The sequence below is a fragment of the Grampus griseus genome (assembly GCF_964374135.1).
Source record: "Grampus griseus genome assembly, chromosome: 8".
NCBI lineage: Eukaryota > Metazoa > Chordata > Mammalia > Artiodactyla > Delphinidae > Grampus > Grampus griseus.
This window is the reverse complement of record NC_139002.1, coordinates 19912373-20056551: the sequence shown is the minus strand read 5'-3', so window position 1 is coordinate 20056551 and position 144179 is coordinate 19912373.

The window sequence follows — 144179 nt, the reverse complement described above, 5'->3', positions numbered from 1 at the left end:
CAAAGGCAGATAAAGGAAAACAAGAAAAGGAGTATAAGACTGTAACCTGGTTAATTCTCACTGGATAAATGGTACCTACTCATCAGAGAAAAGGCACAAAAAGAATTCAGTGAGACAAGAAGCAGGTAGTACAAGGCTGAGAATCCTGCCTCCTTGGAGCCCCAAGAAAAGCCTCTTCTACAGATTCAGGAGGAGGGGGTGGGGAAGGGTGGGTTGCCTGCCAAAGTAGGGCCCCATGCCATGAATTTCCAGGGCAGGCCACCCGAGGAAGCTCAGACGTCCCCATTCCCCTCACTGCCTGTCCAGCGGGAGTGGGACCACCCGTGTGGATTGGAGCCCTCGACCTTGGGGTGTCTGCTGTAGGCCACTCTGGGATCATTCATTGACCGTTTTTCTCTCCGCTGACACTTGGGCGGCTCTGACTGCCTAGGCATCGCTTTGGTTTGGCCATTTTCCTGCCGATGAGTCACTCCCCCTGCAGCCCGGCTGGGGGCGGCCAGGCTCTCGCTGTGTCCGTAAGAGAAGCCCAGCATCTGGCCTGTATCAGTTTCAGCCTTTCTGCTGAGATAGTGTGACTCTGGGGTTGAAATGGCAAGTTTCTGTGAGGGAGGAAAGGGACGGCCTCTGGTTCCTCCGGGTCTGAACACACTGCTTTGAAGTGAACCTCGGGAAGAGGCTCCCTGCCCTCACCCTGATCTCCTCCCCTTGGGAAGGATAGAGCCGAGGAGATCAGATCCCCTAGGTACCCCCTCTACTGCCACCAAATCATCCCTGAGCCTTTACCAGCATCCCACAGCTGGGCCGAGACCCAAAACTCCCTGAGCCAAACGTTGTTGTGGATGAGAAGGAACCTCAGTTCACAGAATCATTTCTAAAAGAAACGTAACTACTTGTGCTATAACCGAAATGATTTCTGATTCTGAGTTTCCATTGTGTGGCAGGAAATTAACCTCGGTTCATTTCAGGGCTCTAATTTTCTGCTTTACTGGAGACTGCCTCTAATTTGGGGAGGGGCTCCCCAGTGCCCTCGCCTGGGTTGGGGGAAGGGTGGCGGTTCCATTCTCAGTGGCCTCTCGCCACACTGGCATCCACCTACACTCCTTGTCCTGTCTGGGCTGCAGCCCTCGGGCCCCATGGGTCACTGCTGGCCCTCGTCTCCCCAGCCACACAGCCATTCCAGGTTCCTGGGCTTTTCTGAGCCACGTGCCGACAGCTGTCGGCTGCACATCACACACTCTGCTTTGCGAGGACCCTCCCCATACACCTGGACATTCCACAGAAGGGTCTTCTGCTCCCATGCTAGAACCCTGGAAATTGCCACTTTCCTCTCGCTGGGAAAGGATCCCCACGTTGGTCATTGGTCTGGAAGTTCTGTCACTCCCCAAGCCTGCCTCTGGACTCAGCCTGGAGGGTGGGCAGGGGGGCCGGGGTGCGGGGAGGAGTGTTCTCTTGGGGCTCTCACCGGGAGCCACTCAGCTGCTTCCCAGGCGCTGCATCTTCCTGCCCACCCTGAGGCATCTTGGGTCCAAGGGTGGGGATCGACAGATTGCATATGGCTCCGTGTCTTCTGATTTTGTCCTGGGTTCTCTCTGTCTTGCTTTGAGGGCTGGGCTTTTGAAATGCATAATACAAGAATTGCCTTCTAGATTATCACTACTCCCTCGACGCCTTGCTTGCCGCCTCCCACAAGGGGGAAGAGGGAGATACAAGAAATGCCTGGAAAAAGCATATCGCCCGATACCCCCAAATATTATCCTGCTGCACTCTGTCTGCAGGGGTCTCCTTGGACCTGAAGGCATAGTTTTAGAGTCAGTTTGGGCCCCTCACCGACTCAGTCTGTAGAAGTCAAAAGACTTGAAGATTTCTTCAAGTTCGCAGGTGCTTACATTCTCTTGGTCACCCCTGATTCACAGCTGTGTCTTCTCTGAATCCGTTCAGTCCATGGCCATCCTGCTGACCACAACTCCTGTCCCCTTCTTATGACACATCAACCGGGATGTGGGATTCAGACCCGCACAGGATTTACAAACACCCTCCGCTCGCACTATCTTCTGGGTGTGTGTCAGACTTTACTGAAAGTTTCCTGGAGATAAAGAAGGGCGTTACTGAGCTGCCCCCCACCCCCAATATTCACCAAAACACTAGCAGCTCCTGTCAAGCCCCCTGCCAGCCGCTGGCCTCCCTTCTTCCCAAGCACTCTGGCCGGGCCTCTTGCTGGACTCAAGTCTCGGCCTCTTCCCCATCACCGCTTCTTCTTTCCTCTGAATTGTCCCCAGGTCTCCAAACTCTTCTCACTCTCACCGAGGGCTGCCCCTCTCTGCCCTGCTGCCACCTTTCCACCCTACACTCAGCAGCAGGTCTGTGGGTACAGGGCTTACTTTCCTTGGAAGGACATTATGGTTCTAAAGCTCAATCATTTCTTTTCTTTGCAAAGTAAACAAACACAAAATATCTCTTCGGTGTGACTGTTAGAGCCAGGAAGAGAGAAGACTTTTGCTGCCTTCCCCATCGGGGATTGCTAGGAAAATCACCTAAGACTGCAAGCGCTCTCTTATCTACTATATATGTGGGCTACGTTCTTTGAGAATTACCCGGAGCAGGGCTTTAATCTCAGTCTGACTCTCCCTGCCCTGTAATTTGTGTCTCCTCTTCCTCTCTTGTCCATCGATGTGTCTCCAGGAATTATAGATTAATATTAACATTAGCTTAACAAGCAAAGGGTTAGGAAAGAAAATAATGTTTGACAAAATGAAACGTAATGATTTCCGAATCATCCACAGGGCTCTTTCTTTTCCATTTATAATCTAGAAGGGGCTATCTTTATCTAAGGATGCCCCTTCCTGAAAACGAGGTGACACGGGTAGCACCAGGGCTTGGGGAAGCAGCCCCGCTAGCGGCACCGTGACTGGCCACACTTGCTCTTCCCTTGCTCTTGCCATCTCCCTGACTGTTCCCCATCCACCCAGGCGCCCATCTTTCCCATGCCCTTCCTCAGTCAAACCTTACCTGACCTGCATTCTCCTCTCTCCCCAGGCCCCGTTCTCAGCTGGGAAGCTGATAAACTGCACTAAAGGGATAATGGTTGGTAATAAGTTACCGTGTTACCCTCTCCGGTAAGAGTAACATTTGCATTTTGACAGGGTCTTTCTGAAGAAAAATCGTTCTTAAGAGCAACATGACTGGAATTGGGGGCATTTCAGCACCTGCTTCTGGTGGGCCTAAGGGAATATATTTGTGACAAGAGGGGTTTTGATCCCTCAAAACACCACTGTTCCACGCAGAGAGCGAGAACAAGGGGCTTCTTAGAGGCTTCTGGGCAAAAGGCCCTGAGATGTGGGCCTGAGACTCAGAGTGACTCCCACCTCAGAGAGAAGGAAGAGGCGTTCCCCACACCCAGACATAAATTGCCCAAAATAGAAAGGGGGTGGGGCAGAGTGAACCCCAGTAGAGGAGAACTGACATTTCTAGGTCGTGAGGGTGCCCGCCCCTGCATAGAGAGGCTGGTTAAGTCCCCGTAGCGGAGACTGCTTCCAGGGGTAACGTCACATTAAACAGACTGTTTCCATGGGGCTGCCTTCCAGCCACTGGGGGTGGGGCTCAGTGAAGCAGTAAATGAGGTACAGAGGCCGGGGAACAGAGGCCTGGGTACAGAGGCCGGGGATCAGAGATACAGAGGCTGGGAACAGAGGCCTGAGTACAGAGGCCGGGGATCAGAGATACAGAGGCTGGGAACAGAGGCCTGGGTACAGAGGCCGGGGATCAGAGATACAGAGGCTGGGAACAGAGGCCTGGGTACAGAGGCCGGGGATCAGAGATACAGAGGCTGGGAACAGAGGCCTGGGTACAGAGGCCGGGGATCAGAGATACAGAGGCTGGGAACAGAGGCCTGGGTACAGAGGCCGGGGATCAGAGATACAGAGGCTGGGAACAGAGGCCTGGGTACAGAGGCCGGGGATCAGAGATACAGAGGCTGGGAACAGAGGCCTGGGTACAGAGGCCGGGGATCAGAGATACAGAGGCTGGGAACAGAGGCCTGGGTACAGAGGCCGGGGATCAGAGATACAGAGGCTGGGAACAGAGGCCTGGGTACAGAGGCCGGGGATCAGAGATACAGAGGCTGGGAACAGAGGCCTGAACCAACCTCTGAGCTGCAACAGCCTCCTGATAGTCATGGGGGTTCCTCCTCAGAGCTGGCCACACTGCAGGGTTACCAGCCCAGCTGTCCTAACCTCCCTCAAGCCGGCCACACTGCCTTCTGCTCTGGGGAGGCGCTGGCTGGAAACAGGGCATTAGTGCGTGGATGTCGCATCTTAGCCCAGACCCCGCCAATCTCCTCTTGCCTTCTTGCAGGACCTACCATCTCACCCCTAGATGACATTCCCAGTTACAGTGAGCTCTCTTCCCACTGTCCCTGCATGCCTACCCCTCTCTCCCAGAGAAAACCCAGGCTCCTGGGGCTCAGACAGCACCCTGCCAGGCCCCAGGCTTCCTGCCTGAGCACGCTCCTTTCTAGGGGATTCAAACGAGCAGCTGCCCACAGTGGAGTGGTCCTGGATACCAAGCACTTGGCTGGCAGGCACAGAGCACGGGCCTGCTTGAATCGCAAAATAACTTCCACTTCCAGAAAATAATTCTGAGAGCTGCTGGCTGACCACGTTGGCAGGGACGGCATGGAGCCCAACCACCAGAGAGGAAGCAGGATCTGCCAGGCTGCTACTGCAGGACCATCCTGTGCCCATGGCTCCTGAGGCCCTCCGCCTCCCAGGCAGGAAGTTCAGCACCACGAGAGGTCATTTGGGTTCACTGTATCTCCCACACCACCCTCAAGAGCTCAGTACAAGTGGACCAGCCCATCTTTCCTCCAGATTCTGAGGGAGCCTTGTGACGGGGAAACCATTCTGGGAGCTCAGCCCCACTGAGAGGGCTGTGACTGCATACCCTGCAGACACAAAAAATGCACACAGCAAGGTCTGTGCTCTCTATAGTGACACCCAGCATGCCAAGTAGGGGAGGGATCAGAATCTAAACGGTCCAGGTGGTTCCAGAGGGGGGACTGATACCAACAGGTGAAAATTACAGGTAAGAGGACAGCAGCTCCATAGAAAGAACTTTCAAACAGGCAGCTCTCTCTAAAAATAATGGGCTATCTTGGGAGCTAATGAGATCACTGTCCCTGGAGGTGTTCAAGCAGAGGCTCAAAAGCCACCTACAAGAAATAGAACACTCAGTAGTCAAGCACAAGCAGACCGTCGGTGAGGTGACGCCTGACGGTTATTTAAAGACACAGTGCAGGTAAAAGGCTTCTGATCGGAGGGAAGACTATTGATTCAGTATCGTTACCCCACTTAGAGTCACCACACTGGGCTGGGAGGGACGGAAAGGTAAATTAACATTTATTGAAAATCCATTATGTACTGGACACATTATCTTTAATCTTCACGAGTATATGAGATAGGGTTTATTTTTCCTGTTTTACAGTGAGGAGAAACAGATTTCAGAGGTGCTAAGAACCTTGTTCAAAGTCACATTACTTAAGCAGACAGCCCAGCGGGACGGGGGTCAGGTCCACGGCAGTGTTAGGGCTTCGGCTGCCGCCCTCCTACTTCTGAAGCAGCTAACAAGGATGTCTCCTGAGCACACCACCCTCTTGGAGCCCGTCCTCCTCCTTGCTTCCGTGCAGAGTGGGCTTGTGCCCCAGCCCGTCTGGCCAGCCAGAATGGTCACTAAAGCACACTCCTCAGGCAGGGTTTGCGTGTGGCTGGGCCAGGCTCCCACCGGCAAGGGAAACTCCTGCCACACCACCCATTAAGGAAGTGTCCTGGTCCAGGTGTGGCGAGTGGGGCCGGTGCAGGGTCGTCTAGGAGGCCGCGTTCTTGTCACTGTTGCTGCTGCAGTGAGAGGCGTGATGGTGGGTGTCAGGGAAGCTGCTGCTTTGGCAGTTTACAGGCAAACCGCGGTACTGTTTACCGCAGCGCAAGCATCCCAGCCATGCATCTGAGGGGCATCTGAGACCCAGCCATGCAGCAGCCTCCTCAGTAGGAAATCACCAGCGTGAGCAGTGACGTGGGGCTGTGTTTGGTGCTGGGACGGGAGGACCAGCACAGACTCGGGGAGCCACGGTGGGGAGCGAGGGGTCAGCAGATCACACTCCAGATGGGTTACCTTACTGGCTGAGGTCACGGCGGGTGGAACATGGCTCTGTGCAGGCACCAATGCTCCTGCCTCGAGTAAGCTAAATGCTGCCTTTCATTGACTCTGCTCTCTCTCCACTCACTTGAACCTCATGGGGAAACTGAGGCCAGCCAGAGATGAAAAAGATTCAAGCGTCTCACGGAAGCTAGTATCTGTGGATCTCACTGCTTCACTGAAAGGAAACCCGAGGTGGCAAAGAGAGAGGCTCAGCATTCCCTGAAGGCCCAGAGAAGCAGCCAGACTTGGCGGGCAAGGAGAGAGGCGGGGCGGAGCTCAGGAAAGCCTGCAGGCCATCAGCCAGGACGCCTGGTTTCTTTGGCCCTGCCTCTGTCTGCTTTTATACCTGGGCCTGTGAGCCCTTCCCTTTGACTGGGGAAACTCCGCAGAGACTGGTGTTCCTCCCTCATCTCCCAGCTCCTCCTTAGGCCCTGCCCTGCAGGTCTCTTCCTGCCCCCTGGGCCATCTCTCAGGGGGCCTGTGTGCTTCTCCTGTCCACACCCCAACCCCCAGGCCCTGCCTCTCTGTGATCACTCTTCATGGAAGGTGAAGCAAGAAATCCTTGCTTCACCTTCCATGAAGGTGTAAGCAGTAAGCGATGGGCCTGAATGAGGAATTCATTCATTCTAGCAGATGCTCAGAGATCAAATGCCTTTGGTATTTGCTACTGATGAAATGGTTAAAATCCAGAGACTGGAAGTCAGCAGGGCAATGACCTGGCAGGGAAAGGGTTAGGTTGCTGAGGAAAGGTGCTGACAGCAAGTAGCATTTCATCTGCTCAACAGCTGTTCCTTGGGTTCCCTTGAAGTGTCCTGAAATGGGACACAGCCCTGATGCCCTGGCTGAGGCCAGGGACTATTTCCGAGTGAAATTCTACCCTGTGGACAGGAAATGTGTTCATTCATTTGCTAAACTTGTCAGCCTGTAACTGAGCTTCCTACATGCATTTCCAGCCAGCAGGGACAAGGCAGGGGGGTGAGCGAGCCAGTTAGAAGTAGGGACATGAATTCATAATCAGGATTTACCAGATCCTCTTAGAGGGGGTCAGCGTTTACGTGGCAATGAGATTATTTACAGAGCCGTGAGCAACTGTAGTAGCTGGTGAAAATAGAGACCCGAGAAGAAAGAGAAGGGAGCAGGGGTGGGGGATGACCCCCAGAGACCTTGTCATTCCTGGAGCCTGTGGACAAACGGTTTTCAGAGCGCAGCAGACGTCAGAAATGAATTCATATCTCCTCCAGGAACCACTAGCATCGTATGTTAGCTCTGAATCCTAAAGCTGGGATTGAAGAGATAATGGTTCCTACATTAAAAGGAACAAGGTTTGGTTTTTGTTTGTAGCTGAGGGTTTTTTCTTCTTCCTTCCCCCATGTACAGATCAGGTGATGCTCCAGACGTTTCAAGCCCCTCAAAAAACAAGAAAGAAAGTGGCCTCTGCAGGGGCCACTGGCCTATCAGCGCAGCTACGGTGGATATCAGGGGGTCTCTCTGGGGCTGAAGAGACGTGGGCCCCAAATCTCAGAGCGGTTCCCTCAGGCCAGAGTTGGGGCCTCCCAGAGCTGGCTGACTCGACACCCTCTAACTCCTCCATCTCCTTGTCTAGATGCCTCCCTGGCCAGGCCCTGGGATCATACCTGTTGACAGGGCAAACCTTCCCTGGGTTCCAAACAGGGCCAGGGAAGCAGGGCGGGAAGAGAGAGCACTTCGCTGTGTGTCCGCTCAGCACCAGCTGACACAGTCTGAAAGCCCCAAAATGAAAGCGTCAATAATTCAGACGCTCGGATGCTGTGGAGTATTTCCTCTTTTGTCCCATTTCTGGCCAATTGATTTCCCCTGACCACAAACTTGCTGCTGTTAGAACATTATTAATAACAAATCGACTCTGGTAAAATTTGTCCTGGGAGGGGCCACTGGCTGGGAGAGGCTCCTGGCCTTGTTTCCCCTGAGAAACGGTGCTCGGACCCATCCCAGGAGCAGAGCGAGTGCATGGGGGCTGGGAGCCTCCCCTCCCCTCGCCTTGGGGGCAGAGAGACTGCGGAGCAGAGGGACAAGTGCCCCCCCACCCCCCGCCGCATGTCTCCTCAATGTAGTGCCAGAACCTCTGATGGGGGTACTGGGAGAGGGAGAGGGGCCTCAGAACAAGAACACAGGGTTAGGGAATACCCTGGCAGTCCAGTGGTTAAGACTCCATGCTTCCACTGCAGGGGGCAGGGGTTTGATCCCTGGGTCGGGGAACTAAGATCCCACATGCCGCAAGTCACAGCCAAAAAATAATAAAAATAAGGTTCCTATAGTACATATCAGGCCTCAAATAATCTCATAAAAATTAATTTAAAAAAAAGAGTACAGGGCTTCCCTGGTGGCGCAGTGGTTGAGAGTCCCCTGGTTCGTGCCCCGGTCAGGGAAGGTCCCACGTGCTGCGGAGCGGCTGGGCCCGTGAGCCATGGCCACTGAGCCTGCGTGTCCGGAGCCTGTGCTCCGCAACGGGAGAGGCCACAACAGTGAGAGGCCAGCGTACCGCAAAAAAAAAAAAAAAACAGGGTCGGAACCCCTCTCTAGGATCCCCTCCATCCCCCACAAGGTCCTATCTCTGTAGGTTTCCATGCCTGAGCCCCAGGTCCCATGGGATGAGCACCAATCAGGGGTCTGGAATGAGCCAAAGAGCTGAAAGCTCACGGGGTGCCACTGGGAGCTGCTGCCTCCGACCCCCCAGGGGGCCTCCCTGTCAGGCCCACTCAAGGTGATGGAAGGGTGCTGGCCTCCCTCCCCTGAGCCCTTAGCAAGCAGCACCTCCCGGCCCTGCAGGCACCCAGGGCCCAGGGCGTCTCTGTCCTCCCTCTTCTCCAGAGATTCCCGGCCAAGCACTGGCTCTTAGGGCCTGGCCCCTGGTGGGCGCTCACAAAAGTCTGTTGAATGAATACATGAAAGAGAAAATGATCTGACAACTCACTCACAGTGAGTGGAGCGTTGCCACTGCCTCAGACTCTGCATTTATTGCTACAGGCGGGGCTTCAGGCAACTTGGGAGAATGGTTAAACGGGAGGTTTTGCCTGGTGGTGGTCCCGGGGATCAGACAAGATGGCTGGAGCCCATTCACCACCGTAAGGCTGGTCCTGTTTAAGAACCCCCCATCACTGTGCTAGGTGTAAGTCCCTCTGGAAGGGTGTCCGTAGAGGCCGATAAAGAACCCTCCCTGTCTGAGAAGATGGAGCAGGCCTGTTCCAGCATTCCTGTGCAGGGTCATCCCCAAGGTACGCGCCAGGAAGCCCAGCCCCCTCCCCCACCACTCACGCCCACCGCACCTCTCCCACCCTGGTGATCCAGAACTCTCGCGAGAAGCCCTGTTACACGAGCCGGTGATCAAAATAGGGGTCGTGTAACGTTTCTGCTTTTATCTCCGGCGTGGTGACCACTAACTTCAGCGCAGATCAGGACCTCCCAGAGAGCTCTGCTCTACTGATCACAAGGCAGAAGCCTCCCTGCTCCCGCCCAGCCCCACAGTTTATATCCCTAGAAATCTCCTGGTTGGCGTGATATTGATTTCGCTTTTTGAAAAGGAGTCAGTAAGAAATACACACACCACAGGTCTGAAATAGAATCTGCCCTTTGCAGTTGTAGCACATACTCCTCCGCAGCTGAGCCCATTCTGAACCGGGCTACGCCGGGCGGGGCCCCGGGGCGCGAGCTGCCTGCTGTAGCCGGTCTTCATCTTACAAGACCACGGGGCCCAGCTACACTGGGCAGCTTGTCACTGTATTTTATGGGCAAGATAATTATTTGTGTTATATTCTCATGCACAGCTTGGAGCCCAAGCCCACTTTACTACCAGGCCTGGGGAGATTGGAGGACTGCGCTGTGCCAGCTATAGGGAAATGAACTTACGATGGCTTTCCAAGAAAACAGTTCAGGCTTGAGGATTAACAGAGTTAGTGGGCTTGGATGGGCAGCGCCCGAAACCATAGATTTCTCCAGTCCAGCTTCCCCTCGCAAGTGTGTTGACTTCATGCACCTAAGGGTACACAGCGTGTGATGGACCACCCTACCTCCCCTCTCTCCCCATGAGTGGTTTCATTCTAGAATGAATATTAGAACTCAGAGGGCCTGCTAGGTCATCTAGGCCAAGTGAAACAACTGAGTCTGGAGCGGTTGACTATTTTGTCTAAGATCTCCTAGCCAGTAGTGATTCTGTTTTCATGGGTCTCTAAGAAAGTCTTCTTTTTCTAAACTTCAGAGGTTTTTCTAAACTTCCGTTTTTTAAATTAAAACAAATTAATATTAATTTTATTTTTTAGCATTTCTAGAAGAGATTAGACCCTTAGACCTGGAGGGCTGTCCTGCCTTGGGCAGAAGAGTAAAGCTGGTGACGTTTTTCATCCACATCCCATATCCCCTGTTCCACATTTCCATTTTCATGTTCTCCCACTCTTTCCCCTAGGAAGAAACTGACTTTTATTAAGCACCGGACATATGCCAAGTTGTTTGCAATTTACATGAGGCAAATTACATATGAGGCAAGGGTTATTATTCCCATTGCAAGAGTAACCACTGCATTGCATAAACAGGGCCCATGAGATATGTTCAAAAGGCAATGTGTTTGTGTTTTTTTCCCACTGTCCCTTTAAACTTGTCCAATGGCTAGTTCTTTCCCTTGACACGGGGCAAAATCTCTGACTTTTCTGTTCATTCTTAGAGACTGTAGGTCAATTCAAGTCATCCACGTAGTATCTAGATTCAATAATTTAAAGTGTCCATTTCAATATTATAATCAACACATCAATCTTTATACAAAGATATAGTGATCAGGATATTATAAATTTCTGCCATGGTAAGAAATAACCCTAAAAGCTCAGTGATCAATGCATACATTTTACTTCTGACTCATTCAGAGTAGAGTGGAAGTCAGGAAACCCTACTAGACAGCTGTCCTCCAAGTGGTGACTCTGTGATCCAGACCACTTTGATCTTGTGGTTTCTTGTCCCTTAGGGGCCTAGAGAATCACACAGGGCCCTCTCTGTGCCTCTATCTGGATATGACACACATCACTTCTGTTCATATGTCCTTCCCCTCAACTAATCATACAGTCCCACCTAATTTCAGGGGGCTGAGAAGTGGGCCTCGGAAGGAAAGAGTGAAGAGAAAGTGGTAACATGTGACATTGTCTCTGTCAATAAAGATAACCCTTCTCCCTCCTGCCTCAACTTCAGTTGGCTCCTGCCAAAGAGTTAGGGAGGGGGGTGCTGTCAGCATCCTTTTTCTTTCTCATTCACCCCCCTCTGCTCAACTCAACCCCTCTGACCCCTCTGCATGTGGGGTGATGGGGAGGGAGGACAGGTGAGAAGAGCAGGAAAGTCTTCTCTTGACAGGAACTGTAGTGAAATGGCTTCAAGGGCTCTGGATCTGGAGGGTGTCTAAAGCTGTCTTCCCTCTCGTGGGTGCCCTCATGGCTCGTCAGAGGCCCCACTGGCAACAGCTCTGGCATCCCCATGTCTCAGGATCTGCATCAACTTCCCGCTGGCCACCCCTCCCCAGGCCCACTCCACACAGATTCTCCCTGTGGGATTTCCATTACAACCCCCTCGGGGAAACTTACAGTGGATTCAGGCCAGTTCTCTCTCCCATCAGTGCCTACAGGGTCCATAGAAAACACCCTTGTCTCTTTTGCCATCACAAACCCCAGGAGTCCAGTCCAGTCCCAATGCAGCAGCAACTTCCTTAGCTTCACAAAGAAAGGGGATTTCGGGCCTTCTTGCCTTTGAAGTTTTATGGGCAGGAGTCAGACACCAGTATCCTGGATGCCTTAACAGTGGGGAAAATAACAAGCACTCCAAGTGGTGCTTCTCCTGTGACTTGAGGTGCAGGAAAAATACTTCCCACTCTGTGGTGAAGGGAAGCTCCGAGCATGACGTCCTCAGGCAACCTCTTCTAAAATCCTCTCTTGATTTCCAACAATTGGACAATATATGATTTCCTTGCTGTAGGTGAGAGATTTTGAGAGTTGTGATAATGGATTTCCAGATAGTTCTTTTGTAAATTCTTCATGCAGCCTAGTGTACTTCGATCGATTTAACACTGTAAAAAAAGTGACAGATGCTCAACCCAACTCAAGTTGGTTGAAGCAAAATGGAAGATTTAATGTAAGAACACTGGGATGCCTTCTGAAACCCAAGAGCAAGAATTCAGCTGGGGTTTAGGAATTACTATAACCAGGAGCTCAGATTCCCTCAGGACTTTCTCTACATCTCGAATCATTCTTCTTTCCTGGCCTCTACTTCATTCTTTCCTCTCTCTCTGCAAGCTTAACTTCCCTTACTTCTCTGGTCTGGTCATAGGAAACATGGCTTCTGGCAGCTCCCAAAATACACATCTTACAGTCCAGCCACAAAAAGAGAGAATTTCCACTCTTTCAAGCCCAAGACCAAAAATCTTGGGGAAAGAGTCACACAAAATCAGCCAAAGCTCTCACCTCAACCAATCAGCTCCACTTTGGGGTGGGGACTCACTGTAACATGGCAGGTCCCCCTGCAGCCCTAGACACTGTGTGAGGCACAAAATCTCAGAAACAGGTGGCAGGTGCTAGGAGCCCCCCAGGGCACTTTTCCAGCTGTTCAGTCATTTGGACTGGTGCTATTGTGCCTGGTGGCTCAGACTCCACTCTAGTAGGATTGGAAGGTGGTGATGGGGTTCTGGTTTATGCAAAAGTCCACAGGAAAAAGCCAGCTAGCGAACTTTTCCTTCTTACCTTTTCCACCAATAAAGCCTTCTTTGGCACCAGTCATAAAGCATTTACCGCATACTGCCTTGAATTGTGAGATACCTGCCTGGGAGTCTTACTTTTCATACAGGATTGCAAATACGTATGGTCTGGGGCTATGTTTTTGTCATCACTGTATACCCCAAATCATCCCAAGCGCTGCCTTCCATATAACATTAATTAATTATATTTTGTGCATGTGTGAACAAATAAATGAATCATTCCAGAGGATGTTTCCTCTCCCTGTGAACCTACTGAAAACTAACCAGAGAATGATTAGGGAAAAGCACTTATGGATAGAATTTCTTGCTCCTCTTACAGAAAATCTGGGTTTATATACAAATAAGGTAAAAGTTTAAAATAGCATTTAGCACAATGTGTTGCACGTAGAAGATCCTCAGCAGATGTTTGCTGATTGTCTCAGAGACACTAAGACTTACTATTGTGTCCCGACTCCATATTGTCCGTGCATCACCCCCATGTCCTCGGCCACCTAACCTTCCACTACCATCATCTGCTCAGCTGACCTACAGCTTACCTATGCGCATTGTAGCCACTTAAGTACTGGGGTTTCCCCCGAGAGGTAGCCCCTGGGTTATTTGCTCAGAGGACTTCACTCCTCCATTTTGCTTTCAAAGGGGTTAGATCTCAGAGGGGAATCCCCCAAAGCGAGGGAATGGGGGAACCAGAGAAGGATGGTGACTGTGACATCACGGTGAGTTTAGGCTTGCTCATCCTGACCATCTGCAGAGAAGAGGCAAACTGGGGTTGAGTACTAGATCCTTCCCTAGAAACAGGGAGCTGAGAAGAGTCTAGGCAGAAGGTCAGAGGCAGAAACTTATTCTGAATCAGGCATTAGAAGGAAGCCAAAACTGGGAAAGCATATCATTATTTAAAAATCCCATTAAGACTCTATGAGCGTGGGGCTGGGGGGGAGGCTTGCTAATTTCAGCAAGTGACTGAGTAGTTGTAAGTACCCAAAATTAATTGATGGCTTTAAGGAAGAAATAGATGTAGGTAACACTGTGTCATAAACCCATCGCTGGAGAAGAGGAAGACTATTAATTCTCATGATTCCTCACACCACAGGACAGAAAAGGAATAGTTCAAGTTGTCTATGATGGAATCTAATGATATGGCATCATTTTTTCTCATCGATCTGTTCCCAGCCTCTCTCCGGTGATTTATAGGAATAACGGGGAGGGAGTGCTCACGGCAGGATGGCCAGGGCTGGGGAGGTTTATGTGCAATATTGGTTTCCAGAGTTAATAAATTGTCAGTTATGGCCCATGGAATCCTGTTACATCCTAGTGGCAGCAAGCCTGAAACACAGCCAGATGCCACCCACCACTCCATCCTAGGCACCTGAGAAGATGGGAGAAGCTCTTGCTCAGGACAGTATCCAGGGACACATCTGCCTGAAGGGGGTCTGAGTCCCATCTTTCATCAGTAGAAAACTAATGTCCCCAAACTACTCATTCCCACGTCCCTGATGCTGAAAAACTGGAAGAGATATGGCTCATAATACCAGAATTATAGCTCTTCTACCCAATGTAACGTGTAGCCTAGAAGAGATTTCATTTAAACAGCTGAGTCTAGAATAGGAGGCAGGAGATCTTAACAGAAGTCACAGCCAAGAGCCTAACCAGGAAGGAGATAGTCAAAGAGAGCTCAGGGTTGGGCACCAAGAGAACAAGAAGGCATCAGCGTTGACAAACGTTCCCTAGGCAGGAAGCTCAAGCACTTCTTCATCTTTGGATCCTCAACGTCTAGCACACTGTTTGACACAAATGGGCACTCCAATATTTATTGAATAAATGAATGAAACAAGTCTGTGGAGTCTGCTACAGAGAGAGCAGAGAGAACTTTAGTGCTCGCTGAATATTTACGTGCTCCTCTACTTCCCCAGCCCCTCGCAGGTGACTGGGGCCATTGACTAGGATAGGCCACTGGACCATGAGTAGAAGCGACATAGGACATTTAAGCATCAGTGCACAACTCTCCGGCCATCTCTTCTCTCTCAGTGGTGACTGTGGAGGTTGCATGTTTCAGGTGATACATTTCAAGATGCAGGGAATTCTATCAACCTGGGTTCTTCAATGCCCACATGGAGCAGAGCTCCCTCCTCCCCTTGTTGTTGAATGATCAGTGTTGGATAAACAATGTGAGGCAGAAGTAAACCTGTGTTCTGTTAAGCCATGTTTCTTCCTTAGCTAATCCCAAATAAGAGATGAGATTTGCCACTTGTCTTAGTCAGCTCAGGCTGCTATAACAAAAGAGCAGAGACTTGGTGGCGTAAGCTGCAGACAGTTATTCTTCATAGTCCTGGAGGCTCAGAAGTCCAAGATCAAGGTACTGGCAGATTTCCTGAGTTGCGGACAGCCACTTTCTCGTTGTGTGCTCACATGGCCTTTCCTTGGTGTGTGCACTCGGAGAGACAGAGCTCTGGTCCCTCTTCCTCTTCTTATGAGGGCAGTAATCCCATTTTAGGTGCTCCACCCTTAATACCTTATGTAAACCTAATTACCCCCCAAAGGACCACCTCCTAATACCATTGCATTGGTGGATAAGGCTTCGTCATATGAATTTGGGGGGTGGGAACTTAAAAATATTCAGCCCAGAACACCAATTCAATCCAGCGGCTTCCTTCTAACACTTTTTGCACCCTCTTGCAAAAAGGCCTCTTTCTTTGAAAGTTATGTCATCTGGTTCACTATCCTTTAACTCTTTTATGTGTCTTTGTCACAGTTATCCTCCATCTTCCTTTCACTCCCCTCATTCATTACAGATTTTATTAGCTGGCTCAAAAGTATCTTTTGCTCTCAGTTCCTGCCTCCATCTGTTTCACATATATACCAACTACCCATCCAAAGTGTTATCTGTGAAATTCCTTGACATCATCACCTCCAACAGCATTCATCCACATTAGCTTCAACCAACCCTCCTATGGCCACACTCTAGATCCTCTCTTCATATAACTCTTCCACCTTTGGAAATGCAAATTCCAATAGACTAATTTTCTTTCCCCTTCTTCTCCCCTACCACCCTGTTGGTAGACCTCACTGAGATCTCCAATCCTTCAAGTTCAACTTATGTATCTGCCTCCCCTACTAGACGCTAAGTTCCCTGAAGTCAAGGCTGTGTCATATTCTCCATATTCTCAGCACTTATACCAGTGCATGGCCCAGGTAATCATGCAGAAGATATTCATGAAAAATGGCTGAGTGGCTGTCCTGCACACCTGGTGGGTCACCCCCCCACACACACACACAGCCTCTTAAAGGTATGTTTGGTAAATAACATCATATATTCCCCTCAAGAGCATTCGGACAGAAACCACACAGTTAGAATTCTAATTCTGGCTCCATCATCACCTACCTTCATGGTCTTAGACAAGTCCCTTGGCTTCTTCTTGAATCTCAGCTTCCTTTTGTCTTTTTCTGCTGAGCTGTTGTTAGGAATCAAATGAAGTCACGAACGTGAGAGTGATTTGAAAATGTAAAGAACTCTACAGAAATATAAGAATCATTATGATAGTGCCAATGAGTTTTCTATTGCTCAGCATGTACTGACTTGTCAGATTCACATTCCTCCTTACGGAGGAAAAGCTGTGAAAATGTTGGGGGAGCCAAGTGTCCAAAAAGCCAAAGATGAGCCATCAGGTTCTTAGGTCAGCACAACCTGTTTCTTTCAGCCTCGCTCATTCCTTCATTTACCAAACATTCATCAATTTCCTATTATTTTCAGTTACTCAGTACAACACAGGCTTTGCCCTTGTGGAGCTCAGCCTTTTGCTGGGAACAGATGAGTAAGCAAGTAATTGTAATCAGTATGATAAAAGTGAAATAGAAGGAAATCCTGGATGCTGGAGGTGGAGGAACCCCTAATTCTCTCTGGGGAGAGAGGTACAGAGAGTTTCACAGAGGAGGGGTCCACGTTCTCCTCAGCTACACAGGATCAGATCTCCAGGGGACACAGTGATTAGGTCAGGATCTGGAGGAAACAGGTGCATGGGAAAGAATGGAAAACACCTGGACCTTGAGCGCGTTTCCTTAACCCTTCCTGCAGGCGATGTTCCTTGACCTGGCACTACCTGGACACAGCCACAAACGTCCCAGATGTGTGCAATTATTCCTCCCCACAATCCTGTGAGGTACAGCCCACCACTTGCCTCTCTGTGAATTATACCTGGGCCCTGTGAAACCAAATTCTGCATTCTTCTCAGCCAGCCACACTGCCTATCGTACTTGAAAAAGATGTACTGTCAGAGCCTGAAGAGGAGAATGAGGGCCTCCCACAGCACTGTGATTGTTTTCAGAGCTTTAGGGCAGGGTTACTCTCCAAGCGACCAGGCTACCTCCAACCAGAATCCCTGCTGCACCCGTGGTTCCCTGCAGTGCAGGCCAAACAGATCTATACCTCATTATGCCAGACTCCCCAGCCCTGTGCGACAGAAATTAAATGCTGTCTGCACAAGAACAGTGCACAGGCGTTGCATTCCCAGCCAGCCAGGCAGGACCAGAGATGACAGGGAAAGTGGAAATTACTCCCAGTGACGACAACCTGACCAAGCAAGTATACCCTAAGAATCTGCTGCATGATGGCTGGACGGGCCGTCCTCTCAAGTTCAAGGGGCTTGGGTCTTCCTCCCTGGATCTTTCAGCAGGCATGGCTCAGCCTCATACAACATATATATAGGGGACACCTTCACCCCACTTCCTCCTGGACAGCAGGTCCTCAGGAGGATGCAGACCCAGCCATTTTACTGGCATGGGGCTGCAGAGCATAGTTTGAACAAACAACTGGGGCATTTTTAGTAACCTGCGGACAGAAGGGATTGTGGCCTCAAAGTTAACCTCTTTTTTTTTTTTTTCGGTACGCGGGCGTCTCACTGTTGCGGCCTCTCCCGTTGTGGAGCACAGGCTCTGGATGTGCAGGCTCAGCGGCCATGGCTCACGGGCCCAGCCGCTCCACGGCATGTGGGATCCTCCTGGACCGGGGCACGAACCTGTGTCCCCTGCAACGGCAGGCGGACCCTCAACCACTGCGCCACCAGGGAAGCCCTTAACCTCTTTTTTTCTTTACTCTTATCCTAGCCCTTTAGGCTTTCTCCCCAAATGTGTGTGGGAATTGGGCGAGGGTAGCAGTGGGCAGGGGGTGGGGTGGAGAACATCCAGATGTAACTTTTGATATTAAAGTCAGCATTTTAATTACACTCCACTCCTTTCTCTCCCTACCTTTTCTACTTGTAACTATGGAAACCCATAATAAATGTCCATTTAGATAACACAAAGGGGGATGATTTTAGAAACAAAAGATAATATATTTTCATGAATCCCATGCTCTGCTTCCTCTTCCACCTGCCCCTCACTACTGTTACTGATGCACATGCAGCCTTCATGGCTTATCAGAGAAGTGGACACATCACTAAAATCCACTGTGAAGTTGCCTTGGAGTCCATCTCGGAGCCCCCTCAGTGCGTGGGACCCTGTCTGTGTGGGTTGTGTAATGGAAAAAACTCAGCCTTTTCCTTCCTATGCAGGGAAAAACACGATGTTTCCCTACTATGTGTTTCTTCCCTGGGAGTCCCCTTTACTACTCACACAGAACACTTCACTTCTGACACTTCTGGTCAGCAGCTCTGTGGAGGGTTTTCCCCATAAGAAGCAATTTACGATCTTCTCTCCTCTGTGACACCAGCTGGGTGTTCTACCATTCAGCTCAATTCTGACACTACCTACCAGGAGACAACATCAGATTCCACAGGTTAAGGACTCAGTCCTATAAGACTCCCGTCCTCCCCCCCGCCCCCCCACTTCAGATGCTAATCATAGTTCCAGGTTTTCACCCGTGCTTCTGATTGACCGGCTATAGATCAAGGCTCTGCCCCCCTCCTCAGGCTTGATGAATCTGTTAGAGCCGCACACAGAACTCAGGAAAACTCTTTACTTACGTTTACCAGTTTCCTATAAAAGATACGATAGAGGTCGTGATGAACATCCAGATGGAAGAGGTACACAGGGCAAGGTGTGCAGGGAGGAGGGCAGGGCTTCTCAAGGTGTACCATTCTCCCAATACCTCCAAGTGCTCACCAGCCCAGAAGCTCCCCCTCCCCCACGAATCGCTGTACTTTAGGGATTTTATGGAGGCTTCATCACTGAGGCATGATTGATCATTAACTCCAGTTTTAGCCCTTCTCCCTTCTCGAGAGAACAGGGGCCAGGCCTGAAAATGCCAAGTTTCTAATCATGGCTTGGTCTTCCTGGCGAGGAGCCCTCATCCAGGAGCCTTCCCCCCGCCCCACAGTCACTTCATTAGAACAGAAGACACGCCCATCATCTCGGAAACTGTGAGGGTTTCAGGAGCGCTGTGCCAGGGACGGGGTCAAAGACAAATATCAGAACAGGAGATGTTCCTGGTGTTCTTATCACTTAGGAAATTACAAGGGCTTTCAAAAGGAGCTCTGTGCCAGGAACCTGGAGCAGATATCAATATATATCCTATTACTTCACAGGTTGAAAGAGGGATATCCCTACCTGGAGGTGGGGTACCAAATGCCTCTGGTGTCCCCAAGGGGACAACTTTCCAGAATTCAGAGAGGTCTGAGATGTGGGAATACACACACTCCTTTCTCATCCCCAGTGAGAGGGTGACCCAGGCATGAAGCAATTACACTACAGTAGTGACCTCCACAGAGCTTAGAATCATGGAGCCCATGTACCTGAATATATTGTGCAAGGGCTGTGGTTCTCAAAATAACATACCCCAGGGAATTGGGCACCAAGCCTTCAAGCCATAGCATAACTATGCTGTATTTTCCTCTCCTATCAGCTTTACTGGATGATCACTGATTCAGAACATTATTTTTATATTAAAACAGATATATGATATCAGGAAGAATGCAAAATTCTCAAGAATATTTACAATGCTCCACAAGGTTAAAAATAATTTTGTGCCCGAAGCAGGCAGCTTCAGACTACATCCCAGGACTCTAAGCATACTTTTTCATTCTCCACTAGGAATAGTTCACTAAAAAGTTGAGAGATCCTGCCCAGGAGTCCCCACTTCCTTGACAAAATGGTTCACCTTTTCCAAGGATCCATGGGAACCATTCTTTAGCATCTTGGCAAACCTAATTTTGAGCCAGTTCTCAGAAGACTCGGGTTCTAAGCCTGCCCTTCCAGAATGCAAGAGACTAGTCCAACACCATCTGAGGCCTGAAATTCCTCTCTGCTCACCTGCAAAGACCCCAGGAGACTCTCACTCTCACCTCACCAGGCTTGCAATTCAAAGACTGAGCTCTGCGAAGATGCAATTGCCCTTAAACACCTGAACGTTACCCACTAAACTGGGGAAACACAATCATACTCATTTGAGGGGCACAGCATAGAGGCAAGAACAGAATCAATATTCATTTTCTTTCCACTGAAAAGAAATGACAAAGGGAGTTGTCCAACAGGGCAGCCTTTCCATTTGAGCACCGCTGATTTATCGGTCATTTGACAGGTGGACCTGAATTCCAGGCCTGCCTGTCTCCCCCATGTCTTCCCTGTCCTACTCATTCCCTGCAAAGGAGGATATGAGCTGTTCCCACAGATCCTTCCAGTAGCACCTGAGTCTTAGTTCAGGCTGAGCTGAGGTTTCTGACTCTCAGTATCTCTGCATCTAGTCACTTCTCCAAAATTTATCATTCATTGTTTTTATTTGTTTGATTGATTTTTTGCGGTACGCGGGCCTGTCACTGTTGTGGCCTCTCCCGTTGCGGAGCACAGGCTCCGGACGCGCAGGCTCAGCGGCCATGGCTCACGGGCCCAGCCACTCCGCGGCATGTGGGATCTTCCTGGACCAGGGGCACGAACCCGTGTCCCCTGCATCGGCAAGCGAACTCTCAACCACTGCGCCACCAGGGAAGCCGTATCATCCATTGTTAAAAAGGTATGTAAGCTCTCAGTCCTAACCACTTCTTCAGGTCTTCATTTTTCCTCTGAAGGCTCCCATATGCTATAAAAATATGAAGTAAGAGTTGTATGCTTTTCTCCTGTTAGCCTGTCTTATGTCAGCTTTATTACCAGGTGAGCAACAGAACCTAAGAGAGTATTGGAAGTTTTTTTTCCTATGAACACACCTGGATCTTTCTAGAACCAGGCTTGACACCTCTGGTTCTCCCTGTTTCTTTCTGCATCTGGGAGTCAGAGGCAGGCCTCCACCCCACGCCCTGTGGCTGGTCATACGAGTACACATGGAGGTCTGTCTAGTGTCTTTCTCTCTCTCCCTGTAGGTCAGGGCACGTGTGATCTGTGTCCCAGGACACAGTTTCAAGATTTGGCCTGAGCCACGGTCTCCAGTCAGTCTTGGTCAACGTTTGGCACAAACATGCTGTTTCATCGAGTGGTTCTTCTTTTCCCATTTGATGGTTGTTCTTTGTACACATAGCCCAGCTGTCGGCTCCCTAACGGGGAGGAGGCCAGTGACACCCTGGACCCTAAGAGTGATGGCCACTAACGAGAATCTGGACAGACTGCAAGGATTACATGAAACTTCCCCATGCACACACTGGTATGTGCTTCACAGCGACAGTGGCAGGTCCATTGGCTCTTGTTCCCATTTATCAAATGAGGAATCTCAATGCTCAGAGATTCGAATCAACTGATGATGATCAAAACAGCTAGTCAGTGGCAGAGCAAGGCTGGTGGGGGCAGTGGTCCAGGCTTTGGAAGCAAGAAATGTAGTGGAAAGGATGAAGGCTTTGGAATCAGGCAGAACTTTATCTGAGTACCAGCTCCCCAGCTACCTTGCCTTCTGATTCATTCTGCGTGTGTATATGGGAGAGGGAAGCGTCACCCTGACCTTGTGCCTCAGCTTCCACATGGCTTTTCATCCCCCTCTGCTGCTGCACCCCACAGTCCCTCCCCTCCCCGCAATGTCAGCCTCATTTCCCCCAAGGACCTTGCTCTCTGGATCAGAGAATGAATTCAGGATCAACCCAAGGGAAAGGAGCTTTAAAACAAGAATACCCATCTGGTCCCCATACAGAGATAGGGGCAGGGTGGGGGAGGGGATCTGGGGTCCTCCCATCAGCCTCTGCAGCAGGGACCCTTCTCCATCCCCAGTCTCCACTGTTAGGCAAACAAAGTCCTTGGTAGTGGGGCGGATTGGATGCACGTTGAACTGAGTCACCATCTGTTAGTTTATTCATTGCAGACTTTTGTTTTGTTTTGCTTCTTCCTTTTTGGACTCCCCACGTTTCATACTTGCTAATGAGCGGATCAAATAGCCATTAAAGGTTGTGGGCAGGAGCCAGCCCTGCTCAGCCAGGAGACCCAGCATGCTCTGTGACACCTCTAAGAGACACCCCTCCCCCTCCCATTCTCCCTTTGGATTCCTGCTGCCTCAGCCCTCCTCCAAAGAAATGGACTTAGCATGTTGCTTATTTAAAGTTCAATTCCACCCCCACCCCAGTCCCACAATCCCAGAATCCCAGCTACCCAGTCCAGCATGTGGTAAGGGGAATGGCTGGAGGGATATGAGGCAGACTTCTGGTGGTCTCTTAGGCTTGTGGTCTCTAGAGAGAAACTTCAAGGCAGCAGCTTCTGAACTCTGCTCCCTGCCATATGGAGGTCAGCCCTGTGATAGCAGAAGGGCACAGGAGCCTCCAGCCTCCTCCGCCCCAGCGCTGTCCCAGCACTAGAAATGCCTGTCCGTAGAATCTCTCCAGACAGTTTGGTTGAGGGGACAAGGAGGAGCTGAGGACCCTGGAGCACCTGTGAAAATACCAGCAACAATAAGAACAATGAAAATAATCAACGTCACTATGTCATGATATCCAGACATTGTTCATTTTTAAATTCTAATCCTTATCAAAATGTTTCAGAATAAATGGTATCATAACTCTTTCAGGTGCAAGTATCTGAAAATATAACTCTAACAGCCTAACAACAACAAAAAAAAGGGTGGGGGAGGTATATTGATTTAAGTAACTAAAAAATCCAAATCCAGGGCTTTTAGGTGTCAGGCCCTTCTGGACTGAACAGCTAAAATTATGTCCTCAGGACTTAGTTTCTCTTCCTCTCTCAGCTCTGATTTCTCCTGTTGGGAATCACTCTGAAACAGCGTTCGTCTATTTGGTAGCTCCCAGCAGCTCCAGACTTAAGCCTAGAGGAAATTAAAATCTCTCTTTCTCAATAGTTTAAATTCATGTCCTGGGCCTGATATTTATTGGCGTACATTCGGTCACGTGATCACCCATGAACCAATCACAGTATTGGGAGACACAATGCCCATACTTTTATTTATTTATTTATTTTTCATTGAAGTATAGTTGATTTACAATGTTGTGCCAGTTTGAGGTGTACAACAAAGTGATTCAGCCATATATATATATATATATGTGTGTGTATACATATGTATGTATATCTATGTGTATATATGTATGTATACATATGTATATATGTATATACATACATGTATATATGTATATATATGTGTATATATATATCTTCTCTTTCAGATTATTTTTCATTATAGGTTATTACAAGATTTTGAATATAGTTGCCTGTGCTATACAGTAGGTCTTTGTTGTTTATATATTTTATATATAGTAGTGTGTATATGTTAATCCCAAACTCCTAATTTATTCCACCCCCATTTCCCCTTTGGTAACCATAAGTTTACTTTCTATTTCAGTGAGTCTATTTCTGTTTTGTAAATAATTTCATCTGTATCAACTTTTTTTAGATTCCACAACAATGCCCATTACTAACAGGACGAGCCTGGATCACTTGTGCATCTCTGAAGAGAAAGAGTATGACATCTGTGCCCCCTACCCTTGCAAAATACCGGGACTGTATGTCAGTGGAGGGGATTCTCAAGAGAATACTGGGTTCCTGTTGCAGAAGAAAGAGGAATAGACATTAGGTGGCAAAGACAATAAATATCCATTGCACATATCATGTGCCTTTACAAATGAAAAAATAATACTCAGAAGGATACATCATTTTCCTAGGGTCATACAGCTAGTAAACTGCAAATTGGCATTCAGATCTAGATTTGATCATTTCCAAAGCCACATACTGCATGCAGTCCTTCCTGCTACATTGAGTATCAAGGGGAAAGGGAGATAGAAAAGAAAGAAGGGGTGTTAAAAGCAGAGAAATGTGTACAAAAGAAAAAACTTTCCTGAATTAATGCAGATTGAGCTTACAAAATGCCCTGATATAGTACAAATATGTCATGGGAGAACAAGAAACTCATTGATCCATTGGAACTGACTATCTCATGATGGAAATAAATAATCTTATAGTCTAGAGCAAGAAGGTATCTTAGGAGATTTCAGATCATCTGGGCTGACGTGAACCACCTGGCACAGTTCCTTTACATCCCCTCCCTTACCTGTCCTCTCAATTGGTACGGAGGCCATGTGTCACCTGGAAGTTGTCAGCATCCCTCCTCTTCTGCCTTGAAGAGGTATGTGTTAATCTATGAGAAAAAATTAGAGAATTGACTTTTATAATCTTCTGTGCCTCTATTATTGTCTTGGCCACTGGTGTTTCATAAATATCTTTAATACTGCTAATACCCAGTGCTGCCTCAGCTAAGTAATTTACAGTGGGAGCTGGGGTGCCCCCAACCCTGTCTCTGCCGTTTTCCGCCCATGCATCTTTTCGTGTTCTTTGACTGCAAGCAACAGAAACCTCCTCTGGCTAACTTAAGTTGAAGGGTGTAGGGTAGTTACAGAATACACAGAAAATCCGAGCAACTTGGCTTCAGGAAGGACAGGAAACAGGACCACTCCAGGGATACATGTGGATGAAAGTAATCAGGGCACCCAACTGAGTGGGCAAATTAGAGTGGATTTAACCTGCTCTCTGATCATCAAGACTTGTCTCTGTACAGGGTTTTGTCCGCCTGGAAAAAGGGTGACTTTTTCTTTGCTCAAAGATGCCTCAACTCCCTTTGCTGTGTACCTTTTGTAAGTATCACAAAGTGTTGGCAGTGGCCACAGAAGTAATAAACAATCTTCTCAGGTTGTTGCCATAAAAAATACATCAGCTCCAACAATTTCTGATCTAGTGTATTTCTACTAATGGTTCAGATTCTAAGGAGAGATTTGGCTAGCTTGAGCCCCTGATAGACAGTCTCATGAAACTTCATGGAATCAGGAGTCAGAAGGGTGGAGTGGAAGGAGGGAGAGACCTCCCCGCCCCAAATCAGCACTCTTTATCAAAAGAAGGAAAAACATTGCTGCAGACAATACCAACAGGTGCCCACCACACCCACAAGCTGAACAGGAAGTAAGTGCTCTCCCTTACTCAAGGCTGCCATAGGTCACCAAATTCTAGAAGGAATCATTCACAGTGAATTCCGTGTGTATGGTACCCCCTGGAGTTGTGCAATGCAGAAAGAAGCCTTGTCATTTCCCTACATACTTCCTGCCTTACCAGTCTTTCCAGATATAACAGATACTGGGGTACAGTTGCTATATTCTCAATTTTTTTGCTGAAAACTCAGGTAGATCTCTCAGCCTAGCATGATGTAGGAAGGATACTAGTTTATGACTCTTCCTATCTTGCTTATTCTTCTTTGTCACCTAAGGAAAGGGGGCCTAGTCCTTCAGAAGTCTGTCCCACTTAGATGATCCCTTGCATCCCCTCATTCAAACTCTCTAATCTGTATCCCATACACTTCTCTCTGAAAACCACCCCTGCCCCACTGTAGGAGGATCTCTGCTCCTCCTTTTCCCCTGGTGTCTTGCTAACTCAGAGCCTTTAGTTTAATAGAATGCTAATAAAGGATTTTCTCTAGTTTCAAGAGGAATGGAAGGAGTGAATGCTCTAATTTCAGTCTGCTGTTCCTTACTAGTCATCTTCGAAGCAAAAACACTAACATGAGTGCCATTTTTCCCCTCAGTCTGACCTCACCTAAGAAAAGCAGAGCCTTCCCTTTAATGTGTCTTTGACCTTGCTCTTTGCAGAAAAATTACCCCTGAATTACTGAGCTAAGCAGCTTTTGACTCCTTTCTGAGCCTGGCTTACATTGTAAAAGCCATCACATTAGCTGTGAGTGGCTGGGCCTGAGCCATCTGGGATGGCAGATACCAGCTCCTATTAGACTCCTTCCGACCCTCAAATCTCTTTCCTGATAGAAGTAGGTAGGGGTTGGTCTCAGTTCATCACCACACGTTTTCTATTTAATTCTGGTCCGCCCTGCTCTTGATTCTCCCAACTATTAACCTGCTATTCATCTCTCTGTTTGTAGCCTTAGCTGACCTTTAGACTTAATTCATGGTACTGCTTCCTTGTACCTCTCAGCAACCCTTCTGCTGTTCTCTTCCTACTTGGCCTGCTGCTGCTGGGCCCAGATATAATCATGAGGATTTTGTCATATTGGAGAGCTGTCTAGAAAGCAGAGAGAAGTGATATAAGAAAAGGAAAAAAAGGAACAGGTAAGTTTTGATGAAATGTAATTTCATGAAAATCTGTCTTGCTCAGGGACAGCCACAATGGGGAACGCTGGCTACTCTTGACCAGATCGATGGTATTAGGTGGGATGGGAGAAAAGGGCTAGTGCTAGAAACAGAAAAGAACTATCAAAGTCAATTCCAATGCATAGGATAGGCTGTGCCTAACCCTCTTTAACCAGCTGGACTCCCTATGGGATAAGCAACCCATGTAGGACTCTACCTCCTCTGCAATTTGGACCCAACAAGAAGAGAACTGGGCAGAGTGGGAAAGAGCTGAGATGCTTGGGGAGGGTAGAGATGATAGGACAGTAGGCAGCCCACCAGCATCATTACCAGATTCAGCAATTCCTTGTCATTTCCAAGCCATGAGATACAGGAAGGAATTCTAGAGTTATCCTGCTGCCAGTGGATCTTCCCAGTGTAATCCCAAAGGTCTAGACTTAGATATAGAAGAACTGCAAAGATCTGGCTCAGGGAGGATGAGAGTGATGAGCCCAGGCACAGCACACAGGAACTTGATTCTTTTCTGAAGACGTAGTTGGACAAGAATGTTGGGAAGGTGGGGTGGTGTTCAGGTGCTACACATCAGCTCTCCCTCTCACCAGTATCCACCTTGGGTGAACCCAACATCCTCAGGATCACAGCTGGTATCAAGCTCAGGATGTTCCACGTGGCTCCCTTAGACTGTCTACCTCACATCTGACTGTCTATTAGACATACCACACTCAACCTGGCCCAACCTGAACCATGCCCCATCCCCAAACTTTCTGTGTTTCCTGTTTCAGAGAATAGCAACTCTTTACCTAAGGCAGAAAGTTGAGTGCTATCTCTGACTCCTCTCTCTCCATCAAGCCCCTTGCATTTAGTCAACCACTGAGACTTGCCAATTCAACCTGCTAGATGTTTATCAAATTTGTATCCAGTCACCATCCCTATTACTATAGTTCACATTCAGGCCACCACCATTCTTGCCTAAGTTACTAAAATAGCATCTAGCTACTATCGAACCATCAGCTACCACTCTTGCCCTTGCCAGTCTCATCTTCCATGACATTACTGTGCTTGAAAGTCCTACAATGGCTCCCATTTGCTGAGGATAAAGTCCAAACTCAGTTGTCTTGCCTACGGGGCCCTCTGTGATCTACCTTCGACCCCCGTTCCAGCTTCATTCCTCACTACGACCTGCTACAAATTTCATGCTCTACAAACACAAGTACACTTATAGTTCTCCCTTCACACACTCTGCTGTACCTCACCTCCATGTCAGTGCTCCAAGTGACACCTGGACCAGCAATGTCCTTCCTCTGCTATTTTCGTCTAACACAGACTCTTTGAAGCTCAGCTCTAGAACCTCTTCCAGGAAGCCTTCTCTATCCACTACAGTTCACTTCTCCAAATGTTAAAGATGTTTTTAAAAAGAGATTCAAAAAGATTAAAAGAAGCAACAAAAGCAAAAATAAATAAACAGGACTACTAAAAATCTTCACAGCAAGGGAAAAAATTTTAAAAATGAAGAGGCAACCTATGAGAGAAAATATTTGCAAACCCCATACTCAGTAAGGGGTAATATCCAAAATATATAAAGAACTCATACAACTCATTAGCAAAAAACCAAATAACCCAACATAAAAATGGGCAAAGGGCCTGAATAGACATTTTTCCAAAGAAGACATACAAATGGCCAACAGGTACATGAAAAGGTGCTCAATATTGCTAATTATTAGGGAAATGCAAATCAAAACCACAATGAGATATCACCTCACACATGTTAGAATGGCTATTATCAAAAAGACAAGAGATAAGTGCTAACAAGGATGTGGAGAAAGGAGAATGCTTGTGCACTATTGGTGGGAATGTAAATTGGTGCAGACACTATGAAAAATAGTGTGGAAGTTCCTCAAAAGATTAAGAATAGAACTACCTTTCAGCCAGAAATTCCACTTCTGGGTATCTATCGGAAGGAAATGAAAACAGGATCTCAAAGTGATATCTGCACCTCCATGTTCATTGCAGCATTACTCACAAAGGCCAAGAAATAAAAACAACTTAAGTGTCTGTTTCCGACAACAGATGAATGAATAAAGATGAATGGATAAAGAAGATTTTATATATATATATATATATATAATCTTCAGATATCAAAGAGAGAGAGAGAGAACACATGGGATATTATTCAGCCATGAGAAAGGAAATACTGCCATTTGAGACAACTTGGATGAAACAAGGGCATTATGCTAAGTGAAAGAAGTCAGACAGAGACAGATAAATACTATATGTAATCACTTACATGTGGAATCTAAAAAAAGCTGAAATCATAGAAATAGTAGATTGGTAGTAACCTGGGGCTGGGGAATGGGAGAAATGGGGAGATATTAGTCAAAGGGTATAAACTTCCAATTGTAAGATCAACAAGTTCTGGGGACCTAATGTATAGCATGGTGGTTATAGCTAATAATAATGTATTATATACTTAAAAGTTGCTAAGAGAGATCGTAAATGTCTCATCACACACAAAAAAATGGTACTTATGTGATGGGATGGAGGCGTTAGCTAATGCTATGGTGCTACTCATTTTATAATATGTAAGTGTATCATATCAACGTGTTGTACACTTTAAACTTACACAATATTACTTGTCAATTATATCTCAATAAAATTGGAAAGGACAGATTAAAATATGGCTTCACCGTTCCCATGCCCTCACATATACAATTAAGGGCCCTAATTCGTACCCTTGTAATACACAGTACCTATCTAGCCATTGATCATGCTACCTCTTATTAGAGTCATGTTTCCATTGTATTACCACTTAATGATAGTCTCCATGGGAACAAGGATGACATATTACATCCCCCACACCAAGACCATAATAGACATTAAATAAACTGTACATAAATAACTGTAGTAATAAACAATAACCAAGTACTTTGGTTTATTTAATTCTCCTCCCCTACTTCTAAAGAGGCAAGACTGTTCATTACAGTCCTTCCCAGAATCCTTTTCAAGAGAGTGCAGTGTTGTGGTCAAGATCATGAGCTCTGGATTCCGGCATGGCTGAATCATTCTGACTCTTCCATTTTTTAACTGTGGAAATGTGAGCAAGTTATTTATTCCTTATCCGCTCTGAGCCTCACCGCCTCATTTGCAAAATGAGGATCATCATAGAATCTACCTCATGTGGTTATTGTGAGGCTTAAATCAGGTAATGTATGGCTCTTGCTTGGTACATATTAAGTGCTCAAAGAAAACAAAACAAAACAAAACCTTGGTGATGATCATCCCTCTTTTCTACTCTTTGACTTTCTAGCCTAGTACTCCAAAGTCAGGAGGAGGGGATATGATTAGGGCTGAGAATGGGAAACATTTTCAATCTTTTAAGTGTATCTTTAACCTGAAGTTTCTGCTTTTGTTCCAACGCAAGGTTGAAAGAGAAAGGGCTTCTTTGTGATTCTAGCTGTCTTTTATTCAAGAGGCAAGTATCACACAGACTCACAGCAGCAGCAGAACACGGAGCCAGGAAGCCTGGCCCAGAGAAGTGATGCTGCCTGCTCAGTGGAGAGGGAATCGGTCACAGAGACAGATCTCATTAATGCTAATGGCCTTTGTGCAGCTAATTAGCAGCATACTACACTCAGTATTTACCCTTGTGTGCCTACAAAGCTCCACTTTCTCCTTGGGAAGCAAGCTGTTTCTCTACCTGCCTCATGGCGAAGAAGATCTCTGCTACCAGACAGCAGCTTCATCTCTGCCTGCGTGGGGTGGCTGCAGGAAAGCAGACGGGGCTCCATTCAGGGGCCTGGGAGGAAGGTAAAGAGGGAGCACGTGATTCGTCTTCCAATCCTGGGTGGAGCGCTGGGCTGCTAAAGACCTCACCCATCACGGGTGCCGCTTTCATGAGTCAACCAGGCAGCTGTCAGCCCCAAGTGCCCTTCCAGAACTGCTGAGTGTGCAACCATCCTCTTCTTCCTTTGCAAGGAGTGGTTCTCTGAGCTTAGGGCAGAGCCCCTCCTTCCCACAGGGCCTGGGAGAAGGGGTGAATCACCAAGAAAGGGTCTTCTTGGAGGCCTAAGCAGAGAGCTGCTGATGACCTTCCCACCATCCATTCCACAATCTTTAACAGAACTCGGAATCTGAGCCGCACCATGAACACGACAGTGAATAAGGAGTGAACAGGCGGGGCTCTGCCCTGGGGAGCTCCCATGAAGATGAACTTACAGCTATCACACTGCACTGGGATAGTGCAGGGCAAGAGCGGAGTGTCAGGGAAGGACCGCTCTGGCCGGACCGGGGGAGTCAAGAAGAGCTTCATGGAGGAAGAATCGCTGAACTGTCCAAGCACCTATGCCCTGAGCATAGACCTGTCTCCAGTGGAGAAGTCTGCTCTATTAGGTGCCCCTCCCCTTCCTCTGAAGCAACAGGCTTGAAATCTGAAGAAGCCATCACAGCTCTGAGTCCTGGTCCTGCTTGAAATGATGTAGACAGAGAGGCTGCCCTGGAGACCAAATGTTCTGGAGACTACAGGATGATCACTGCTCCGTCAGCAGGAGCCTGGGCTGGTTCCCTGGGAGACCTCCCTCTCAGCTCACCTCCGCATTCTCTTGGCCTCAGAAATCCTCCCCAGCTCCCAACCCACAGCCTTGCTCCATGGCTAATGCCAATTGCACAGATGACCACAGGGCCAGTGGTTTCTCCTCATACCTCAAGAGACATGCAATGACCCCCCAAAATTCACATGTTGAAGATTAACCCCCAGTGTGATGATATTAGGAAGTGAGGCCTTTGTGAGGTGCTTAAGTCATGAGGATGGAGTCCTCAGGAAAGGATTAGTGCCATTATGAAAGGGACCCCAGAGGGCTCTTTTGCCCTCTTTCCACCTTGTGAGGACACAAGGAGAAGGCAGCAGTGATGAGAACCCAGAAGAGAACTCTCACCAGAACTCAGCCATGCTGGCACCCTGATCCCAGACATCCAGCCTCAGGCACTGTGAGAAATAAATTTCCATTGTTTTATAACAATGGCGCTTTGGTACTTTGTTATAGCAGCCCAAACTAAGACGAAATTCTGGTTCAAAAGGAAACCAACCCTGTGAAGTGGTTGCTTGATCAATGCCCAGCCCCTAACTGCACTGGAGCTCTTGCCCGGCCACCGGCCCTGTCCCAACTGAACGTATCCTGAAACCCTGCAGAGCACTGGGAGAGAGAGCCTTAGTCCCCCGATGACCCCTGTGCAGCTCGGGAGAGTTGGGTGGCCTGTGCTTTAAGGCAGGAGCTGGGTCTAGAGGATGATGTCTTGCTGCAGAGGTGACCGCAGAACCAGTGGCCTCTCACCGAACGCTGGGAGCTGCCCACCCACTCCTGACACACATGCACACACCATAGTCTCTTGCTACAGCTTCTGTTCACCAGGGCACCACTGAAAGCTGCGTGGGTGGAGTTGTCAGCAAGGCCCCATGGATGGGCTCCCTGCCAGCCATTCCCTTTTGGGCTAAAGGATTGCAGAACAAGCTGTAGTGTCAAAGAAGGACCCAATGTTAATCACTATTTTATATGCTACAGTATAGCTGAGACTACACAGGACAACTCAGGATCAATGAGGGGCTGGCTTGTCCCAGGTGGAGCATTCTTGTGGAGTCCTCAGTGGCCTAGCCTTGTTCCCAGAACTGAGTTCGACTACGGAAGAATGCCTGGCCCTGTGGCACTGGCTTGTAAGCAGGCAAGGAGGCTGCACAGTCAGCCACAGCTGGTGCCCACTTCTGGGCCTCTATTTCCCTGAAGCTCTTTCCATTTCACTCCAAAATCTTTCCCAACCTCTCTTTCTCTCATTCTCTCCTCGGGTGACCCAAAGTGCATTGTTTCAGGACAAAACAGAATAGTCAAGACAGAAACAGCCCCAGTGCCAGTGCAAATTCTGCCCTGATAAGTCACAACTCATCTGCACTGGCTTGGCCTAGGATACACGCAGCCTCATGGCGGTCAAACCTTAATGCCCAGCCAGTCTTGGACTGGGGACATTGCCCCTACATATAACTGCCCTTACACACACACACACACGCACACGCACACACACACACACACACACCCTTTCAGGAAACTGCCCCAGCTGCTCAGAGAAAGGAAATGCACATGTTTTTCAAATGTTAGAGCCAGGAAGAAATCGAGAAGTCATTCAGCTCAGCGTCCTCTTGACAGATGGCTGGAACCAAGGACTCAAGAGGAGAAGAGCCTTGCCTAAACTTGCCTGGCATGTTGACACCCTGGCCTCCTGACTCTTCCCAGACCTTGAAGTCTCTTGCTGGTCTGTACCCTCAGTGACCAAGTCACCAGCTTTTGTTCAAGTTCCTCCCTCTGCTGTAGAGCTGGTCATAAGCTAGCGCCATGACTGATGGGAGGAGTTTCCAGCTTTAGCCTCCATGCAGAGCAGTGGGGCTGTGTGGTCTGATGGTTAGAACCCAGCTTTAGCAGCTACCAACCCAGGTCTGAATCCTGGATCAATCACTAGGTAATTATATGTCCTTGGAAGGTTAAATAACCTGTCTGGGCCTCAGTTTCATCATCTGCTAAATGGAATAATAACACAATCTACCTCACAAACTATTGTGCAGATTAAATGAGTTACTATTCTTTAATCTTAAAGAAACTGGTACAGAGTAAGTGCTATATGAACCTAGGCTATTATTATTATCATTGGGATATTTATTATAAATGCATATTCCAGGCCCCACCCACAGAGAATCTGATTTAGTACATCCATATTAGGAACCAATAATCTGCATTTCAGCAAACCCCCCCAGTGATTTTAGTAGGTACCTGGGGGAGAGAGGAATGTAATGGTCCAAGGACCATATTGACACCAAAGCTGTTTTCAAGGCTGACCCCACCCTGGTCTGTAAAAGAAGAACTCCAATGACCTAGTTAGCCTTCTTGTCTGAATCCCTAGATCCACATTCCTCACATTTCCCTCCTTCCTGGACGTCTTGTTAAAAGACTGGTCCTCAGGTCTCACCCAAACCCTGCGACTCTAAGTCCATCCACCTCACTACAAATAACTCAATTTCGTTTCTTTTTATGGCTGAGTAATATTCCATTGTATATATGTGCCACATCTTCTTTATCTATTCATCCAATGATGGACACTTAGGTTGCTTCCATCTCCTAGCTATTGTAAATAGAGCTGCAATGAACATTTTGGTACATGACTCTTTTTGAATTATGGTTTTCTCAGGGTATATGCCCAGTAGAGGGATTGCTGGGTTGTATGGTAGTTCTATTCGTAGTTTTTTAAGGAACCTCCATACTGTTCTCCATAGTGGCTGTATTAATTTACATTCCCACCAGCAGTGCAAGAGTGTTCCCTTTTCTCCACACCCTCTCCAGCATTTATTGTTTCTAGATATTTTGATGATGGTCATTCTGACTGGTGTGAGATGATATCTCACTGTAGTTTTGATTTGCATTTCTCTAATGATTAATGATGTTGAGCATCCTTTCATGTGTTTGTTGGCAGTCTGTATATCTTCTTTGGAGAAATATCTATTTAGGTCTTCTGTCCATTTTTGGATTGGGTTGTTTGTTTTTTTGTTATTGAGCTGCATGAGCTGCTTGTAAATTTTGGAGATTAATCCTTTGTCAGTTGCTTCATTTGCAAATATTTTCTCTGATTCTGAGGGTTGTCTTTTGGTCCTGTTTATGGTTTCCTTTGCTGTGCAAAAGCTTTGAAGTTTCATTAGGTTCTAGAGTCTGTCATACAGAGTGAAGTAAGTCAGAAAGAGAAAAACAAATACCGTATGCTAACACATATATGTGGAATCTAAGAAAAAAAAATGGTCATGAAGAACCTAGGGGTAAGAGGGAAATAAAGGCACAGACCTACTAGAGAATGGACTTGAGGATATGGGGAGGGGGAAGGGTAAGCTGGGACAAAGTGAGAGAGTGGCATGGACATACATACACTACCAAACATAAAATAGCTAGCTAGTGGGAAGCAGCCACATAGCGCAGGGAGATCAGCTCGGTGCTTTCTGACCACCTAGAGGGGTGGGATAGGGAGAGTGGGAGGGAGGGAGACGCAAGAGGGAAGAGATATGGGAACATATGTATATGTATAACTGATTCACTTTGTTATAAAGCAGAAACTAACACACCATTGTAAAGCAATTATACTTCAATAAAGATGTTAAAAAAAGAAGAAAAAAAAAAAAAAAAAAACCCTGCAACGACTCCCAACTCTTGGGTTTAGGAAACAGCTTTTTCAACACTACCCCCTCCCAAGGTGGTTCAGACGTTTATGGAAGGTTGACAGTCACTGACAAAGAGCAGGTTTCCCTGGCCCGGCTGAGCACTGCAGGTCCGGGGGAAGGAGACTGCCAGGGAGGGAGCCTGGGTCACCCTTTGCTCCCCTTCACCTCACCCACTCAGGGCTGCCACTCCACAGATCTCGATGCCAGCCTGGGTGGCATTTCCATGCTGGCCCTTTATTTCCTGCCAAGAACAGAGCTGACCTCTCTGGTCCACTGGCTCTCCGCCCAGCCAGGCCGTGGGCGGCATCCTTGAAGACCTCTTTGCCCTCTCTCCCCAAGGACTGAAAGGCTGTACTGAGGGGAGAGAGGAGGGGACCTAGGCATCATTTAGGAGGCTGCTAAGACCTAGCTTGGGGAGCAGCCAGAAAGATAGGTCCCCGTCCAGACAGCCCCTCCTCCCTGCCCAGACCTCTGTGTACTCATGCAAAGATAATTCAGTTACTGGGAATGCAGACTGGAGAGATAACCTGATTTAGAAGCTGAAACCATCTGAGCTGGGCAGGAAAGCTGGGGTGCAGGAATAGTCCTTATTAACCCAGGCAGGCTGGAGCAGTAAGAAGAGAAAAGGGGTGTTGGATGGAGAGGCATTGGATGGGATGGCTGCTTGGAAAGAATGATGGCTGGGGTTTGGGTGTTGGTCCCTCCCACCCTTCATCCCCCACCCTTGATCCATCCAAGGTCTCACTCACCCCTTAAATCTTCTGTGAATTCACTTTTTTTCTAGAGTGCTAACATAGCCATCATCCGACTTATACAACCATCCGGGGAGGAAATAAGCTGAGAAACCTATAAAGAGTCAGGGAGGAAGAAAACCTTTTCTGAGGTTTAATTTGAGTCATTGATCACCAACTACCCTCAGAACAAGTTATTTCAGGGTGAGCTGTCATCTGTGAAAGCTAGTAGTGTGGCTGCCATGGGACCCGCTGGGGAGGAAGCTGCAGGGAGTACTCAGGGTCAAGGTCAGAGGTGTGGGGACCATTCCTTCCCTCCTTTCCTTCACACCTGAGAGCCAGTCCCCACTCCCACAAATGCCAGGGGTGCCTTGTCTTCCCTCAGCCATCTCGAGCTTAGTACCTCCTTCTATATTTTTCTCTCATCCTCGTTTGCCTGGAAGTCCCCCCTGCAGTCTCATTTTCACCCACCTGCATCTTAGGAAGAAGATGCTCTGGAGGAAAGCAGACTGGCTCGCCCCTGGAAAGGAAAGCAAGTGATTAAGAATCTTGAAAACAGCTCCGGTCATTTATCTCTATCTGCTTCTTCTCCTCGCACAGGGAAATTTTTCTCTGCAAATAATTTGTCTTTCTTACAACCTGCCTGTTCTATGTCAGATGAATGTGAGACCCTGAAGAAGCCGAGGCAAGTCCAAGCGTTCCTTGGACATTGTAGATTAGATTTGTAGGCCGGAGGACAGAGCAGAGACCCCAGCCACACCCCAGATGCCAACTAGAGAGACCAGCCACAACTCCACCAGAAACGCCAGACCCACCGCAGGATGGCTGTGCTCCGCCCTGGCTGCTTCAGAACAGGCCTGAAAACGCCTGTATTAAGTAGGCAGGAGACAGGCCGGCAATGAAAGAGTTACTGAAGAGCCAGACGTTTCCCACCCCCTCCATTCTCCCCCTGGACCCAGATGAATAACCAGTCAGTAAGATGACCCCAATGGAAGAAGTCCAGAATCATCTACTCAGCTCTCAGGGGTATTTTACTCCTCTCCACACAAATCAAATCACTCAGAGTGAAGGTGGGGCTGGGAGGGAGCCCAACGGGACAGGGCTTCTAACCTTTCAGAGGCTGGGCAGGGACCCGCCCAGGGCAGAGCCTTCAAGCCCTGGGGCCCGAAACCAAGGAGTCTGAGACTAAGGAAAGAGTGCTCGGACTCGCCAGGCCACGGCTGGTCTAGAATCTCCGTCCTTTTTTTCCTGAGAGTTTGTTAACTTTCCAGAAAATTGCAGCGTGGCTTTCCCAGCGTGGTAAAATGATGAGGGGTTTGCTCTCACAGTCACCCTAGCCGTCCAGGGCACGATGAGTTAACCAGGGGACACGTAAGGGTATCAGATCTGAGAGAGCTTCAGACAAAGCTGAAACCCCCAGAGTCTGGCAGGAGCCAGAGACCTCCCACTTCTCTGCTCCGTGGAAGAGCCCACTCGGCTGGCCTTGGCTGTCTCCTCTGCCTGCCTGGTCCCTGTCCCCAGCTCCTGCCCGGCCTCCCCAGGTGCCCCACAGGCTGGCCTGCTTGAAGCTTTGTGTTCTTGAAAAGCCGGCAGACTTACAGGCCTCAGCAGCAGACAGACATCCACCCCCGCCTCGCCTTCCCCTGCAGCTCCCAAACCACACTCCCCCGTCCTTCTCTCCCGGCCACACCGCATCAGGGGTGTCTGATGGGGGCAGGGCAGGGAACACAGCCTGAAGGGTCACTCCATCCTCAGGCGGGAGGGCCACGCTGCTGGGGGCCTGCCTTGCTGTGACCTGCTAATAGCTCGGAGAGGGCTGTCCAGGAGAAAGATGCGAGAGTGTTCATTTCATTACAGCCTGCAGAGGAGCAGGGGTCCTGTCTTTCTGGAATATTCTGCCCTGTAATAATTCTCAGGCTAAGACTGCAGTGACAGCAGTCAGGATGCCTCACCTCCCCAGATCAGTTCAGCCAGTGTCCCCCAATCCCAGACAAGGTGAGCAGAGACTAATAAATTCACAGAGATGTGAACAGGCCATTTGTGTGGAAAGAGACAATGGTTGGAAGAGGAGATGTGGTGTCATGAGAAAAGTGTCAGACAGACTCAGGAGTCCTGGGTCCTGGTCTCTTAGACCATTAACTAGGGGTGGACCCCCGACCAGAGGCTGTACTCCTCTTGACTTTGGTGAGGGCTGGGTTACACCGCTAGCTTCTGAGGTTTCTCAGAGGATGAGTGAGCGAGCATCCTTGGAAGCAAGAGGCATCGTTAAAATAATTGTTCAAGAATAATGGGCTCAAGGGGACTTCCCTGGTGGTCCAGGGGAAAAGAATCCACCTTACAATGCAGGGGACGCGGGTTCGATCCCTGTTCAGGGAACTAAGGGGCGTGCCACGGGGCAACTAAGCCTGTGCGCCACAACTACTAGCTCGCGCACCTCAACTACAGAGCCCACGCGCTCTGGAGCCCATGCAAAACTAGAGAGAAGACAGCACACCACAACGAAAGATCATGCATGCCTCAACGAAGATCCCGCATGCTGCAACTAAGACCCGATGCAGCCAAAAATAAATTAAATAAATAATCTTTGGGGAAAAGAAAAGAAAAATAAGCTCAGAAAGCAAGTTGAGAATGGGCTAAGGAATGAGGGAGCCACGAGGTGATCTGGGAGCTAGAACCACGCCTGCCAAGAGGCTCGGGGGATGGGGGATCAGCTAGCACCCTTACCCCAAGGCCCAGCAGAAGGGCAGGTTCTGGAGGAGAGCTCGGTGGTGATGGGCCAGAGCAAGGGCAGGGACGAGGGAACCCAGCAGGTGCCTCGGGGTCCCCCCTGGAAGCCTGGTCCTGGTCCCCTTGGTATCCATTGTGATGGGCATCCACTCGACAGCAGAGTCCAGCTGTGGTCCTGCCCTGCTGTCTGACCACGTGTGTGATTCAGCTCTAGTCTCCACTGGAGGGCAGAGCATGGGACGTTGTAGACAGAGCACAGTGGTCCCTAGACCCCTGGATGGCTGGGTGCTCTCGAGCAGGCCCTGAAGCTCCGTGAGCCCCAGTTGGCTCACCTGCATCTGTCTCTCATGGTGCTCTGCAGGGCTGTTCTATGAACCAGAGGCAACAGATGATGAGCTCCTCACAGAGTCTTCAGCATTGAATTGTGGTTCTCCTGTGTGAATTATCCCAATAATCTAACTTATTTTATGGAGTAGCATAAGCATTATGAATAATATAATGCAACAATGCCCACTTCTCAGGGTCACCCCTTGTCAGACGCAGAGGAGGCCGAGAGCAATACTAGATCCCACCCCCAAATCCTCCCTCCCCTGCCCAGCCCCCCGCCCCCCACAGTCAGGACCCAGGAACCTGACCCTGCCAGTGAGCCCAGTGGTGGACGCAGCTGTGAGAATCTGGGGAAGGCAGAGAGAGGCAGGAGCCCAGAGGTGCCTTAGGACCGTTCATATGAATATCTGCTTAGACTGAGAGCAAAAAGATGAATGTGAAAATCCCATCCCGAGAAGCTAGTAGCTATACATCTGCAGTGCCTTAAAGATTGGATACTTATTAGGTTTGTGGTAAAGTAAGTAATGTGCCAATTCAGGAATCACAGCTATGAGAGAAAGAAATGAGACAAAACTCTCCCTTCTCATCACCCAGCCAAGCCCAATGACGACGCACGTTTCTGGCTAGAGCATCACGAGAGGTGCTCCACAGTGTGCAGCCCAACGGGCACAGATGGTGGGCCTGACCCGGGAACCGGTGAGGGCAGGGGAGACTGTCCCTCCGTACCTCCAGAGAGGCAGGCTGCGGGGCGGCGGGCGGGAGCTGGCACAGGGAGGCCTTCCCTAGGCAGCCACAGTAGCTAAAATACTCCAATTGAAAGAAAAATGTCCTCATCCACGTAACTATTCTTCAGGACCAGGCAGAGAAATTGACAATGTTGATTCATTTAGCTCAGTAGCATTCAGGTCAAAATGAATCTTGTCAAAAATCCATCATCCACATTCAATAAGTAAGAAAAGGGATACAGGCTCCCGGGGTATCAATCACACCCCAACAGGGAGCAGCTGAAAACAGATCTATCATGGTCTCTGACGGAGGCTTCCATTACTCAATGTAGTGTTTCCTGACTGCACCCCGAGGACCCCTCCCAAGGTCACAGGCACCTGCCAAACCCCTAGCAGCAGCAGAACTGAGATGGCCCAAGGGCAGGCGGTCAATCTCCTAGTCATCTCTCTACAGCTAACAGGTGAAATTTCTGGAACCTCAGTGCAGATTTATATGTGCTTGCTTTTCACAGGATCAACACTTAGCTGACTAACATGGCTCTGAAGAAGTCATTTCATCCATTCCTCCACTTGAGGAATCACTGTCACTTAACTCCCCTGCTGTCCTCATATCTGTGTGGCTGCCTCACATCTGTAGGAAAAGGAAATAATAGCAGCTTAGCTGTTCTCCACTGTACAAAGCTCAGGAAAAGCAGAGTAGCTCTGCAGAGCTTCCCTGACCTTAGGGCCTCCCACAAGACATTTAGAAGGCAAGACTCATCATCCTCTTTGTTCTTGGGGCAGAAGCTAGCATCCCCCAAGGCTGGCGTTATGGCATTCCCTGACTCCCCCCCACAAAGGAGGCACATGAATGGGGCCGGAGAAAGTTCCTTGAGAGTCAGATGAGGGAGAAGGCTGTGTACCATCTATACCGTTCACTAGCTGTGTGAGCTTGAGCCAGTTCTTAAACTTCTATCCATCTCACTTTTCTCATACATAACAGAAACCATAATAGTGTATACGTCTTAGGACTGTTGAAGATTCAGTGAGACTGTACATGTGAAGAACTGTCACACAGACAATGCACAAGAGGTGAAAACTCTTGTTAGAAGAAGGTCCTTCTGGCACTGAGCCTTTTCTTCTAGTCTCGTCTTACTACAATAAACAACTTCTAAAAAGTGTCCACAGGATCCATTCCTTCCTTCATGTATACATTCACCAAACGTGTGTGGACTATTCATTGTTCTACCTGTTCTAGATGCTGGAGAGAGAGTGTACTTATTGAGCGCAGGTACTGGATCTTTGATGATTAATTGGGGGGGCACAGATAACCTATAATTAAATAAAATAATCACACATAATAATAAATGACTCAGAGATAAGAGGGAGATGAATTAAAGAGTGGCTGACTTGGCATGGGGGGTCTACTTAAATTTGATTCAAGGAAGACCTCTGTGAGTGGGGGGCATTTGAGTTGAACCCCAAGTGGTATAAAAGAGTCAGCCACACGGTGATCTGGAAGGAGGACATTCTAGGCAGTGAGCATGTGGAGGGCTGAAGGGAGACTGAGGGAGGAACAGCACAGAGAGGCAGGCGGGATGGAGGAGGAATTCCCTAGTGACCCCGTGGTTAGGACTCCACAATTTCACTGCTGAGGGCACAGGTTCAATCCCCGGTTGGGGAACTAAGATCCCGCAAGCCCCACAGCACTGCCAAAGGAGAAAAAAAAAAGCTCTAGAATCCTATTAGGAGAATGGATTGAAGCAGGGCAAGCGTGGAAGGAATGAGATGAGCTAGGAGGTCCTTACAGAGTTCAGGGGAGAACGGTGAAGGTTTTGTCAAGGTGGGTAGCAGTAGATGTGAAGAGGAGATATTAGGGTCCAGGAGATATTTTGGAGGTGGAAACAACAGCACTTGCTGATGAATTAGATGTGAGGGATGAGAGAAAGGGAGGAATCTAAGATTTCTGCACAGTTTCTGTTTGAACCATTGGATAAATGGGATAGTAATTATTGCTGTGGTGAAGAACAAGAGGAACAGTTTGGGGTGGAGAAGTGCAATTAAGAGCTCTGTGAAGCTGAATAAAATGCCTATTAGACATCCAAGTGAAGACATCAATGTAAGTGGTTGGATTTAGGAGTCATGGAACTGGATGAGATCAACTAGGGAGAAAGCGTAGCTAGAGAAGGAGCAGGGAGGAGGACTGAGCCCCGGGAGTGTCATCCAGAGGAATCCTTTTCCAAAAGCCCCAGCCCTTCGAGGATATATATTTTGTTTCCAGAACAGAGTCACAGGAGGGTCAGGTTGGGGATTAGAAGCAAAGGGGACTTGGGGGAACACACCTGGAGGAGATGCGAGACAGTTGCCTTCTGAACACGTGTGTGGGCATGCAAGTTCTGCTAGATCTGCCCCACCCTAGAGAAGGGCAGGATTCTACTGTGTGAAGATTTCTGCTTTCTGGGTGCGTATTTCTGGGAGGTAGGTGGAATCAAGCCCCCTATGCCACCAACGTGTGGCCACTCTGCGATGGAGGAAGAGGGGAAAATAGAAGCTGGGAGGTGAGTCTGCTCTGAATGCAACGAGGTTCTATTCCAGGGCAACCCACATGTCCCCAGTGTGATGGGCTGAAGGTTTGTGTCCCCTCAAGACTCATGTTGAAGCCCTAACCCCCAGCATGATGATATTTGGAGGTGGGGCCTTTGGGATGTACTTAAATGAGTTTGTGAGGCTGGGGTCCCCATGATGGGATTTAGTGTCTTTATAAGAAGAGGAAGCAAGATCAGAGAATGCTCTCCCTCTGTCTCTGTCTCTCTCTCTTTCTCTGCCATATGAGAACCCAGTGAGAAGGCGGCCATCCACAAGCCAGGAAGAGAGCTCTCACCGAGAACTGAATTTGCTGGCAGCTTGATCTTGGATTTCTTAGCCTCCCAAACTGTGAGAAATAAACATCTGTTGTTTAAGCCACCTCATCCATGGTACTTTGTTATGGCAGCCCGAGCAGACTGAGACACCCAGGCTTCTGCAGCCTGTGGGACACAGAAGGACACATCGGTGTGGATGCCCGAGGGCATGCTGATTTCCAGGACTGCAAGATGTCAGCCCCCTTCACACACAGCAACATCTTCTCTGGTTATTTTTGAGAGTTCCCAGGGGGCCTCAGCTCTGCTCACAGTGTCTTCACATTCTGCCTCTCACAGCCCCCTGAACCACACAAGGGGGTGGCTCCCTCCTTCCAGCGCCTCCCATGCCTCCTGCTAGGACCCCAAGCATCTAAAGCTGCAGCACCATCCTACACTCCCACAGCATGCTGGGGTCCACTGAAACTGAGAGGGTCTCCCCTTTCCCTTCTCCACGTCCTGCTGCCACCAGGGGAGGCGGCCACCCATTGACCCAGCAGTTCATCAGACCCAGCCACACCTTGAACCCTCCAGGATCTGGCAGACCACTGAATAAACTGAGGAGCCACATCGGGTTTACCTTGTGCCCCAGCACCTAGCGTGGTGCCTGCCTTGTACCAGGCACATGACTCCTAATAGTAGAGTGAGTAGATCTGTGTGTGCACGGGAGGGGGCAGCTGCAGGTGGGTGGAGGATGGTGCAGATGTCCTTGCCTAAAGAAGGAAAACCACAGGGGAGCGAGAGGGTGCTGCAGCAGAGAGCTCACTGTGGGAGACAGAGGGTGGTTCTGAGGGGCCCCAGGCAGACCACAGGGCTGAGGGCAGTTCCCTTGCCTGCCCCATGGCCCCCCACACATGCACCTGCTTCAAGAAGGATGAGAGATGAGAGAAAGAAGGCATCATTCTTAGGCGCCTTTCCTTCATAGCAGCTCAATTTAATAGCACAGAGAACAAATGTATGGATACCAAAGGGTTAAGGGAGGAAGGTGGGATGGGAGGAATTGGGAGATTGGGATTGACACATATACACTACTGATACTATGTACAAAGCAGATAACTAATGAGAACCTACTGTATAGCACAGGGAACTCTACTTAATGCACTTTGGTGACTTAAATGGGAAGGAAATCCAAAAGGGAGGGGATATATGTATATGTATGGCTGATTCACTTTGCTGTACAGTAGAAACTAATACAGCATTGTAAAGCAACTATACTCCAATAAAAATTAATTTTAAAAAAAGAAGGATGAGAGAGCCAGGCAAGGATACTGTGAGGAAACAGGTAATGATTTCAGTTTCACAGCTGGGTGGGTTGGGGCCACATTGAGGGAGTTCATTTCTGGGACAGCAAAGAAGCTTTGACTTCTCTCTGTGTCTCTCTCTGTGTCTCCAGTCAGGTGGTTAGGATGAGGGCCCCCTGGGAATCCAGGCTCCGGTGCCCACATCCCAGACCGCCCGCTGTGCTGCGCCCGCACCTCCCCTGACCCACGCCACGGCTCCTGGGCCCTCAGGCTCACCAAGATGCCACTTTCAGAGACACATAGAATATGAATAAAGACAGCCTCCATTTGGGTGCTTCCTGAGGGGTAAGCACAGACTCTCTCGTTTTGTCTTCATACCAACCTTGGGAGGTAGGTGCTGTGACTCCCATTTCAGAGATGGAGAAGCTGGGAGTCAGAAAGGTTAATTTGCCCAACGCTTCGCAGCTGATGATCAATAGAGCTCAGATTCCCACCAGCTATGCCTGACTGCACATTTCATACATTAAGAAACTACCTTGATATATGGAGTCCCAGGATAAACACATCCCATGTGCCACATAGAGTAGTCAGGGAGGGGGAAGGGGACTCTGACGCACAATCCATTAGGCGGACGGCAGGTGAACGGTATCGCCTCTGTGAGCCAGAGGGCCTGGGCCGCACACTGAGCCTTCCCCCACTGTGTCATGAAAGTACAGCTAGATGCTGCCTCCCACTCCTTAGGAGTTGGACCCATTCTCCATCTCCCAAGGTGGATTCTGCTGCCCAGCTGTGCAGGAGAAAGTAGATGGAAATTCTTCATCCAAGACCCACAAAGTCAGGCAGTACTACTGGGGTGCAGAACAGAACTGAAAATGCAGGTGTACCCAAGGGTTGGAAAGTTACCAGTTTCCAAAACTGGATCTGCAAGCACCTCCAAAAAGGAAACCAGGCCATCTTCACTGGGCCAGGCCAACCAGCCCATCCTGGGTGGCAGTGGCCCCCCAGAGGTCCCCCTCCCAACACTGGCTCCTCCCACAGTCCCTGTGAGGTGAGTACATTCCAACAGGTTCCCTGCAGACCTTCTGGACCGATTCCCTTGCCCTCCCCTCAGCCCATTCTGTTCAGGAAAAGGGACATCACTGGTTCCTCACCCTGCATCATGGCTGTGAACCTGCCCAGAAATTTCCCTTTAGGCCTGGGGGGTTCCTCTCAGCTGTGGTCACTCTCCCTTCCCTGAGGCACCCCTGACTGATCTCCAGGGCAGCACCAAGGGTTGTAATGGCCTCTCTCACCTGCCCATCCTGGAGCTCAGACCCACATGGAGACACGGGGGTGGGCACCTGCCTCTAGAATCTGGGGATCAAATGAACGTCCCTAGGATCCTAAGAAAACCTGAGCCTGGGGGTTTCTATGTCAGCATTTTGGACTCCAGTTTCAGAAACATCTGACTGACTTAAACTGGCTTAAAACAGTGCTTTTCAAACTTTAATATGCATGAGTCAATTAAGGGATCTTTCCGAAATGCACTTTCTGATTCTGTAGGTCTGAAGTGACACCTGAGAGTTTGCATTTCTAGCAAGCTCTCAGATGCTGCTGATACGCTTGGTCCAGGACTCACATCCTAAGTAACAAGGATTTAAAGAGTTAAACCTCAAGGACATGTGTTCCTTATTTATAAGAAGCCTAGAGATAGGTGGCTCCAGGGTTGGCTCAGAGCTAACTGATATCTTCACCGGGCCCAATCCCTCCTTTGCTCTGCTGCCCTCATCATCACAAGATGGCTACCAGAGCTCCAGAATCACATCCCCACATTTCAGTGTCCCAACCCAAAAAGAAGAATGCAGCGGTAAAGGAAGGATTTTCCCCCCTTTAGCTTTCCTATTATCAGACAATAAAATCTTTCTCATAATCCTCCAGTCATTTACTTACATCTCATTGGCCAGAACTAGGTCCCATGCCCATCCCTGGGTCAATTACTATCAACAGGGATCAGATTCCCAAGATTGGCTTAAATCAATTATGCTTCATCCCCTGGGGCTGGGGACATTTCCACCTGAACAAAAACCAGAAGTCTATCAGCAAGAGAGAAGGGGAATGGTTAAAAAGCCGGCAGCCAACAGCAGCTACATAGACGGGCACAAACCATCCTGTATCCAACCTATTGCCAGTCCTCTGACCCCTTTTGCCCTTCTCTCGAGAGGGAAAGGGAGAGAGTGGGGGAGAGGCCAGCAAAGATTAAAGAAGTACAGTAAGGGGGTTTTAGGGGGCAGAGTGGAATGAAGGAAAGTTGGCAGCCTAAGCAACTGTGGATATGCTGATCAGAATATGGGGGTGCTCAGTCCTGTATATCTTACTCATGGAGGTGTTGGGTGGACCACACGTGCTAATGCACCTAAGAACATCTTATAAACGGTGAAATGCCACAGGAATGCAAGCAGGTGTGGTGGTAGCGGCAATTAGTATCACTCCTCTCCCCCAGGAATGTGGGGAGAAATGGAAGCAGAAAGAATGTCCTCCCCGCAGCCTGCCCCCCAAGCCAGATGACCTCAGTGACGTTGGTGGGAATTGTCCCTGTTCCTAATTCTCTCCCTCTTTGTTGACTGTAACTGCCCAGCAATCAGCTGACTCTGCTGGCAGGGCTGGGTAGGCTGGCGCAAGGCTTCTGCTGGAGGAGAAAGAGGCATTTGTGTGGAGGAGGGATCCCTGCTCCTCAGTGGTGAGAAGTCAAAGAGCTGGAGGCTGGAGGGTACACTGCGTCCTCGGCAGAAGGACCAGGCTCCCCTTTGGGCACTGACTCTGCGACCCAGCATCTCCACACATGCTGCTCCTTTTCCCAGAGATGCTCTTCCCCATGCTGCTCAGACCTGGTGTCTGGCTCCTTCTCGGGGTAGGTAGCACCTCTGCAGAGAGGTCTTCCTTGGCCGCCGAATCTAAAGCAGCTCCCCCATCGGCCTCCTCCCTTCCCCCACCCGTTGCCCTCCGTGACCACAGCTAATTTTTCTTCCTCACCCCATTTGTTACAATTTGTAAATATCTACCAGCTTATTGTCAACTAACCTGAAACTCTGTGAGGGCAGGGACCGTGCCCATGGCGTTGCCACCAAGTGCTCAACACAGGGCCTGGCACGGAGTATTCACACAACAAATATGTGCTGAGTGAATGAAAGCATGATTGAATGAAGGCAGTTGACACAACCATTCCCTGTTTCCGGAATGGAAGAACCAGAGTCAACATTTAAATGAAGCAAAAGAAATTTAGTTTAGCTACAAGAAGTAAACTTTCTAGAAAACCTCTGGAAAGGATGAGCAAAGAGTTTGACACATACACATCTGTCATTCAGGGTGAGGGAGGAAGAGTCGTACCTCGAATCGGAAAGGTGGTAGATGGCCTCTGGAAGGTCCCACCTGCGCAGGGATGACAGGACCCTGGCGTCACCCCTGCCCATCACCCCCATCTTGCACAGCAGTTTATAAATTGCCTCTGTTTAGCTCCTCTGATCCTTAAAGTTCCAGCTTTTGTTTTCAGAAACCCCTTCAGTTTGGGGGAGGTGGGGGATGGGAAGGGGTGGGACTAGAGGCTGGGATGCTGGGCTCTCCGTCCCTGTCCACTGGGCCATGTGATGAGTGGGAAATTGACTGGAATGCTGAAACCATGACCCTGAACAGCAAACTCGTTCCCTGGAGAGACCGGAGCTTGATGGCAGGGCTGAGTTGCCATCACACCAATCACTCAGGAGCGGCCTGAAGTTCACTTACGCTGTCCTAGTGGCAGCTTGAAAAGGTTCTTGGTGCATCCTGCCTGGGCTAGAGCAACAGGAATAACCACCAGGCCAGTGAGTGCAGAGGAGATCAGTCAAGCAGCCCCTCTGAGAGAAACACAATCGGCTCGCCCTGCCCCCGTTCCTGCCCCTCCCTTCTGGCATGCAGGGAGAGCCCCTTGCAATTTTCTGTGATCCCACCTATAAGCAATGTGTGTGTGTGTGTGTGTGTGTGTGTGTGTTGGGGGAGAGGTGTGTGACCCCACACAGAGGGAAGTTAAAGAAACAGGAATGAGGGCTTGTATCAGGCAGGCAATTGGATTTGTGACTGCAGGCTTCTTTTGGAGAGCCTTGGATTCACTCACCCATTCGTTCATCCATCCATTCATTCACTCATTCAATTATTCACTCACTCTTTTCTAGGCGCTGTGCTAGCCATCAGATTTGAATGATGAACAAAAGCCACACAGTCCTGCCCTCATGGAGCTTGTAATCTACAGGGAGAATCAGAAATGAATTGAATATTCACCGATTGAAACTGTGGTAAATGCTACAGTAAGAGTATGATGAGGTGATGGTGTTTGTCAGATGCCAAGAGGAGCAAGCTTCCCTGAAGATGTGAGAATTGACTGATATCTGAAGGAAGAGGTGGAGTCAGGCTAAAAAGAGAAGCAGAAGTATCTCATGCAGCAGGAATGATATATGCAAAGACCCTGAGGTGGGAAGAGACAAGAAATAGGTGAGGAACGGAAGGCAGGCGTGACTGAAACAGGAAGAGGAAGTGGATGATGAGGCCGGGCCTCTTTCTCGACTCAGCACAGTCTAGGGAAGATAGAAACTAACGGAGCCCTCCTGGTGCCCATGTGCCCGCTGCCCCCCAAGTGGAAGCCAATGAAGCTTGGCCAGCAACCCACTGGGAACAGGGAAGGCCCTGCTAGCTCCCTGGGCTCCCTCAGATGCACGGAGAGTCCTAGACAAACACCCTCAGGGAGCTTTGGAGGGAACCATAGAAATGTGCTGTGTCCGTCTTGTTTCCCCATACTGCCCTGGGGGTTACAGAAAGATTAGTGAAACCACCCTGTGGGCTGGCTCAGAATATAGAGACCATGTTAGCCTGTTGGTTTAGCCCTCCACCTCCACCACTCCCGTCCCTGCCAGGAGGGTCCTGAGGAAGGCACCATCCGTCTTCCTGGCCCAAAAACCAAGAAACCAAAATAGCCTTGTTGAGCCAGTACTCCAAGATCGCCAGGGAGATTTTGTAACTTCAGACTTCACAGGGCCTTAGACGTCATGCTCTGACTTTTCTTTTTCTCTTTTTCTCTCCTCCTCCCCCTACTCCTCACTATTTTTAAAACAAACTTTTTAATTGAAGAATAGCTTACAGGAAAGGACACCCAACTTAAGTACTAGGTATTTTTCACAAAGTTAGCACTGTTCTAACATATGAATATCAATAGGCTGCAAGAATGTTCCTGGCAACATTGTTTCCAATGGTTCCAAGCTGAGAGAAAAACCCTCCATCAACAATAGAATAAAGAAAATGTAGTATATTCATTGGATGGAATACTATATAGCAATGAGGAATGAATGAACCACAGCTCCACGTATCAACATGCATTCAACATGCCTTGAAAACACTGTGCTAAGTGAAATAAGCCAGACACAAAAGGACAAATGCTGTATGATACCACTTACATGAAAACCTAGAAAAGGCAAATTCATGGATACAGAAAGAAGTTCTTATCCTTGACAAAAAGCAGATCTGAGAGACTAGCAAGAGACGGAAGGGGAGTTATTGCTTAATGGATACAGAGATTCTGTTTGCAGTGATTAAAAAATTATGGAAGTAGTTAGATGCTAGTAACAAACTTGTAGTCTTTTTTTTTTACGTATATGCTATTTTATTTTATTTTATTTTTCATTTTGGTGATACATCTAAATTTAGAATTTCTGGGTTATAGTTGTGCATCTATTTAGCTACAGTAGATTCTGCCCAAAAGTTTTCCAAAGTGGTTGTACCAATTTATACTCTCATCAGTAGTATATGAGATTACTACATATCTATGCCAAGCCAACACTTGATATTGTCTCTTTTTTAATAAATTATAACTAATCTTGCATATATAGTGATGTTTTATTGTGGTCTTAATTTGTGTATTTCTGTGCATTCCGAATGGTTGAGCACTTTTGCATATTGGGCATTTAAATATTCTCTTTTTATATTAAAAAAAAAGAATATAAGTGCATGTTCAAGCTTTTACCCATTAGGAAGAAGGCTGTCTTTCCTGTCCTTCACTCCTTTTCTTTCTTCAGTCCTTTCCCTTCCCTTCCTCCCTCCTTCTCACCCTTTCTCTTTCATTCTTCCACTCATTCTCTCACTCTTTCTTTCTTTTTTGACATCATTTAAACATTCTATAAAAGGACTTTTTGTTATATGTGTATATATGTGTAAAGAAGTAAATTATGTTAATAATAAACTATCTACTAATCTCTTCCTTTATGGTTAGTTCTTTCTGTGTCTCTTAAGAAATTCTTTCCTACATCAGGTTATGAAGATAGTTTTCTATGTTATCTTTATCATTTTACATTTCACATTTACGTCTATTGTCCTTCTTGGAGTGGTTTTCATGTTTAGTGAAGATGAAAGTCAAGATTCATTTCTCTATATACATATCTAATTAATTGACCTAACACCATTCATTGAAAAGACCATCTTTTATACTTTATATAACAAAGCACTTGTGCCATAAATCAGGAAACAACATTTGTGTAGGTCTGTTTCTAGACTCTCCAATCTATTCCATTGTTCTATCTGGTTATCCTTACACCAATAACATATTCTTTCAATTACTTTACTCCTATAATAAGTCTTGATATCCAACCCTCTTCTTCGACTGTGATCTTCTTCGAGATTGTCAGTTAGTCTTGGCTTTGCATTTCAATGTAAATTTAAGAATCGGCCTGTCAATTTTCACATACAAATATTACTGGCATTTTGATTGGAATTGCATTAAACTTATCAGTAAATTTAAGGAAAATTGACAAGGTTATAATATTGACTCTTTCAATATGAAAACATTCCTCTATTCACTAGGTTTCTTTTTTACTCTAAACAATGTTTTGTAGTTTTCTTTAGAGTTGATTCCATTTATTTCTAGTTATCGATAGTTTTAATACTACTGTAACAACATCTTTCTTTTTTGCTTTTTATTTTTGTGTTTTTTAAATTAAAATATAGTTGATATACAATATTATGTTAGTTTCAGCTGTATTACATAGTGATTTGACTTTGTGGCATCTTTCCTTAATTTCATTCCCTAATTGCTTTCTCCTAGTATATGGAAATGCTAAGATTTTGCTAAAATTACTTATCAATTCTAATAATTTATTTGTATATACTTATGGAAATTCTACATAGCAATCATGTCATTTGCAAATAATGACTGTTTTCTTTCTTTTCAATTCGTATACTTTTATTTCTTTCATGGTCTTATTGCCCTGTCTAATATATCCAATACATGCTCAATAGAAACAATGATAGCAGACATTCTTGTCTCATTACTTATCTCATGGAGGAAGCTTTCAATATTTCGCCAGTGAGTAGGAGTTTAGAAGACATCTTTTATCAGGAAGGGAAGTTCCCTCTATTCTAATTTCCTAAGAGGTTTTTTTTGTGATGAACACTTTTGAAATTAGTCAAATATTTTTTTAGCATCTGTTGAGATGATTATATGATTTTTCTCTTTTATTATATAAATATGATGAATTACATTGATTGATTTTCTAATGTTAAACAATTCTTCAATTCCTGGAACAAACTTCACAAGGCCATGACATACTATTCTTTTCGTATATCACTAAATTAATTTTTTCATATTTTATTTATTAGAGTTGCTTCTGGTTTCATGAGGGAGATTAGTCTGTAATTTTTCATTTTTATAATATCCTTGTCAAGTTTTGACATCAAAGTTATGCTGGCCTAATAAAATGAGTTGAGAAGTGTCTCTTTCTGTTCTATTTTTTGAAAGACCTAGTTAAATTGGCAGGTTTTTTTTTTTTCTAAATTTTTTTTTAAAGTTACTAGTGAAGTCATTTGGAACTAGAGTTTTCTTTATGGAAGATTTAAAATAAGGATTAATTTCTTTAATGGTATGGAATTGTTCCTATTTTCTATTTTTTTATGGTGGTTTTGGTAAATTTATTTTTTTTCTAAAAATTTTTCAATTTCATCTAAATTTTCAAATTTATTGGCTAAAAGTCATTCAAAACATCATATCATCATTATAATATCTGTAGAACTTGTAGTAATGCCTCCTTTGTTATTTCTGATATCGTTTTTTTTCTTATCTCCTGTTTTCCTGATCAGTCTTGCTAGAACTTTATCAATTTTATTAAAATTTTCAAAGAACCAAACTTTGACTTTGTTGATTTTCTTTATTGTACATTTATTTTCTACTTATTGATTTATGCGCTTTACTTTTTCTTCCTTTAACTTTCTTTGGGATTAATTATTGTTCTTTTCTGCACTTTTTGGAAGGGATACTTAGATAATTGAATTTAAGCCTTAGTTTTTGAATATATTCATTTAAAACTATAAATTTATGAATTTAGGATTTTAACACTTTATGTTCTGGATACCTTAAATGCTCTCTTATACCTCCAAGTAACCACTTTATAATTTTATCCAGATTTTATGCTTCTCACTGGGAATGTTAGTCTAATACATAGTGCTGCATCATAACCAGAAGCATCAATATGTTATGGATTTTAAAAAATCATAACCATGATGAGAACACATTGAAAAGTTTTAGAGGGTGGGTACCATCACACAATTTTAAACTTATTGGACTTTATTCAACAAAGTTCAGCCACTGGAGACTTTTTATCAGGAGGGTCAAAGCTGCATTTTAGATTTTGATTATTTATACAACTAATACTTACTAAGTCACTATTATGTTAGGAGGCATAATAGTAGTTAGGTATAGATTGTGGAATCAAACTGTCTACATTTAAACATGAGCTCTGATACTTACTAACCATGTGGACTTAGACAAATTATTTAACTTTTCAGAGCTTCTTCATCTGTAAAATAAGAAGAATAATAATACCTCATAAGTTTATTGTGGGATATTAAATGAGACAATGTCTACTATATCTAGGACAATGCCTAGTACACAATAAAATAGGCAACACTTCATGATTTCTTAAGTAATATTAGTTATATTTTGGAGATAAGAAAACTGGGGTTTGGAGGTAAAGTAACTTTTCCAAGGTCACATAGCTTATAAACGATAGCGTTAGGACTTGAATACAGGTCTAGACGTCTCCAAATCCAGGGTCTTAATATAAATGAGTGTCAGATGAGTTGGTAGAAGATGAAGCATAGCAAAGCGACTTCCGCAATACTCCAAGAATAAAGCCACAGGGGCCTAAATTTAAGTGGTGACAGTGCAAAAGGGAAAGCAGGGAGAAGACCTGAGAGGCATGACGAAGGAAGCACAGGACTTGGTGACTAATTAGATATGGGATGGGAGTGTAGGGCGAGAGAGTGAGGAATCAGATCTGAGTCATGGTGTTAAGCCTGAGTGACTAGAAAGTTGATGATTCAAGAGACAGAAATAGGAGAGCCTAGAGGGGGAGTGAGTTTGGGAGGAGAGGTGTTATTCTCAGCTTTAGATGCATAGGGAGGGAGTCATCAGTTGCAGATGCAGAATCGGAGCCTGGAAAGAGGTCGAGTTGTAGAGCTCATCCCTGGAGAGGAGGCAGTTAAAGAGAGAATAAAGAGACAGGGACAGAACCCCAAGGGTTGAACCTTGGGACAGAGCCAATGTTTATTTATGGATGCTCTAGAAGTGAATAAATAGGCATGTAGATAAGGGAACTGGTGAATATAATCTACTCAGACTTTCAGCAAGCCTTTGGCAAGATTCCATTTCAAAGACTATAAGAAATCAGGGTATGATGGGTACGTGAGGAAAATGGCTTTGTTGGGAGCAAGGAATGGGTGCAGAAACAGAAAATAAAGGATAAGGATAAATGGATAGTCACTTCTTCAGGGAGATAAATATAAAGGATCATGCTAGGTCTTTACTAATGATCTTGATAAGAGCCTTTCCAATAAAATCTCCATGTTTGCAGTTGACATTAAATTATTCCCATAAGTAAAGTACCAAGCTGAAGAGATTAGACTGGGGGAGACCTTAAGAATTGTGTGGATGGGCAAAAACACAACAACTCTGCCGCCAACTCAGTCCCCTCAGTCTCCCTTTCCCCATAGCTGAGGCCTGAGCTGCAATCTCCGTCCTAGTTTGGGGGCAAATCCCTCTGTAATCAGAGGGCCTTTAAGGAGTCTAACCCAACCTCCTAGGCCTTAACATCAGTTCTTCCCTCTTTCTGAGACCCAGTGGCTACCCTAGGCCCCAGCTTTTGTACCTAGGTCAACACAGTCCAGCAATTGTTTGTTAAGTACTGCTGTGTGTTAGGTGCCATATTGACTGCTGGTATAGTCTCAGTCCCCAAGGAGCTCAGTGAAAGTCCTTACCTTCATTACCTTACAGAACCATTACTTATGGGGCTGGGGAGCTACCTTGCTTTTTCTACTTGTTGTAGAGATAGTGTTAACCAAATATACATATGATCCTCTCCATTTCTAAGCCACTCTTAAAGATAAGTTGGAGCCAAATGATTAGATTTACCTAATAGACTATGAACTAATAGACAACGAGATTATGTCAGCTAACACACTATTCCTCCTCAGGAACTGGAGTCCTGTCTCTAAAGTCCAGCTGGTTGATTGGGCCAGACCAGATATTTGAAGACAATGCTACCGACAGACATTGTCCTCAAATATCACCTGATCCAAGAGCCACTATCTTGCCTCTTCTACTCAGGACTCACTCTAAACTGTGGGACTTATCCCCTACTGCAGGCTTTCCTGAACTGGATCCTAGGTTCCTCTAGGCATCATTGCCAATAGAACTTTCTGCAATGATGGAGAAAACCTATATCTGCACTATCCAATGTAGTAGCCCATAGCCACAGGGGTTATTAAGGACTTGAAAAGTGGCTAGCAAAAAATGAAGAACAGAATGTTTAATTTTATTTATTTTTAATTCATTTATATTTAAATAGTTACATGAAGCTACCATTTGGATAACACAGAAAAAGCACCCCAGAGCACTGTCCACTGCAGGGCTGAATGTACTTCCCTTCATGTGTTCTGACATACTGTTGCTAAAACTTGCAAATACAACCAACTCATGAGAGAGGGTTAAGAAAAAAGTGACAGGTCTGTTTTAATATGGGCAATGTTTAGGGATACAAATTCTATAACATTTAAATAAATTGAAGGATTTGGAGCCCAATCCAAAGAAGGAAACTTGGATTCCTCAAAGATTATTTCTGAGCTCCATGTCTGCTTGTTATAGCCCAAAAGATCTATAAAATATTGGGTAGCTGAAATCATACCAAGCATTAGTCTTGCTTTAAACTTAACTTCCCTTAAACTTAAAATTCTGTAAGAATTGAGACTTTTTCTCCTTTGGGAAAAAAAAAAAAAAACATATAGGAGAGCTATGAAAAGGAGGTCCAGAAGGAGGAGGAAGAAGCTTCCATTTGAGGAAGAACTTGAAGAATTCAAGATTCCTCTCTGACATGAGAGGAAGACATGACCAAAATCCATACAGTAAAGAACAATCTAAACCAAAGTTGCCAAATGTTCTTTTACCGAATTCTAAGATAGGAGATTAAAAGGAGAATAAAATCATAGTGTGTGGTTTCTGAGTTGGAAGCAACCTTAGAGATTAAGAATCACTTAATTGCTGGAGACAGAGACCCATTCAAGCCAGTTTAAGGAAAGGGACTTCATATGAAGACACAACAGTCAATTTCACTCATGTACAAAAATAGGAAGCAAGGCTTTGCCAGAACACAAGGGACCTAAAACTGGAATCTCAGGTGTTGAAATTTTTTGTGTGTCCCTCAGGACAGAATGACCTCTTTCCCATCTTTGTTCCTCCCAGTTCTGTCCTCTGCTTTCACCTTACTCTCTCTCTATATATTCCATGGCTTTCCCGCAACCCAGACTTATAGTCACAGCTTTAGCTTTCTGACCTCCATCTCCACCACACACCTTTCTCCTCATATTCCCCCGTCATCCAAGTCAATGTCTCAGTATCCAAGTCTCAGATTCCTGGAAGAGAATCTGATTCTGCTTAGCTGGATTCCAGTGTTTACCTCTGTTTCCATCAGCTGTGGTTAGGATAAGCAGAGGCACAGCACAAAGGGCTGCTCTAAGAACTGGGGATGGGTTGGTTCTCTAAGAAGGATGAGGGCTGAGGAGACGATGACTACTTTACAAAAGCCAAGGGAGGTTCAGTGATTTGCCTAAGGTCTTAATTCCTGTGATTTTGCCTATACCACACCCTGCAATACTTGAGTAATAATAGTAATAGTTACCATCTATTGAGTATTTACCACCTGGCAGACACCAAGATGAGTGTTTTTGGTTTTGTTTCCACAAATGTTATCACGTAAAATAGTCACGTATTTTAGGAGTTACGTTTGTTTTTGGTTTTGGTTTGGTTTTGGGTTTTTTTGGCCACGCTGCACAGCATGCGGGATCTTAGTTCCCCAACCAGGGATCGAACCCATGCCCCCTGTGGTGGAAGCATGGAATCTTAACCACTGGACCACCAGGGAAGTCCCCTGGAGTTAGGTATTCTTATTCTCTCCTTTCTACTTATAGAAAAGTGATGCTCAGTGAAGTTAATTAGACTAAAGTCAAATATCTAGTATGTGGGAGAGCCAGGTTTGAACTCTGATATTTCTAAATCTAAAACCTTAACTTCTATGCTAGTCTGTTCTTTACTTCATATAATACGTAATAGTTTATGGAATTTGTCATTTCAAAAGATGATAGAAACAGAAAATATAAATGTATTAGGATAACTTTTTGAGTTGCAGAATAGCCAATAAATTAGGGCTACCAAGGGGATCCCCATATCTGTAAACACAAGATCAAAGACCTGCTCCACCATTCTGTCATTGATTTCCAGTTTCCAGCAAAGCACATAATAAGCATATAATACATTTTTTTTAGAGAGGGAAGGAAAAAAAAAAAGTAAAGACAGGTATCAGGGATGATAACTATTCATTCTAACAATGGATCCCTTAAGGTACCTGTTACTAGTAGATAGATTTCTGGGCTAGACAAAACCAATCCGGGAAACTTAAATTTCCACTTAAGGGACAACCCAAGGTAGTTGGGAAACACAAAAAGAAGATACAACTGTCAAAGCCATCAAACACTGTGGAAGTGCAGTCATCAAGGTGTATCCTAGGTATTAAGGAAGCCCTAAGGGTTATCTAGTAGGACCCATCCAGACAATGGTGGAGGGCTTCGCATTTCAGGAAGGAGGGACGGCACGAGCAAAAGCGTAGACTTAACATATATACGGTATTGTTACTATGTATAAAATAGATAACTAATGAGAACCTACTGTATAGCATAGGGAACTCTACTCAATGCTCTGTGGTGACCTAAATGGGAAGAAAATCCAAACAAGAGGAGATATATGTTATACATATAGCTGATTCACTTTGCTGTACAGTAGAAACTAACACAACATTGTAAAGCAACTATACTCCAATTTAAAAAAAAAAATCACAGCAGAAGCTAAGTGTAAACTGGGGGAGGCGTGGCCACAAGCAGCTCACTGTTACTGAGGATGAGATTAGAGGGGGCGGCAGTGGGAGGTGAGTGTGGAGGAATTGTCAGGAGCAGATCATGAAAGCCTTTTCCACCATGTTAAGCAGCTTGGACTTTATCCAAGTGATTAAAGCAGGAGAAGAACAGGGTCAGATACATGTTTTAAAAATAGATCTTCCTGCTCTGAGGAGGACTGATTTGAGAAGGAAGGCCTAGGGGCCCAGAGATCTATTGGGAATCCAGGCAAGAAATGATGAGGGCCTGAACTGGGGCAGAAGTTCTGGGGAGAATGGAGGGAAGGATTTTGAGAAATACTCAGTAGGTTAAATTGATAGGACTGGTAACTGATGGTAGTTAGAGACAGAGGAAAGGGGGTGACAAGGATTCCAAACATTCTGACTTGGAACTGCACAGATGAAGGAGTCAGTCACTAGACAGGGAAGTGAGGAGGGGTAGGCTGAGGGGAGAAAATGCTGGGTCCATACTTGATACATCAAGGAGCTGATGACACCAGCTGGAGAAGATGTCTGGAAGGAAGTTCAGGGCAGAAACTGGGCTTGACGTTGCAGATTTGGGAGACACCTGTTAGACCCTGAGCAGGTGAGGTCATCATTGGAGAGCATATCAAGTCAGAAGGGAAAAGGCCAAGAACTGAACTCCAGAGAAGACCAGCATTTCAAGGGGAGGTTGAAGAAAAAGAGCAAAAGGAGACAAAGACAGAATAAGCAGAGAATACAAGGCTGACAATCAAAGGGGGTGGAGTAGAGTGTCTTGCAAATGCAGAAGAGACCAAGGGTCAAATAGAGTAGAAAGATCCAGTTACGTCAGGAGCAAAGTTTACTCTTTGGATTTGGCAATCAGCAAGTCATTGGTCATCATATGGAGACGGTATCCATAAATCAGTGGGGGTGGGGGAAGTGGGTGCAGGTTTCAATGAATGAAGGAGATAATGGAGGTCAGTAGAGGGAAGGGAAGACAGTGATCACCCATGTTAACATTCATGGCCATGAGGTCCAAGTATCCAAGAGAAAGCCAAGTGCAAAGCGGTTAGTTAGAAATGGTGAATATACAAGCACTAGAGGCTTTGCAAAGAACACTTTCTCTGTGGTAGTGGAAATGCAAATCAGACTGCAAAGGGGAAAAGGTTGCTGGTGGTGGGATTGTAGAGGCTTAATGAGCTGATTGGTAATTTGAAATAGAAAAGCATGAGGAAAATAGAGTGAAAGACAAAAGGGGAAGTAGGGTCAAGCTGGTCTTGTGTTTGCTTGTTTGAGTTTTTGCTTTGCTTTCCAGTAGGAATAACCTGAATATGTTGACAGACATATAGGAAGGAGAAATTATATGAGGAGGGTGATAACTAATGAAACAAGAACTCAAAGGAGACTGGAGGAGATGGAATCATGAGCATTGCTCAGAAGATTTAGCCTTGAAGTTTGGAAGAACAGTTCTTTTTGGACAAGGTGAGAACATGAGAATAGAGGCAGGCATGTATAATCATGGAAAAGAAGAACTAGCTGTGGTGGCCTCAGCCTTCTTAGTAAAGGAGGTAAAGTAACTTCTACTTAGGGTAGGTGTGTGAGCTTGAAGAGACTTGAGATTGACATAACATCAGGGCAGGGAGGAGCAGGGGGGCAGGGGGGACATTAGGGAGCCATCAAGAGATGAGTAAAAGCAGTTACTAAGTCAGAGAAGGGACTCATTTAAAATTAGACAAGTGTTAGTAATAGAATCAAAAGCCATAAGAAAAGTCCACTGAAACAAGAAAATAAGAAGTTGTGATTAAGAGATTCATCAAAATTACACAAAATTGGAGGCACAGACTAAAAGAAAAAGTTTGCAAAAGGCCCATTTACAAATAATATAAAGAACTTATAACTTTCCAGAGACAATTGACCCTCCTTTCTCACCTCCCCCTCCAAAGAAAAAGCTCTACTCGTGGTGATACTGGGCCATTTGGGAGGGAAGGTATGAAAACCAAGGGAATCAACACTTCTGCCCATCAAACCATACAGGTTTTGGCAGCTTTAGCCCCACCGGCCCCTCACCGGCCAGGTCAATTCATCAAACATTATTGAGCACCTTCAAAGTGTCAGCACTGGGCTAAGTGCTTTTAGAGATGGTGGGGAGAACAACACGAAGAGATGCTCTCCTTAGCTTTATCGTGTGGCGCAAGGACTTGTAATCTAGCACTCAGCCTCCTCCCAGAGGGGTCCCCAGAGCCCATTTCTAGTTATGCCTACAACCAGCCAACAAACACTAAACCTTCCCTTGGACAGAACCGGGAAACTGGAAGGGGATTTTCTTCCCCTGAGCTCTGCCTTATAGGACCAGCCTCTATAATAATGGTCCATCCTTATTAATTGGCTGCTTAAAATACCAGAAGACACATTCTAAGTGGATGAATCAGCTAATAACAAGGAAATACCTATGGCAGGCAGAGAGGCTGCCAAACATACATGAGTGAGTACGACCCACAACGTGGTTATGCTGAGGACTCTGGACCCCACGGCCAGCCCTCTCTAGAAGCTCCCTGGGCCTGGCTTCCAAGTGTTCTTACCACACAAACCATTTCTGTCACCGGTTTCTCTTGTTACCCAGAAGTCTCCATAATTACCTCACACAAGAGCCAATCACATATAAAAGTCAATGCAAAAATACACGTAGATTTTGTCAGAACTGATATTTAATTACCATGACAGCTTATATTCAAGATACCTGCTGGGAAGTGAGTATTTCCATGCAAATTCCAGAGAGCTGACTGCATCTTAGCCCCAGCTCTGCCTTCTCTGGCATCTCAAAATAACAGCTACCACTTCTTCTACCTTCTCTGTCTAAATCCTGCCTTTTCTTTAGAGCCCATCTTCTCCAGGAGGCCTCCAATGTCACTGTAGTCCAGCTCACACAAGCTCTATCTGCCGACCTGCTATAACATGAGTGTGACATGTTTAATTTTCTAATGTAACCATTTTCTGATGATTTAATTTCCCTAATTTTTAAATCTCTCAATCAATTTAAACTTCTGAATGGAGAAACAATTTTCTTATTTTTCCCCCCCAGGGATTATGACTTAATATTTCTCACTCATTCATTCAACATTTTTTGAGCACCAGCTATTCCGGGTGCTGGGAATGCAACAGTGAACCAGAAAGTCCTGCCCTCAGTGGGCTTAATGTGAGGGACAGAAAAGGAAATTGACTATTTTAGATAAGATTTATTAGGTGCCAAGATAGGGAAGCACCAGGTGAACCCAGCCTTAGTTTCTTTTGTCAGCAGGTGGTGAGGTGGGGTGGGGGGACTTCTTGTAGGAGGTGGTATCCAGGCTGAGTCCTAGAAGTAGAATAGGACTTGTCTAAATCAATACCTATAGTGTGGGCAGGAGAAGTTTTAGTGTTCAAAACTCCTTAAGTTGGTCCACTCTGGGAAACACATGTGGCTCTGTACAAGTGAAAGGTGAGGAAGGGAATGATTAGACAAGGCTTAGAGGAGTTCACAGTCTGGTCCAAGACATGAGACAGACCATATCACAGGCAATACGATACAGGCAGGCTGGATAGGCACATAGCCTAGTTTGGGGGATGGAGGATAAAGGAAGGTTTCACCAGGAGGCAACATCTCAGCTGAAACGTCAAGGTTGTGTAGAGTTTAACCAGGGAAGAGGAAAAGGAAGGGCATTCTGGGCAGAGGGAACTGAACATTCAAGATCCTAGGGACACTGTGAGCTGCAGGGCTGTAGCATGATCAGCACTTTACTTTTTCTTCTGGCTCCTCTTGATATATTCAAACTGTTGACCTTTCTCTAGTTCTGCTTACCTCAGCTTCACAGCCAAGCCATGGTCAGTACTGTCCTATTGGAGAGAGGAAGAGAAACCAGGAAAAAGGAGAATAAGAACAGATTCTCTCTGGGAAGAATGTTGGGTTGAGGAGGAGGAGGGATTCAGTGGAGGAGGTGGTGTCCAGCAGCTACTGAATTTCATTCTCAGAAAGGGCCCTTACGTCGGTAAGAAAATTTCTCACTTGGTAAATTATAACCAGGGCATTGGCAGCAATAAATTCCCTTAAACCTTGACCTCTACCCTATGAATTTCTTGAAGGAAGGGACTGTGATTTTTAGTTTTGTATCCTTTAGTACTTGCCATGACAACTAGTATTATGTTATGTGGGCAGCTAATAAGTATCGAATGACTGTCTGAGCTGCTTCCTACAGGGTTCCGTCCATTACTAAGTGTTAGCTAAGATGTCTTTCATTCAAAAACACACCCCAGGAGACCTAGTCACCAACTATCGCTTGCCTCTTTCAGTCTAACCAAGTCCCTCAGCAAATGGAAGTGGGTGCCGAATGGTTGATCTTCTTTCTCATATGCTTTACCCAGATCACTGGGGGCAGGTAGGGCACAGATAGTGATAATTTATATGGCCTCAAATTTTTACCTTCAACAGTATCTACTTTATTTATACCCCTTTTTCCCTTCTGGTAACTTGGGAGCTGTATACTTTAAATTTTTAATGGTTACTCTTACTATTTTTAACAGGCATGCTTAATTAAACATGATATTTAAACATATCTAAGTTATTTAATATTTCCATTCTTCCCTAAACTAAACATGCCAAAGACAGTAAAATGTCTACCTACTTACTGAACAGCACACCACCCCTTCCCCCAAATCTTGTCATCTAGAGAAGGTGAGGTAGGATATAGATAGGCCTTAGGCTGAGCAGCTGTAACTGGTTTCCTACTGCCCTTTGACAGACCAAATATGGGCACAAGTGAGTTGACTGGCCAGAGACAACACTGGAAAACTGCTCCCACGTAAGCAACCTAAGCTGCCCCTTTTTCTCTGAACTCACCCTGAGTTCACCCATGTACTCTTCCACAAATACTTTGCTTCTAATAAATGCTGTCTCTATTACACAATCTTGGTCTCTTCACTGAATTCTTTCTTCAAAGAAGACAAGGACAAGGTCCATCTTCCAGCCGTTCCACTGCCAGCATCAAAGGGATGGGCAAACTACCATTCCCAGGCCAAATCTGGCTGACCATTTGTTTTTATAAATAACATTTTCTGAAAACACAGCCACATTCATTCACTTTTGTATTGTCTGTGGATTCTTTCAGTCTACAATGGCAGTGTTGAGTAGTTGTGACAGAAAATGTTAGGGCCTGCAAAGTATAACATATTTACTATCTGGCCCCTTACAGAAAATATTTGCGGATCCTCGGTCTAGAATTTTAATTTTGCCCCTTTTCAATGTAAAACAAGGTGTTTTGTTTTAAAACAGTTAATGGTTAATTAAATTTATTACTATTTTATTCATTTCTGTTCTCACCATCATATCTAATATTCCAGATCTTCTCTCTGGATTCTTCTACTTTTTCTTTAATAATTCCTGTGTGTGGTTGGTACATTCTCTTTGCTTTTGCTTAGAGAATGATAGTTTAGCTGGCTATAAAATTTTAAGTTAATGGTCAATTTTCCTTAGCACTTGGAAGATTTTACTCTCTTGTTTTCCTTCTGTTATTGCAAATAGGATAACAGCTATGAGTTTGTTTTTCCTGGTAAAACAGGATGTTGTCTCTCTGATAGCTTTAATATTTATCTTCATGTTCTGTAGTTTAACTATAAATCCAAGTGTGTATTTATCTTTATTCTGCTCAGTAATCCAGATACATTTTTAACTGGAGGATTCATGTCTTTCTGAAAGAAAAACTCAGCTATTTTTTTCTTCAAATATTGCTTCTCTGTCATTACCTCCATTCATTTACAAGATTTCTAACTAGTTTTGTTTCATGGCCTTCTATTCTTCTTTTTTGTCATTTCTTCCTAGTTTGTTTCATATTTTTCATTTATTCTTAATGGATGTTACTTATTTTTATCTCTGTGAGGATTTTAAACATACGTCATTTTAATAAAACTTTGTTAGATCCATATACTTAACTTCATTTGAGTTAATTCATGTTCTTGTTATTTATTTTATTGGCTCTTTTTCTTGCCATCAGACTTCTTCATGTGTTTTAGAATTTGGTTTGCAGGGATCATTTTGATTGGGATGTTTTGTTGTTGTTGTTGTTGTTATTGAATTTTTCTTCTCTGCTTCCCTATCTGGTAATTTAGCGCTTGCCTCCACTTGATTCCTTAGGCCCAAGTCCAGAACCAAGGTTGTATAATATTATTGCTGGATCTGGAGTGATGCTAAGGATATCACAGATGCAAACATGAATTCAGAGGTGGCTTGACATAGTACCTGCTCACAAAGCTATGTTCATTTTCTTCCAACTCCCTGGGGCCACAGCTTCCTATCAAACAGTGGTTCTTAAAGTGTGTTCCTGGAGCAATAGCATCTGAATTCCTGGAAACTAGTGATAAGTGCAAATCCTTCCCCCAGACCTACTGAATTAACACTCTGGGGGTGGGGTTCAGCAAGTTAAGTTCTCCTGGTGGTTCTGACGCACACTCACTGCAATCAGCCTCCAGGCAACTTAGCCAATGATTGCTTTTTCAGCCTCCTTGTGTGAAGGGGGACTTTCACCCAAGTCAGCTCCATACTTCAAACAGTGAGCATGATACTGTTCCCCATCTCATCACCGTTTCCTGCCCTTTGTTTTTTTTCTGCCCTGTTTGTGTTGTTTTCTGGATCTAGTTCACAGAAATGTTTATCTTATTTTTGAGCCAACTGATTTCTTGTTGGCTTCCTCTCTCATATTTTATTTGTTATCTCTGTTTTGGGGGCAAAGGGAGAGTACTAAAACTTGAACTTACAAAGACATCCTTAAAGAAGTCCAAAAACCTAATCCACACTCACCTTTTGGATTCTATAACTACACCATTACCTTATTCATTATACACTACCTGACTGGCTAACCTAAATGTTGGCTGCATTCATATACCACATACATTTCACCAGTCTTTGTGATCTTGGTCAAAAAGCTATTCATCTATAAGACAGTAATGATAACTCCCTGAAAGTCTTAATGTGAGCACTAAATCCAATGTCATTTATAAAAAAACTAGTATAGTGCCTGGCTCATAACTGGTTCTCAATGGTTATTAATCTCTTCCCTTTCTGAATCTTTTTGAATTAAGTTTAATTTAAACATTAAGATTTAGACTACCTGGTTTCCAGTTCACTTACCAATTTGATTTTGATCCAAACTCCTTTAGTCACAATCCCAATTTCATCAGAACATAATAATATCCTAAAAGAGAAATATCAAGAGATTCCTTCCTAGCTGTAAAGCACAGACCCTCACCCACCTCACTCCAGTGGCTGGAAAAATGTGGTCATTGGCAACAGCATGTTATACACAATCTTAAAAGTGATGAATGCTTACAACCCTGCTCCACATGGAACCCCCAGACCAGAAAAAGGACAGGGATAACAATAACAGTAGTGATGACATTGATGATAGTAAGTATGCCAAGCACTGTTCTAAGCACTTGACATGTGATATCTCAATCTTCATAAGAGTATCTAAGGCAGTTACTATTATTATCCCTGTTTAACAGATGAGGAAATTAGTTACAGAAAAGTTAAATAACTTGTCCAAGTTCGCCCAGCTAAGAAGCTGCAGAACTAGGATTTAAACCAGGTAATGTGACCAGGCACTCGACCTACAGTGAATCCTAAGAATGAGGAATAATCTCCTCAGTCAGTGATCTGGGTCTAACCCTCTTCATTTTGCAGCTCTGATTATTCACAGCCATCAGATCACATTTTCATTCAGTTTCAGCAGCTGGAGTCTACCCAGGCTCTGTTTCCATCAAAAATTTGCAGCAGTTCTCCAGGAAACAGGGAAGAACAGTCCCCTCAGGCAAAATCAGTGGATCCTCAGGACATTTCCCTGGTGGAAACGTGCCGCTGTCTTGATGAATGTCTCTTGAAGCCACTGGCCACCTGTCCTTGAGTATTTTCAGCCTCTTTGTTCCTTTCTCTCTGCTGTGGGTCTGTCTCTGCCCAGCCTTCTCTTTGACCAGCTCTGCCCGTTTTTGTCACTCTCTTTTTATTTCTTTAGCAAATTTTTTTCACAATGTGGTAACAACTTCCCACCTGCAGTGGCACCACCTATATTGAAAAGAATGTGAGTTTACAGGGACTTCCCTGGTGGCACAGTGGTTAAGAATCCGCCTGCCAATGCAGGGGACACAGGTTGGATCCCTGGTCCGGGAAGATCCCACATGCCGTGGAGCAACTAAGCCCATGCGCCACAACTACTGAACCTGCGCTCTAGAGCCTATGAGCCACAACTACTGAGCCCGTGTGCTACAACTACTGAAGCCCATGTGCCTAGAGCCCGTGCTCTGCAACAAGAGAAGCCACTGCAATGAGAAGCCTGCACATCGCAACGAAGAGTAGCCCCCACTCGCCACAATTAGAGAAAGCCCGCACACAGCAATGAAGAACCAATGCAGCCAAAAATAAATACGTAAAATAAATAAATTTACTTTAAAAAAAGAACGTGAGTTTACAGATTTAAAAAATCCTTTACTTTCACCAATTCTTGATTTCTTCCCCATCAGATAATTCTGTCCCAAAGAAATTTTTGTCCACATTGCTGGTAAGGGTGGTGATCCAGCCACTCCCACCCAAGGAGCAGCTGTCCAGCTTACAGGGGCAGGATTTGGGGCGGCAGGAGGACAGACAGGGATGCTCAGGGTCACTAGCACCTCCGGGTCCAACACTAGACCTCAGAATTTCCAGCAGGGATGACTCCATCTTTCATTGACTCAAAAATTGCTGTGATTTTGGTCTATGAACAGCTTGGAGAATGGGTTAGGATAGAAAAAGCAGAGGTTTTTGATTCCAGCAATTAAAGAAGTTTCAGGCTTCCACACCTGGGAGGAGAAAGGAAAATGAAGGAAGAAGATGGCTCTTCACTGGGGCATAAATGAAGGCAGCTGATCCACACTCAGTAGCTGTAACATCATCCCTGCCTTTTCCAAAGTGTTAATTCATTAAAACTGATGAAGCCCCAGTGCTGCGTAAGCTGAATGCTGATCAGATTCCCGGCATGCACCTGCCATGCTGGCGCTCAGTCTCTGCTGCACCCAAGAGTGAGGAGGGGCCCTTGTCAGCTGGAAAGAAAGGTGCTGGGGCCTCTATGGACCCGATTGTGGACTGACATGAATCCGTGCTTGATTTGCACGCCATGACATGCCATCAAGTTTATGCTGAAATGCACAGACTTCCTCCACCCTCATTCTGTAATGCACCTACTTCCTGCCAGGCCACACTGTCCTGTCTGCTGAGGAGCCCCTGCAAACACCTTTTTTCTAGGGCATATCTGGGTGTTCCGAAGTCACCTGCCCTTCCTTTCTGTTCACCTGGCAGAGGGGAGGAGCGTTGCTAGGGAGGAGTGGGGTAGGGGATGGTAATTCACATATCCTCATCCTCAGAAGAGTATAAATTCTGCCTGTGGCCCTGTTTGGAAAGAGAGCATGAAGACAGGTGCAAGGTGAGGAACAGGTGGGAGGGAGAAATACCGATACTCCCCAATACAGCAACCCACCCATCTCCTTCATTCCAGACATACTTATTGAACACCTACAGTGGGCCAAGAAATGATCTGGGCACTGCAGACGTGTTGCAAAGTAGACAGCAGTGTCCCTACTCTGTTTGAGCTTAATCTCCTGGGTGAGATAGAAAGTTGAGTAAATTAATGTCAAATTAAATAAATTAGGGGACTATAACCAAAGTAAGTGGAGGTGCAGGTTGCATGAACAGCAGTGTTAGTTTCGTGGGGGGGTGGGCAGTGGTCAGGGAAGGCCTCTGTGAGAGATGATATTGGAACCAAGACCTGCAGAACAAGAAGGATGGGTTTGCGGGAAGAGAATCACAGAGCGGGGGCAAGCTCTTGGGAAGGATACTCTCTGAGACTAAGAATAGAAAAGAGGCTACAGTGCCTGGGGACTAATGGGCGAGGGGATGTGCAGAGAGCAGGTAGGGGCTTAGTCTTCATTTGTTATACCTGGGAGAACAGAGATTGTACAGCATTTCTGGGCATATGCATTCTAAATCCTCCTAGGACACTCTTCAGGGTCTAATCTAATACATCCTGCTGTGGATAAAGCCCGCATCCTCCTGTTCAGTCCAGTTTTATTGCCATCAGAGTCAGCACGGTTTCAATCCAGTGCCTTTGTGGGGGAGTCAAGTCCCCTCACATCCTGGGGACCACTGAAAGCAGCATCCTCGCCACTGGCTCCAGCTGCTACGGAAGAGAGGGAGCCTCATCTTGGCACCAGTTCTCCTGACCCACCACTCTATGCAGACGTCTGGAGCTCTGGCTCATTTTGCTGGAATTGTGTTACAGGTCTTGCAGACACAGGACCAGGACATCACTACTCAAAGGTTAAAAGAAGGACCTCGGATTCTCTAAAAAGTGTGTCTCCCTGAATTTGCTTGCTGTCAGGTCAGCAGACATCAAACAAGAAAACCATGGATCCCATCTGGTTGCCTTCGGCCAGAACCTTCCTCCTTATTTCCCTTCCTCTTCTTGTAGTAGTCTGGCTTCTCTTTGTAGGCTGGCTGCATCTGTGCGCACTCCATCTCATTCAGTCAGCTCCCAGAGCCTTGTGATTCTGCATCTGCTACATGTTTGGTACCCATCCTCCTCTTTCCATCCCAGGTGTAAGTATCCAGGTTCAGCCCCAGCTGATTCTTCCTGCCTCCAGTCATTAGCCTTTCACATCTGGGCTACCTGCTGCTGCCAGGGATCTTCCTCATACACAGATCTAATCACGGTCCTAACCACTTAGAAAACTTTGAAGGTTCCGCAGTGTCAATGTTGAGATTCCTTGGCTTGATTTTCAAATCTGGACCCACCTCTCATCTCTAGTCTTACCTGCCGCTGTGCACATTTGCTAGGGCATCTGATTACTCACTATTCCCAAACCATTACCAGATTTTATGGTTCAAACTGTTTCCTCTGATTAGGGTGGGGTTCCCTTCCCTATCCCCACTCTCATCTCTAGTCTTCTGATACAACCAACTGTAAAATCCCTACTCATTCTTTAAGGTCTAGTCAGAGTGCTGTGTCCTCTGCATTTTGGGTACTTTAGGAGCAGCATTGCTCTTCCCTGGTGCATTGTGTAGTGATTGGGACCCCAGCTGTGGAGTTAGACCCAGCTTATCTAAGTTCTTGGTCTGTGACTTTGACCAAGGAACCGAACCTTTATGACTCAGTGTTTTTTTCTCTGTAAAATGGAACCAATAACATTATACTTCTCATAAGATGATGGTAAGGGATTAAATAAAATAATCTATGTAAAGAATAGCATCTTGCATATAATATGTGTTTAACAAAAATTTGTTAAATGTGTACCCAGTGTCATGCTCTGTTCTAGCACAGGGGTGAATAAGACAGCCAGTATCCCTCAAGGAACTGACAGTAAATATGTAAATGAATCAATTACATAATTTTAGGTACTCATGAGATAAAATAAAATAGGGACATATGGTAGATGCTGACTTTAACTTAAGGTATTTGGGAAATGTTACTCTGCAGAATAACTTTTTAGTTAGTTTTTATTACCTCTATCATAGTCAGCCTGAGGTTACTCGATTCAGTTGAAAAATCAACTTTCCAGAAGGCAATACATGTTGTGACAGAGAGTGCTGGTCACCTGCCTTATATCTGGCCTTCTTCCCTTAACCATATTAACAAAACGTGGATTTTATTTGGGATGTCACATGGGCACAATTCTTAGCTTGCCTTGTAGGTAGGTGTCTTAATCAGCTGTGTAAAAACTACCATAGGCTGAGTGACTTAAACAACAGACATGTATTTCTCACAGTTCTGGAGGCTAGGGAAGTCCAAGATCAAGGTGCAGGAAGATTGGGTTCTGGTAAGAATTGTCTTCCTATCTTAGAGACAGCCGCCTTCTCACTGTATGTTCACATGGCCTTTCCTCAATGCATGAGTGTGGACACAGATAAATCTGTCTTCTTTTTATAAGGGGACTAATCTGTCATAAGGTTTCCTCCTTTACAAACTAGTCTAAACCTAATTACCTCCCAAAGGCCACATCTCCAAATACCATCACACTGGGGTTTAGAGCTTCAACATATGAATTTGGGGGAGACACAGACATTCAGCCCATAACAATAGAAAAGTCCACATAACACAATTCTTATGAATGATATGTAAGAGGCAGTTCTAGTGTGAGACTTCCAGGGAAGCTCCCTAAAAGAGGTGGGGTAGACACAGTGGCAGTGACTCTTACACATTACCTCTCTCCTTCTCCCTGCCTGGGACACAGATGGAATGCTAGAGGTCCATCAACCATCTTGTGTCCACTAGGGCTTCTCCTATCCTGAAGGAAAACACAGAAAGATTCTTGGTTTCTGAAGACATCCTAAAGGCATCATAACAGCCCCATGCTCATCCTTTATTTCAAGAGAAAAAGGAAACTTCTAATTTGTCACTGAATGCAATTCCACATACAAAGCTATTGATGCATTAATTGGATTCTCTCACTTAACTAGGACCACCTGATCTTTACTTATTTTTGTAGACTTCACCTTGCCTAACATGATGCTTTGCCCATAGTATATGTTTAAGAAGTGTTTGTTGAATTTTTAACAAGTATTTATGCTCATTTTTTTCCATAAAAATCTCAGAAAGTCTGGACTTTTCTATTTCAACATCTTTCATTCACTGTTGCCTGATCTCCTAATTCCTGGTCTTTAGAGGGTTACCGTACACTTACTGACTGAAAACCCCAGTTACATGTAGACCCTCCTCTCCTTATGATCACTGGAAGGTCCAGTTCATTGTTTGTTCTCTTGTAGCATGAGAATGTCCTGACCCCTCTCATCCCTAGAGCCCTCGGATGGAGCTGACGTCTGGACCAGCTTCTCTCCTCAATCTCTGGTCTCTTTACCATTTCCATTCCTTGCCTTACTCAGACAGAATGCACTTGAGCTCCAAAGTGGTACAGAGGGACACCTGCCCGCCTTGGCCTGAGATGACCTGGATTACATTCCTAGCTCTGTCCCTGACTTATTTTGTGACCTCCAGCAAGTTTATTTCTGTGCCTGAATGTTCCAAGCTCTCAAACAGAGGCAGTGATTCACATCCACACCAGTTTAATGTGTAGATTAAATTAGTTTACCTCATTTTTTAAAGTCTCAGGTGTATAATAAATACTCAGTAGTGATTCTTAATATTTAATACTATTTCTGTTGCTCTTAGTTCTAAAACCCAATTTTCTCTCCCCAAATACATCAGCTTTTTTCCTATACCATCCTTGCTGCTGTACCTGCCTGGCATATTTTGTTTTGTCTCTTATTGTCCCCATTCTCATCTTACCTATTGAAGAGTTGGTCCTTGTACCAGTAAGATTGCATTTGGTTGCAAGTAATAAAAGCTCTAACTACTGTAGACTTTTTTTTTTAATAAGAGTTTAGTTGATTCACCTAAAAAGAAGTTTAGAGATGGGCAGTCCAGGGCTTATGCAGCCACTCAACAATGTCACCGGGGACCTATGTGTCTCTATCTCTGTGCCCTGCCACCCATAATGTGTAAAGTTGCATCCTCACGCTGGTTGCTTCATGCTCACGACATGGCTGTTGCACCTCCAGGCCTCATGTCCCAAATCCAGGCAAGAATAAGGGGCAGAGCAACTCTTTTTATTCAAGAGAACAAGCTCTTCCCAGAGGTTCCCCTACATCTCATTGACCAGAACTGTAATCATAGCCACCACTTGCTACAAGAGAATGAGGGAAAATGGTATTGTTAAATGGACACATTGCTCCTCTGAACAAAAACTGGTGTTCTGTCCATTAAGAAGAAGGAAACAAATTAGGTAGGCAATTAGCACTGTCCACCACAATCCCTTATCCAAATACAATTTTAAAATTACAAAGCAACTCAGACTCGAACCAGTCATATGATTTAATTAGAAACACATGATTTGGGTGGGGTAATTTTTAAAAATGAACTCTATTTTTTTAGAACAGTTTTAGATTCACAGGAAAATCATGACTATAGTGTGGCATTTCTTGTATACCTAGCACCTGGTTTCCCCTACTGTTAACATTTTACTTTAGTATGATACATTGTTAAAATTAATGAACCAGGGGCTTCCCTGGTGGTGCAGTGGTTGAGAGTCCACCTGCCAATGCAGGGGACATGGGTTAGTGCCCCGGTCTGGGAAGATCCCACATGCCGTAGAGCGGCTGGGCCCCTGAGCCATGGCTGCTGAGCCTGCACGTCCGGAGCCTGTGCTCCACAGTGGAAGAGGCCACAACAGTGAGAGGCCCGCGTACTGCAAAAAAAAAATTAATGAACCAACATTGACACATGGTTATTAAGTAAGTCCACAGTTTATTCAGGTTTCCTTAGTTTTTACCTAATGTCCTTTTTCTGTGCCAGGATCCCATCCAGGACACCATGTGACAGTTTCTCAGACTTTAGTTATTTCTGATGACCTTGACAGTTTTGAGGAGTGCTGGCTAGGTATTGCATAAAATGTCTCTCAAATGTCTGATGTTTTTCTCATGCTTAGACTAGGATTATGAGTTTTTGAAAGGAAGACCACAGAGGTGAAGTGTCATTTTTATATCATTATCAAGAGTACACACCATCCAAATGACTTAGCTCTGCTGATGCTGACCTTGATCTCCTGGCTGGGGTCATGTGTATCAGGGTTCTCCACTCTAAAGTTTCTCTCCCACCCCCCCTTTCCAAACTGTAGTCTTTGGAAGGAGGTTATTAAGTGCATCCCACAAATAAAGAGTGGTGAGTTATGTGCCACATCTTGAAAGCAGAGGATCTACTTAAATGATTTGTAATTCTTGTGCAAAAGAGATTTGTCTTTTCTCCCTATTTATTTATTCAATCATTTATTTACATTAGTATAGACTCATGCATAATTATTCTATACCTTGGGTTATGATCCAATGCTCCTTTATTTGTTTTCTTGCTCAAATTCTTCCAGCTTTGGCCATTGGGAGCTCTTTCAGTTGGCTCTTGTGCCCCCTTGACATAACCTCCTCAATGTGTGTGTGTGTGTGTGTGTGTGTGTGTGTGTGTGTGTGTGTGTAGTACTTCCTTACTTTCTGCTCCAGGCTTATCCTGTGTATTTCCTGCCCCAGTCCGAGAACCAACCATTTCTTCAAGGAAGTCGGATCCCTTTTATTGGAGAATGGTATTAAAAACCAAGATCTGGGGCTTCCCTGGTGGCGCAGTGGTTGAGAGTCCGCCTGCCGATGCAGGGGACACGGGTTCGTGCCCCAGTCCGGGAAGATCCCACATGCCACGGAGCGGCTGGCCCCGTGAACCATGGCCGCTGAGCCTGCGCATCCGGAGCCTGTGTTCCGTGGCAGGAGAGGCCACAACAGTGAGAGGCCCGCGTACCGCAAAAAAAAAAAAAAAAGGGCAGTTGTCTTTGATTACAGACTTAAGACTTCCTTCCCCATCTCTCAAATGAATTATTATTTCGCTCCTCTGCCTACCTCCAGTTTCTTTCTCACTGTCTCTGCCCACACAGAACTGAGATCAACAGGAATGCTAGGCTTTCAAAAGTTAGGATGGAAAAAATATAAAAAATAAGAGGCATGCCTCCATAAAAATTCCAAAAGTCATTCGGTTGGAAGCATGCTGAATTCACAGAATTCCTGATTGTTAAAGACATTACGTAGTCCAAACTTTCCAGTTTCTGAGGCTCTAAGAAGTAAAGTGATGGATCCAGGGCCATGCAGTCACAGTTAGACTCTAACCCTCCAGAACTTTCCCTGTTGCCCTCTTCCCCAAAACATTCTGCTGGTGAAGCCCATCCTTCATCCCCCAGGTCAGGGCAGGGCTGGCCACTGCCTCAGTGTGACTCTGACCTGGGAGAAACCCCAGTTTGTGGAGGATGGAGTTGGCTGATGACATTCTAGAATAAATTTTCAGGGTTGTATGATGGGAAAGATAGAGATGTCAGCACCAAGGAGCCGTGTAGAGAGCAGTTCAGGCCTCAGTTGGGCAGGGAGGTAGCATCCTTCCTGCAGATAACGAGGCACTGACACAGGTGCTTTTCCTCAGGGGTCCCCTGGGTCCCAGCTGCCTCTGCCACCCCTATTGGAGGAAGAACACCGATTTGGGATGCACGACTGTTTGGTTGATGTTGTTTTTCTGATGTAACCCCTGTTGGTTTCCCTATCTCCCTTTTCTCTGCCTCCTTCCCTCCCTCTTGGGAGCAATTGATATGTCTCTGGCTCCTTTTAGATGGGGACAGAGTGCTAATTAGCTGTCTGATTAATCCCCGGCCACCTGTCCCAGGGCACTAGGCAGTAAGGCCAGACTGGGCGTGGCCCCAAACTCTCCAGGGCAGGCGAGTGTCCCAGGGTCTGGGACAATCCCGCATCTTACGTGGGGCCACAGTTCAGGCTACATGATGTGTGGGAAGGAATATTCTGCTCCAGCAAGTCTGGTCCCTTCCACCCCACTTCCTTTACACCAGCCACTCAGCTGATTCGAGGAAATGCGATTCCTACAGCCTTTGGGGGTTTTTACTTCATTTCTTCCCTCCAGTTGAAATCTGTTTTCCGTGAAGAGAGCGCATCAGTGATGAGCTTCCCAGAGGACGCCTCAGCAGCTGATGCATCTCAGGAGTGGTTCACTCTCTTCCTTCTCACCCCACTTTTACTAGTAGAACTCACACTCACTCCAAGCCTCAGGGAGATCATTGAAGCAAAACATCTCCAAGGAGTTTTCTTTCTGATGATGGCAACTCCCTCACTTCCCTTTCCCCGCTCAAACCACCAAATGAGGCTTCAGCCCCTCTTCCCCATAGTACTACCCCTATCAAGGTACTACGTGCAGTGTCCCTTCCCAGCCTCCACTGCATTCAGCACAGCTGGCCTTTTCTTCCTTGAATCATTTCCTCCTCTTGGCATACAGGACACCAGGCTTTCCTTCTACCTCGACGTTGCCTCCCTCTCAGTCTCCTTTGTGGGCTCCCACTCCTTGCTAGACCCCTTCTCGTCTCCATCCCCACCTTCCCAGGAAATGACTTGTCTGGCCCCATGGCTTAATACCATCTATATATTTAATGTATGTATGTAATACCATCTACGTGCTGAGGACTCCTGGACCACTCGCTCCTCTGTGCTCCAAATTGAAATGCCCAACAATTCAGTATCTCTGCTTGAAGAGCCGGGCTCAGGCCCGGGGTCTCCTAATAAAATTCAGGTCATTGTACTGATCACCATTAAACTAATTTAAACATTGTGACCAGGCGCTAAGTAGTTTTCTGCTTTTTATATCGTTTTTACTTCCTTCTCCTTCTTTAGATTTCCTGCCTGATCATATAATGATGAATGATGATAGTAAGAAAAGCAACTAAGAGTTACCGATTTCTCACTGGGTGTCAGGCCCTGTGCCCAGCACCTTATATGCATCATTCCATTAAACACACATAGCAACCCGATGGGGAAGATATTTTTATGCCCATTTTGCAGCTCAGAACATTCAGGCTTAGAGAAATTAAAGTGCTTCTTAGGTCACAGGACTGGAAACAGCAGAGGCAGAATGAGAAACCTACTTTGCTTAACTCCAGAGCTCAAACGCTCACATCAGCTCCTTACTAACTGCCTCTTCCTATGAACCCATACTGTGGCCACAACCAGTTTTGCACCAAACCTCCTTGTTGAGGTCACTGGTTGCCCCCTCCAGGCCTGCCACATCCTCTTGCTTTTGCATCTTGATGTGGGAGTTCCTGTCCATGTCTTAAACATCCTAGACACTGAACCGTTTAAAAAAATAATTTTTGCTCCCTGATGAACCGAGCACAATTGGTGCTGGAAAAAAGGGCCAGAGGGAAGTCAGTTACAAGAAGGATTTAGAGGGAGAAAGCTTAGATCCCAAGGAGGCTGAACCCTATCCCACAAGAAGCGAATTGCCTGGGGATCAGTATGTCCAGGTGTGTCCGAGCAACCAAATGTAATCAGATGTCAAAGAAATCTTTTAAGCTGACTCAAATAAAAGCCCAGAGAAGGTGGAGGACTTGGATTGAGATGGAGATCTCATTACATATCTCTCTGGGGAAACTCTGTCTATTCCTTCCGTTTCTTGGGTATGGTGAGAGAAAATTCTATTTTGGCCCTATTTGAGAACTCCCAACCCAATTATCTTGACACATCTCTAGGTCTGGCAACCATGGTGTTCAATCTGAGTTCCATGAGGCCTTGGGGTTCCAGTAGAGTCTTGGGGTCTAGAACAGTGCGGCCTTCAACAGGAGCATCTGCAGTTACCTCTGATATTGGAGTTTCACATAAGATTTCATTAATTAAAATTTTTAAATTAAGAAGATTTTTTAAAGAAATTTAAAAGAATTAGAGAAAAAATGTAAGAATTAAAGAGAAAGAATTCTGTTTTTTTCAAGAATAAAATATATTAAAGACAGCAGCTTTTAAAGTGAGACAGGCCTGAGTCGGCATCTTGATCTTGCAATTTACTAATTAAAATCTTCCAGCCTTCACTTCCTCCCCAGTAAAACAGGGATGATGGTGTCTACATCTCCAGTGGTGGTAAGAAGTAGGTGAAATAGGATGTGAATAGTCCTAGCAGAGCACTTGTCAGGGAATAAACATTCGCTAAACTCCACTTTTCTTCCTTGTCTTCTCCTTCATGACATCCTGTCACACAGCCAAAATGATCACTGAAGGTTTTTTTTGTTTGTTTTTTTTGTATTTTGTGGTACACGGGCCTCTCACTGCTGTGGCCTCTCCCGTTGCGGAGTACAGGCTCTGGACGCGCAGGCTCAGCGGCCATGGCTCACGGGCCCAGCCGCTCCGCGGCATGTGGGATCCTCCCGGACCGGGGCACGAACTCACGTCCCCTGCATCGGCAGGCGGACTCCCAACCACTGCACCACCAGAGAAGCCCATCACTGAGGGTTTTAACGTGTGGCTACTGCCTCTAAATAGACGATGTTTCCATGGTATCTCTAACAATCAGTCTGATAAGGCGGAAACATCCCATTTAATAAGCCAAAAAGCACTTGACTGCCCCAAACGGCCATCAGAGAGCCTTGCCTCTGCCGAGCCCATTACCTGACTCTTCGGGACATTGTTGAGCACCTCCCAGACTCTTCTCTGAAATGCAGCTGGCTGAGGAAGTGGGCTGATAGCTCCCCAAAGCCAACAGCAGCAGGCATAGAAACAGCCCAGCAAAAGAAAGGCGGTGAGGCTATTAGAGACGGATACCCTGACAGCAAGAGGAGTGAAAGCTGATCTCCTGACATTGAAGGAGTCAGAGCAACTAAAAAGCAGTGTAGACATAGATTACAGTTCCATGAGATTATGATCAGTAGCTTCTGGTTAAGGAGGAAGGTGAGTGTGTAATGCGTTTTTGAAAAATGTCTACTAAAAATGATTAATATTTTTAAGAAACGATTCTGGCTCTTGAAAGGATAAGTTTCAGTTATCTGGCTAGTTTGCATATATTCCAACAATGCCCAGTCAAATGAAGCATCATTGCACTTGAACTCAGTCCCTAGACTGTGGGTCTGTTTTAAGCGATGGAGTGAGTAGGGACAAGATTATTGATGGATCTCAGCCCAAGGGGGAGATGCCAAGCTTCTTGGGGAAGTTCCCCAGCAAAGCCCAGGAGTCGGGCCCACCCTCTGGAACCAAGGAAGGGGAATGAGGGGAGGGAAGACATCCAAGCTTGAAATGGCAGATGGTTAGATCCAGAGCGATGTGCGATTCATTAGGTTTTATATATCTTCGGTGAACAGAGATGGAAGAAAGCAGCAAGTGTCAAATTACGCATTTAATTATGTTTTAAAACGCTCGCTTCATAGGCCTTGCATGGCTGTAACACGACGTATCATTTATCCGCAGGTATGAAATCCTCACCGAGCAAGAACTTCAGGACAATGGTCAATCCGTGAGAAACGCCGAGGGTGTTAGGGTCAAGATGTGTTCTCAGACTTCCCAAGGCGGGGACACACCTGGACACAGCACCGCCAAGGAGCCTCACAACCCAAGGCGGGCAACCCAACGGCTGGACTTGGTGGGGGAGTAGTTCCGGCTTCCAGGGGCCCCAGGAAAGCTGCCAATCACACTCAACAAACATTTGTCCTTTGCTGGAGATAGTTTGGGACAGTGGTTCTTCCAGTGTCCCCAGTGAGGATCTAATCAGGGCTGCTGGGATGGGGGACCCAAATGTGTGAATGTACAAAATTTGCATTCAATTTCAGGGGAGTCCCACTCTTCTTGAAGTCCTGGTTAAAAGAAATAAACAAAAAAAACCCAGCATCCTAGCCTTTCCATGTCTTCCTGGTTTCCACTCTTACCAGCTTTCTTATTCCCCACCAGCCCTTGTTGACATCCCTCCAGCCCCAGCCTCTGGTCTGGGGCCCCTGCTTGCATCCCCTGTTCACAGACTCTGAGCTACTCGTTAGGGATCTTCCGTAGTAACATCCTGAGGGACCACCATTCTCCTCCCTTCTCCTCACCCTTCTCCTTGACTGGGCTTCTGCAGACACTTGATTCCCTTCTGAGAAGGGATGTGTCATCCTCAGGCCCTGGCCTGCATCCCACAGGCCTGTAGGGTTCCCAGGCTTCCTGGAGGACCCTTGACTCACAAGGCAGCTCTCACGTTTCCTCCAGCAAACTGACCTCCTATCTCCAGCTCCAGCTCTCCTCTCTCTCTCAAATAAAGCCAGGCCTCTGAAGCCAGGTAGGACTCTCCAGACCACAGACAGTTACCTGTGCAGGTGAGAGAGTGACTTGCCCAGGGTTACAAGACAGGAGTGAGAGGGAGACTGGGACATGGGCCTCTGGCGTTCAGCACCATTCCCTCCGCCCCTGCCCCCGCCCCCGCCAGCAGGCCTCAGCCTCCTTTGTGCGGGATGTCACCAGTAATCTGTTACCAAAAGTAAGTATTGACATTTACAAACTACTTACTTTATTATAAATTTAGCTGGGGAAGCAGAATAGCAAAGTTGTTGCAAGCAGGCACTTTGGAGTCCAGCAGAGCCTGAGTTCTGGTACCGCTGATTGGTTTTGTGACCTTGGACGATTTCCATCACCTCTTTAAGCCTCGATCTACTTGTCTGTAAGATGGAATGATAATAGTATTTACTTCCTAAGCGTTGTTGTGAGGAATAAATGAGAAAAGATATGCCAAGTGCTTAGCACAATGTCTGGTCTAGAAGCAGCTAACAGTAAATGTCGGCTAAATCAGTATTCGTATTCAAACGTGTTTATATATAGAAATAAATTCAAGAAGCTGCCTGTAATAACAGTACCCTTACTCTCTTTTATTCTGACAGGCTTTCCTGCAGCAGGGGGAGAAAAGGGTGGAATTGCAGGCTGTACAGAAGGAATTGTATGTAACAGCAGCTTATTTTTTTGTCACATCCACGAGGGAGTCATCATCGCTGATGTGCTAATAGTATTTGTGGTGGTTACAACTGATGCTAATGCCTTGTTTCCCCACAAAATAAATATAAGTGTGTGTGTGTGTGTGTGTTTCCTGCCTCGTTTGGCTGCCCTGGGAGAGTGTGTCTCAGGCAGGAGCCACATCTGTCAAGGATGTCGGGGCAGAGGGACGCCGACAATGGACCATGCCACGTGGTCCCGGGGTCCCTCTGTAAGACCTGAGCCGTGAATTAGGTTCTGAAGGCGGGGCAGGGGGCTCGGGTGTGGAGGGGCAGCGCTGCCCTGCAGGCTGGTTCTTCTCCCCTCCCCCCCCCACCCCGTGCTAAGCCAGGGAGCCTGCATCCTCTCCCCAGTGAATATGGAGGAGGCTTCACTCAGGCTGATTGCAATTGCACTGAGGCTTTGTATCTCTCCACCTCTCCCCTACTCTCTGATGGGATGTCACTTTTTTATTATTATTATTCCCTCTGTGTTGACAAGTGATTTAAACACTTCACAGGAGAAAAGAAAAAAGAGGGTGGAGGTTGCAGGGGGAATCTTTCCTTTGAATCCAGGGTGTTCGTTTTTTCAGATTAGCAAATAAATGGCTACGAGGGTATAATTAAAACTAATAGGTTAATTAGGGAACATTTAGATCTTTCTGGAAAAAATAATAAAAGCCAACAACTGTCTCCTTCTGAGGCAAACCGGGTGCGTAAGAAATAACCCGCGTGGAGGAGTGAGGCACTTACAGTTTATTCTGTCCCCACTTCAAGGCTCCACAATCACTGTGAGTAGCCTAGTAACCAGGCAGACTTGTCCCTGCAGACCAGGGGGAAGGGGTCTGGAGCCGGGCTCCCTCTCGGGAGGCAGAACAGCTGCTGCCAGTGTCAAGGGAGCCTGGGGCAGCGGCGCCCCGCGTCCACCCTGTCTCTGAGCGCAGGCTCTCGCTCCGTTCTTTATCGTGGTCTCTCTCTCTCTGCCCTCTTCTGCTCAGCTGTGACTGTCACTCAGCCTGACCCAGTCTCTCCGTCCTCCAGACAATGGGATTTCAGAGTGTCTAAGCCAGGACAACATTTTCTGGTGGCAGAGTAGGGGGACAGGAGGCGGGGGGGCACAGGAGGAGGGAAAGGCCAGTGGCTAAGTCAAGTCCACTTCAGTAGGCTGCTCCTCTGGGGCAGGAAGGGCTCTGGCTGGCCTGGAGAAGTGGCCAGGTCAAAACCCTCCACCGATCCCTGGGTTCTGCTCACTGAGCCAAGGATGCCTTGGATGCAGTGGGATAGGGATACAGGCACTGTGCTTAATCAACCCTGCCCAGGCGGGGCCCAGAGCTCGGCAAGGGGGAGAAAAACCCAGAGCCACAGTCAAGCCCCTGTGCTTTCTGGTGCAGCATATCCGGAGGCGAAACTTGAGTCGTGTCCCAGAGCCCTGCTGGCGTCAAGGCCTGTTGGGATGGACGATGGAAGAGCCCTGATAGGGGTTGAATTATGTCCACCCCCACAAATATACGTCGGAGCCCTAACTCCCATTATCTCAGAATGTGACCTTATTTGGAAATAAAGTCATTGCAGAGGTAATTAGTTAAGATGAGGTCATACTGGAGTAAGGTGGGCCCCTCATCCAATAGGACTGGTGCCCTTAGAAGAAAAGGAGACACACAGCGAAGATGACCACGTGATGGTGGGGGGCAGAGATTGGGGTGATGCTGCCACAAGCTGAGGAAGGCCTGGGGCTACCAGAAGCTGGAAGGAGCAAGGAAGTACCCTCCCCTGGAGACTTCCGAGGGAACGTGGTCCTTCCAACACCTTAATTTGGACTTCTAGTCTCCGGACTTCGAGAGAGAATACATTTCTGCTGTTTTAAGTCATCTAGTTTGTGGTGCTTTGTTGCAATAACTCTAGGAACCAATACACACTCTCAGCAGCCATTTGACACAGTGACTAGTAAAATCTCAGATTCAATCTAGCAATGAAATCTCAGCCCAGACACCTGGACACAAAAAAGCAGGTCTCAGAGTGATCACACAAACTGTCGTACCATGGAAGGTTCAGGAGCCAGAGCCCTGCCCTGCCCCAACCCCCAAGAGGTCTCACTGGCCACTTTGACAGTCAGTAGAGATGCCATCTCTCCTGAGATGGACAACATACACCCTGAATAAAAGAGTCAATTTCAGGGGTTTCGGAGAAAAGGGGACAAATCAAATCTTTTTCTTTCGTTGTCCCATTTTTATTAATAGTGATGATACCTCTCACTTCCTGAGCACTCACTAGGTACCAGGCATTGCACCAAGCGCTATATAAGGATGTTCTTACACACAGGTGCCCTTAAGTAAGCCCTGCAGCGCCTGAGGGTCCACAAAGATGATGCTCTCCTTTTGCACCAACCCAGCACGTCAAACCTGAGGGAAACGAGGGAGGGGTGGCTACTTTTCAGTTTTCTAGAGTCCCTGAAATGAAAACTTATGCACCACTATTTTCCTTCATAGATATCCGTTTACTCAACCTAGTTCCCATTTTCTATAAAGTAATTTTTCGATTTTTTTTAAGTTGGTGCTACTTTCACAAGATTAAAACAAAGAAACAGAAAAGCTACCTTGCATGAGAGAAGGTCCAGAAAGAACTAGAAAACTATCTGGTACCTGAGACACAGTTACACCAGATCAGCTATTTAAATCCTATTAAAAATAAATGATTTAAGAACTCCTCTCCAGGGACCCCCACTCAAGTAGAGGGGAGCAGGGGCAGGGAGCACAGGAAAAGTCTTGTGAGGAAATGGTAAACCAGTGTCGTCACCTTCATCTGCTTCTATGAGACCACTGAGCAGAAGAGAAGCAAGGAGGCAGGCAGGAAGAAGGGGAGACACTTTCCTGCCGACCACTGCCATCACTGACCACAGACGGGTGGTCACCCACCCAAGAACTATCCAGGGCAGGAACGACTCAAGGACCAGAGACAAGCCCACCTTGGGAGTGAGCGGAGCTAACACTTCTTGGAAACTGGGCCAGAAAAGGAGGCTGGATGTTGAATTTCCAGTCCACGGAATTAAACCTGGTAGAATAACCTCCCTCCTCCCACTAACACATCCCTTTCCACAGTGGACACACTTCTTCTTCCCCTAATGGGTCTGTAAATCCAGATGCATCCCAGATTCGCCCTAGGGCTGTGATCTTGGCCGTCACTTAACCTCCCAACGAAGGTTTATCCTTATTTTCAAAAGGTAAAATAAGAATCAAAAAATGTAAATTGCTTCAGGGTTTTGAGGACAAATGGCTTAATGCCCATTCACGTAAGGTAAAAATTGCATGAGGAATTATTATAATGTGTAAACTGTTAGCAGCTACAATATGCAAATAATAATAATTATTATTATCACTATAGTTTTCCAAATATTACTGGAGCTTCTGGAACAGTAAGGAACATTTCTAGGCTGAGAAGGGTGGGAGATCCACTCATTCTATCTACTAGTTCTTCCTGATTTGGCAGCCCAGCCGGTAACCTACATTTTCAACTTGCAGAAAAAAAAGGAAAATACAGGTCGAACCCCAGGAGGGAAACCGAAGGAAAAGAAGAACGAGGGAAGTGGCTAGAATCGAATTGCAGCTAGGAGGTTTGATTTTCTGTATTGAGTTAAAGGTGTCAAGTCCAGAGAGCAGGTATATCAATAGTTATTGTATTTACCCAACAAAAAGAGATTGTGTTAGACTCCTACTGACCCTCAGCTAATCCGCTTCCCAGCAGGTCTAGGAAGGGGCTGTTTGCTCTCGCTGTGAGCAGTTTTTGCACCTAGAGGCTGCAGCAAACACTGACTGGAACAGAGCAAGCTCAGAGACAGCTGCCCCTCTCCCAGCCAGAAAGCTAGCAGGAAACACCTAGAGGGAAGGGATTCATGAGCCTCACTTACTGCTTGGGGAGCCAATCACAGGAGCCCGTTCAGACAGACAGCCAATCACAGTGCTCGGAAGGACAGGGACCAATGACCTTGCTCCCCTCATCTAGGCCATTTCATCCCAAACCTCCTCCTGCCGGGGGCTTGTTTACCAGTGCTGCCAGTGGCCTTCGAAGCTGGAGGGGAGGGGCAGCTGAGAGCCCCAAGCCAGGTCAATTTAAAGAGCAGGCTCAGGCAGAAGGGCTGGAGAGAGCAAGTGATGGCAAACACGCAGGCAGAGCCCAGCTCCGATTCATCAATCCCACAAACATTTATTTACAGGGTACCGCCTCTGTGCCAGGCACTGGGAAAAAGAGGGACACAGTCCCCTCAAAGAGCTCAGGGTCTCGTTAGGGAGACAGAGAAGTAAAAAATACAGGCCTTGTATTAGAGTGTGATGGGAGCCAAGCCAGAGGCACCAGGTGCTGTGAGAGCAGACAACCTCGTGGGGATAGGGCATCTGGAAACCCTTCAAGAGGATAGTGGCACTCAGGGGGCTGTAGCCCCAGAAGGCTTGAGCCCCTCATCACATTGTACCCATTGGTTTGCTAGGGCTGCCATAGCAAAGTACCACGGACTGGGGGGCTTAAACCACACTTCTGGAGGCCAGAAGACTGAGATCAACGTGTCAGCAGGGTTGATTTCTCCTGAGGCCTCTCTCCTTGGCTTGTAGGTGGCTGCCTTGTCCCGTTGTCTCCGCCTGGTCTTCCCTCTTTACCCACAGACTTGTTCAAATGTCCTCTTCTCAGAAGGACATCAATCATATGGGATGAAGACCCACCCTAATTTTACCTCATTTTACCTCTTTAAGGCCCCACCTCCAAATACAGTTGCCTTCTGAGATACTGGGGCTTAGAACTTGCACATATGAATTTGGGGAGGACCAGTTCAGCCTATAACATCATCATTTTCCACAACTATTATGAAACCCCTATTAGCCACTTTCTCCCCCAGAGCACATAGTGACGAGGGGCTTTTTGTCCCCTAAACCTCCTGTATCAAGTGCCCGGTTGACTCACTCCTGTCAGCCCAGCAGGATGATGAAGCTCTGTATCTGCCTCTTGAAGCAAGTGCCTCATCGCTCATCTTTGTCCTCAGAAAAGCTACATGTTGATGAAAGTCTGGGAACAGTCTCTTTCTACTGCTCACCAGCCCTGTTCGCTGGCCTCACGCCCAAGGAATTTGATGTGTCAACGTATCTGTGATCAGAACTGGTGTTTCCCTTAGGCCTGGCAGGGAGCAAGCCAGCAGAGTGGCCTTCCATCAGTCAGGGCCCACGCTGGTCAGGCTGGACACCCTGGGGAGGGCACCGATGTACCTGAGTCTCCTGCCAGGGGACAGAAGGGATGTTCTGTGATCACTGAGACCATGGGGCGGCCAAGCAGGGTCTGCACAGTCTACTTGAAGGTAAGGAGGCACTGGTCTGCATTCTACTGCTCAGCATCCACTCAGTGTCCGGCACTGGCACTGTGCTAGGAGCCAAGGAGAGAGATGAATGGGTCATAGTTTCATCCTCATGGAGCTTACAGTCTCCTGGGGAGGACAGCACATAATCCAGTATAGGTCTGTGGTTGAGTTACAGCCATGGGACTCAGGGAACAGAGTCAGGACAGCTGGCCCTGTTTCAGGGTTCAGAGAAGCTTCTGGTAGGAGCCGAGGCCTGAACAGAGTCTGGAGAGATTGATGGAACTATGCAGCTGATGAGGCCAGTGGAGAGAGCCAGATGGTCCAAGCAGAGGGTTCCAGTAGGCAAGGGCAAGGGGATGGAGAGATGAAGCATCAGATGTCTGGGAAGAATCTTATGCAGTCCAGTGTAACTGGAGCCTAAAATGTGAAGGAGAGAGTAGCAGGAAGTGAGATGGGAGAGATGGCCAAGGGCCAGGTTATAGAGCACTATGTGAGCCATGCTAAGCGGCTTGGACATTTCCTGTGAGCTTTTAAACTGTGTTTATGGGAGCACTTGGCGTCTTTCATGCTTTGGTATAAGAAGCAAGACTGTGCAAGCGAGATACTCATCAGAGCACCTTGGCTCTTACCTCTTTTATATGTTGGGGGTATTTGAAAAAGAAATTTTCTAAAGTTTAAAAAAATCAACAACTACTATTGTTTTAGCTATTGAAGAATCCTTGTAGAGTTCTAAGCAGGGGGTGGCGTGGTGGTAGTGGGGTGTCTGAAATGGAGGGGTGCAGGCCTGGAGGCAGGGGCACCAAGTAGCAACTTCCAACTGCTTCCCCCTCCCTTATTTTTAGTCTTTCCCTTCTCCCAGATAGATTTAAATGCACCAGTTAGGAATGTAATAATTGAAGAAAGAGAAATAGAAAGGAGCTGAGAGATTGGAGAAAGGGTTAGGAGGTGAAATTGGTGGGGTGTGATACGTGATTTAACATGGAGAGTCAGGGAGAAACGAGTGTCTAGAATAAATACTGGGTTCATGGCTCAGGCGACTGGGTGTGCACTGGTGCCTTTAACTGGGAAAAAGGAATAAAGGAAGGAGCTCATCTGAGCAGACAGATGAGGAGTAGTGTGCTGGCCATGCGGCGTCTAACGTGCCAGGGGGTCATCCAAATGGAGCTGCCCAAGCATCTGATTGAGTCAGATGCTTCTTGATACAGCCCAGCCCAAATGGAGTGCCTTGCATATTGTAGATAGGTGTAGGTAGTACATTTTTTTTAATTTACAGATAAAGCCTTCAAGGTTTTCTACAATCTCTTCTCGATCTACTTTTTTATCTCATCTCCTTGTACTTTTCAAAAGTGCATGAAATCAGAATAGGCTGATCTTCCCTGTCCATAGATGCTCTGCTCAGATAGCTAGGTTTCTTCATTGTCCCCAAATGTATGTCTCCTTGCAGCCTCTGGAATAGATAGAGAGATGATGGAGAAATAGAACTGATATCTCCCACATGGAGTCCATAGAAAATGTAATAAAAAGGTATGCTACGTGGCACACTGTTCCTCTGTTTCTGCTAATGCCTTTCTCCCACTCCTTCCATCTATCTGATGTGACTCACCCTACCAGACCCTGTTCTCTGTCCACTTTCTCCATGAATCCTTCTCCGAGGAGGGCACAAGGAGGGCAAGTAACAGGTCAGTTTGTTTACAGGAAGTGTCCATGACTTCTGTAGGGGAAAATTCATTTTTTAGAGCACCCCTTTCTCCTGGTTTCATTTTCCTGGTGACTCCCCATCTGGGCATCCCAGTCCCATAGCACAGGGATCAGTTGCCCTTGTCTCTAGTGAAGGGGAGCGCTGACCCAGGAAAGGCCCTCATCACAGTGCTGAGTATTCTTGGAGAGCCTGGGCACCTTTTATTCTGTGTCAGAGGCATCTAGCTCACTGAAAGTTCCTGGACCCAGCCAGCCCGTCTGTCTATCTGTATAGCTATGTCAGGGTCTATTTCTAACCTGTTTGGTGTTTCTTTGCCCTATCTCACTATTACTGGGTTTCCATTGTGTCACGTGATAAGCTTGCTTTCCCCCTGCCTTATTTTTAGCCTGCCCCTTCTCCCAGATGGATTCTAATTCCCCAGCCCTGAGCAAATGCTTAGCAACAAAGCCCAGGAGCCCAGGGCCTCTTTCCAACTCTCCAAGCAGCACCTCTTTCAATGGAGAACTACCTCTTCAGTGCTTTGTTCCATGAGGAACAAACATAGAGGGTTACTCTTAATTCTACAAAACTAGCTGGTGGCTTTTCCCCACTCCCACTCTCCTGTCTTAGTTCCTCTGCTTTTTAGCGTGTCAAGATGACTCCAGCACAGAAAACTGCCTCTTCGGGGGCCAACCAAGATGTTCAGCTCATTTTTTCCATGTACTGTCTTGCATCAGATCAATAGGCATTCTTTCCGCCCCTCCCAAATACAGAAAGATTTATATAGCCCACATGGTATACTTATAAAATACACATGAGACCTGATAAATTATACACTATTTATTATGCTACTAAAATGATACCTTTTGCTTAATTAAAGTAGCCATATGCTGCAGTGCAAATCATTCTCATTCATTAAAATCCCAAAATATGTAAAAAAAAAAAAAGGACAGCCAGCAGCAGTTTGGAAGAATGCAATCAGGTCACACAACCTTGAGGACATAATTGCACTAAAAATAGCCTTGATGTCTCACCCAGAAAAACATATCCATCCATCCCTCCATCTATCCATCCATCCCTCTATCCATCCATCCACCCATCCATCTATCCATCCACCCATCCATTAATTTAACAAATAATAATCAAACACCTTTGCTGTGTCAGACACCTTCCAGGTGCTGGGGACAGTGTCTGGTCCCTGTCTTCAAGAAGCACACAGGTTCGTATGAGAGAAGACAAGTAAACAAACAAATATAAATGCCATGACAGTGGTAAGCCAGATGCCCTGGTAGCACATTGGAGAATGTCTTACCTAGACTTGTTGGGCCAGAAAGGATTCTCAGAAGAGGTGCTATCTGGGTACACCCTAAAGGATAATTAGGTCTGGGAAGTGTTCCAGACTATTCCCTTTTCCATTACCTTGTATACTTTCTTCTTAATGATTAACAGATCCCAAATCTGGGGTCATCTTTTTCACTCTTTTGTTTCCGTGAATATCTTCTGTCTCCCTTTTACCTCTGCAATTTGAAAGTGAACTCCAAGAGGGAACCCAACTTGTTCATCCTGTCCAGTGGTCTTACTCCGGCACATATCATTGTGATTAGCATACAAGAGGAGCTCAAAAATGTTTACTGAATGAATAAATGAACAGCATGTGCAAAGGCCCTGAGCTGAGAGAGCACAGGATATATTATGGGAGGGTTAAAGACCACTGTGCCAAAAAGCACATTTGCATCCTGGAACAACAGCAGCTATGTTTCTCCGTGACCTCAAGGTTAATGGCCAGTGACTCCCTGGTACCATCTGCAGTGAACTGTGAAAGAGCAAACTCGGCCTTGACCAACTGACAGCCTCACTGTCACTCAGAGTGACTACGGGGGCCCCAGACACACTCTCGCTGTTAAGAAGCCCTGTCCAAGGTGAGAACCATTCTGAGGCCAGAGTCAGAAAACCCTGGGTTCAAATCCGACCTATCCCATCTTGGGCAACGTACTGAAACTCTGTGGACCCTTTCTCCATCTTTAAAATGGAGATTAAAATATCCATTTCATGAAACTTTTAGAGATTAAATTAGTCAATGTACGTGAAGTGCTTGGCATACAGCAAACATTTCAATAAGTGTAATTATTATTATTGGATGATACCAAAGACGCTTCCAGTTCTAAGAGTCTCTGTCTCCTTCCCACGAACTCTCACAGATGAGTAGTGTTATCTCCATCAGTTCATCTAATCCTCACAACTACTCTTTTTTTTTTTTTTTTTTTTTTGCGGTATGCGGGCCTCTCACTGTTGTGGCATCTCCAGTTGCGGAGCACAGGCTCCGGACGCTCAGGCTCAGCGGCCATGGCTCACAGGCCCAGCCGCTCTGCGGCATGTGGGAACCTCCCGGACCGGGGCACGAACCCGTGTCCCCTGCATTGTCAGGTGGACTCTCAACTACTGCGCCACCAGGGAAGCCCACAACTACTCTTGAGAGAAATGCTCTTACCATTACCTGCACTTAACTGATGGTGCACTGGGTCTTAGAGAACTGAGGAATTTTTCCAAAGCCACAGCATTGGCAGAGTTGGAATTCAAACCCAAGTCCATCTGACTCCAGGACCCTCACTCTTAATCACTGTGTTGTACTAACTCCCCAAGGGTCCTGTGGTGGCTGCCCTCTTCCCTCAGCTTTGGTGTGTTCCCCCTAGAGGCATGGGGCAAAAGGAGAGATGTGGAGGACCGGGGGAACTTACTCCAGGAGCTGAAGTGCAATGGCAGGGGAAGAGGGTTGGAGGACTGGTGTGCGGGGCAGTGTAGGCAAGATCACTGTGTGTGCCTTCATCTGCTTCTGCTCAGACTGTCTGCGTCCCTAGCATTTTCCACAGGTCTGAAGGAAGAGGTCAAAGCCCTGTCCACATATGGCCCAATTGGCCCCCTGAATTGAGGCCTTTCTGTCAAGCTGGATATGAATAAGGGGAGGGAGAGAAGAATGCTTCTTGCCTGTTTATCCTAAACCTCACCTACATGTGCGTATAAGATCATGAAGTGTGTATGAAATCCATGAAATGGATTGTGGCAGATTACATTTCCCAAAGGTGGCCATGACAATCTTATCCATCTTGTGTGTTCTTTCAGAACCTTGCCACATACATCCCCGTCAAGAAGTGGAGTCTGGGGCTTCCCTGGTGGTGCAGTGGTTAAGAATCCACCTGCCAATGCAGGGGACAGGGGTTTGAGCCCTGGTTTGGGAAGATCCCACATGCTGCAGAGCAACTGAGCCCGTGCACCACAACTACTGAGCGTGTGAGCCACAATTATTGAGCCCGTGTGCCACACTACTGAAACCCACATACCTAGAGCTTCAAGAGAAGCCACCGCAATGAGAAGCCCACGCACCGCAATGAAGAGTAGCCCCCGCTCACCACAACTAGAGAAAGCCTGCGCTCAGCAACGAAGACCCAAAAATAAATAAATAAATTTATTTTTAAAAAAAGAAGTGGAGTATGTGCCTCCTCCTTTTGGACTTGGATGAACCATTGGTTTAACCAGGTAGAATAGTTCCAGAGTTTATGTTTTTGTTTTGGAGTTTTTTTGCATTTTATTATTATTTTTTATTGAAGGATAGTTGATTTCCAACATTATATTAGTTTCAGGTGTACAGCATAGTGATTCAGTATTTTTGCAGATCGTACTCCATTACAAATTATTACAAGCTAATGGATAAAATTCCTTGTGCTCTACAACATATCCTTGTTGCTTATCTATTTCATACATAGTAGTTTGTATCTGTTAATCCCATGCCCCTTCACCTGTCCCTCTCCCCTTTGGTAACCACAAGTTTGTAATTCTACACCAGAGCTCGTGTTTTTATGGGACCTCTATATATGAGATTATTTGTAAGCCTTTTTGACAAAGCAGAGAGCCCTTTTGGGTAAGGAAGAAAAAATAAGGCTGGAAGCACTGGTCAGGGTCAGACTAGATGGGCCGTGAATGCCATCATTTAGTCATTTACTTCTCACTTGGACACATACATCCAAGCACTACTATTGATATAACGGGGTTTTTAAAATCAAATTTACAACTATGCCCCCCCTTTTTTTAAACTTAGCCTTGTTCTAAGAAATAATAATACAATAATCACAGTTTTATGTCCTATTTGTATTTATCCAATATGCATAAAATATATATATAACTACTTTTAAAAAAAATTTGTTAATGAACCCCCAATGTCATTTCCTGTACCACGTGGGCATCTTTACTCTATTTCAGAATCAGTGTCCCAGGCAATGGAGAGCCATCCTACATTTTGAACAAAGACAAGATCAAAGGGAACTTTTAGGAAAACTGACCTCTTACCTTGGTAAATATTGGCAAACACATCCCAAAGGTTTATAGGTGAAAGGCTTTGTGGGAGGTGCGGGTAAATCAGCCCTGGTCTGCATTCCTGGGGTGCATGTAGACCCGGGAGCATGGGATTGTGAGCTGGCATGAGAGGCACAGCAAAACGTGGTGCTCCTTTTTGGAGTGGAAATTTAATTCATTGGTAAGTAATTTAAAATAGTGTGGTTATAGTGTGAACGTGTTACATTTATTTAGCAAAAATCACAGGAATGTTTAATAAAAAACAAGCAAAGTCCAAGAAATCTCACCCTGGCTGTGAGCAGCTATAGGCCAGGCCCAGAGCAGAGGGGTTCGCGGTCCCCTTCCTTTAGCCTGTGGTTCTCAACCCTGGCCGTACATCAGGGTCATCTGAGGAATTTTCCAGGGTCGCCAAGTCTCAGGCGCTACCTTTGGCTGTTTAAATTCAAACTCTGATGATGGGGCCCGGGAAGCAGTGTCTTTTAAAGGCTCTAATGGGCTGTCGGGATTGAGAACCACAGTATGTGAGGTATTTTGGTGGAAAAGTGCAGGGAGCCCTGAAAGAAAGCATGAAAGGATTGAAGATAGGAGGCTTGGATAGGAGGCTAGTCCGTCGTCTAAGGAAGAGTCCACACATTTTATTATATTACTATGTGACCGGGTCTCTGCTAAGCTCTGCCCAGCGTGCCTACAACAGATCATGCACAAACCATGGCAAGTGCACACGGACTGTTAAGTGCATACACACAAGCAACACAAACAACGCACAGACACCAGGCCTTATCCATCAAGCCCAAGGAGCCTGCGTACAGCCCTGAGTCGATTCATGATAATGCCACCGTAGGACAAAGCCCTAAGGCCGAAGACAGGTAGTCTAATTCCATTTGGGCTTGGACAAGCTTAGGTCTATTTCTGACAAACAAGACCTACCAAGTCTGGTGTTCTAATTCTATTCACCCATAAGCAAGGAGTCACAGAGAGAGCAAATATATACTCTCATAGAGTCATCTACATTCACACCCACGGACACATACTCACGACGACACATGCACCAGTCAGGTCAGGCTGAACAATCCTCCACTCAGATACCCTCAGCTGCCCTGAAGGACCCATGAGGTTCCTGCTCTTCCTTACTCTGGTCCCACTTCCCAGGAGCCCAAAGGCCAGGGCCCCTTCCAACGCCCAGCTGGGAGCAGGCCCTCTGTCCTAGATGAGAGGGGCACGTGTCAGGGAACACAAAGAAACTGCAGCCCAGCTCCCAGAGCAGTTCTTTCCTTGCTTCCCAGCCATTCTTCTTGCTCCCTGGGCCCCCAAACAAGAGGCCACTCAGAAATCACAGCCCGGGAACAAGATAGCATTGTTCCCTGGGCCTGGGCTTGCCTGAGGCTTGGGTGAGAGAGAAAGAGGTGAGACGGCGCTCTAGACCACAAGGTCTGGAGAGAAGCTGGCACCTGGGGAAGAAGAATCTCCCAAGCAACTGGCCTAGCTGGAGTCTTCCAACTGATGTGAGACTTGCCCTGCTGCCCTCCATCCCCGGAGAGCGCTTTCTCTGGAGCCCTCACTTCACAAAACCCTCTTTGCATGTGAAACTAACCCTAACCTATCCTACAGCAAGCAGGATGCTAACCTACAGAAGCAGAGAAAGGGCGTTGGGATAGAAGGCATGGACCCCCCACCCTGAGGTACCAGCCTCACCTCCCCAAAGGTCACTGCCCAGAAGGAAAACCCCGGCCTGCCTGGCCCCGAGGACCAAGAGTTAGCATGAAATTCAGCCAGTACTCCTCGCCCTCAGCTCCAGGGTCCCGCTCTGGGAGGTGACAGTGTATGGTAGTCAGGAGTTGCCGTGACGATAGGTAGCTATGAGGAGGCCTCGCCCTGCTCCCCTGCCCACATCTTCCACGAAACATCAGCGAAAATCCAAGGCTCTTCCTTCCGACTTAAGCATGGCCGTTGATGTCCTCCAGGCAACAATCTCCTCATCCTTGCCTTAGTGGACCTTTTTTTTGGCTGCTCAGCAGCTCTTAGTTTTTTCTAGAACCACTCTTCCATCACCTCCATACAGTTAGGGAATTTTTGGCTGCAAGTTACCAAAACCAAGAAACAAAAAACTAAATTTGAACTGGTCTAAAGAACAAGGAATGCTATTGACTCAAAGGGCCAAGGAAGGGCAAGCGTCTGGGTTGGATCCGTCCAGAGACTCTAGCTCCCTGTTTCTACCATGTCCTCAGATGTGCCCCCTTCTAGGATTGGCTGACTCCCCTCATGGTTGCAAAATGGCTTTGACAGCCTCACTCCTCACAAACATATAACCAATACCCAGAAGAGAAAGAGTTTCTTCAGGTGGCACTTGGTTAAGAGCAAGGATACTTCTCTTCCTGCGAATAGCATTTGGGAACTGCTGGTGGCTGACATCTTCTTATAAGATTGAACCTCTCTGGCTAATGATGGATTAAGATGTGGATACCTGGCCCAACATGGGATAATCACAGAACTTCACCTCCCTGGCCAAAGTGATTGGTCTGTGGGTGAGCGTATAATCCAAGCTAGGCTTGTCATGATCCTTCCTGAGGGATTGTCTAACTGTAGATTAGGTGAAGAGCTGCCTCTCTGTCTGGTTATGATACTGTATGGATCCTAACTGGGGCCTGTCAGCCACTGGCCACCTCCTCATGGAGATGTCATTTCAGAGAAGGTGCCCATAATTAGGGAAACTAGTCAAGAGGTTAGTGATGGAATGTGAGTTCCTGGGTCCAGCGGTGCCTCGGGCCAGTTTCCCTTCTCCTCTCCCAGTATTTTTTTGTGTGTCAGACAGTAACCCTTGCTGAATACTTTTCCTCACATGCCCATTGGATGTGGGGTGAGCTATGCAGTGTCCATTCTAGCAACTGGATGAACCCAGGATCAGCACATTATCTGTGTGCAGATATTTTTCTCTGAACAATGAAAAGAAGGTTTCTGAGTCGACAGCTCTGCTGTACTCTTGGGGCATCTCATTCACTGGCCTCCAAAGATAACCAACCTGGTCATGTCTTTGCCAAGTACAAACTCAGAAGGGTCATTTATTTACTACCTAGAAACGCTCTAGGGTCCAGCACATCTGAATTGGTGATATGCCAATAAGCATGAAAAGGAGAGCATCACTGCAATACAGGAGGCTTGGGCGGCAGCCACACTGCTCAGAACACATGTCATCCCACCTTCTGGGATGGGCAGGGTTTACCCCACAGCTTGGGGCCTCCTCTGGATTGAAAACAGGAGAGGGCATAGGGTCCCCGTCAGCAGAGGACAACAAAGTGTAAACACAGCAGAAGCAAGGTTTACAACAGCCCCACGTTTCCCCCCGCGTTGTTTTTATTCATTTACTCAACAAATACTTTAGAAGCACCTACTATGTGTCCCTAATAATATTTTACCTTCACTTTCATATTTCTCTGTGCCGTCATTTCCCCCTCCTTATTTATTTTCCACTTTCTCCATAGCTCCACGTAATCTGTGGCTCTTTATCTGCAGTGTCTTTGCCTCTCTATTCCTTCCTTCTGTTGACAAATTTCCCCATGTACCCTATGTTGTGCCTTCCCAATTTACTTTATAAAATACCTCTGACCAAGAGTCCTAAAACTTACTCCTACACATGGAGAAAACAAACAAAACAGAAAGATGAAGAAACATGGTATTATTCCTGGAAGCGGGCTTCCTGTGAGCTGGAAAATTCTGTAACGAGACCTGTGGATAGAAGGTTGCCTCTAAAGTGATAAGATCAGCTGCTGAAGTCCCAAGTTCAACTAGCTAGGAGAAGAGGAGGGTCTTGCAGAGAAGGTCTGTTACCAGGACCAGCCACCACCACATGAGGATGTAGAAGATGGCGAGGCAGGGGGTCAGAGATGAATTGCACTGAATCATGAACCAACAGCAGATTGAGCCACAGTAATTTGCTAAAGCTTGAACGAAACTGGACCGGTGTGGGTATGCCTTTTTGTTTGTTTTTAAGAACAAAATCAAAGAGGTTTTTCATTCATTTGGTTTTTGCCTCTTGCAAGGACCATCTTCATGAACCACTTTGAACTAGGAAGGAATCTCTGTATCTTCTGAAACTCTGCTGAACCACTCCAAGTTCAACAGCGATGTCCTAATTGCCAAGTCCAAGAGCTTCTTTCTATTCTTCTTCCTGCTTAGCCCCTTCCTCCCACCCTCCCTCCCTTCCTTTCTTCCTCTCTATCTCCTTTAAAAAAATATTTTAAACCTTTCTTTCTGCATTCCCATCTCCTTGAAATGTTCTTTCCCCTTGGCTTCTGAAAGAACGATCTCTTCTCTCTCTCCAGGTTCTCTCATTTCTGTTTCACCTTGATCTCCTTGCTGGCTTCTTTTCAACCGCCTTTGTCCCTTAAATATTTCTGCCCCTGTGCTTCTTTCTTTCTTGCATTTTCTTCCCACACAAGCTCTCCCATGCATTCTCATCCATGCCCTTGGTTTTGATTACCACCTAAGGAGGTGATTCCTCAAACGATACTTCCAGCCCAGCCTTTCTCCCAAATTAAAGACCCACATTTCTGACTGCCTAAAAGACATCCTCACAGGTGTTTTATGCTTAAGTTGTTCAAAACACAACTCACTGTCTTTCTTCCCTAAACCCTCTTCTCCTCCAGGCTTCTCCAACACAGTGCAAGGCTTCTCTGTTAGCTGGTCATCCAGGTCTGAAAACCGGAACTCATCCTGAAGCCATCCCATTCACCTCCTCCCCCACTCGCTACGCCTATCATTTCTAAACCCTAAATGTGTCTCACATGTATGCCCTTTTGCCCAACCTAATATCACTGCCTTTATTCAGACCCAAGCCATTGCTCTACTCCATTAATTACAACAATAGCCTCCTAATTTTCCTTCTTGGAGTCTTGTCTCCACTCTGTTCTTTAAACAGGACAGGGTTGTCTTGCTAAAATGTAGATCTGATTATGTCACTATTAAGATCCTTTAATAGTTCCCCTCCTCCTCCGAATAAGGTTCAGTCTAAAGACTCTTTAGAACTGAGTCCTCACCCCTCATGTTCTATCCCCTGCCTCATCACTCTCCTCTACGCTCCTGGACATTAGCAATTCCTTGGATGCCCCTCCTCTCAGCTCTCCATGCCTCTCTCCATGGTCTTTCCTTTTCCTGACATTTCTCCATCCACCAACAATTGCTCTCAGGTCCTATCCACCTACTCACTGGAGTCCTTATGTGCCTTCACCCTTGGGAAATGTAATATTTGTTGAGTGAATGAATAAATGTTTCAAGAATCTTACCTCTTTAAAATTTGGCTCTATCATCACTGTCCCTAGGAAGATCTCCCATCTTACCCTGGTAGACTTAGTGCTCCCACCTTTTGCTTCCATAGTAACATCTGTGTTCCTTCTGGTAGGTTGTTTCAAACTCACTTTAACTTACTTTATTTATCTCTCTTTCTCTACCATGGACTGTGAGTTCCTTGAGGACTGGGATGGTGACTTGGTTTTCTGTGCAACCCCAAAGTCAGGCATAGGATAAGTCTTAAACAAATGTTTGTTGAAATAAAATGGGATGAACCAAATCAGTGCATCAAAACATTCTACAACGGAACTTTCCCCAGACTATTTCATTCAGCTCAAATGCATGGTTGTGGAGTCAAAGTATGTGTAAATTGCAGATGCAAGAGCATCTGACTTCCACGGGGGAGGACTGAGTTGGCTGTTCCCTCAGAGAGAGCAAAGAACAAAAGGGCTTTGTTGTTCTTAATAATGTGTCACAGCAATCAGAGCTTAACAGCAGTAGTTAGAGTGGGTCTTATGTTTTGTGCACAAACCTGGAAAAATAAGGAAACACAACAGCAGATACCAATGTAGCTCCTCTGCTTCCCATTTAACAATGACAGCAAGCAGCCCACTGATGCTAATTGCATGGGGGTTAGGGGGCCTTCCTAGTACCAGGGAAAGGTGAAATAGTGCCATAAGAAAAGCCTGAACTACAAACGTATGTATCAATATTTATAACCTTTCCACGACAGGTAACAGGAACATGAAGAGACAGCAGAAACAGCTCTGTGCCAACCAAGAAAGCTCTCAACCCAGGGTAAGCCAAGAACAGCCTTTTATCAGGAAAATCCTGTGCTTTGCTTATGCTCAAAAATATCGGACTTGTAAATGCTTATTCTATTAATATTAAGGGCCATGAATTCTCACTGGATGATCTGGCGATGGGAGACCCAACTCCTACTCAGGAAAGCTATGTACCGAAGAAGAAGCAGGAGAAAAGGGCAAGTGCTGGCTGTCTTGCTTGTTTGCTTTTTAACCTCCCTGGGTTGAAGTTACCAAGAAGGCATATACCAGCTCTGATCAGAACAATTCTGCTGCTGCCAAACCCATCAACCTATACTTGCCATCTCTCAGCAAGAAATACCAATGTCAAATAGATGACCTGGGTCCTGGAACCAGCAACATCTGGGAGGGAGTGGTGACAATAGGGAGATGGGAGGAAAAGACTGGAATGAGACCTTTAGAGAACCTGCTGACCTCAAGAAAATGGCAGCTGGGAAGCGGTTAAATTCCGAATGTGGTGCATGAGACTTGTACTTTCTAGAATCCTTTCGGAGTCAAGCACTGGAGATATTTTCATCGAGCAGTGAGAGTCTTTTGAAGTTGGAACATTTAAGCCCCTAAGCAGGAGTTCTTTGCTCCTCTCATTTATTACGTACGCTTCCTTTGGACCACTATCCACAGAATGGGTAATATAATATTTATCCACTGGGACAATAATTAGCTTGTTTTCCTCTATAAAGCTTGGCCGTAATGTTCTTACTCTTTTCCTTAGAGTCCACTCATACAACAGACAGATGGGCCGTGTGAGGACTGAGAGCTCCTGGGATGGCTGGAGCTGAGTGAGTGGGGATCAAAGCAGGGAGGGCCAGAGGAGAGCTACATGGCCCTTGGCAAAGGCCTCTGCTGCAATGTGGCATGTCAAGATTCCTGCCAATAGGTCAACTCTGCTCATAAGATACACTGCCATCGATGCACAACTCAACAAATCAGAAATCTCAAATCACCATTTTCCCATAGAATTTATTGAAAAGATATAAATCAACAAATCAGAAAGCTGTTAGCGGGGAACATTCAGGAAAGCACATTCCAGGATGTAATCAGTGATTCATCTTTGCCTCCTTGTAGAATCTGAGGGTATCTAAATATTTATGATCAAAGATATAGTAAATACTATACATAGCTTTGGTTTTAGTATTTTATTATAATTCAATTGTTCATAAACTTGTCTGTGTGGTCTAATGGTACTTGCAAGCTAGTCTGAATAAATCAGACTACCTTAACTAGAAAAATACTATTTGATCCTACTCCCTGCCCCACTGTCACCCTCACTCCCAACCAGCCACCCTCTATCCCCACCCCCACCCACACTCAGCCCCTTGCATCTTGCCAGGAACTGACCCTTCCTCCACACACAGGTTACCATAGGTAATATCCAGTTAGTGCAATAGTACCACCCCCTGAGGCAGTTGATTTGACCATGGCAGGCACCCAGGGCCAGTGTCCCATCAGAGCCCTTTCTCAGGTTTCCTTTTCTAAAAACAGCTTCATTGAGGTATAATTGATAAATAAAAAACGGTGCATACTTATTGCATACAATTTGATGCATCGACCTGGGAAAACCATCACCACAGTCGAGGTAATAAATATATCCATCACCTCCAAAAGTTACCTCATGTCCCTTTAGGGTTCTGTTTTGGTTTGGTTTTGTAGTAGGAGCCTTTAACATGAGATCTACCCTCTGAACAATTTTTTTTTAAGTGCACAATATAGTATTAACTAAAGGCACTGTTTTATAAAGCAGATCTCTAGAACCCACTTGTCTTCCATAACTGAACCTGTATACCCATGAACAACTTCCCATTTCCCCAGACCCTTGCCCCTGGCAACAAACATTCTAATCTCTGCTTCTATGAGTTTGTTTTAGATACCTCATAGAAATGGAATCATGCCATATTTGTCCTTACAAATGTGGTTGGCTTATTTCACTTAGCATAATGTGCTCCATGTCCATCCACGTTGTTGCATATGACAGGATTTCCTTATTTTTAAGACTGAATAATAGTCCAGGCATGTATATACCACATTTTTTCTCCATTCATTCATCAATGGACTTTTTGGTTGTTTCTTGCCTTGGCTATTGTGAATAATCTGATAAGGGATTAATATTCAAAGAACTCCTACTACTCAATAACAAAACACCTATTAAGGTGGGAGGGAGACTCAAGACAGAGATATGGAGATATATGTATATGTATAGCTGATTCACTTTGTTATAAAGCAGAAACTAACACACCATTGTAAAGCAATTATACTCCAACAAAGACGTTAAAAAAAAAAAAAAGACAAACAAACCCAAAGCACAAATACCAAAAAAAAAAAAAAATGGATCTTGAATAGACATTTCTCCAAAGAAGACATACAGATGGCCAACAGGTACATGAAAAGATGCTCAACATCACTAAGCAACAGGGAAATGCAAATCAAAACTATAATGAGACATCACTTCACACCCATTAGGATGGCTATTATTTTTTTAAAATGTTGGCAAGAATGTGGAGAAATTGGAACCCTTGTGCACTGTTGGTAGGAATGTAAACTGTATGGTGGCTCCTCAAAAGCTTAAAAATAGAACTACCATATAATACAGTAATCCCACTTCTGGGTTTACATCCAACAGAACTGAAATTTGTATCTCAAAAGAGATATCTACACTCCCTTGTTCGCTGCAACATTATTCACAATAGCCTTCCTCCGATTTCTATAACAGAAACTGAGGAAGAAAAGGCAATCTTTCTCCCAGTGCGAAGCCAAGAAAACATGAACCCTGAAAGGGGCAGAGTTTGAAAATAAAAAAGATTGTATCAGAAGATACAAAGAAGAAAGATTCTTATCTTCACCTAAGGTAAACTGGTTTTCATTTCTTGAAGTGAGAATGGGACTCATGGTATTTCAACGCCTGGTGGCACATTTATGCCAAATATATGAGATGTTTGAGCCCAGGCTTTTATTAGCAGTGACCCCAAGCTCATTCAAGCACCCAGCACTGTATTAAATGTTCATTAAAGGTATATCAGCACACACGGCACTCTCCCTGGATGTGGTGACCTGCCAACCATTCTGTCCCAATGGATCTGTCTCTTGACCAGGGCGGATCTATCAATATCAGTGATCAATATGATGACTATGGTCAGGAGAGCTGACCAGCATTGTTTAACGGGCGTGTGCCCTTATGACTCTTGGTTTGGCTGACTTCCACTGCACGCCAGTGGGAAGACAGAGCTCCCTACAAAGGAGGCTAAGGAAAGTCGTAGGGGCCTGGTGTCTGTTCCTTTTCATGGAAGCAGGTGTGCACAACCATGACAAGGCCCAGAGGACACCAGAGACATGAGCTGTGACAAAGATACCAGGGAAACACTGGGTTTTCCAGCACTTTCAAAGTTGCTACTTGTTGTAGATTGACTGCAAAAGTGACTTCCTAGTTTATGCCTTTGCTACATGACTATTTAGCTCGTCCCGTGAAAAACTGAAGGGTATTTCCCCACCCTTGAGTCTGGGTGACCTGACTTGTTTTGGCCCATAGAATATGGCAGAAATGATAGTATGTCAGTTCTGAGCCTAGGCATCAAAAGGCCTTCATGTTTCCACTTGCTTTCTTGGAACTTTGCCACCACATATGAATATAACTAGGCTGGCTTCTGGAAGATGAGAGAACATGTGAACCAACCACTTGCCCCAACCAAGGCCATCCCAGATCAACCAATAACCAGCAAACCCCCAAACGTGCCAGAGACCGGTTAAAATCACCAGAGCTGGTGAACTGATCCACAGATGACGCCCAGCACATTAATAAGCCCAGCCGAGACCAGAAGAACCACTCAGCGGGCACTCAGGAGCCAGAATAAATACTACTGGTTTAAGCAACTGAGCTGTGGGGTGGTCTGTAATGCAGAAATACCTAGCTGAGACACTGCTTTTAAAAATGTTGGGGCTTCCCTGGTGGCGCACTGGTTGAGAGTCTGCCTGCCGATACAGGGGACACGGGTTCGTGCCCCGGTCCGGGAAGATCCCACATGCCGCAGAGCGGCTGGGCCCGTGAGCCATGGCCGCTGAGCCTGCCCGTCCGGAGCCTGTGCTCCGCAACGGGAGAGGCCACAACAGTGAGAGGCCCGCATACCGCAAAAAAAAAAAAAAAAAAGTTGAAGTCACAACATCGCTAATTATTAGAGAAATGCAGATCAAAGCTACAATGTGATATCACCTCACACCAGTCAGAATGGCCATCGTTAAAAAGTCTACAAATTACAAATGCTGGAGAGGATGTGGAAAAAAGGGAACCCTCTTATACTGTTGGTGGGAATGTAAATTTGTGCAGCCACTATGGAGGACAGTATGGAGGTTCCTTTAAAAACTAAAGATAGAACTACCATATGACCCAGCAATCCCACTCCCGGGCATGTATCCATAGAAAACTCTAATGAAATGATGCCATTTGTGGCAACATGGATGGACCTAGAGACTATCATCCTAAGTGAAGTAAGTCAGACAGAGAAAGACAAATAGCATATCATATCATTTATATGTGGAATCTAAAATATGATACAAAGAAACTTATTTACAAACAGAAACAGACTCACAGACATGGAAAGCAAATTTATGATTACCAAAGGGGAAAGGGCGTGGAGGAGGAGTAAATTAGGAGTTTGGGATTAGCAGGTACAAAATACTATACATAAAATAGATAAATGACAAGGTCCTACTTGTTATATATATATTCAATATCCTGTAATAAACCATAATGAAAAGAATATGAAAATAATATATATATATATATATCTGAATCACTTTGCTGTATACCAGAAACTAACACAATTGTAAATCAACTATACGTCAATTTAAAAAAATGTCAGCGTCAGATAAAGGGCTCTATGAAGACACTTGCCGCACCTTCCTTAAATCACATCATAGCACACCTTAAAGGGGAAGCACTTCCACTCTGCACCACATCGATCCAGTTAGAAGCGTCAACTGCTCTCACAGGAAAAGTAAAGCTGCATCTCCATTGCCCAGTGATCTTCATGTTTGCCTATCGCTTGTCTTACACATTTCTCTGGGGAACAGGAGATGGCAGTTCTGCAGTGTCCCTCACATCTGTTCACCCCAGGAACCTAGTCGGTTCTCACTAACATACTGAGGAGTGGAACGTGCAGCCATGCTCGTTCCTTCCTCGGGATGCTCCTCTGAGCTGCCTCATTTTATATGTCCTCAGTCTTTTTCTCCATCACAGTATGTATCCCACCACATTAGAATGGCGCTTTCACTTCTCAGATTTTCTCACTAGCCTGGAGGCTTCAGGAGGACAGAGACCACGTCTGCTTGGCCTATCACTGAATCCTCAGTCTGTAGCACAGTGGTAGCATAGTAGGTGCTCAGCAAACATCTGCTGAGTGAAGGAATGAACACATGGCTGCAGGCCACTTCTCCTTTCGCCTCCATTGTGCCTCTCGACCTGCTCTCCCTTTAATTCTTGCTATCACTTCATACCTTGCTTTCCATCTAGACCCTTAAATGTAGGGGTCATATTCTGTCTTCTCTCTGGAGGAAGACAAAGAAATATGCATTATATTAGAGAATAACTTCTGTCAAAATTTGCTAACATAAAATAGGAAAATTTTGGTATTTACAAGAGTAGGCTCCAATCACTGGATAAATAAGATGACATTGAACATTTCTCAACAGCGACTGACACATGATGTGTTCTCAATTCATACTAGGTAGCAGCAATATGGAGTCAAACAAATGAGCATAACCTACCTACTATGTGCTCAGTACTGTAGTGGGTACTGTGGAGCAGGTAAAAAAAGAAAGGCAAACAGGCAAAGGCAATGTCAAGCCACGAACCACGGGCGAGATCTCCACCTTATTCACTATTATTTTTAATTAGAGTATAGTTGCTTTACAATGTTGTTAGTTTCTACTGTACAGCAAAGTGAATCAGCTATACGTATACATACATCCCCTCCTTTTTAGATTTCCTTCCCATTGAGGTCACTGCAGAGCACTGAGTAGGGTTCCCTGTGCTATATAGTAGGTTCTCATTAGTTATCTATTTTATACATAGTAGTGTATATATGTCAATCCCCATCTCCCAGTTCATCCCACCCACCCCCCTGCCCCCTTGGTATCCATACATTTGTTCTCTATGTCTGTGTCTCTATTTCCGCTTTGCAAATAAGATCATCTATACCATTTTTTTAGATTCCTTATATATGCGTTAGTATATGATATTTGTTTTTCTCTTTCTGGTTCACTCTGCATGACAGTCTCTAGGTCATTTGTAGAGACGTGGATGCACCATATTCACTATTCGTTAATAGTGATCGGACAAGCTATCATGTGAACCATTCTGTCCCAAACACAGTCTGTTGACTTCAAAATTCCTCTCATCTGCATTATGAAATACTTGGACGCCTTCTCACAACATTCTCTGATTTTATAAGCCTTCATCTCTGTGAAATAGGGATGAAGTTTCTAGCTGCGTTAGGTATCTGAAAAGGCAAAATTCAAATTCCCTGACTTAACAAGAAGTGGACTTTGTTTTATGCAAAAACACAAAGGCTATTCCTGCACAGTCATGGTGTAGTATCCCTAAGGGGGTTTCTAAGTGTGTTTATTCACTTTTACTTGCTTATCTCTGGTTCAGTTTTCATGGGTTTTACTTACTTTTTTGCAAGGTCCAAAATCTGTCTGTGATACACCTTAATGAAAAATAGCAAACCACTTAGAAGGTTTATAAGCTGTTCAAGTAATGAGAATTAGAAGTCATTATCTTTTGTGAAGGCAGCAAAAGGTTGTCTGAATGGAGTTGATTTGGGCGATACGTATTTTAATAGAACAAATTACTAATGAAGTGCTAAATTACTGGAAACATCCCTGTTACTTATTAAACATTTTGGTTAATCAGGATGGGAAAGATAAAGAGTTGGAGTACATTTTAATACCTCTTTTGAAGCCAGGTCAGAAGCAAACATGTGTGGATCTGAAGCCCAGCCCAAGGTCATCTTCTCAGACACAGGCTACCAAGGACCGTTAAGAAGCCCTCCAGGCAGAGCTGCCCTCTTTCCAAGCTCTAAATACACCTTGACTGCATGAGCAGATACTTTCTTCTGTCCAAAATGAGGGACACTGACCAATCATCCCAAGTCAGTACCAGCTTGTTTTTAATAAACAGAAATGCAACTGGAAATAAAGGAAAATGGACCCAGGGAAAAATCGAGAGAAAGTCCTTGGGAGATGTTTAATATTGTCTATTTTGAAAACACCTGCTTTTTAGAGTGTAACATAGCTGAGAGGCAAGGGTGTGATAGCCTCCCCTATTCTCAACCTCCCTCCCCGTCTTCTCTACTTTGTAACCTGATTCTGGTAACTGGCTTCCTGTCCTGTTACCTGTGCCCAAGTCCTCTTGGTGATCAGTCTAAGCTTCTCATTTCTAAGACCAGGACTCTAACTTTATCTGGCAGCTAAAATAGGAACTTGTGATGGATAATCTTATGGGCCACGGGATGACCAGATATCTGGGTGTGTCTCTGAGGGTGTTTCTGGAAGAGATCAGCATTTGAATTGGTGAACTGAGTAGAGCATATATTCCTCCCCAATGTGGGTGGGCACCGTTCAATCCACTGAGGGCCTGAAAAGAACAAAAAGGCAGAGGAAAGTTGAATTCACTCTCTGCCTGACAAGTTGATCTGGACAGCAATCTTCTGCCTTTGGTGATCTGGTTCTCAGGCCTTCAGACTCGGACTGAAATCTGTACCATTCAGCTCTCTGGCTCTCAGGCCTTCGAACTATACCTCCTGCTTTCCTGGAACTCCAGCTTACAGATGGCAGAGGGTGGGACTTGTCAGCTTCCATAACTGAGAGAGGCAACATCTTATAATAAACCTCTTTCTAGACAGAGATAGAGATACAGATAGACAGATAGATAGAGCTAAACCTAGGTATCAATCATCATATAGGTTCAGTTTCTCTGGAAAGCCCTAACACAGAGTCCTTCTGATAAGTTTATCTGATGCCACCTCACTGAGTCCCTGTCCTCCTGGATTTCTGAATGTTGTCTGCTCCTGGCTTCTCTGCAGTGGTGCTATGCTTCCTGGTTAAGGCTTACCTATTGCTTCCTGTGCCTTCCCCCAACTTTGACAACCCAGAGCACTGGTCACTCTTGTCTCTGCAGATCCCCTCCAGATTCCAGTTCTGTCTGCCGAATTATATCCCCTTTGATATCACTGGATGGGTCTGTCCAGTGCCCTATACCCACCCACTGTCATCCCAGCCCAGTGGGGAGTTGAATTTCAGTCAGCCATTTTGTGGTAAATGGGACACAAGTCCAGAGTCAGAGGATCATAGTTCCAGCCCAGAAATCACCACTGACTGGCTGTGTGATTGGGAAAATCCAAAATCCACTTCACCTTTCTGCACCTCATTTTTCTTATTCATTTTCTAATTGTATTTATAGAGGATCTACCAGGTATCAGAAATGCAAAAGATAAAAGGGGCAAGGTCCTCACCCTCAAGGAGCTCATTCTAGCTGGGGAAACAGTCTTATAAATAAACAATTACAAAATTGCTGGGTAAATGCTAAGAAAGACATAGTCAAAATGTTATAAAATATGGAGAACAAAGCAATTAACTGTGTCTGAGCGAGATCAAGGCAGAGTGTACAGAGGAAGAGATGTTTGAGCAATCTTCAAGATGAGCTGTACTTACCAAGGAGTCAATAGCCTCCAGGGCAGAAAAAAAGAACATATGCAAAGGTGCAGGGATGAGAATTGCATGAGAGATGCCAGAAACTGATCATGACTTGGAATGACTCTAAGAGGGTACAAGTGGCCAGCAATGAGGTTGGAAAGTACAGAGGAGCTAAATAATGATGGGCCTTTTATGTCTGGCTAAGGAGATTGCATTTTATCCTACAGACAATGGAGAACCATCAAGGACTTTTAAACAGGAGAGTTGCCAGATCAGATCAGTGTATGTAAGACAACTCTGACCTGCATATGGAGCATGGGTTGGAGAGGCAGGAAGTGGAAGCAGGGAGATCAACGGGAAGGTGTTGCAATAGGACAGGGAAGGTATAGAAAGCACCTTAGGGCAGGAGCCAAAAGATTCATAGAATGAAGAATTGGAAGAACTTGGTGATTAATTAGGTGTGGAATGATATAATATCACTTCTATGTGAGATCTAAAGTATGACACAAATGAAATTAGCTACAAAACAGAAACAGACTCAGACATAGAGAACAGACTTGTGGTTGCCAAGGGGGAGGGACGTGAGGGAGGATGGAGTGCGCATGGGGATTAGCGGATGCAAACTATTACATATAGAATGGATAAACAACAAGGTCCTACTGTATAGAACAGGGAACTATATTCAATATTCTGTGATAAAGCATAATGGAAGAGAATATGAAAAAGAATGTATATATACATATAACTGAATCACTTTTGCTGTACAGCAGAAATTACCCTAACATTGTAAATCAACTACTTCAATAAAATAAATTAGAAAGAAAATGGAATAACTAATGAATGTGCTTTCATTAAAGTCTAAGAAAAAATTAGGTATGGGATGCATAGGAGAAGCAGATGTTACATCACCCCACAGATTCTGGCTTGAATACACTGATAGAGATACAAGGACTCTGAAGGGAAGACTGGATGGAGAAAGAGGACAACTGATGTCTATCCTTGACAAGTCATGTACGAGGTGCCTAAGAGGCAGCCAGGTGAAGATGCCCTGGCAGTAAGACACACTGCTTGGAGCTGAAAAGTCTGAGTTAGTGACATACCTATGAGAGCCAGCCGTAGAGGAGATGGTTGATGTCATAGGACCCGATGGGATCAGTCAAATAGAATGCACAGAGGAGAATAGAAGAAGGCCAAGGACAGAGCCATGGGGTAAAAGCTGTGTTTCCAGACCTGGTGAAAGAATCAGCAAGAGATTGAGCAGGAGTTGTCAGGGAAGCAAGAGAACCAGAAGGGCGTCACTGGAGCTGGCAGGGAAGAGTTTCCCAAAGAAGTTGTGGGTGGCATCCAAGGGGCACAGTGCAAGATTGAACTGGTAAGCATTCATTGGTTTTGGCCACTGGAGGGTTATTGATGACTTTGCAACAAGCAGTTTCCAGGAATAATACATAAAAGATGGATTGCAGAAAGATGAAGGAGGAGGAGAGGGAATCTAGGCTACTTTTCAATATGTTTGGCAATGAAGGGAAGGTGAAAGCTACGGAGGTGACTGGAGAACAACACACAGTAATGGGAGAGCTTTAATTTAAAGTGGAAGAGATTTTAAGCATATGTAAAATGAAGGGATGGGACAAGAAGATCCCCAAGATTCCGTCCAACTCTCTTTTCCTTTGATCTAAGGACTACGTTTAAGAACGGGGAAGCATTCTCCTGTTGCTGACAGATTTCCAGTACAACAAGAAATATGAACTGGAAACATGACTTGTGGTGGTTTCCCCGTGCCTGCTTCTCTCTTCCTTCCCCAAACCAGGACCTTCTGAAGAGTTCTGAGCGCGAGTGGCACTTTGGAGAACTCACTAGGCTGGGAAAGCCTCTAGACCACCCAGCATTTGCAATTTACACATTTCTATCCCATCAGCGTCCCTTCCAGCATTTACAATCTGAGCCTTCCCTGATCGTCAAGAGTCACCTAGAAAATGGCTTGGAATTCACTCCTGAATTCCTGAAGGCAAGAGAAACCAGATCAGAGCCAGATGCAAAGCAAGATGGAAAAGAGTGTGGATGAGAGAGGGGAAGAGTTCCGAAATAATTTCTAGAAGGCATTTAGACTTTCAGGAGGAAGAATCTTATCTTCAGTGAATTACTATTTATTGAGGCTTTAATAAATGTTTCTTTATTTATTTTTGCTGGCAGGGCTGCTTTTTGCAGTCCATTAACGTGCAGATTATCTTTGGAAGAGGAAAAGCACAAAGTCTGGTTTTCAGCCCGGGTAGAAACACAAGTGAAAACTTCTACATGATCAGTTTTAATCTCACCTGCTGAGTTGGTTTTTGCTACTTAATGATATATTTTGGTAACGGATGTGACACCAAAGCTCAGTCATAAATAGAGCTCAGAGTCAAGGGAATGAAAATCACCAATTAGTTTCCCTTGCTGCACTAAGGAGCAGGAAATTTCCAATCATCATCGGATTTGTGACATAGAGAAGCAAGCAGTGGTTCTAGAACCTGCCTTCTGGGGAGGAAAGAGGGGGGAGGCTCGGTCCGTGTCGTGTTTGCTTGTTTTCTCTCTCCAGTCATGTGAAAAAAGTTGGCTGGGAGTTTTTTTCTTTATTATTGTTGTCCATGACACAATCGCCACATTATACTGGAGCCTTTTGAAAAGCCGGTGTACAGCTCCGTTGCTTGATTCTCATTGTGCTTGAACGGAACACGGGGTAGCCTTTGTGAGCACAGGATTCTCTCCAGTGGCATGGGAGAGGGGTGGTGACTCAGAAATTTCAGAGAATATGCCAAAATCTGCACAGGCAACAGAGAAATCCCAGGGGCCATGGTACCGAGTTTAGGCAAAGAATTCACTTTGCCTCCTGAAGACCCAGCTTCTGAAATCACATAATGGTGACTGGAACCTGGGAAATAGTGGCCTGGGAAGTTCCTATATATTTCTGATCCCATAAAAAGGAAAATGAGGATGTTCGGTCCAAAACGGAGTGTCTGTTAGTCTGAATTTTGATGTTACAGACAGAATCCAGACTTCCAAGACAAAAAGATTTGGATTTACATCGCGCTCGTGACGTTGACCAGCCGTGTTACAGGATCTCCCCAGCCCAGCTTAATCATCCGTAAAATGGGGCATAGTAAGGCATAGCTCACAGGGAGGTAAAAAAGAGGATATAAAACAATTCAAATGAACTTTCATTAACAAATAATTGTTGAGCACCTACCATGCATCAGGCAGAGTTGTAGAGAGATAGGATACGGCAGTGAGCAAAACTGGTGAGCAGAGACAACGCAGGAAAAGAACCCAGCAGGGTGCCCTGTCACCAACAGACAGGCCTGGGGCCCCCGTGTTAGGTTAATGCTTTGCTTCTAGAAAGTAACAACTAAATCCATTATCTATCTCCCCAAATTAGATTCAACAATCAAAACCTACTGAAAGCAGTGCAGCTACAAAAAAATGTACGAAGCCCCTTATAGGCGTCACCAAACTTTTGTCCTCATTTGGGACTAACAGTAGCCAGAATCTGTAGCCACTGGCTGAAGGATGGGTGGCGTTGCTTAGGGTCTAAGGGTTGCAGGCAGTGCCACCCAGAGGGCATGATGAGTCAAGGTGTTTGGGACCTTACTATTAAATGGAGCCTTGCACTGTTAAGAATAACAATGGGGCTTCCCTGGTGACGCAGTGGTTGGGAGTCCGCCTGCCGATGCGGGGGGGAAACGGGTTCGTGCCCAGGTCTGGGAGGATCCCGCATGCCGTGGAGCGGCTGGGCCCGTGAGCCGTGGCCGCTGGACCTGCACGTCCAGAGCCTGTGCTCCGCAGCAGGAGAGGCCACAGCGGTGAGAGGCCCACGCACCGCAAAAAAAAAAGAATAACAACGGAGTAACTTACATCGGGGGCCTCCATCTGCTGCTGTGCATATAGGAATCAGGCTGTAACATGTCCTCCCCAACACCATCGAGTTGCACGTGGTATTGTCCCCCTCACGTAACACACATACAAGTCACATATTTATGTTCTAAGCAAAGGGCTAGATCCCAGGGATACAACAATTACAGAAACACAGCTCCTCACCCTTGACAAGTTTGTAGGCTTGAGCAGGGGTTGGCAAACTTTTTCTGTAGAGGGCGAGGTGGCAAATAGTTTAGTCTTTGTGGATCACATAATCTTTGTTGCAACGACTCAAATAAAACACAGCCATAGATGATATGCAAATAATTGCACATGGTTTCTTCCAATAAAACATTCTTTACAAAGAGAGGTGGCAGGCCAGATCTGGTCCATCGTTTGCTGATGTCTGATCTCAAGGGAATGACTGATATGTAACCAGATAACATCCACAAAATGTGAAAAATGCTATTATAGCAGGGGATGGGCACCTACCCTAGCCTGTTGGTTTCAGATAAGACTTCCTCTTCAGGAGCTTGTGTCTGCAACCCAGGATGGACATTTCTCATTTCTTTGCCCTTCTTGAAAGAGCAGACCCCCTAAGGACCACTCTACTTTCATGTTCAGGAGGCTATTGAAAAAGTCCAGGGAGGAGATGGCAAAGACCTGAACCAGATTGATGATTTTTAGAGTGGAGTGGAGGGAAAGATTGGAGTTAGCAGACCATGGTGATAGAATATGGGGAAAGAGGGAAAGGAAGGGTATCAAGGATGATTACCATGTTTCTAACTAGGGTGGTTGGGCAATTATTCACCAAGATAGGGAATTTAGGAAAAGCAGGATAAGGTTTTCTTTGCTTGTGGGAAACGGAAGTGGAAGTGTCCAATGGGTGGTTGGATATATGCAAGTCCTGAGGCTCTTCCCTGAATTATTAATAGAGATCCCTAACTGACCTGTCCTGTTCCTCTCAAATTCATCCTCACTCAGCTGCCACAGTTGTCCTACCTAAAACACCGATCTGACTGCACTTCTCCTCAGCTAAATACTCTTCAATGGTTTTCCATCTTCTAGAGGATAAAGTTGAATTCCTTAGCTTGGCATGAGAGGGTCTCCAAACCTGTCCCCTGCCAACCTCCCTGGATTTATCTGTGACACTCCCTGCCTCCCATGAGATCCCCCATGAGAAGTCCAGGATCTGATGACCCAGCACTAAGTCAGCATCCCTGGGGGACTGGGATTGTCAACATGGGCAGAAGAATTCTTTTAAAAACAGTGGATTTATGTATATGTATGGCTGATTCACTTTGCTGTACAGCAGAAACTAACACAACATTTTAAATCAACTATACTCCAATAAAAATTTTAAAAATTAAAATTTTTTTTAATAATTTTAAAAATTAAACAAAATAGATCAACAACAAGGACCTACTGTTAGCACAAGGAACTATATTCAGTATCTTGTAATAACCTATAATGGAAAAGAATCTGAAAAAGAATATATAACTGAATTACTTTGCTGTACACCTGAAGCTAACACAACATTATAAATCAAAAAGAAAAACAGGAAAAAGAAAAAAAAAAGAGAGAAAAGAAATGCTTATCCTCCACCTCCGTGGTGGCAGGAACAGGACCTCAATTTCAGCCTGGGAGTTGCCAGCAAGATGGCAAACCTCAGCCTGGCATTTCTTCAAACTGTTTTTCACAGCTGGGGCTCCTCCTCCACATGCCCTGAATCCCCAAATTTTCCAGAAGTTGCAGCAGAAAGGAGAGTGCTGTCCCCTCCTTTCCCTTTCTGTTCTCCCCTGTTGGCCTTTCCTGGTGAACTCTGGGCACCAGAGAAATGAAAACTAGCCCCTCCTCCCACAGACTCTAGGGACCCCATTAAAAAGAAACTGCCTAATATTCACACCACTGCTCCTCAAAGAGGAATGCGATCGATTTTCCTCGGCTGGGGACCAGAACGTGGCAGTTCACGTGCTGAGATTTAGACCCATCAGACACCTCTTCAGAAGAGGATTCGCTCTCTGAGAGGCTCCGGGCATTCACAGCGGACGTTTAGGTTGTCAAAGCAGTGGTGAAGGGAGAAGCATCTCCTTAAAGATTATAGGTGAAAGAAACAAAAAGAAAAGTTCTAGGAGAAAGTTTTACAGAAAGGAGGATCACTGACAACAGGCTTGTTTCTAGTTGAGCAGACACAGTTGGAAAAAAAAAGCTTCCGGCTGCCTGTGGAGTACTTTGCATTCAGAGAGGGTTCGCCTCCTTACCTGGTGGGTTGAGTGGCCAGCAGTAGGTGAGCAAAGGTAATTTCAGGTCATCTCTCATGGTTCAGTAAACTGCAAATCTTTCCCTTCTGGTGGAATGACTCCAAAAAACCTTCGCCTTTCCCATTTGTTCAACATTAAATGACTTCTAGTAATGAGAGCGGTGCCCTCCCCACCAGCGAAAGACCCACCCATGCTGGGTCTTCCTCTAAGGTGTACCTTTCCAAAGTGTCTGATCCAGTCTTGAAAGGTACAACTGGCCCAGAGTTCAGCCCCAGGAGAAATCCAACTGAATCAAACTATCCACCTCAACTTCACTCCTAGGTCTGGTTTTGTCTCTGTGACCCACTGTCCCCAGACACTGCTGTCCCAAGCAGGATGCGACACTGGGTGAGCCTAATTTCTCTGCATGCATAAGCAAAGATTTTAGAGTTTATGGCCCGGGATTTATTTTCTTAAGGGGGCTCGTAAACGTTTTTAAACGTCTCAAATTCCTAGAACAAATACATTTCAAGGAGTTTGCTTAGAGCCTTGAATGCACTGTGAGTGGCTAACAATCTTAAAGCCAGCAAGAGGAAACAGCGCAATTGGACACTTGGCCATTGGCCTTCACACCTAGTCCAAATCCTGTTCTGCTCCCTGACAATATCCCCTCTTTGTTATTTCTTCAGCTGCCTTTTCCTGTGCTCTTGTCAATGTGCAGGAGATTCCAGGCAGGAGGAGGACTTTAGCTGCAGTGTATTGCTAATGTCATTGCCTGGATCATTAATTATCCCTGAGAGTGAAAACATGGTAAAAAGTAATTATTTACTAACTGTTGTAGGCTCTCACATGTAATTACTTAACAGTGGACGTAATTGTAAAGTAAAGGTAATGATAGCAGACAAGTGAATGGCGGACATTACCAGCGATTTCATCCTTAGAACAGTTAACTCTCTCTCTCCCTCTGCCTCTCTCTCTCTTTATCTTCCTTCTTCCGTCCTTCCTTTCTTTCTTTCCTTTCTCCCTCCTTTCTCCCTCTCTCTTCCTCCCTCCCTCCCTTCCTTCCTTCCCTCTTTGTATTTAATGTAGCTGAAGTGCAGTACCCATGCATTTGTTTGCTCAAGCCCGCTCTTGTTGCACCTCTCTACGAACCCGTGGACTCTCTCTTCTAGGCTGCCTTAGCAACGCATCAAGTTCATTCTCTATTTGGGTATGTATTGTATTATATTATAACAATTTCTGTACATGTCACAACCAGGTCTCCTGCCCATCCCATTTACAGGTCTGCTTCCCAATTGCGTCATGAGTTCCTCTCCTGAAACAAAGGGATTTTGTCTTTCCAGTGCCCACCGTATAATACAATATATTTTTTAATGAATCATGCACAAATTTTCTTCTCCTATTTAAAATCAAGCTATTTAAAACTCAAACTATTCACCAAAATGAAGTATTTGTTTTTTAAGATTATAATCAGTTTTTTTTTGTTTTATCATCAGTTTTGATGGGAAATTTTATGTGTTTGCAGAGAGAAAGACCCTTGCCTTTTGCTGCTCATGAGACAGAGTGCCTGAGTGTGATTCCTATCTGTATTTAAGCCCCTTCACTGTAAACAGAAGGCCAAGATTCAAGGCTCTGGGCAATAGACCAGTTTTGAGGTTCCTGTAAGTAGGTTTCCTGGCAAACCTCGTTTTCCCCTCATTTGTGTTATGAGGGGGTGGCTATGTAGGGAAAAAGACCCCCTCCAAAATATAATCATTCACTCAAACATTCACTCAACGCTTCTTCATTGAGCATCTATTATGTGGCAGGTGCTGTGAGAGGTGCTGATAAGCACACACTTGGAAGTCCCCACTTTCAATGACTCTGTCCACCAAAGGAAATATCTTGTTTAAATGTATGTAAATTATGATATAATAGCTTAAATCCTACACCTCATGCATGTAAAATGTATTAGGATTGCACAGAGGAGAGTAGTCCTGTCTCACTGTGCAGAGAGCAAGCAGAGCTATAAACTGGACAGTGGGGTGGTCAGAGCTGGACGTGGAGGCTGAGGCTGGAGCCCACAGACTCTCTGTTTGTAAAATGAACAGATCAAGGTTGTTAGGTACCATGCCTGAGACCAGACCGTAGAGAGATACAGTGTCAGGGCAAGTTCTAGGAATAGGAGTCCAGGGAAAGAAAGCACAGCTGACTTGGGAGTGCTGCCTGGGAAATGTCCCTGCACCCCTTTCGTCCAGAATATCCAAGAACACTTTGAGTGACCACTAACTTTGGGAAGGTACCAGAAGGTATGCTCTGCAGTACACACTTGGGCCACATCAGCCCTCCCTCTCTTTTCCCCTTCCCCCCACCCCCCACCTTATGAAGGCACTGGTGCTGAGGTCCAAGGACATAACGTAACCTGAGTACCCTATCTCTCCAGCTTTCCTAACCATCCAAGTCAAGAAAAGCATTGCACTTTACAATCCCTCCCTTGTGGTCCTGCCAAGGCTTCCTAGAAGGCGGTTTTATGTTCCCTCTTGAGTTCAGCATGCCATGCTTTCCTTTGCATACTAAAGGATGGAGATGAAGGTGATGGACTCATTCCCTCAGTACCGGAGTCGGCTGCCAAGTTTCTCTGGCTGACTTGACCTCCTCCTCCAACACTTCATTGCTGGTCTGGTCTTTACAGGGAGGACGAGAGTGAGTACATATGTTTCTCTCATTTCCTTGTCTTCTAGTGAATTACCTGGGAAGTGACCAGGAAAAAAGAAAGTGAACGTCACACACAAGTGGGTCCGATGTACTGTTGATTTTACAAGATTTTAATGCTATGCAGAACTAAGAGAACAAATTGTGTTTTATATTTAATGGCAGCAGGAGACTTTATGCTTAATGTTTTTTTTTTCTTTTTTTAAATATAGTTTGACCTAGTACTGTCAAGAGAAAAACTACATTTTGTTCCTGCCTTCCATTCAGGACATGATTTCTGCAGATAAATAATTTGTAATGCAGTTTCTATTACTAAGACAGTGTTTCACACATCTGTTTTATGTTTCATTAATGGGACGACAAATGAAACCATCAACCATCCTGCTTCTCTATTTTAGTTCAACGTATAAGAGAAATGTGTGATGACTCTAGACAGTAAGGCCGATTACTGTGCCAGGGAAATCTACTAGTTTACTTATGGATCTGCAGAGGCTGCCAAAGCACGAATCACCGTGCTGGCAAACGGTGATCCAATTTACTGTTTAAATCAAGGACGAGCACCGCAGTCTAATCCGCAGTAGAGCAGTTTAGAACCCATTAAGTACTAATTTAACTTAATCTCCAGTACCCAGCTGATGGTGAATAAGTCGATTGGAATGAGAAGCAGCAGAGGGAGAAAGGCATCGTAAAGGAGGCGCTTGATGGGACTTCCCAACCTTCCCAAAAAGGGGGCAATCTTGGGCTTCCCTGGTGGCGCAGTGGTTGAGAGTCCGCCTGCCGATGCAGGGGACACGGGTTCGTGACCCGGTCCGGGAAGATCCCACGTGCTGCGCGGAGCGGCTGGGCCCGTGAGCCATGGCTGCTGAGCCTGCACCTCCGGAGCCTGTGCTCCGCAACGGGAGAGGCCACAACAGCAAGAGGCCCGCGTACTGCCAAAAAAAAAAAAAAAGAAGGAGGCAATCTTGAGTTGGGCCAAATAGACTGTGATTTTCTGTAGTGATGAATATGGGGGGGCACGTTATTTAACTTCTCATATTAGAACAGTATTACAAAAGACCAGATGGATGGGGCTTCAGTTGGCTTGGGTCGTAAAGGAAGTCAAGGGTTGAGCAAACCTTAAATTCTGTATTTGGTACAGGCTAACCCACTGTCCTTCATGACCCTCAGAGCAACGATGCCTCTGAGGTGTTCTGCAGATCATTTCCTTGGCATCCAGGTTCCAATAACAATAATATGTTTGTATTGGGAAGGTGGCATCCCTTCATTTGGTCTCCCTTCTAATCAAAGCATGTATGTACCTGTGGAGGAGTTGGCTAAAGTTATGGACTCATCTGGTTTGGAGTTAAGGGACATAGTTCTGCAGAAGAATATCTCAATCCCACCCACTTCCCTGCTTCCTTTTCCTTCAGTCCCCTTGAATGGCGTCTTTCATGACTCTGACCTCTGATCTCTTAACATCCTGAATGTCTTTATCTGTGGTATTTGCCACCCACTGACATCCTGTGTACTCTTTCAACTTAGAACATTTTATAAGGTCATTTTGTGATCGGGATATGGAAAAAAGACCCAGCTGGAATTCTTGCCTTCGTTACATTGGCGACGCAAGAACTGTATGACCACGATGCCAGGCACGTTAATGTGCGAGGTTGAATAGGACATGTGTGGATTTGAGCAGTAACATTGGCATCAAGACATAAGGAGTACCCTGCTCTAGATGGGGTTGTAAGTGTTGGCCTGTCAGAGGCATGTATCGTGATACACTAAGGAGCACGAAAGAGGGGTATCTAAGCTGGCCTGGGGGATTGTGAATAGGAAATCAGTGGAATCAAAGAAAAAAATATATAGTTGGCCAAATAAGAAGTATAAAGGAGGAGAGGGTATCCAGAGACAAAGATGATGGCATCAGAGAAGCAGGGAAACAGCATGGCGGGGGCAGGGTGTTCTGGATTCGAAGTTCAGACAAGAAATTGGGAGCAGTGAGCCTGGAGGAGTGGAAAGGTGGGCTCGTGCTGGGCCTTGTGTGCCATGGTAAGGAGGCTGTACCTTCGATCAGTGATGGGGAGTACCAAGTGGCCTATGCAGGGGAGCGAGAGGGGAGAGTCTGGGTTCACTATGTGGAGGGTGGACCCAGAGGAAAAAGTCTGGAGAAACAACAATTGGGAAGGCATGTTCTAGATAAGGGAAAATGAGGGCCCAGCCAGGGCTGTGGAATGGGATAGAAAGAGGGAAGAGAATCATGAGTCATTTAGGAGGGTTGGGGTCCCCAAGAGGACAGGAGGACAGGTACTTGGGACAGGCAGGGGACCTGGACACCCTCTTATGTAACGGATCACTGAGAGGTCAGAGCTGAGATTCCAGGAACTACATTAGCCAGGGCCCAGGTCAATCCAGAGCAGAGGACCTGGAACCCATGCCAAAGGTCCTCCCAACCCCAGCCAGCTCTCTCTTTGCCTGCTGCTGCCCTGAGCTGGACTGGGTCTGGAACTGAGGGCAGCTGGTGGGCTGGTGGTGGTGAGGTGGGCAGGTCAGGCAATGGAAAGTGAGGGAAGCCAGAGGTGGGAGAATCAGGCTGGAGCCACAAATCCAGGAATGTAGCTGCAGATGTTACCTCTACCCCCGCTCTGCTCTGGGAGAGCAGCCTGCAAAATAGCCCCCGTACACTGCACTTCTTCGTGCTCCTCCTCTAACCAAGTGAAGCAGGTCAGGGCTCATACACCCTACCATCCCACCAAGGATCTTCTGTGCAACAGGGGAGGGAGCGTTCACAGTGCAGCACCGGCAGGTTGCCCAGACCTGATTTTCCAGAGACCAAAGGGACTTGACCTCTGCTATCCCCAGATTTATGGGGACTGTTCTCTAGTACTTTCATTCACTAACAGTCACTATAGCCTATGATGTGTCCAGCCCTCTGGCATCAGCATTGTGGAAGGAGGAGTGGGGGACCCACGAAGAAAACTTGGAGGTGGGTCTTAGATTTATGGAAATTACACCTAGTGGGGGAGATAAAGTAGTCACGGATAGAAGCATAAAACAAGTGTTCAGGCCCATCCGAGAGGCTGTGTTCTAGAAATTCCGAGGGAAAAGCAGTGAATTTCCTTCTGTGCACATCGCAAAGGTCCAATGGAGAAAGTGATATAAACTGGGCAGGGAAAACTGGTCATCCAGCTGGAAGGAAAGGTCTAGAAAAGTCTCAGAAACAAGAAGGTTCAGGGAACATTGAACAGATTGGCTTATTTACTGTGAAGGGCATGAAAGGAAGTTGAGGGGAACTGAGTGAACAGTGGTCCAGAGGACCTCAAATGTCGGGCGGAGAGTTTGCAAATATTCTGTCAGCTGCAGAAAGCTGGTGGGGAATTTTGCAAAAAGTAATATATTTCCAGAAGGCATCCTGAGGAAACTGGGTTTTTTTGCTCATGAAGTAGCTCTAAATCATAAGAAACGTCCCACTTAATTTGTCCCTGCTGTTGTAAATGCCAATACTCCTTTTAAGCTTGCAAAAAACCAAAGCTGCTCTGAATGTAGTGAGTTCTTGGCTGATTTAAGTTTCTCCTTTCTTCTTCCATGGAAATGCCTATTGTGCCTAGCTCACAAGTCTAAAAGGACACAGGCCCAGCATGTGCCAAGGCGAAGCTGTATCTGGGGATGTAGAGCCCTTGTGGAAGTTAGAACTTAACAATATATTAAGGATGGTTGTGTAACAAGCACCGTGAAATATTCATCCCATTCATAAGATTCAGAGAAATAAAATAAAAATCCCAGGGACAAGCTGCAATGGTGGAGAAATGTTAATGGCATCTTCTGATCTCGGAACACACTCTGCAGTCTTGAAACAGAACACACTAAAGGTGACAATGATCTCATAAAAAGAAGTAAAAGGAAAGGGACCCAGGGTAGGGACTCCTAACACCTGACAACAAAGTCCCACTGGGAGAAGAGCCCATCACCAGAGTCAGGCGATGGATTTCGAAACACATGTGAGGAAGAGGAAGACAGCTATTCCCCCCAAGATCAGGTAAGAAAAAAGAAAATTATATTTTTCTTCTTAGATTTCCCTTTTCCTTTATTGGTTGGAAATTGCCTTCATCCAGCATTTAGATTCCCTTGCCTCTTTGAGGTTATTTAAGCCTCTATTTTTGTCAAAATTCCCTTTTATTTATCCTATCCATTTTCTCTACATAGTCTTCATGCTTGTAAACTGGGTACCCCAGGCCTTAGTGGTCTGTAGGTACAAAAGATATCCCATTAACCCTAATAGTTTAAGACTATCCATTCACTTGGGCCTCCAGTCCTCCTGAGAAGGCCTCCAGGTACATCTAAGCATTGCCACGGGCATGTGCTTATGAACCTGACTGTCACCCTCATCACCACTGGATGCCCAGCCTCATTGTCAGTGTTCTCCTCACAGGCAACAGCTCCAGGAAGTCGCACCATTGCAAGGGTTGATTGAACTCTTCCTAAGAATGAAAATGCTCAGGCCAAAACTGCTGCCCTTAAATGATGCCCAAGTTTCTGTTCCTCAAGGTCCCAGAGAGGTGCAGGGTAGGACACCCACGTGGAAACCATGGCCTTCCATGGCTCCATGCCTCCTTTTTCCACTGGACCTGAAATAGCATTGCTTGTGCCCAAATCACACAATTTTCCTTCAGCTTCTGTCTCTCATGCCCTGTTCCCAAGAAATAGAATAGGGGATGGATGCCATCCTATCCCATCACCCATGCTGTTGCCTGTCTACCGTCTCCCTGTCTTAAAGCTTGAAAAATATTGAACATCAAATACATGAAAAGTAAAAAAAAAAAAAATGAAGAAAAACAACTACACACGCTGTCTTCTCCCTTCATCTACCAAATCACAAATGCTCTTGTACAGATCAGCTCACGCAGATAACTTAGAACCATAAGCCTTCTAGCCCCACAAACGGCCAACTCTAAATTTTGTGCGGGGCTCCTCCAGCTCTCCCTGCTCCACATTAAACAGCTCCCCTCCCACCTTGTCATAACACTGGTTTTACATAGTCATTTATAGCCTGAAATCAGTTTGCACTATTGGCAGTCCTCTGGTGTCAACTGTGGAAATCTGTTTGCCAAAACACTGTCTCATACGAGGCTCCAATTTGTTGTTGAATTGCTGCTCTTTGTCGTGAAAGGACAGTTTACCATTTTGGGCCAAGAACTGGATTTATAAGTGTTTATATAGCAATTTGCAAAATAGCATTTTAAGATGACTTCCTCATATATGCTGTTAGGACAATATTTGCCTCCTGCAGAATGATGAATTGGAAAAAGCATGAACTTCAGTGTCATATAGACATGGGTTTGAATACCAGCTCTGACATTTATGCTGTCTGTGAAAGTTTTAACTTCCCTGAATCTCAGTTGTGAAATACAGCTGATAAAATATTGTCATGAGGATTCAATCATATATATAAGACATATATAAGGCTCTTAGTTCAAGGGACTCAATAAGTGGCAGCTACCTTTATTCACACTATTTTAAAATACATTGCATTACCTATGGCTGCAGAAGAAAAACATTTCTAAACACTTGGAAATACTTTTCTTCTTCTGCAGAAGAAAAACATTTCTAAACATTTCTAAACCAGGGATGGTATATACATGGCATTCATGCTTCCTCTCTCTACTTCCACATACATAGCAGACATCTTTCATCAATAACCATACTCTTTTCCAATGAGACTAAACTTGGCCTCAGAATCCTCAACACAGTGTTACAAGCAAACACTACTGCTATTTATTTAGTAAATAAAAATATAGGCTACATGGTTACATTTGAATTTCAAATAAAAAATGAGTAATGTTTTAGTATATGTGTATCCCATGTAATATTTGGGATATATATATATATATATATAATTATTATACTAAAAATATTCATTATTTATCTGAAATTCAAATGTAGTTGGGAATCCCGTATTTTATCTGGCAACTCTTGTGGTTTGCATGTGAGTTGAAATTGACTTGCCATCCCTGACCTCTGATTAATCATGACTTTGGGCTATCAAATGATTAAAACTCAATTCTAACTAGTTTTAGGGATAAAAGGTAGTTAATTATTGGACACAGCTGGGAATTGCAGGGGTGGCTCTAACATCAGGCACTGTTGGCTTCTTTTTGCAGCCCGGCCCTCTCTACCTGACAGAGAAGAAGGCACCCCCAGTAGCAGATTTATTTATTCTCAACTTAACAACCAAGGGATTTCCTTTTCCCAACTTCTATTTGTCAATCCATATAATTCTGACTGGCTTAGCTTAGGCCTTGCACTCACTTCTACAATTGATGTCTTACAGATGGGTGTGACCACGGGTCACAGGCTGTAGACTGGATCATAGGTTTATGCCTGTAAATGGGGCTGGATTAAGGCACCTTAATGGGTAGCCCACCAGGATCCTTCAGCATGGGAGAAGTACCATTCCCAAAAGAAACAGGATGCCTGGCAAAAATAACAACAACATCAACATGGGTCCATTTCCATTCTGCACTGTCTGTTTTTACAGAATTAGAGAAAGTCTTCACTATACAGGAAGGACAGAATCTGCAGTTGAGAGACAAATATGTAATAAACTCTAGTAAACCCAAGGTATGAGGGCACTTTGAAAGGCAAGAAAAAAGAGTGACCTGACACAAGCAAATGTATTGTTGCCGAAAGATGCACGGAGAAAGTGAGAGTGTGTGAATGATTGACAGGGACAGTAAGAACTGCTGATAAGTGCTCCTTAGGGAAGCATTTTGACTCTGTATTGGTTTTCAAATAGTTCTGAAGCATGGAAAAATCCCGTTTTCCTCATGCCTTTGAAGCATCTGTCTGTCAGAACCCAAAGGGCTGACTACAAGAGGTGTTTAAAGAGTTATCCTCCTGGCAGTGTTTGTAGCTCTATGCTGCAGACAGTAAAAGCAAAGGCCATGCAGCGGCACTGTCAGGGTTTGAATCCCAGCCCATCACCTGCTGGCTGATGAACTTGGACACATTACCTAATAAGACACGTGCAGTGCTCCTGCACTGAGGTGAATTGCCATTGAGACAAGGGCTCACCCTCAAAACAGAGCTATCTGGAGCAACATGGTCCATGAGTGGAAAAAAAAAAAAAAGAAGTATGCATAGCAGGGGACTGTAGGCAGGGCAGGTAACACAAACTGAAAAGATCATCCTTTAAGAAATGAGCTCGCCCCATCACCATCCCCAACACCAGTGTCCCACAGAATCCTAGGATTTCTATACACTTTCTATACACACTATCCATAACAAAAGATCTCTAAGAGAGGATTATCCCAAAATGCTACGGGAGAAACAGAGAAAAGATGGGGGAAGAGGTAAGTCTTGAAGAGCTTGGATATGTGTTCACCAAAAGAAGATGACATCTCACTGTGACTCTGAAGGATCACTCTGAGTACACCAAACTGAACAGAGACGCTCAAGCAATCGCAGAGGTGTAAATATGCATGGCAACACCTCCAAAGCTCTTTTCACTCTCAAACCTCGCATGCTCATCTGCTACACACTCAAAGGCTCCCCTGTTCTGTTGTGAAAGGGGAAAATACGTAAATAATTTTATGTGTTTATTTTGTTTCTAAAAAGGTAGGAATTGAAACAGACACTATCATCTCTTTCAATGACATAAATCTCCTGGAACATAATTGTGAATTGGAGGGGAAACATTGGGAGCTCTTAGAACCTAGCATATTTAGAGAATATGAGAAATAGGGGTAGAGTAGACTGAAGGGATCCATGGGGAGTTGCAGGGAATAAAACCTAGAAGAGCAAAGGGACCTGAACTGAAAATCCTTCTATGCTGTATAAGGCATGCGAACTTTATATGATAAACAAAGGGGAATCAAGAAAAGTTTTCAAGTAGAGGATTGATAAAATATGATACTGTTAAATGTAAGTTACTTTGCAATAATAACATCCATAGCTGTGTAGGCGGCTTCTAAAATGGCTTCTAATGGTCCCTAACTCCTGGTGTCCACACCCTTGTATGACCCTTTCCCCTTGAATGTGGCCTAGACCTAATTATTCACTTCTTATGGATAGAAGATGGCAAAATGGTGGAATGTCACTCCAGAGGTTAGATTCCAAAAACACTGTGTCCTCTGTCTTGCTGGCCCTCTCTTGCCCTCTTGCTTGCTCACTCCTGATGGAAGCCAGCTGCCCTGTTTGAGCTGCACCATGGGGAAACTCATATATAAAGGAATAGAGGAAGTCCTCCAGCCAACAGCAGCCCACAGGGAATAGAATCTTAGCAACAACCACATGAGTGAGCTTGCAAGCAGATGGTCTTTCAGTCAAGCCTTCAGATGAGACTGCAGCCCAGCCAACACCTTGATTATAGCCTTCTCAGGGGTTTTGAGGCAGAGGCACATAACTGAGTTGTGCCCAGATTAAGTTGGGGTAATTTGTGCTACAGCAACGTACAATTAATACGATAGCTAACACTTAGTGGGCTCATACTCCCTTCCAGGCACTTTGTTAGCACTGTACACACATTAATGATCTCATCCGATCTTCAGGGAGAACTTCATGAGGTGGAGTCAAGATCCCATTTTACAGGTGAGCATCCTGAGGCTTAGACAGGATAAGGAGCTCTTCCTAGGCCACACAGGTACTGAGTAGTTTAGCTAGGATTCTAACTTCACTATTCCTGACCCCAGAACGTTAATTCTGAACCACAACACTGGATATTGTCTTGGATGCAGCAGAGTCCTGTGGAGGTCGGGGGCGGGCAGGAAGGGGGTAGGGGGATGAGGGAGGCATGGGCTTCTGGAAAACCCCTCATTAAGTCTACAGAAAATTGGAGGAGAGTAACTAAGAGCCGATCATTTTATTTCACCTTTAAAGGCTATTAAACACAACAAACTGTAATGGAATTAGTGACCTTTTTAAAACATTTACTCACTCATTACTACTTGATAAAATTAAAAGTTAATAATCTTTTTATACCTACACATGATACAATAAACCATTCATCTGAAGGAGAATCATCTGGTTACACCAACTCTCTGGTTCATTTCAGGAGACACTGGGAGTCTGTAAAAAGCCAGTCAGAGACTCCGGGAAGGAACAGAGCTTCTTAAGCCCCCCACTTCCCTGTAATCCAGCCTGACACTGGCAGATGCCCCTCAGGCTGCCCCCCCACACACCCACTCATTCCTCTGGTCCACCCCTCATCTGTTCATCTGGCAGAGTGCTGGGAATGCCCTCCTTAGCCAAAAATATCTTCACAGTTGCCTGGGGAGAATAGTAGCTTGGACAGGAGTACAGAAATGGGGGTGGGCAGAAGCAAAGGAAAATTGTCCACTTTCCAGTTTGGCTGGCACATTGTGAAACTTTCAGAGAAGAACGGAAGGCTTGGTGTGAGAGGGAGATGTCAAAACACCTGGTGGCAGGTGCAGGTGTCCGGGAGAATGGAGGAGAGGACAGGGCATGTCCAAGATGGCTTCTTTGGCCCACGGATAGACAGCTGCTCTCTCAGGGGGAATTATACTAGCCTTTCTAGCTCTACTGCTCGCATCCATGTGAAATCTCCTTTCTCGCATACTCCCCCCTCCCTTTTCCTCCTTCAGTTTAGAAGCTCCTCCTCTCCCCTTAAGCATCTCTAACAAAATGGCTGACAGAAAACTTCCCAGAGACACCGTAGAATTAGCCACGCGTTACAAGTAGAAGGTATAAGGAAGTTTTGACTGACCAGGATAATTAGAGAGAGGGAGGTGTTGTTCAAATAAAACTAGTCAAATTGTGGTACAAAATGTATGAGAATGTTAAGTTTTTTAGTTAAAATTATTTCCAACATTTAAGAGTGCATTTGTCATCCTGCATAGGTCATCTAAATGTGCAAACATAATGCAATACTTTCAGAACACAGAACATGATATAAATTGCTTGAATAAAAAAGTGGCCATAGTTTAACATCTGTTAAGATAATTCACTGTGGTTACCTTTATCTTAGCTGAATTCTACTTTTTATGTCCCTAATATTAAAACTAGACCCAGGTTGGGCAGGTATAGCAGCTTCTTCACCCTCCTCCTCTCCATCCCCCCTTGTCGAAAGTGAACACCCTCATGGCCCTAACATATCACATGAAGATCAACGCCTCACTGCAGAGCTAGACTTGGCTCCACACATGCTACATGTCAGGCAACATAATAAGACCATCATATGCATTTTTTCCATTTCATCTTCAAGCTCACTCTAAGAGGAGGAAACTGAGGCTTGGTGAGATTAGGTAATTACCCAACCAGGAAGTAATGGATGAGGAAGCGAATTCAGGCAGTCTGCCTTAGGCATCTACACTCTTAATCCTAGCGTGGCCGCCTGCTCTGGACACCTGCTTACCTTTCCTTTCCAGCGTGGACAATTGTGTTCTCTAGGAGGAGCTATTGTCAGAGAGATTGGAACCACACACACTGGGCTACAATGTCAGGGGGGGATCATTCACCATTGTCTGCTCAAAGCCCAGCTCTGCACCTGGCAGTATGTAAACTGCAATAAATATTCATTGCATTAAATTTCATTAAACAATTGGACTTATCTTGTTTATAAATACTCTGACAAATTTCTGCCATATAAATCATAATCTGTCAACATACTAATCCTCCCCTGAACAGCACAAAAGTAAATGGCCAGGTGAAAGCATGCTGGCTTTGGCACTGTTTTAACCTGGGTTCCTCTGAAAGCATGTAGTCTATTCTGATAACTGGTCTGAGGAAACAGGAGTGGGAAACTGAGTAGAGAAAAACATGGGAGGAGGGAAAGCTGACTCAAGGGTGAGTCCTCGAGTTGGATCACCACTGTGGATAATGGGTGGGGATGACCCAAGGTGCTGGGGAACCAAGTAGAATGTGCCTCAGTATCGTCCATGTGAAAGACAGAAGAGCATCCACCCACTGGCTCCATCCCCCCTTGGTCAGAGGCTGCCGCCTGGGGTATTAATGCACCTTCACATCCAGGCTGCACCGACAGGTACCGCAAATCAGAGAAGCCTGGGCAGAACGTGAGAGGTGTGTGTGTGGAAGTTAGGTAAGACCCTGGCAGATCACACTGTGGGAAGGAGGTGCTACAGCACAGGCTGGAAACGGAACTGAGCTGGGAGGATGTGAGGCGGCCGCAAGAAGCACCCAACACAGGCCCCACCCGGGCAGGAAGTCTACAGGGAATACGAGGGTGCTGGGGCTAGAGGTTCAAACGGCAGAGGGCACCTAAGGTCTACGCCAGCCCTGTTCCAGAGATGTTTGGAAAGTGCATTTCCTCACTCTCAAATCATCAAATTAGAGGTGTATTCAGATTAAAACCATCCTTTTAAAATGCCAATAACTGAGAGGGCCAAGGTTAATTTTACTGGTCCGTCAAACCTACTATGAGTGGCTTAATGAGATTGCAAGCTAGGAAATGTGAGTTCAGATGAAAAATAATGGGAGGGGGATAAAGAAAGGTGATATACGGGCTTCCCTGGTGGCGCAGTGGTTGAGAGTCCACCTGCTGATGCAGGGGACACGGGTTCCTGCCCGGTCAGGGAAGATCCCACATGCTGCGGAGCAGTTGGGCCTGTAAGCCATGGCCGCTGAGCCTGCGCGTCCGGAGCCTGTGGTCCGCAACGGGAGAGGCCACAGCAGTGAGAGGCACGCCTACCGCAAAAAAAAAAAAAAAACAAGAAAGGTGATATACGACTGTCACACCTGGTAAATGTGCAGCAGGGAGTTTTATGGGCTGACACATTGGCCACACCATGTCCAGCATGTGTAAGCGTATCGGCGTGACCTGAAGCAGTGACATGGAACTTATGACTCTACGTTGGTATTAAGCCTGCTTTCTTTGAGCTCTTGTATGAGATGAGAAGTATAAAAATACACTCATAGGGCTTCCCTGGTGGCGCAGTGGTTGAGAGTCCACCTGCCTGATGCAGGGGACACGGGCTCGTGCCCCGGTCCAGGAAGATCCCACATGCCGCGGAGCAGCTGGGCCCGTGAACCATGGCCACTGAGCCTGCGCGTCCGGAGCCTGTGCTCCGCCACGGGAGAGGCCACAACAGTGCGAGGCCCGCGTACCGCAAAAAAAAAAAAAAAAAAAAGAATACACTCATAAAAGAAGTGGCAGGACTGCTGCCGTGTTCATCCTGCCTGCCGTCTGCGGCACAAGAGCTTCTGCTGCAGAATCCAGACAAGAAAGAAAGTCTTCTATGCTCTGAAAAGACCACAAACTAGGGATAAAAATATGCTGAAACACTCTAAAATCAGAACGCTAGTCAACAGGCAGTCAGTCAAAGACGCTAGAGGCAGCCCCTACTCCTCCCATCTGCTCCGGCAGTGTAAGAAGAAGAATGAGAAACAGAGCGCATGAGTGAATGAGCACATACACACCATTCATCTTGCAAGAGAAAGAGAATTTGGGCCTAGACCTTTAAGAATTTGTTAAAATTTCAGCTGCTTTACTTCCAGCTTCTATGATGGGCACCTCTTCTCCCTGAAGATCTGCCTAAAACGTGAAAAAATAAAACATGCTCGGATTTCAAAGCAAAACACATAGAGAGTGGCAAGAAAATCACTAACTTACTTCACTTGCAATGGTTGCAGGATCGTCTACTGCCATCGTTAAGAAGTTGAAAATGAGATCAGTGATATCAGTACACACTGCCTTCAGCAAGTGCTTGGTAGCGAGCAGCCTGGGTATCATCTGGAAAATAAAAGCGCTTCATTAAAATGAATGTCCAAGAACAGTTATGAGAATCAATGAAAAAACAGTGTTAAGTATAATACCTGTAAAGAACTTCATCTTTTTTTCAAATAATCGAATATTATTATAAGAGTTTGAAACCTCTTCTTGCAAGTCCTTGATCGTGTGCTTCCTGCCAGTTCCAGAGGCAGAAGAAGTTGAAGACAAGAATACTGAATGTACCACTTTGAGATAAGTTTTATTTAGAGGTCTGTGCATGAGATAAATATATTTAGTTTATTAAAATGTACTGGGTTTATGTAGATAAGAAATTTTGCTTCTATGAAAATAAGGCTTTAAAAAAGATCCCTATTTTTTTTTAATAAATAAGATTAATTTGGAGAATAGTTCATAAGAATTTTCCCTCAAATCCCAGAAATTATAACTTCAATGAATTATTTTTCTCGGTTTTGAAGTACTAAAAGTGATCGCCCTAAAGACAGTAAGAAAAACAGTAACAACAGCTTCAGTTCAAATTCAATTCAGAGAAGTTTTTAAAGTTAACTTGGAGAATAGTAGCCTATACATTTGTGTCCCATCCTCAGGAATGATAACAAATTCTCAATTTCTAACATACTCTAAAAGATAATGTATTTAAAAAAAATCTTTTTATGCCCAACTCAGAATAGATTATTTTTAAAAGTAATGGCAAATGATTAATAGTAACTATTTCATCTTTTTATATATGAAAAATGTAATTATGTAATGTTTTCATGCACAAGAATGTTCACTTAAATTTTTTTTTAAAACTCACTACAAAAGCTATACTTCTAAATTCAAAAATTTAGATGCACTAGGCTCCTGGATTGCATTTAGAGGAGCTTACACATAGAGACTAACTTGGGGGAAAACCATGTTAGTTAGCAGTAGTCAAGTTATATACAATTTCTTTTATTTCTGTATAAAAATAAATTTAGCCTGGCTTACTTAAAAAAAAAAAGAAGTGACAGATGACACATTCATTTTAACTTAAGAAAAGTTTTTAAATTCTCAGCCTTGTTTACAACAAGGATTTTTTTTTTGTCCTTAAGAAGCATGGGGCTATTTGCGTAAGTTGGAGTTTATCGAAAAAATTATCTCGTGTTTTAGGAGCTTCGTTATTCAAAGGGTAGGTGGGGTGCAAGGAGGAGGCAGGGCAGCAGGATCCCTGGCCGATGCTTATCAGAAAGGATTCTGCTAGAAGAGCTGTAATCGCTAGGCATGTCAGTGGGGAAAACATTTGGCTCCCTTCACTAATAATAATAATTACAATAATGATAGCAAACTCTAAAGGGACATGGATTTAATGCCTAGCACTGTTATGAGTACTTCATATAGAATACTTAATTAAGAAATAGGTTATGAAATAGGTACTATTGTTATCTGTATTTTACAGATGAGGAAACTAAGGCACAGAGACACAAAGGAACTTGTCCAAGGTCACACAGCTAGTGAATGAATGGCGGAGCTGTGAATCAAATTCAGGCCACCAGGCTCTAGAGTTCAGTGCTTAACCATCCTGACCACAGACATACGTAGGGAGACCTGAGTGACTCCTTCATGGCTGGGAAAAGTCCAGGACTAGGAGACAAACACCTATGAGCAAGTGAAGCTGCAGGCTACCTGGGATGGGAGTGGGGCTAGGGTGAAGCCTGAGGCATCATGGGCATTCATGTTTCTGCAGCAGAAACCCAACAGAGAAGAAACATTGGGTTATGTTCATTGTGGAAAAGCAGAAATGTGAGACACGTAAAGACTGAAGTCTTCTCGTCAGCCTAGTGCAGAAGTGGGAGTGTGTTTGTGTACAGGTGTGTTCAAACACTCCCCTCCGTGTGTGCAGACACCTTGGTCCAGGTTATCAGCATTTCTCACCTGGGCAGCGCCTCTTCACTGGTTTTCCTCTCGCTCCCTCCTGTCCAGACTTTCCACCACAGACAACTTGATCTGTTAAAACATCAACTAAGGCAGGGCTTCCCTGGTGGCGCAGTGGTTGAGAATCCGCTTGCCGATGCAGGGGGCACGGGTTCGTGCCGCGGAGTGGCTGGGCCCGTGAGCCATGACAGCTGGGCCTGTGCGTCCGGAGCCTGTAGTCCACAACAACGAGAAAGGCCACAACAGTGAGAGGCCCGCGTACCGCAAAAAAAAAGAAAAAAAAATCAACCAAAGCATATCCCATTTTGCCAAAGCATATCCCATTTTGCTTAAAATATTTTAGTGGCCTCCCATTGCTCTTTCAATAAAATCTGAGTCTCCTGACATGGCCTGCGGGGGCCCCGCACGATCAAGCTCCATCCTCTCTCTCCGGCTTCATCCGTCGTCCCTTCCCCATCGCTCTTGACAATCACTGGCCCTTTTTCAGGCCAGCCCTTTGCCTGCCTTGAGGCTTTTCTGAAAGCTGCTCCGGTTAGCCAGAGTATTCCTCCCAGCACTCAGCCTGGCTGGCTCTTTCTCACTCTTTTTTGTTTTGTTTTGTTTTGCTGTTTTAACCCCAGGTGCAGATCTGAGTCAATCGTACTCTTAGGTTTGTAGCACATGGTCAGGACTAGACATTCAAGCCTCTTCCCCCAATCCATTACAAATGACTTTCCTCTTCTGACCTCATCATTACTCTCATTCCCCTTCTCCCCATAGAGAGGATCGATATTGGCTCTCATTTATCCCAGTTACATTTGCTGTGATGTTTCTAGTGTGTGTTTTCAGTGTACATAAAAGGTATTGTTCTTTGAGTCTCCTTCTGTTTTCTGACTTTTTTACTCAACATTAAGACTTTGAGAGCCATCCACATTCCTGTTCATCCTGTCCGTTGCTTCTTAGTGTTCTACAATAATCCACAGCAATCGTTCACCCTAGTGATAAACCCCTCCAACTCCCTCTTATCAAAAACATTGTAATAATAAACATTCTGGAATGCATTTTCTTACGGACTTAAGCAAGAATATCTTTGGTGTATATAGGTAGGATGGAGATTGCTGGGTCCCAGACCCACACCGATTCCATATTGGTAAATACTGCTGGTGCGCTTTCCAGAATGGCAGCACTATATTATACTCCTGCCTTAGGCCTCCGAGACTCTTTCCCTTGACTTTGAACATAATTCTCCACCCCCTTACTCTATATCTCAACCCCTTGTTTCCTTTATAAAATGTGTCACATTCTGTATCTGCTTTGTCTGTTTGCTTGTATGTTGATTGTCTTTCTCTCTAGAAAGTGAACTTCTTGAGGCCAGGGGTGGTGCCTGTTTTATTCTCCACCATAATCTCAGAACCTAGAACAGTACCTGGCATGTAATACATACTCAGTAAACATTTGTTGAATAAATGAATAAATAAACAAACATGGTTTGGCGGGTAAGTAATGGTTAAAATGTGCATTGAGAATCCCATTATCATGAGTCCCACAGCCCTAGATGGTTATGCTAAGAGCTTTTTAAACTCATGAAAGACTTTTCAAGTCAGGTGAAATAACGTCTGGGGAGACGAGAGTCTCCAGCAATCTCTATCTAGACAGCAGAGGTGGGTCAAATGTGTTTAAAAGCTATGCAAAGACCTAAAACCGGGGGACATATTCCAGGCTTATCTGTAGGACTAAGAAAGTTCTTCACCTCGGCCCTGTTACTGCTCCCATTTCTCTCTATGAAGCTGTCCTTTTCTGTTCCCTGGGACAGCAGCAATACCCTCCACTATGTATTAACTCCATCTCCTCTTCCCACTTCTTATCCTTGGACTCACTCTGCATCACTTAGAATCTTCGCAGTCATCTAAGGATGGATATTTTCCCCTTGGCTGTTTTCTGTCCACTGCAGGAACAGTTTTCTCACACAGGGAACTTGGATCTAATAGAGGTTTAGCAGTAATTGTGCAGAAGAAGAGCATCTAATTGGATATTCAAGTCATTTTCTTAAAGGTCACCTCCCTTGTCCAAATCATTGTAGCTTCCAAGGCTACTTCTGAAGCCTCATCTTAATGGCCTGATACTACTGAGGTCACATCCCTCCGTGCTCTGGTGTTCCCTCCCCTGCTTCCAATCCCTTGTTTTATTAGTTAGTTCAAAGCCTCCATCTTTTCTCCAAAATGCCATCTGGGAGCTGTGCCTGCTGCAGCTGCCCCGTATAAAATCCCAAGTGGGCCCAGGATGCTGTGTCCACACTCTCAAGTTCATTTCTTTAGCAGAAGAGCAAATAAGCCAACATGAAACAAGTAGGCTTTTTCTGATTTCTGGGACAGCTGCCTCACTTTTAATGAATTATATTTAAATAAATTAGGTTTTAGGAGGATCAAATGAAGAATGTTTTCTGAATGGATTCAAAATCAACTTCTTTTTGCTTGAAGATTTACTGGTGGGGCATCAGTCAGCCAGTAAGTTCTGCCCTAAGCTTGAGTTTCCTTTCCAAATGATTTTGAAAGCCCGCAGCCCCTCACTCGATTATGGGAGAGAGTCAGGGGCCCATTTGTTTTTATACCTCCTGCTGCCGTAATGGGGCTGGTTGTTAATGAATTTCAAATAGCAGTTACGAAAAGAAACACACATTTAGCCCAAGTTTTCCTGTTCCTGAGCATTTTTTCATTCACCAGGAGAAGCCTCAACTTCTTTTCCAAATCCTAAGGTATCATTTAGATTGCCTTCAAAGAAATGGTCCTCCCTGGAAGTGATTTCCCTTCTGACTTCTTTCAACTATATTTACAGAGGTGCCTGGGTCTGTGACATTGGTTCCTGAACAACAAACACCTGGCACAAGGAAATGTTTTAACAATCTCACCCTAACCATGTTCAGACTTTGCTATTCTCAAGAAAAGTATGTCACCATTTTGTTCCAGTTTCAGAATGTCAGTGAATAAAAATAAAGATAATTATGATGAAATGGCTAAAATGAATTGAGTAAGCAATTTGTGCCAGGTTTTGTGCTAAGCTCTTATTATCTCATGTAATAGTCTAAACTTCCCTGGGTGCCTCAACTGAAGCTTGAAGACCTTACGCAACTGACTCAAGAGCCCATGGTTGATAAGTGGCAGAGCCTGGATATGAGATGAAATGTGATTCCATAGTTGGTTCTCAGGAGTACTGCACAGCCCTCTTCCCTAAAGTGCCACCAGAAGGTCCTCAGCATCCTTTGTAAATTAGGACAGGTTTTTTTTCATATCTACCACTGTCCATAAATTTTTAAGAAACAGGCTCTTCATTGTTCCCTACAACTCAACTCGAGACATAGGAATGTCAGTCACAGCTTATGAAAAAAACAAAAAACCAAATGAGTGTCATTCTTTCCTTTTAGTATATTAAAAAAAAGTTTTTTAACTCCTAGAGAACACCTCAGTGGCCTCAAGATGTGCAAAGAGTTAAGAATATTGAATCATATGATATGGCATCCAGGGATGAATTTACTAGATTAAATAATCCCCCATTTATAAAGGCAGGTTTAAGGAAATAATTGCTTACCAATTGACAAGGAAAGGGAAAATAAAATGTCTATTCCCATTGCTGCTATATTCCAAGTACATGGCTAATTTGTCCTCAATTTCACTATGTGAGGAAGAAAGAAATGTAGAAAGAAAGCCAGAAAATTGGGGGATTTGAGGTCACACAAACTCACTTCACCATAGTTGAGACATTTTCTTTCATCCACTTGAAACTATTGCTTGACCATCTACTACGTGATTGGCATAGGTCAAAACCCTGAGTATCAGTTGGTGAACAGCACAGAAATGGTCCCCGCCCTGAACACCTTATGACTCTACCTGGGGTAATTTCACTATCATAAAACTCAGGGGTTCATATATGAAACTCTATTTCTCTATAACTTAATTTAACTTAGTTCTCAAGTTCTCATATCCTTTTGGTAGCGGGAAACAATCTTGCCGATTCAAGGTAAAACTCACTTCCTTCTGGATTAAAGCAATGTCTCGCCTGGGTGAAGACTTGGTTCATGTTTGCCTTCTTCCCCTTTCCCCTTCTTTGGGGAGTAATTTAAGTTCCAGAGGATTCCAGGGTAAAATGGGATCTCATTCACTATGGTCCTTTGTCTACACTGGCCTTCACTGGGTTGAACTTCACCTTATTTCACCCTTGTCCTCAGATGCTGGGCATCACTCCTGATGTCCATGCTTTCACAGTGGAAGTTGGACCACATTGAGTTCGTCCACCATCTCTCAGCATTCACCTCTCCCATGGTGGATCTAATGACTGTTTTTTGTCTGTTTTTCCCATTTTTTTCTGAGAGTAATAGTACCTCCCAAGTCTTCCCCCAGACCTGTCCGCTTATATCTCACCCACCATTGCTACCCTTCTGTGAGGCTTTGGACAAGGCTTTCTTTTTCCTTGGCTCATTCCTGAGAAAGCCAGGCATAGGTCTCCTCTGCTCTGGGATCCCCACACGCTGACTGAGACATGGATCACTTACCCCAGGAAGGTGGGGGGTAGGGGTGGTGCAGAACCCCATTTGGTCTTGATTTCCTCTCCCATTCCCCCCTTCTCTTGAGCCCAGAAAAGACTTTTAATCTCCTCTTGAGCAGTAAGGAAAACCAGCTCTTAAATCATCATGAATTCTTTCAAAAATATTGGCTGTGGCATAAACTTTTTATGCTACCTTCTTTAGGACTCAACTTTTTGATTCTCAGTACCCTTTTCTTAAATTGATAAATTGAACTTAGCAAAACTAAAACTCTCTTCTTGAAATATACTGTTAGACTAAAAAAAAAAAAATCACATAGTGGGAGAAGACATTCACAATACTTATATCCGACCAAGGACTTGACTTCAGAATATATTAAAAACTCCTACAACTCAATAATACCAAGACAAACAATCCAAATTTTTTAAATGTCCAAAAGACTTCAACAGTATCTTCATAAAGAAGGTTCTATGAATAGCCAAAGAGCACATGAAAAGATGCTGAATACCACTGGTTATCAGGGAAATACAGTTTAAATCACCATGAGATACAACTTCACATCCATGAGAATGACTAAGATGTAAAGTACTGATAATACCAAGGGTGGTAAAAATGTGGGGTACTTAGAATTTTCACACATGATGGTGGAGATGTAAAATGATCCAACTACTTTGGAAAACATTTTGGCAATTTCTTATAAAATTAAACATACATCTACCCTATGGCCCATAAATTGCTAGGTATTAACCTCAGAGAAATATATGTCCACAAAATCCATGTACAAAAATATTCATAAATCAACTATACTTCAATTAAAAATTGATAAAAAAGAATGTTCATAACAGTTTTATTCATAACAGCTAAAAACTGGCAAATTCATGTATCCATCAACAGAGGAATGGATAAACAAACTGTGATATATCCATACAATGGAATACATACAAAGGAATGGAATTAGCCAGATGCAAAAGTATAATTCCATGTATAATATACACAGCTCTAGAAGAGACAAACCATACCACTGTGAGAGATGGAAATCAGAATCGTGGTTTCCTCTGCTTGGAAGGGGTGGGCAGAATCTTGACTAGAAAGGGGCATCAGGGAACTTAGTAAGTGAAGAGAATATTCTCTATGTTAAGTGCAGTGGTGGTTACCCAGGTGTATACATTTCTCAAAACAAAATCTGTACATTTTGTTGGATGTAAATCCTGTATCAACTTAAACAAAGAGGAAAAATACCATTTTTTCTCTTAAAACTCAGCTCTTACAAATCAAAGCTTTGGCTTTCAAAGCTATTGGTTTTTCCTTTGATTTTTAAAATAAAACACTCAGAAAATCAGTTGTTTTTTTTTTTCTTCAAGACTACACATGCCCTCTCCTGAGGGTGGTTGGTATGAAAAGCTATTACTGCCCAAAGCAATCTACAGATTCAATGCAATCCCTATCAAATTACCAATGGCATTTCTCACAGAACTAAAACAAAAATCTTAAAATTTCTATGGAGACACAAAACACCCTGAATAGCCAAAGCAATCTTGAGAAAGAAAAATGGAGCTGGAGGAATCAGGCTCCCTGACTTCAGACTATACTACAAAGTTACAGTAATCAAGACAGAATGGTACTGGCACAAAAACAGAAATATAGATCCGTGGAACAGGATAGAAAGCCCAGAGATAAACCCATGCACCTATGGTCAACTAATCTATGACAAAGGAGGCAAGAATATACAACAGAGAAAAGACAGTCTCTTCAATAAGTGGTGCTGGGAAAACTGGACAGCTACATGTAAAAAAGTGAAATTAGAACACTCCCTAACACCATACACAAAAATAAACTTAAAATGGATTAAAGACCTAAATGTAAGACTGGACACTATAAAATTCTTAGAGGAAAACATAGAAAGAACACTCTTTGACATAAATCACAGCAAGATATTTTTTGACCCACCTCCCAGAGTAATGAAAATAAAGACAAAAATAAACAAATGGGACCTAATGAAACTTCAAAGCTTTCGCATTGCAAAGGAAACCATAAACAGATGAAAAGACAACCCTCAGAATGGGAGAAAATATTTTCAAATGAATCAATGGACAAAGAATTAATCTCCAAAATATACAAGCAGCTCATGCAGCTGAATATCAAAAAGACAAACAACCCAATCCAAAAATGGGTGGAAGACCTAAATAGACATTTCTCCAAAGAAGACATACAGATGGCTAAGAAGCACATGAAAGGATGCTCAACATCACTAATTATTAGAGAAATGCAAATCAAGACTACAATGAGGTATCACCTCACACTGGTCAGAATGGCCATTATCAAAAAACCTACAAACAATAAATGCTGGAGAGGGTGTGGAGAAAAGGGAACCCTCTTGCCCTGTTGGTGGGAGTGTAAATTGATACAGTCACTACAGGAGAACAGTATGGAGGTTCCTTAAAAAACTAAAAATAGAACTACCATATGACCCAGCAATCCCGCTACTGGGCATATACCCAGAGAAAACCAAAATTCAAAGAGACACATGCACCCCAATGTTCACTGCAGCACCATTTACAATAGACAGGTCATGGAAGCAACCTAAATGCCCATTGAAAGACAAATGGATAAAGAAGAAGTGGTATATATATACAATGGAATATTACTCAGCCATAAAAAGGAAAGAAATTGGGTCATTTGTAGAGACATGGATGGACCTAGAGACTGTCATACAGAGTAAAGTAAGTCAGAAAGTGAAAAACAAATATTGTATATTAACACATATATGTGGAATCTAGAAAAATGGTACCTGTCTGCAAGGCAGAAATAGAGACACAGATGTAGAGAACAAATGTATGGAAACCAAGGGGAGAAAGGGAGGGGGGTGGGATGAACTGGGAGACTGGGATTGACATATATACACTAATATGTATAAAATAGATAACTAATGAGAACCTGCTGTATAGTACAAGGAACTCTACTTCACTTTGCTGTACAGTAGAAACTAACACAACATTGTAAAACAACTATACCCCAATTAAAACAAAAAGCTATTACCAGAGAGGGCATAGTCAGGCTGGGGTAATTGTACATGACAGCATGGAGGTGGTGGGAGGTTAGTGTGTCGTTGACATGGCCAATGTGATAAGACATTTTCTGCTCATGGCCTAGTGGGAGAGACAGATCATAAACAAGTAAATAAATAAGTAATGTATAATTATAACTTCTGCTAAGTGCTATGGCTAACATAAATACGGTGCAATAAGAAAGAATCATTTTGGAGGGAAGACTACTTAAACAGAAGTACTTCTCTTATGATGTGATATTGCACCTGAAAAATGAAAGGAGCTCATCATGTGAACACACGAGGGTAAAGTGTCCCAGGTGAAGGAAATAGCACATAAAATACCCCAAAGTGGGAGAGTTAGTGTGTGCAAAAAACCTAGAGGGGGCAAGTGTGACCAACATGTGTTGATCAAGAAGAAAGTAGAACAAGATGTGCTAGGAAACAAATGCCATGCAGACCTTTCATGAGAGAGTTTGGATTTTATTCTAAATGTAATAGGCAATTATATTCAGAATTTAAGCAGGGGAGTGACATGTTCTAATTTACATACTTTTAAAACTGGTTATTGAGGTATGATTGATGTACAATTAACTAAATACATTTTTAATTATGAAATTTGATTTTTTGACATGTATATAAAGACTTGAAACCACCAAGATAATCATGATAATCAACATTCCACAGATTTTCCTTTGTTAGTCTTCCCTAGTACTCCCTCAGTCCCTACCCAGGCAAACATTGATCTGCTTTCTGTCACTAATAATCAGTAGTACTTTCTAGAATTTGATATAAAAGTAATCATACATAATGTTCTCATGTTGCCTGACTTCTTTCACTCAGTGTAATTATTTTGGGTTTAATTCATGTTGTTGGGTATATTAACAGATATTCCTTTTCACTGTCAAGTAGTAGTCCATTATATGGATATACCACACTTTTTATCCATTCACCTGCTGATGGACATTTGAATTGTTTCCAGTTTGGGGCTCTTACAAACACAACCACTATGACCATTTGTGTACCCATCTTGGTATGGCCATACGCTTTCATTTTTCTTTGGTAAACACCTAGGGATAAAATAGCTATATCATATGGTAGGTATATGCTTTACATTTTAAGAATCTGGAAAACATTTTCCAAAACAGTTATACCACTTTACATCCCCATATGCAGGGAAGAAGAGTTCTAGTTAGTCCATGTCCTTACCAAAACTTGACATGTCTTTTTAATTTTAGACAGTCTGATAGTGTTCAGTGGTACCTTATTGTGGTTTTAATTTTCATTTTCCTAATGGCTAATGAGATCAATTCACCTTTTCATGTTGTTATTTGTTATCTGTATATCTTCTTTGACAAAGTGCCTGTTCAAATATTTTTTTTGGTGGGGGAGGTTTTGCCCATTATTGAGCTTTGAGAGCTCTTTATATATTCTGGGTGCAAGTTGTTTCTGAGATATTTGAATTGCATATTTTTTCACTCAGTTTGTTTTCATTCTCTTAGCAATATTTTGGAAGAGAAAATTTCCTAGTTGATGAAGTCCAATTTATCAATTTATTACTTTAGGGGTCATCCTTTTGGTGTCTAAGTTTTTGCCTAACACTTAGGGCACACAGATTTTCTCTTGTGTTTCTTCTAGAAATTTTTTATGAATTTAGGTTTCATATTTAGTCTATCATTCATTTTGAGTTAATTTTCTTTATGGTATCAGATATGAATCAAGTTCTTTTTTTGCGTATGAATATCCAATTGTGCCAGTACCATTTCCTAAATGATTGTTCTTTTCCACTGAATTGCCTTTGTACTTTTGTCAAAAATCAGCCAACCACACATGTTTCTGGACTCTATTCTCTTCCCTTGATCTATTTGTCTAACTTTCCACAAAAACTATACTGTCTTAATTACTGTAGCTCTATAAAAAGACTTGAAAATCAAGTAGTGTAAGTCATTCATCCTTTTACTCTTAAACTATTTGTATCTTTATAGTTAAAGTGGGTTTCTTGCAGACAAAGTATAGTTCTTCCTCTTTTATCCAATCTAATAATCTCTGCCTTCTGAAATATTTAGACCATTTAAAAGCACATAATGTGTTGTTGTTGTTTTTTGTTTGTTTGTTTGTTTCCGGTACGTGGGCCTCTAACTGTTGTGGCCTCTCCCATTGCGGAGCACAGGCTCCGGACGTGCAGGCTCAGCGGCCATGGCTCACAGGCCCAGCAGCTCCGCAGCATGTGGGATCTTCCCGGACTGGGGCACAAACCCGCGTCCCCTGCATCGGCAGGCGGACTCTCAACCACTGCACCACCAGGGAAGCCCCATAATGTGTTTTTTTAAAGCATGTAGGAGTGTAAATATTGTATCATGATATTTGTTTTCTATTTGCCTCATATGGTTTTTCCCTCCTGTTTCTTTCTTTTTCTTCCTTTTAAGAAACTGGGTATTTTTATGATTACATTTGATCTACTTTGCTGGTTTGTTAGTTATAACTCTTTGTGAATTATTGTAGCGGTTGCTTTAGAATTTATAATATACATCTTATTTAACAACATCTACCTAAAAGTGATATTATACCATTTCATGTATAGTGTAAAAACCCTGATATCTGTATACTTCTATTTCTCTTGTTCTTGCTTATATGCTTTTTTTGTCATACATTTTATATTGTATGCTATAACACTCGTAACGTTTTTATTACTTTTATTTTCAATGGCCAATTATTTTTTAAAGAGATATAAACCATAAAAAAGTATTTTTCATTTACCCAAGTTACCATTTCTGGTGGTCTGCATTTATTTGTGTAGATCCAGATTTCCTCTAGCATCACTGCCTTCTGCCTAAATGACATCCTTTAATATTTTTGCAGTGCATGTCTACCGGTGATAAATTCTTTCAGAAAAATGCTTTATTTTGCTGTCATTTTGGAAAGTCATTTTCACTGGGTATCAAATTCTGGATTAATCTTTTTTCTTTCAATATTTTAAAGCTTTGCCACCTTGTTGACTGGAAAGCTGCTCTCGTTCTTATCTTGACCCTCCTTAGATAAGGTGTCTTTTTTAAAAAAATAAATTTATTTATTTTTATTTATTTATTTGCTGCTGCATGCAGGCTTTCTCTAGTTGCGGCAAGCAGGGGCTACTCTTCGCTGTGGTGTGCAGGCTTCTCATTGTGGTGGCTTCTCTTGTTGTGGAGCACAGGCTCTAGGCGTGCAGGCTTCTGTAGTTGTGGCACGAGGACTCAGTAGTTGTGCCTTACGGGCTCTAGAGCACAGGCTCTGTAGTTGTGGCACACGGGCTTAATTGCTCCACAGCATGGGGGATCTTCCTGGACCAAGGCTCGAACCTGTGTCCCCTGCATTGGCAGGTGGATTCTTAACCACTGCGCCACCAGGAAAGTCCCAGGAAGGTGTCTTTTATTCTCTGCATACTTGTAACATATTCTCTTTATCACTAGTTTTGAGAAATTTGATTATGCTGTGCCTTGGTGAAGTTTTATTCATGCTTTTTGTGCCTGGAGTTCATTGGGATTTTCAGATCAGTGAGGTTATAGTTTACATCACATTTGAAAATTATTTGCCATTATTTTTTCAAATATTTTTCAGCCCCTCCCACTATGGTGGATCTAATTACATGTATATTAGCCTGTGTGAAGTTGTCACACACAGCTCACTGCACTCTGTTTAATTTTGGATAGTTTCTATTGCTGTGTCTTCAAGTTCTCTCAAGTTTTATTCGGCACTGTCTAACCTGTTTTTAATCTCCCTGCCTCCATGTATTTTTCACCTCAGATGTTGTTGTTTTCACCACTGGAAATTCGGTTTGGGCCTTTTTTTTAAAATACTTATAAGCTACGTATTATAATTATTTAACATCTTTATTGGAGTATAATTGCTTTACAATGGTGTGTTAGTTTCTGCTGTATAAAAAAGTGAATCAGCTATACATACAGATATAGCCCCATATCCCCTCCCTCTTGCATCTCCCTCCCACCCTCCCTTTCCCACCCCTCTAGGTGGACACAAAGCACTGAGCTGATCTCCCTGTGCTATGCGGCTGCTTCCCACTAGCTATCTACTTTACATTTGGTAGTGTGTATATGTTCATGCCACTTTGTAACTTCATCCCAGGTTGCCCTTCCTGCTGCCCATGTCTTGCAGTCCATTCTCTATGTCTGTGTTTTATTCCTGTCCTGCCCCTAGGTTCTTCAGAACCTTTTCCTATTTTTTTTTTTTTAGATTCCATATATATGTGTTAGCAAACAGTAATTGTTTTTCTCTTTCTAACTTACTTCACTCTGTATGACAGTCTCTAGGTCCATCCACCTCGCTACAAATAACTCAATTTCATTTCTTTTTATGGCTGAGTAATATTCCATTATATATATGTGCCACATCTTCTTTATCCATTCATCTGTTGATGGACACTTAGGTTGCTTCCATATCCAAGCTTCTGTAAATAGAGCTACAATGAACATTGTGGTACATGACTCTTTGAATTATGGTTTTCTCAGGGTGTATGCCCTGTAGCGGGATTGCTGGGTCGTATGGTAGTTCTATTTTTCAGTTTTTTGAGGAACCTCCATACTGTTCTCCATAGTGGCTGTATCAATTTACATTCCCACCAACAGTGCAAGAGGGTTCCCTTTTCTCCATATCTTTTCCAGCATTTATTGTTTGTAGATTTTTTAATGATAGCTGTTCTGACTGGTGTGAGGTGATACCTAATTGTAGCTTTGATTTGCATTTCTCTGATGATTAGTGATGTTGAGCATCCTTTTGTGTGTTTGTTGGCAATCTGTATATCTTCTTTGGAGAAATGTCTCTTTAGGTCTTCCACCCATTTTTGGATTGGGTTGTTTGTTTTTTTGATATTCAGCTGCATGAGCTGCTTGTATATTTTGGAGATTAATCCTTTGTCAGTTGCTTTGTTTGCAAATATTTTCTCCCATTCTGAGTGTTGTCTTTTCATCATGTTTATGGTTTCCTTTGCTGTGCAAAACTTTTAAGTTTCATTAGGTCCCATGTTTATTTTTGTTTTTATTTCCATTTCTCTAGGAGGTGGGTCAAAAAGGATCTTGCTGTGATTTATGTCATGGAGTGTTCTACCTATGTTTTCCTCTAAGAGTTTTATACTGTCTGGCCTTACATTGAGATCTTTAATCCATTTTGAGTCTATTTTTGTGTATGGTATTAGGGAGTGTTCTATTTTCACTTTTTTACATGTAGCTGTCCATTTTTCCCAGCACTACTTGTTGAAGAGGCTGTCATTTCTCCATTGTATATTCTTATATCCTTTATCAAAGATAAAGTGACCATATGTGTGTGGGTTTATCTCTGGGCTTTCTGTCCTGTTCCATTGATCTATATTTCTGTTTTTGTGCCAGTACCATACTGTCTTGATTACTGTAACTTTGTATTATCATCTGAAATCCGGGAGCCTGATTCCTCCAGCTCTGTTTTTCTTTCTCAAGATTGCCTTGGTTTTTCAGGGTCTTTTGTGTTTCCATACAAATTGTGAAATTTTTTGTTCTAGTTCTGTGACAAAGGCCATTGGTAATTTGATAGGGATTGCATTGAATCTGTAGATTGCTTTGGGTTGTATAGTCATTTTCACAATGTTGATTCTTCCAATCCAAGAACATGATATATCTCTCCACCTTTTTGTATCATCTTTAATTTCTTTCATCAGTATCTTATAGTTTTCTGCATACAGGTCTTTTGTCTCCTCAGGTAGGTTTATTCCTAGGTATTTTATTATTTTTGTTGCAGTGGTAAATGGGAGTGTTTCCTTAATTTCTCTTTCATATTTTTCATCATTAGTGTATAGGAATGCAAGAAATTTCTGTACATTAATTTTGTATCCTGCTACTTTACCAAATTCATTGATTAGCTCTAGTAGTTTTCTAGTAGTGTCTTAGGATTCTCTATGTATAGCATCATGTCATCTGCAAACAGTGACAGTTTTACTTCTTCTTTTCTGATTTTGATTCTTTTTATTTCTTTTTTTCTCTGATTGCTGTGGCGAAAATTTCCAAAACTATGTTGAATAATAGTGGTGAGAGTGGGTAACCTTGTCTTGTTCCTGATCTTAGAGAAAATGCTTTCAGTTTTTCACCATTGAGAACGATGTTGACTGTGGGTTTGTCATATATGGCCTTTATTATGTTGAGGTAAGTTCCCTCTATGCCTACTTTCTGCAGCGTTTTTATCATAAATGAGTGTTGAATTTTGTTGAAAGATTTCTCTGCATCTATTGAGATGGTCATATGGTTTTTCTCCTTCAATTTGTTAATATGGTTTATCACATTAATTGACTTGCATATATTGAAGAATCCTTGTATTCCTGGGATAAACCTCACTTGATCATGGTGTATGATCCTTTTAATGTGCTGTTGGATTCTGTTTGCTCATAGTTTGTTGAGGATTTTTGCATCTATGTTCATCAGTGATATTGGCCTGTAGTTTTCTTTTTTCTGGCATCTTTGTCTGGATTTGGTATCACGGTGATGGTGGCCTCATAGAATGAGTTTGGGAGTGTTCCTCCCTCTGTTATATTTTGGAAGAGTTTGAGAAGGATAGTTGTTAGCTCTTCTCCGAATGTTTGATAGAATTTGCCTTTGAAGACTTCTGGTCCTGGGCTTTTGTTTCTTGGAAGATTTTTAATTACAGTTTCAATTTCAGTGCTTGTGATTGGTCTGTTTATATTTTCTATTTCTTCCTGGTTCCGTCTTGAAACGTTGTGGTTTTCGAAGAATTTGTCTATTTCTTCCAGGTTGTCCATTTTATTGGCACATAGTTGCTTGTAGTAACCTCTCATGATCTTTTGTATTTCTGAAGTGTCAGTTGTTACTTCTCCTTTTTCATTTCTAATTCTATTGATTTGAGTCTTCTCTCTTTTTCTCTTGATGAGTCTGGCTAATATTTTATCCATTTTGTTTATTTTCTCAAAGAACCAGCTTTCAATTTTATTTATCTTTGCTATCGTTTCCTTCATTTCTTTTTCATTTATTTCTGATCTGATCTTTATGATTTCTTCCCTTCTGTTAACTTTGGGGTGTTTTTGTTCTTCTTTCTCTAATTGCTTTAGGTGTTAGGTTATGTTGTTTATTTGAGATGTTTCTTGAGGTAAGATTGTATTGCTATAAAATTCCCTCTTAGAACTGCTTTTGCTGCATCTCATAGGTTTTAGGTCATCATGTTTTCATTGTCATTTGTTTCTAGGTATTTTTTCATTTACTCTTTGATTTCTTCAGTGATCTTTTGGTTATTTCATAGTGTGTTTCTTAGCCTCTGTGTGTTTGTATTTTTTACAGATTTTTTACTGTAATTGATAACTAGTCTCATAGTGTTGTGGTCAGAAAAGATACTTGATACGATTTTAATTCTCCTAAATTTACCAAGGCTTGATATGTGACCCAAGATATGATCTATCCTGGAGAATGTTCCATGAGCACTTGAGAAGAAAGTGTATTCTGTTGTTTTTGGATGGAATGTCCTATAAATATCAATTAAGTCCATCTTGTTTAAGGTATCATTTAAAGCTTGTGTTTCCTTATTTATTTTCATTTTCGATGATCTGTCCATTGGTGAAAGTAGGGTTTTAAAGTTCCCTACTATGATTGTGTTACATCAATTTCCCCTTATATGGCTGTTAGCATTTGCCTTATGTACTGAGGTGCTCCTATGTTGGGTGCATATATATTTACAATTGCTATATCTTCTTCTTGGATTGATCCCTTGATCATTATGTAGTGTCCTTCTTTGTCTCTTGTAATAGTCTTTATTTTAAAGTCTATTTTGTCTGATATGAGAATTGCTACTCCAGCTTTCTTTTGATTTCCATTTGCATGGAATATCTTTTTCCATCCCCTCACTTTCAATCTGTATGTGTCCCTAGGTCTGAAGTGGGTCTCTTGTAGAGAGCATATGTACGGGTCATGTTTTTGTATCCATTCAGCTAGTCTATGACTTTTGGTGGAAGCATTTAATATATTTACATTTAAGGTAGTTATAGGTATGTATGTTCCAATTACTATTTTCTTAATTGTTTTGGGTTTGTTATTTTAATTATTTTCCTTCTCTTGTGTTTCCTGCCTAGAGACGTTCCTTTAGCATTTTTTGTAGAGCTGGTTTGGTGGTGCTGAATTCTCTTAGCTTTTTCTTATCTGTAAAGTGTTTAATTTCTCTGTCGAATCTGAATTAGATCCTTGCTGGGTAGAGTAATCTTGGTTGTAGGTTTTTCCCTTTCATCACTTTAAATACATCTTGCCACTCCTTTCTGGCTTGAAGAGTTTCTGCTGAAGGATCAGCTATTAACATTATGGGGATTCCGTTGTATGTTAATTGTTGCTTTTCCCTTGCTGCTTTTAATATTTTTTCTTTGTATTTAATTTTTATTTAATTTTTGATAGGTTGATTAATATGTTTCTTGGCATGTTTCTCCTTGGATTTATCCTGTATGGGACTCTCTGTGCTTCCTGGAGTTGATTGACTATTTCCTTTCCCATATTAGTGAAGTTTTCAACTATAATTTCTTCAAATATTTTCTCAGTCCCCTTTTTCTTCTCTTCTTCTTCTGGGACCCCTATAATTTGAATGTTGGTGCATTTAATGTTGTCCCAGAGGTCTCTGGGATTGTCCTCAATTATTTTCATTCTTTTTTCTTTATTCTGTTCTGCGGTAGTTATTTCCACTATTTTATCTTCCAGGTCACTTATCCATTTTTCTGCCTCAGTTATTCTGCTATTGATTCCTTCTAGAGAAATTTTAATTTCCTTTATCATTTGTTTGCTCTTTAGTTCTTCTACGTCCTTATTACATGTTTCTTGTATTTTCTCCATTCTATTTCCAAGATTTTGGATCAACCTTACTATCATTATTCTGAATTCTTTTTCAGGTAGACTGCCTATTTCCTCTTCATTTGTTAGGTCTGGTGGGTTTTTATCTTGCTCCTTCATCTGCTGTGTGTTTCTCTGTCTTCTCATTTTGCTTAACGTACTGTGTTTGGGGTCTCCTTTTTGCAGGCTGTAG